The 101,842-nt window shown below is 41.3% G+C and overlaps 1 protein-coding gene and 31 non-coding genes across 32 annotated transcripts; 31 read left to right on the top strand and 1 right to left on the bottom strand.

The window, feature by feature from the left end:
- Window positions 1-2,294: 2,294 nt before the first annotated feature.
- Window positions 2,295-16,218, bottom strand: LOC108434315 (hepatic lectin-like). The gene is made up of 5 exons (XM_017709344.2): window positions 15,964-16,218; window positions 10,785-11,192; window positions 5,446-5,582; window positions 5,254-5,360; window positions 2,295-3,379 (listed from the first exon to the last, which is right to left on the bottom strand). The coding sequence occupies exons 1-5, from the start codon at window positions 16,154-16,156 to the stop codon at window positions 3,241-3,243; spliced, it is 984 nt and encodes a 327-aa protein (XP_017564833.1). The 5' UTR covers window positions 16,157-16,218; the 3' UTR covers window positions 2,295-3,240.
- A 38,214-nt stretch (window positions 16,219-54,432) lies between these two features.
- Window positions 54,433-54,506, top strand: trnaf-gaa. The gene has a single exon. It is a non-coding gene; the product is annotated as a tRNA-Phe (tRNA).
- A 4,351-nt stretch (window positions 54,507-58,857) lies between these two features.
- On the top strand, window positions 58,858-58,930 carry trnaf-gaa. Its single transcript has one exon. It is a non-coding gene; the product is annotated as a tRNA-Phe (tRNA).
- Window positions 58,931-59,572: 642 nt separating this feature from the next.
- On the top strand, window positions 59,573-59,644 carry trnaq-uug. Its single transcript has one exon. It is a non-coding gene; the product is annotated as a tRNA-Gln (tRNA).
- Window positions 59,645-62,776: 3,132 nt separating this feature from the next.
- trnaq-uug lies at window positions 62,777-62,848 on the top strand. The gene has a single exon. It is a non-coding gene; the product is annotated as a tRNA-Gln (tRNA).
- A 671-nt stretch (window positions 62,849-63,519) lies between these two features.
- On the top strand, window positions 63,520-63,591 carry trnaq-uug. Its single transcript has one exon. It is a non-coding gene; the product is annotated as a tRNA-Gln (tRNA).
- A 1,618-nt stretch (window positions 63,592-65,209) lies between these two features.
- On the top strand, window positions 65,210-65,281 carry trnaq-uug. The gene has a single exon. It is a non-coding gene; the product is annotated as a tRNA-Gln (tRNA).
- A 1,636-nt stretch (window positions 65,282-66,917) lies between these two features.
- trnaq-uug lies at window positions 66,918-66,989 on the top strand. The gene has a single exon. It is a non-coding gene; the product is annotated as a tRNA-Gln (tRNA).
- A 759-nt stretch (window positions 66,990-67,748) lies between these two features.
- Window positions 67,749-67,821, top strand: trnaf-gaa. Its single transcript has one exon. It is a non-coding gene; the product is annotated as a tRNA-Phe (tRNA).
- Window positions 67,822-81,263: 13,442 nt separating this feature from the next.
- trnaq-uug lies at window positions 81,264-81,335 on the top strand. Its single transcript has one exon. It is a non-coding gene; the product is annotated as a tRNA-Gln (tRNA).
- A 674-nt stretch (window positions 81,336-82,009) lies between these two features.
- Window positions 82,010-82,081, top strand: trnaq-uug. The gene has a single exon. It is a non-coding gene; the product is annotated as a tRNA-Gln (tRNA).
- Window positions 82,082-82,840: 759 nt separating this feature from the next.
- trnaf-gaa lies at window positions 82,841-82,913 on the top strand. Its single transcript has one exon. It is a non-coding gene; the product is annotated as a tRNA-Phe (tRNA).
- Window positions 82,914-83,726: 813 nt separating this feature from the next.
- Window positions 83,727-83,798, top strand: trnaq-uug. Its single transcript has one exon. It is a non-coding gene; the product is annotated as a tRNA-Gln (tRNA).
- Window positions 83,799-84,557: 759 nt separating this feature from the next.
- On the top strand, window positions 84,558-84,630 carry trnaf-gaa. Its single transcript has one exon. It is a non-coding gene; the product is annotated as a tRNA-Phe (tRNA).
- Window positions 84,631-85,443: 813 nt separating this feature from the next.
- Window positions 85,444-85,515, top strand: trnaq-uug. Its single transcript has one exon. It is a non-coding gene; the product is annotated as a tRNA-Gln (tRNA).
- Window positions 85,516-86,274: 759 nt separating this feature from the next.
- On the top strand, window positions 86,275-86,347 carry trnaf-gaa. Its single transcript has one exon. It is a non-coding gene; the product is annotated as a tRNA-Phe (tRNA).
- Window positions 86,348-87,160: 813 nt separating this feature from the next.
- trnaq-uug lies at window positions 87,161-87,232 on the top strand. Its single transcript has one exon. It is a non-coding gene; the product is annotated as a tRNA-Gln (tRNA).
- Window positions 87,233-87,991: 759 nt separating this feature from the next.
- On the top strand, window positions 87,992-88,064 carry trnaf-gaa. Its single transcript has one exon. It is a non-coding gene; the product is annotated as a tRNA-Phe (tRNA).
- An 813-nt stretch (window positions 88,065-88,877) lies between these two features.
- On the top strand, window positions 88,878-88,949 carry trnaq-uug. The gene has a single exon. It is a non-coding gene; the product is annotated as a tRNA-Gln (tRNA).
- A 760-nt stretch (window positions 88,950-89,709) lies between these two features.
- Window positions 89,710-89,782, top strand: trnaf-gaa. Its single transcript has one exon. It is a non-coding gene; the product is annotated as a tRNA-Phe (tRNA).
- A 1,101-nt stretch (window positions 89,783-90,883) lies between these two features.
- trnaq-uug lies at window positions 90,884-90,955 on the top strand. Its single transcript has one exon. It is a non-coding gene; the product is annotated as a tRNA-Gln (tRNA).
- Window positions 90,956-91,715: 760 nt separating this feature from the next.
- On the top strand, window positions 91,716-91,788 carry trnaf-gaa. The gene has a single exon. It is a non-coding gene; the product is annotated as a tRNA-Phe (tRNA).
- Window positions 91,789-92,601: 813 nt separating this feature from the next.
- trnaq-uug lies at window positions 92,602-92,673 on the top strand. Its single transcript has one exon. It is a non-coding gene; the product is annotated as a tRNA-Gln (tRNA).
- A 759-nt stretch (window positions 92,674-93,432) lies between these two features.
- On the top strand, window positions 93,433-93,505 carry trnaf-gaa. Its single transcript has one exon. It is a non-coding gene; the product is annotated as a tRNA-Phe (tRNA).
- An 813-nt stretch (window positions 93,506-94,318) lies between these two features.
- On the top strand, window positions 94,319-94,390 carry trnaq-uug. Its single transcript has one exon. It is a non-coding gene; the product is annotated as a tRNA-Gln (tRNA).
- A 760-nt stretch (window positions 94,391-95,150) lies between these two features.
- Window positions 95,151-95,223, top strand: trnaf-gaa. Its single transcript has one exon. It is a non-coding gene; the product is annotated as a tRNA-Phe (tRNA).
- Window positions 95,224-96,036: 813 nt separating this feature from the next.
- Window positions 96,037-96,108, top strand: trnaq-uug. The gene has a single exon. It is a non-coding gene; the product is annotated as a tRNA-Gln (tRNA).
- Window positions 96,109-96,611: 503 nt separating this feature from the next.
- Window positions 96,612-96,683, top strand: trnaq-uug. The gene has a single exon. It is a non-coding gene; the product is annotated as a tRNA-Gln (tRNA).
- A 760-nt stretch (window positions 96,684-97,443) lies between these two features.
- On the top strand, window positions 97,444-97,516 carry trnaf-gaa. Its single transcript has one exon. It is a non-coding gene; the product is annotated as a tRNA-Phe (tRNA).
- An 812-nt stretch (window positions 97,517-98,328) lies between these two features.
- trnaq-uug lies at window positions 98,329-98,400 on the top strand. Its single transcript has one exon. It is a non-coding gene; the product is annotated as a tRNA-Gln (tRNA).
- A 760-nt stretch (window positions 98,401-99,160) lies between these two features.
- On the top strand, window positions 99,161-99,233 carry trnaf-gaa. The gene has a single exon. It is a non-coding gene; the product is annotated as a tRNA-Phe (tRNA).
- An 808-nt stretch (window positions 99,234-100,041) lies between these two features.
- On the top strand, window positions 100,042-100,113 carry trnaq-cug. The gene has a single exon. It is a non-coding gene; the product is annotated as a tRNA-Gln (tRNA).
- The last annotated feature ends 1,729 nt before the right edge of the window (window positions 100,114-101,842 follow it).

The following is a 101,842-nucleotide window of genomic DNA, read 5'->3' as shown; positions in this document are numbered from 1 at the left end:
GGTTTTTGGCTTAAAAACATTTTAACAGTAAGGTGTTCTTCTGAATGGAGTGGGGAGGAATAGGTTTGATAGTCATAAAACCCCAGAACCTGAACAATAACACCCTCATCACTATTGAGGAAGTTCCGTTTTAGCCACAAGATAGAAGCAAACAACTTGTCAGAGATGTATCACTTTTTTTGGGGGGGGGTCTTTATTAAATTTTAAAAGTTTAGTTTTTGTGGACTAACAGATCTATTGCAGCTCTTTGATGACCAGGAATGGTACTTATGAGCCTATGCAGGAAAGGCAATACTAAAAAGAAAACACAACTCCAAGAAATCACATCTCTTATTAAATTATTACATGGCTAATGAATCAGCTGAGAAAAAAGAATCTACAAATGATTTCTCATCTGAGTGATGTAGCGTAAAGGTAGCCTTTATTTCCAGGCAACATTGTGGACTATTAGAAGGCATACAAATGGATTTTGCACCACAAATATAAAAAAATGCTAATATATAGTGTCCAAGCCAAAGGCGTTGGGTCAGATGTGTCAGCAGTTTTAAGACGATGTATTAATGTCACATGCCCTGACTCAAAAAGAAGATTCAGCTCAATCTTTAGGTCACAAATGTGAAGATATGATGATGAAAGTAGGTGATTTACTTACATTCTTGGAATACCCGTCCTTCACCAAGCTTTGACTATACTAACATACACCTGTAACATGGATTCTGGGAGATGGAGTCCAGGTTGGTCTCAGTGCTCGGTGGATGCGTGACAACATCAGATTCATATGCCTGGAGGTGTCTGAAGTACAACTGAGATTACAAAATTTTCTTCTGCAATCACAGATTTCACCACAGAGGTCTCCAAACTAAATGGACTTTTAGATACCAAAAGTGTGAAAGTATGTTGAAATATTCTAATGATCCAACATCTTAATGTAGTAACATACATATACAATGTAATGTCGTGTATACACATACAATATTTTGCTTTTTGAGTTTAGAACCGTAGCTGCCAGGCTAATAGTGCTAACAAACGCTAAAAGTCAGTAGTCAACCTAATCATTGCCACAAAAAATATATTTATTATTAAATTATGTTGCAAAGCAATATGTAAATGATTAAAAAAGATTTGGTGAAATGGCATGGATTGACCTTAAATATTCAAGCTACTACACTACAACTACATTATTCCATGTAAAATTAAGGCATCCTGTTCTGTAGTCCTGTTTCAGTGATTGTACATCATAAATATATATTATTTGAAATGTTACTTTTTCATAGAAATGACCACATTTAGAATTACACAAACATGTGGGGGTGCTGGTTGCACAGCTTATACCAAATGATACTAAGTTAAATGCACACAGAGGAAAAACACCAAACACTTCAAACTGTACATACAGCACAAAGACTAACAACCACAAGGGGCAAACACAGGGCTTAAATACAAGAGGGCTAACAAAGGATAACAGGACACAGGTTGAAACACAGGTGGGAACGATCAGGGGCGGGGTCTGAAAACAAGGGGGCCAAACTGGGAGGATAAACACAACAAGTGCACATTGAAGATCAAAACACAACACGAGCACATGGACAGGACTGGGAGGGGCCAATTGTATCAGAACAGGAGTATATTTTTGAAAAAAAAATTTTTATTCATGCACATAGAGTAGCTATGATAAAATACAATAAACAGATGAAAATAAGCCTTTTAGAGCTTTCTGTAAAAGTATTCTTTTGGGGTTGCGCCACACCGTCAGCAGTGGGGCAAAATTGTTTCCAAAAAAAAGTGCAAGTGTTAGTTTTGATGCTGCTTCAGTAACTGCAGGCTCAGACAGCAGATAGCAATCTCTGAAGAGCATCAGGCTGTTTTCATACCCAGGTCATTTTATAAAGACGCACCACAGTTTGATTTTGTGACGCTTTATTTTTTTCCTTTGGGTTGGATGGTGGACTGCAAGGGCTAAAGTGGGCTAAATTGCACACATAGGTGTTTGTTTATTGATCAGACGTTTTGCGGAGATGCAAGCGCTCTGTTACTCTCACATTCACCACCATGAAGACAGAAAAAACAGATGCTTTGTGAATAACAAATTAAGTTGAACAGATCAGGCTGCTAATGCTTGGCCAAAAAAATTGGTCCACAATCCATAATCAAATTCATATCACTATTTTATTGTGTGTCTCTCGTTATTTACAGCGCTTACATCCCTGCAAAACGAGACACAAGCAATAAAATAGTGATATGAATTTGATTATGGATTGTGGACCAATTTTTTTGGCCAAGCTTTAGCGGCCTGATCGGTTAAACTTCATTTAAAACAGGTTTGTTTCAAAACTTATAAAAAGAAATAAAAATTGACATCATGTGACACTTGTTTCTTGCTCAGACATTCTCATTACTACTTACTTTTACTTTTAACAAACACGTGTGAGCGCTTGCAAAGAGTGAAATATTAGTTTCAGGTTGTGCAGACAGTACAGAGAAAATGCGCAATGGAAAAAAACGTACTCTGGTGCTGAATTCCCTCGTGAATTAGTGCGTTTTGGTTGGCTGGTGCTGCCTGAATTCGGATGAAGTCCCATGTCAAAACCAAACTAAAGAAAAAGTTTGACAGGTTTACACCATCCAAGGCAGATCTGAAAGTGCCTCCCAGCTGACATGGAGATTCTGATTGGCTCTGTTTTCAGTTTTACTCTGTCTGTGTTGGTCAGCGCTTCAGGCAGTTTAGTGAAAGCAGGTGTATGTATCTGTGTGTCCTGAATTCAAAAAGTAGCAGGGTGTCACCACAGTACTATAAAAAGTGCTGGGGCAAATGCCTGCTCAGCACTGTGGTTCCGGTGGCCCTGGTATTCTTAGAAGCAACATGTAAAGCTATAAAATTATGAAATAGATAAAAAGAGCACTGCAAAGATTTGCAAGGGGGGCAGTCAAACAGTCACCTTGATCACATCTTAGATTTTAGTCAGTACAATACTACGTAATGTAACAGTGCTTAAAGAGGACAATAACCAGTTAATGGCACAAACAATTTTAAAGAAGGAACATTTTGAATTTTGGCATGTTTGTGAAACTATCCAAAACATTCTCACAAGCATGGAATTGGGCCCCAAACTGAGCAGATGAGAATATAGAGTCATTTGACCATAACTCTTGTATTGCTCTTATAAAAATTGACATCATGTGACACTTGTTTCTTGCTCAGACATTCTCATTACTACTTACTTTTACTAGCTTAATGTCTCACTATAAGGTACTTTTCTCACAGATCCACCCTTCTTTGTAAGAGCATGGCCGGTCATTCCAGGTTTTACTATCTGAAAGGCCAAGAATCTCTGCACAGTCCTCATCCTTAAAGTTATTTGGTTCTCCGCTCATCCAGAAGCTGAAACCCAGAGAATCAGAATAAGATTTTGTTCAGTATTTACTGACATCTGCATATTGACCTTAAGCCCAACAATTTCAACTTATTTGCAAATTTAATGACAGTTAAAACCATAATTTACCTCAGATTAATAGAACATAACAGGAAGAGTTATGTTAACATGCTTTTCTTGATCTAATAAAAGCTGTTAAATGCACAGGCAAGGTTGTAAAATTATCTGGTAACACTATAGGTGAAGGGTGTCTACATAACACATTCATAACATCTTGCATAAACACTACATTATTTATAAATGTAGATTGAAATATTCATTAACTTATGTTAATGCATGTTTACATGCATGTTTACATGATATTACTATGGACTACCATGTCATTTATTGAGACATTTTCCAAATGATTATTTCCAAACATTCTAAAAAAGGAAATGATTTTCAGTAAAGTGCCTAATTTCTGGCCAGCCAATGTAAAAATGACCTCACATGTCATTCCATCTATGTATAAGTACACAGTGGAGCGAAATCACATTCCTCCAGGAACAACACGGTGCAACATGGAACAAAATAATACAGTACAAAGTGCAAACGTGCAGATGTAAGTGTGCAAACATCAAACTAGAAAAATTACAATAAATATGATAAAACAGACATTAGTCACAGTAAACAGACAGTGCAGTGCCGCCACAGCACTTATTTCTGAACATGAGGTATTGAGGATAATATAATAAATTATAATAAGAAGGATAATAACTTTCATCTATGCTTTCAATTTCTTTTTAATTCTTTTTTTAAAGCATGTTTTGCTTTGCATGTCACTTCACTACATGAACAGTTACTTATAGAATAAGTAAGTTACTGATAGAAACAGTCAAATTTTAGAATGGTGGTGTGCCAATAAATGTCAAAGCACAATGACCGAAGGGCCAAAGCAGGGTCATTTTTATTTTGGCTGTCCATGAATACTGTTTTTCTTAAAATAAAAAAATTAGAATTTTTATTTCGAAAAATGTCTTAGTAAAGAGTATATTGTGTAAAACATATATGCTTTATGAATGTTGATTTAAACCTTCATTAACATGTTAATTAAGCATTCATGTAAGACGTTACGTGTTATGTAGACATGCTTCAAGTAAAGTGTTACCGATGTTTCTATTGTTGTGAAATTGTTATAAGAGTACTATGGCTTTGAGCATATTAGAAGTGTATGGCTGTGTCTGTGTGTGTGCGTATTATTTATATGTAGTATTTATATATATATATATATATATATATATATATATATAAATACTACATATAAATAATAAATAAATATATAAATAAAATAAATACTAGCTCAGCCAACTAAAAACAACTGCTAGTTTGAATTGAGTTTACTCAATAGAAACCAAAATGAGCGAGCTGAACAGAGTTTACAGAAAAGACAGCAGAGTTATGGTGAAATTTATGAAGCTGAAGTTAACTTTTTTCACCAGCTTATAGAGGTGAACTTGAGCTCTAACGCTTCACTTGTCATCCAAAAAGAAAAAAAACGTGCATAAGCTCAGTAACAGACATCTGACGACATTGCTGTTCGCTCAATTTATGGCAGGAAATGTATTTGTTTACGTGAAAAATAATTGACTGTATGGTGAGTCTGCAGTCAGACTCTCTCCACGTTTCTTCCACTTTGAGTCTCGTCTTTCCGAGTCACTAGTGTTCAAAGTCGAGTCCCAAGTCTTAGTCGAGTCCCAGGTCTTTCTTGAGTTGAGTTATCAAATTTGTGACTTGAGTGGGACTCGAGTGCATGTCACATGACTTGAATCCACACCTCTGGTTCAAAGTATTCATTTTGTGAGACAAAATAGGGATAAATAATTAGTTAATTGCAGTTTCTTACCTAATAGTCAGTCCTGAGCCGTCTACCCATTTCCAGACTCCCTCTGTGTCACGGTCAGTGAGCCCAATCCAAGCCTGATCTGGGCCCAGCTTATTAGCGATGAATTCCTGTTGTTATGATGGTATAATTTGAAAAGGAATAGTTGTTTGCTCGCTCTCTTATCCTCTACCCAACCCCCCCACCCCCACTCACCTGTTCCTCTTTGCTGTTTATGATCAGCAGGTCTGCTCCTCTCTCTATGCAGTCCTGTCTGCTTTCACTCCAGCTCTTCCCAGTAAAGACGTGGTACACGCTATTGCTGAAAAACCATTCCTGTTGCATTGTTCGGGCTACACATTAATAAACAGAGGACCGATCAGTCAGTTTTCTCAGTTTACTGGGGTTCAGAATTACAGCATTTGTAATATTTATTTGGTCTGAATGGAGTTTGAAAGCCTGTGTTTGATCCTGAGGCCCTGATGGAAATTAATGGGCAGTTAAATGTGGGGTCATTGATTTTTAATTTAGAACATTCTGTGAAATTTTATGTGCATTCTGGCTGCTGTCAATACAGAATATGCTCAGAGAGAAAAATTCTGGTCTGGTGGTAAACTAAATAAAAAGTGAACCAATCTGCATAGGTACCAACAACAGGGAACATTTGGTTACTGCTCCCAACCCCAAAACCAAAGAAGACAAAGTTTGAGAAAAGTTATAATAGTCAAATTGCATAGAATGGTCATAACCCCGATAGTGAAAATGCATGCAACTCTATTGGTAAACAGTAGGGATTTCAAATGTGCAGTGACACTATGGCGATCAGAAAATGTGCTAATTAAAAATACAGTGAAGTGGAAATTACAAATTAAAAATTGTTTTTTTAGTTATTTTCTACATAAACTGTGGCTGCTAAAAAAGATTTGATAGTGATTTGTAGACAGCAGAAAATAAAAAAAGAATCATCGACCGAATGTATAATTGATTCTAGTCTAGAATAACTGGCAACCTAACAGCACATAGGCACATACAGTATGAGAAAGAACAGAAGCGTGTTTGGCGGCACATCAGTGAGTGCGTTTACATGCATTTAATAATCCTATAACTACAAAATATCTCTCATTAATCCGATCAGCATGTTTACATGCACTGGAGTAATCGGATAATGAGGAAACTCTGGATTTACATGAGTCAGGCAGTAATCAGATTTATGCTTTGGAACTGACTAATGAACTCTCAGAAGAAGATTTTCTACTTGTTTATTTCTGGTACAGCCGTCTGTTTTCGCACATGCGTAGACTGAGAAATCTGACAGAAATCAGAGTAAGAGTTTACATGCACTGAGAAATCTGATTACTCAGCTAAAATCCAGCTCTCTTGATCAGACTTCTTAATTGGGATTTCAGGCCTTACTCTAAACTAAGAAAGCAGAGTGTGCTGTTTACATTACCATTTGAATAATCAGAAAACTGCAGAAATGTGATTATAATCGGATTACTGAGTGCATGTCAAAGCATTCACTGACAGCCAAGTTAAAGGTGCATTAGTCGAGATTCACGATACTTAACCTCTACCATTTAAGTAGACTACAACAACACTGGAACTTTATTTCACTCTTTCCATCTGGCTCCCATTCCTGCCCATCAACACACAGCACGCTTTTAGGTTTGCTGGCATTGTCTCAATTGTCTCAACATTCTAGCGCTGAGGTAGGCAGTTTATGAAGAGTATTCGCTTACTTTATGATTTAGATTAAATTCATAAAAATCTGCCAATATGCAAACCTTGCTTGAGAGGAGAAAAAAATACTTGATATCTACTTTTTTCATAGCTCCAGCAACAATTTCACAAGCTGCTAACAGTGAACACCTATAGGGTACTTCATCTCAGGTTGGTTGAGGTTCCTTTTAGGAACCTATAAGCATCAACAGAGCACCATAGTTCTGCTCTCCCCTAGCCAAGGTATTCCACTATGAAAGGTATCAAACTCTCTTGTCTCTTTTGTCTGAGAGCCATGACTGTGTTAGCACATGTGATGTTGCAACTAGCTAATCGTTTATTTGATTAATGAGCTCCCACAAGTTTTTAAGCAAACTGCCATGACCTGATCTCTGAGAGTGGTTTATTGTAAGCATTACTTTACCTGGTTCTTTGAGTGATAAAGGTTTATCTGCATGATTCATTGGGTGAAGTTCAGTCATTCAAGCAGTTCAAAGATTTATACATATTTCACACAGCTGTCCTGGAGGAATTTTGGTAATTCTGTGTGTTGAGTTCTTGTACGATAATCATTCATTCTCTTGCTCCACTAAAACAGCCTGTGTTTGAATCTGCCATTAACTGTCTTTGATGTCTAGCTTCAATAGGGTTCTATCCACTGGCTCTCTCAAACATATATTGTGGCAGTCAGAACAAAACCTCATCTCCATTTTTGTCAATTCTCAGTTTTTGATGTGATTTTAAAAGTGCCGGTTGCCCTTTACACAGTGTGTAAATTTCATGATAAATGGACTAAAAGACATGTCCCAAAAGAAAAAAGTCTGGTTCCACTGACTTACATTTAAATGAAAGTATGTATTTTCCTTCTCTTGTAAAGTTAACATTTTGGAGATCCAAAGTTTTGTTCCAACAGCTGGATTCATGCAGAAGATAGTGCCTTTCAGACACAGCGTTAGACACAGTGTTAAGTAATCAAATAGCGTCAGATGGCAGTGGTATAGAGTAGGAATGTAACTGCTAAAAATGCTGAATTGCAGTATAAGTTACAAGCAATACAGATTTTGTGGGAAGCCATGCTTATAGTGTAGTCTCAAAGCAACTACTCTGGTTCACCCATGGTTTCTGCACTTATGCACACACTCTTCCCATTTGTCACTGGATTAGTATACAAATTAAAAATTTTTTTGTTCCCCTCCTTAAAGAGTAACTATAGTCCACTATTCCACCACTGGCTGAACTTCAAAAAACAAACAAACAAAAAAAAACCTCAAAAATGGGAGGGGCACTGCAGTGTTATGCAGGTTTGGAGGTAGGACAGTGAGGGAAACCAGGTGGGCTGGGCTGCTGTGAAAATATGGAAAGTGACTATCAAATGGCACTTTTGTAACTGAGAACTCTTACAAGGCTGACGATTTTTCTCTACTACCATCCCCATCTTTGATGAGGGATGGTGTTTCTGACAAGGCAGTCAGTCTTGAGCCTTAACAGCACGAGCCACTGAAGAGTTAGCATAGTGCCAGAAAATGATTAGCAGTGAGTGGCGGAGGCATCGAAATGAAGAACAATCCCTAAAACCATGACAGACAGCTTCTTATTATCTGTTCATCAGGTCAATATTTCATATAACCAAGCCCTGATTTTTTAGATGCGCCAAATTCTGAATGAATAAAGTGGATTTCTTTGAACATTGTTAGTTTCCTTCAGTTTGACATCAAGGTTGCAGACTGCATCACCAGTCAGCCAGGGTTTGCTGCAGTGGCCCTAAATCCTTACATTCTGCAAGCTGTTCATGGCACTTACTGGTGTTGCATCCCATTCAGTTCCCCCTCAAATTCTTGTTCCCCTTCATAAATTGATCCTCGGGCGTGCACTCACTGAACAGAAATCAACGGTAAGCAACGCTGGAACTACGGAAAGCAGGGAAAAGGTTTGAGAAAGGCTGTGCAGACAAAATGTTGACAGTTGGTAACAATGGCCATTTAACGTTACTCTTTCCTGAATCATTTTGCTTTTCAGAGTTCCCTGTTGCTTGCTGTTGATTTCTGTTCAGTGAGTCGCATGCCCAAGATTTTCAGTTGTGTGCTTTATGGAATCCTTACTTAATCGGTCCAACATCTTTACTACAAACTAATCTTAGATTAATTGAGTTTTTTACAGGTGGAACAGACAGCTGGCATATCGCAGCCTTGTGAAGTGGGGGGTATTTAACTCAGCGTGTGAATGTGGTTATCTCCTTACCTAGGCTTTTATATTTTTTATATATTTTATTTTGTATTGCTCCAGTAGGGCATCATCAGGGGGTGGTAACTTTGTTTGACTGATTTGCATATAGGGATCATGTACATGCATGTCATCCTATAGCTGAGTTGGATGAGAGGGGCGCTGAGAGGTGGAACTGAACACGATAAAAATGATATTTTTACAGTCTGGAAAGGTGTGTTCACATTTTAAGCAAGACTGGTATATTTTATCATTACAGAGCAGTGCATTTCAGCTCTTAACGGGAAAAGAAAAAGGTCTGCGGGTGTAGTTACTCTAGGTTGGTGCCTGTGACCAGCACCATTCAACTGACCAGAAAATAAAGTGTATCTACTTGCTTGTTCTTCTCTTGTACTTCTCCTGATAGATTGACCTGAATTATGATAAGACCCACTGCAACAACTGATTAGTTCCTTAAGGAAATAATGTCAAAAAATACCACCAAAATAGCCAATACGGTAATTATCTGTGGTGGCTTACACAGCAAAACAAGTCACGAAAAAGTGAAACAGAAGAGCAGAAATTGGAAAAAAGGAGCTGAAAGGCATGGCTGTGATAACCTCTCTCCATAATTAATTAGCTGTGTCACTGTCTGCTTGTGGCATCATTTGTAATAATCAGTTACAACTGATTTAGTTCCAGCATTTGCTAGTATATTGCTGCTGTCAGAACATGATTTGAAAACGCCTGCTGCCCTTTATACTGTCAGGTGTAACACCGGTCCTTGCCACCAGAGGTCAGCCTCACCCGAATAATGACATTCTCCCTTGTTGCACCCTGACCCCTCACCTGCAGCTCATTTCACCTGACTATTTAAGGACCTTAGGCGCACTGACTCAGTATGAAGTATTGCCAGTCTACTTGCATACCAAGCCTTGGCTCCTCATTGTTTAAGTTTTTGGATTGCCTTGACTCTTTTCTGTACTCTTTGAGTCTGCTTCTGGATCTCCCTTTGGTGCTTTTGCTGGTTTTGGATTTTTCTAGTGTTTTGACCTTTGGACTGTTTTTGACTCTGACGCCGTTTTTTGTGTTTTGGGATTAAACGGAATTATGGATTCCAATCAGCCCGGAGAGTCTTCTTCACATATACTGTGTGTAAATTTCATGATAAATGGACTAAAGGAAATAGCCCAAAATTACTTGGAAAAAATTCTGGTTCCACTGACATTAAAAGTAAAGCATGTTTTATTGTGACAGCAGCGATATGCAGCCTGACTGTGTGCTTATGGGGCGAGGCTTTGAGTAAATGCAGAAGGGAATGGGTTGTATTTGTTTGGCTGCTAAGTTTCAAAACCTCTTTGCTTTGGCTAACTTTCCTCCTCAGAATTGATGACCCCTCCTTTAAGAATTCTGAAAAATGAATAACAGCCATTACTACACATTTACAACTACTGCACGTAGCAATTGCCCAGGATTACAATGTAGCAGTATGCTAAAATAGTTTTTCCTCTGTACTGTTCCAGACCATAACTTGCTCAACATTTTAAAATTTAAAATCTGTTTTAACGATATGGTTCATGTTGTCTGAATAACACCAAAAATAAGAACATTTTAAAACCAAAGAATTATCTACTTACTCCTTTTAGGGACGTTCTGGAGACGCTCTCTTTCGGTCTGAAGCTGATGTGTCACGGTGGTGTAATTGGTTTTTAACTGATCATTTTCACTTGTTAGTTCTACAAATCTGGTCTGTAACTGGTCTCTCTCTAAAGTCAGGTTGGTGTAACTGCTCTGTAACTGGTCTCGCTCTAAAGTCAGGTTGGTGTAACTGCTCTGTAACTGGTCTCGCTCTAAAGTCAGGTTGGTGTAACTGCTCTGTAACTGGTCTCGCTCTAAAGTCAGGTTGGTGTAACTGCTCTGTAACTGGTCTCGCTCTGATGTAAACTTCATCCACAGCAGTGTAATGGCAGCCAGAAGAAGAACACATAGCAGCCCCAGACACAATGCAACCACTCCGTAACATCTACTTGCTGCAGTGCATGTACCTGAAACAAAATGTATGGATCATTGTACTGAAATGGTTTAAAGTCAAAGTTGAAAACACATTTCAGACTTTTAATGGACTTGGAGTTTATACTAAAATCCTTTTGCTTTGAGGAACCATATACCATAATTATGTTTATTTTGCTAAAATAATTTATTGAACATTTGATTTTGTCACCACCAAAACAGTCATAACACTGCTGAAACTTTAACAAATGTTTTGGTAGTGACATTTTTGATAGAGACCGTTTTGGTAGAGATGATTTTACAAAATTTTTAATAAAACAAAGTTCTTCTAGCGAGGAACAGGGATGCAGTCTCATTTCTGGCTCTGAAATGCAGGGGTGTGGCTAAAATAAAGCTCCACATATGGACTAAATCTGCATTTCGGTAGTGACCTGAAAATGTGGGACAGCAAATTATGATTTTGTATATACACTACCGATCAAAAGTTTGGGGTCACTTAGAAATGTCCTTATTTTTCAAAGAAAAGCACATTTTCTTTCAGTGAAGCTAACATGAATCATAAATACACTCCATACATTGTTAATGTGGTAAATGACTATTCTAGCTGCAAACGTCTGGTTTTTAATGCAATATCTACATAGGTGTATATAGGCCCATTTCCAACAACCACCACTCCAGTGGTTTAATGGTACATTGTGTTTGCTAACTGTGTAAGAAGGCTAATGGATGTTTAGAAAACCCTTGAAAAACCTTGTTCAAGTATGTTAGCACAGCTGAAAACAGTTTGGCTGATTAGAGAAGCTATAAAACTGACCTTCCTTTGAGCTGGTTGAGAATTTGGAGCATCACATTTGTTTGTTCTATTAAACTCTCACAATGGCCAGAAAAAGAGAACTTTCATGTGAAACTCGACAGTCTATTCTTGTTCTTAGAAATAAAGGCCATTTGATGCGAAAAATTGCCAAGAAACTGAAGATTTCCTACAACGGTGTGTACTACTCCCTTCAGAGGAGAACACAAACAGGCTCTAACCAGAGTAGAAAGAGAAGTGGGAGGCACCGCTGCACAACTAAGCAACAAGACAAGTACATTAGAGTCTCTAGTTTGAGAAACCAACGCCTCACAGGTCCTCAACTGGCAGCTTCATTAAATAGTACCCGCCAAACGCCAGTGTCAACCTCTACAGTGAAGAGACGACTCCAGGATGCTGGCCTTCAGGGCAGAGTGGCAAAGAAAAAGCCATATCTGAGACTGGCTAATAAAAGGAAAAGATTAATATGGGCAAAAGAACACAGACATTGGACAGAGGAAGATTGGAAAAAGTGTTATGGACAGATGAATCTAAGTTTGAGGTGTTTGGATCACACAGAAGAACATTTGTGAGACACAGAACAACTGAAAAGATGCTGGAAGAGTGCCTGAAGATGTGATGGTCTGGGGTTGCTTTGGTGCTGGTAAAGTGGGAAATTTGTACAAGGACAAAGGGATTTTGAATAAGGAAGGCTATCACTTCATTTTGCAACGCCATGCCATACCCTGTGGACAGTGCTTGATTGGAGACAATTTCATCCTACAACAGGACAATGACCCAAAGCACACCTCCAAATTATGCATGAACTATTTAGGGAAGAAGCACTCAGCTGGTATTCTATCTGTAATGGAGTGGCCAGCCCAGTCACCAGATTTCAACCCCGTTGAGTTGTTGTGGGAGTAGCTTGACCGGGAGCGTTCTTTGATGAAAGCAAAGTTTGAAGGAGAAAATTATTATTTTAATTTAAAAAAATTTATTTCAAACCTTGTCAATGTCTGGACTATATTTTCTATTCATTTTGCAACTCATTTGAAAAATAAAACTATGAGTTTTCATGGAAAACACAAAATTTTCTCGATGACCCCAAACTTTTGATCGGTAGTGTACACTGCTCAAAAAATAAAGGGAACACTCAAATAACACATTCTAGATCTGAATGAATGAAATATTCTCATTGAATACTTTGTTCTGTACAAAGTTGAATGTGCTGACAACAAAATCACACAAAAATCAATGGAAATAAAATTTATCAACCAATGGAGGCCTGGATTTGGAGTCACACACAAAATTAAAGTGGAAAAACACACTACAGGCTGATCCAACTTTGATGAAATGTCCTTAAAACAAGTTAAAATGAGGCTCAGTATTGTGTGTGGCCTCCACGTGCCAGTATGACCTCCCTACAACACCTGGGCATGCTCCTGATGAGGTGGCAGATGGACTCCTGAGGGATCTCCTCCCAGACCTGGACTAAAGCATCCGCCAACTCCTGGACAGTCTGTGTCCAACGTGGCGTTGGTGGATGGAGCGAGACATGATGTCCCAGGTGTGCTCAATCGGATTCAGGTCAGGCTACCTCTGGCGAGCACATGGAGGGCTGTGCGGCCCTCCAAAGAAATGCCACCCCACACCATTACTGACCCACTGCCAAACCTGTCATGCTGAAGGATGTTGCAGGCAGCAGATCGCTCTCCACGGCGTCTCCAGACTCTGTCACGTCTGTCACATGTGCTCAGTGTGAACCTGCTTTCATCTGTGAAGATCACAGGGCGCCAGTGTCGAATTTGCCAATCCTGGTGTTCTCTGGTAAATGCCAAGCATCCTGCACGGTGTTGGGCTGTGAGCACAACCCCCATCTGTGGACGTCGGGCCCTCATAACATCCTCATGGAGTCGGTTTCTAACCGTTTGTGTAGACACATGCACATTTGTGGCCTGCTGGAGGTCATTTTGCAGGGCTCTGGCAGTGCAAGCAAGCAAGCAAGCAAAATTTATTTATATAGCGCTTTTTACAACAGGTGTTGTCACAAAGCAGCTTTACAAAACAATCAGTATTACAGAGAGAAAAGAAAAGAAGAAAGAAAATCCGGGTCCGAGCCCCCATGAGCAAGCCAGCGGCGACGGTGGCAAGGAAAAACTCCCTAAAAGAGGAAGAAACCTTGAGAGGAACCAAGATTCAGAAGGGGAACCCATCCTCCTCTGGTCGACACCGGATAGCAAACATTATTAGTATGAAGTATTATAGTAAAGTGCGAAAAGAAAAGATCTGAGGGTGAGGATTGCAATTGCAGTGCTCCTCCTGTTCCTCCTTGCACAAAGGCGGAGGTAGCGGTCCTGCTGCTGGGTTGTTGCCCTCCTACGGCCTCCTCCATGTCTCCTGGTGTTACTGGCCTGTCTCCTCGTAGCGCCTCCAGCCTCTGAACACTACGCTGACAGACACAGCAAACTTTCTTGCCACAGCTCGCATTGATGTGCCATCCTGGATGAGCTGCACTACCTGAGCCACTTGTGTGGGTTGTGAGTTCGTCTCATGCTACCACGAGTGTGAAAGCACCACCAACATTCAAAAGTGACCAAAACATCAGCCAGAAAGCAGAAAGGTACTGAGAAGTGGTCTGTGGTCCCCACCTACAGAACCTCTCCTTTATTGAGTGTGTCTTGCTAATTGCCAATAATTTCCACCTGTTGTCTGTTCCATTTGCACAACAGCTGTGAAATTGATTGTCAATCAGTGTTGCTTCCTAAGTGGACAGTTTGATTTCACAGAAGTTTGATTTACTTGGAGTTATATTGTGTTGTTTAAGTGTTTCCTTTATTTTTTTGAGCAGTGTAATTAGGAGCTAATAGAGAATAATCAGACCTGTTTTGATTTACAACAAGTGGGACCAGTTTCATCAGAAAAACTTAACCAGGGTCAATTGTTAGAAAACAGCAGCAGCTCTATGCCAGGGCTCTTCACTGATGTATTCACTATAGAACTTAAATGTGCAATCAAAAATATGTGTCTATTGCAATCTTAAAATGTGGCATGTGACACTATGTGTTTCTTTCCAGCAGCTGATGGAAGCAGTCCTCACTAATCTTATTAGTTGCTGTTTTATTAATTTTTTTACATCGTTCACATCAGTGTAATAGCATTTCACACATTTCTTCAGGTTTTTCATTGTCTCCATCATGCACTGCAAAAAAAATTGTATATTTTTGGGTGAAATTATCATAATTCTAGTCAATCTATTTAATTTCTAAATTTTGAGATGGTTTTGTAAGTAAAAAATAAGTAATTTTATCAAGAAAAATTGCCTCACTATATTGGCAGATCATTTTGCTGGTAAAAAAGCAAAATGATCTGCCAATATAGTGAGATAAATTTAGTTTACAAAATTATTTAAAACAAATAGAAAATGTTTGCAAATAGATACATCCTCTTGAAATAAGCTTACAACAATCAGAGCAGGAGAAGACTTATTAGATGGGGTGGCAGAATACAGGGGATGATTTTAAGTTTGCTACTAGAAAGAGAAGTGGAGCATGACTAAACCGGACTAAGACTGTAATGCTGAGCATGTTATTATTGTTATTATTATAATTTAATGTTATTATTATTATTTATTATTGCAAAAAATTTGTAATATTTAGGGAGCATTCTTCTTTTCTGGAATTTTGAAAGTGAAATATTGCTTTTAACAGATATTAACTTTAGGCTGTTGCTTCAGACATGAAAAGAACATCTTCAAACAGAGGTTTTACAGAGGCACACGGAGCATTATAAGAAAAAAAGAAAAACCAGCAAGGTAGCTGCACAAGCAACCAAGGAAACTCACAAATGTGAAATTATGATAATCATTATATTGTCTTAATGTCGTTTTAATGTATTATGATCTTTTTCTTAAAAAAAAAAGGAAACATAAATTCACTAATAGTATGCTAATGTTTCGGTAGCTGACCCATTTGTAAGTGGAAAACCCCAATGAAGACCAGAAGGTACCATCTACTTACCTTTGTACTGAGTGTCAGCTGTATGGGATTGAGAGGTTTGGTCCGTACTCCTGTAATGAAGAGGGCTAATCTGAGTGTTTATGTAGTCCTTACTAGCGCAAACATCTTCATATGAATCACATGAATCTGAATCTGAATCAAAACTTTCATGAAAATTCTCTGCATTTGCATATATATCATTGATCATCTCCATTCTGCTCGGATAGATGTTCGAAGAATAAGTCTGAGTGAGGCTCTCCAGTTATAAAAGCCTGTGTGTAGTGATATGACAAAGTGGGAATGGAGGAACTGTTTGTGCTGATGCAGGAAGCAGCACTTCATGCATCACTGCAGATACTAGCGTCAGATTATAAGTGTCAGTTTAGAGTCTATACTGGCAAAAACGGAGGACCAAACAAGCAAGTTGGAATAAACATGCAACAGAGCAAATGTGGAATGGTGAGATGCCATTATTAGCTACGGCAAAATCAAATATTGTAGAGATCAGCTGCAAAGCACAAACTAGAACTGAAGAAGAAATTATGACGTTCGCAGGAAAGAACGAAAATAGAACTGCTCCTTTAAAGGGAACTGAAGAAGTTGCTAGAGCATGTATGAGAGTCGGAATTTACACAAAGAAAACTTTTCTTTATTTTTAGAATTTTTTTTAGGTGTTTTTTTATTTTCAAAATGTTAGGATGGAACACTGTCAGAAGAGCTTTTAGAAATTGATTTTATAAGAAATAATGATAAGAACACAATGTAATGATTAAAAGAATAACTATAATGTCATTGTTATAATAATTGATTTGGTGTAACATGATGAAAACATTCATAATTGTTATTTTGTTGTTCATGTTTTCTTTTTTGCTGTGACATGAATTTAATAAGCTCTTTGAAAAAGTGTCTCTCTCTATCTCTCTCTCTCTCTTTTCTCTCTATTTCTCTCTCTCTCTCTCTCTCTACCTCTCTGTCCCATGTATATACTTATACATACATACATCCTGGCCAAAAAAAAGGTCACACACTCTAATATTCCATTGGACTGCCTTTAGCTTTGATTACGGCGTGCATTCGCTGTGGCATCGTTTCCACAAGCTTCTGCAATGTCACATTTATTTCGGCCCAGAGTTGCATTCATTTTTCTCCAAGATCTTGTATTGATGATGGGAGATTTAGACCACTGCGCAAAGTCTTCTCTAGCACATCCCAAAGATTCTCAATGGGGTTCAGGTCTGGACTCTGTGGTGGCCAATCCATGTGTGAAAATAATGTCTCGTGCTCCTTGAACCACTCTTTCACAGTTTGAGCCCGATGAATCCTGGCATTGTCATCTTGTAATATGCCTGTGCCATCAGGGAAGAAAAAAATCCATTGATGGAATAACCTGGTCGTTCTGTATATTCAGGTAGTCAGCTGACCTCATTCTTTGGGCACATAACGTTACTGAACCTACTGACCAACTGCTGCAACCCCAGATAGCACTGCCCCCACAGGCTAATATGGTAGGCACTAGGCATGATGGGTGCATCACTTCAGCAGCCTCTCTTCTTACCCTGATGTGCCCCTCACCCTGGAACAGGGTGGACTCATCAGACCACATGACCTTCTTCCATTGCTCCAGAGTCCAATCTTTATGCTCCCTAGCAAATCGATGCTGTTTTTGCCCGGTTAGCCTCACCGATAAGTGGTTTTCTTAAGGGTAGACAGCTGTTTGGTCCCAATGCCTTGAGTTCCCTTCGCATTGTGCATGTGGAAATGCTCTCACTTTCACTATTAAACATATCCCTGAGTTCTACTGTTGTGTTTCTATGATTTGATTTCAGTGATCACTGATCACGATCATTCAAGATTTTTTTCCGACCACATTCCTTCCTCGAAGATGATGTTTCTCCACTGTGCTTCCACTTTTTAATGATGTGTTGGACAGTTCTTAACCCGATTTTAGTAGTTTCAGCAATCTCTTTAGATGTTTTCTCTGCTTGATGCATGCCAATAATTTGACCCTTCTGAAACAAGTGATCTTTATATATATATATGTGTGTGTGTGTGTGTGTGTGTGTGTGTGTATAATATATATATTATACACACACACACACACACACACACACACACACACACACACACACACATATATATATATATATATATATATATATATATATATATATATATATAATGGAAATTAAATGATGGTAAAAAGTCTGGTTCCATTGACTTACATTAAATGTAAAGTAGGTTTTTCATTCTTCTGTAAAGTTGCCATTTTGGAGATATGGGGTTTTATAAAGGTGTGTATATATAGCTGATTATTTTTGCATATCATGATATCTTTTGCACAAATTGTACAAATAATGGGAAATTACGTAATATAATTTTGAGCTACATGTACTTGGTATGTAATAATAAATAGCCTGGCCAGTTCGACATTAAACGTCTCTAATGTTTTAATCATATAATACAAGTGCATTTTCCTCTGTTCTTACTTTACAGTTACTTTAGTTTCTCACACTTAACAATAAATTGTCTTTCTTCTGATTCTTTTGATGCAGTTCTGGTTTGAAAGATTTTATTGAGCTGGATTAATTTGTTTCTGAGATTAATGTACTGGTGAAATTAAAAAGCAAAAGGTTAAACTCCCACCAAGTGAAATTATTCCACTGCACTGACACAAGTTTGCTTGTTTCAAGCTAATTTCATTTGCTTTCATCACTTTCTTATAACGATCTCAAAATGAAAAATATTAAATAGATTTAAGAGTCACATGCCAAGATGCGATTTCTTGCATACATTGCTACTCTGCAGTATAGACAGAAATGCAGTAGTTAAGTCTATTCTGTGAGCTTAAGTGCATTAGATGTAGTGTGTCTGATGAACTGTGAACTGTTTAAATGGTTTTAGGTGCCAATAACAGCTGTAATCACATGCCCTTTGTACACTTTTCTTAATCCTTTAGAATTAAAAGGTTGTTTTTGTTATTGTACCTTAAAGACTTTTCAAAACACAGTCCAGGCTGAAACACTCCTTATGACTTCAGCCTGAAAGGGATGGTGCTAAACCTCTATAGACTGAATAGGCAAATATAGAGAGTTTTAATGCACAAAAACAGTGCATTCCAAACAGGCTGTGTCTGCAGCTTGGTGTCCACCTATGCAGTGTTTGCTCTGGGGAGTGAACAGCATGTTTTAAAACTTTAACAGAATTTATATACCACTTCACATGCTACTTTACTTTACCTATTTTAAAAAAGAGAATTTTGACTTTCTGTGATATGGCCCCTAAAACTGTTGTAAAAATTAGGACTTTTGAGGAGAATTATTCCAACCAAAAAAAAAAACGGTGTCCACGTTCTTACAAAGCTGTGTCTGGCCAAAAGCTGCACACTCAATGCCCACTCTCTCTTAGCTCATTCTCAGTAAATTCACACTCACTGCTGCTATACTTCAAGTGCTATATTTAAAATGTATTTTTAAAAAAGTGATTTTTGCTGCCTGCCTTGTGTCCACCAAACTGATGTAACTCATGTAACTCATGTAAAATGCTTTTCATAATTTTGTGGAAAATTTTGTGGAAAAAAACAGCTGTTGTAAAAGTTTTTTTTAAAGAAATACTGCATGTTAACATCTCTAATTTCATATATTTTGCAGCTTTTTACCTTTATCTTCCCTCATGTCCCTATAACCTACAGATAGGGAAATTGTTTCTTTTGTTTGTTTATTTTTATAATTATTTATTTTTCTATCTGAATCGTTATATTTAGAGAATAAGGTTTAAAGCACTTTTCCCTCTCTAATTAAGCCTCTGTCATTTGTCATTAAGCCTCTGTCATTAAGACCATGTCATTTGTGTTTGTTGTAAGAGGCAAAAATATTCATTCATAAATTATTCATCCATAAAGTATTACCGACAGTGCTCGTTCTTCTTACACACACAATACACAAGCTAGAAAACACATTACAAATAACTCACCCTCAAAAATCAACCCCAAAGCAGCTGTAGTGGTTCAGGTTTTTTCCACCTTTTGAGACATCATCAGAAAGGGGTTTTCCTGGTCTGGCTGGTGTATTCCTTTCACAACTGAGAGTAATGAAGAATACAGTAGAAGTAGACAGAAGAAGACTTACAACCCACTGAAACTGGTATTTGATGCTACATGACGACACAACAACGTATAGTTAATGCAAGGCCTGAGTAAGCTGATAAGCCAATGTATGAGCCAGTTATTAATGCCAATGTTAACAAGGTCTTTTGAGGGAGGATCAAATAATAAACTCCTCAGTAGTGGATGTTTTGTCGAGTAATAAGCTTAGTAACGGTGTTGTACTGGATCCTGGTTTGGGGGATTGTAGGAGCAGCAGTACACAAAAAGTTATGAATTTTCAGAATGCCATTTAAATTATATGCATTTTTTTTCTGAAATATATACAATAAGTCCATGAATAAACCTGCCAACCCTCAACAGCAACGAACAGTATTAATTAAGTAAAACAAAAGGTTTCCTGGTTTTATAAAGAATTTTTCTATATTGTAACAGAATACATTACTGAATTCCTTCAGGACCGTCTGTTCAGTTTTCAGCCATCACTAGTTTTTTGCCCAACCCTGTCATTTTGGACATAGTAGTCGTGGATGTCTCAAGATTGCTTTGAAGATCCATTACCCTCTGGGGGCTGAAAAGCAACTAACAAGCTACTAACAGGGAGACATGTTCATAGTCATCCTTACAGTCTCTCGTCACATTGCAGTATGATCAAAAATCCTTAAAAGGTTTGTCATTTGCTTGTTGCTCCTGGAATTTACAGGCTGTGCTAGCTAACTTTGTACCAATTTGTTTATTGAAATGCCTCCAAACTCCCTGCAGTGCATTACACAAGTAATGAATTATGAATTATGAGCTTTGCACTTTAAAAAAGGCAAAATATGCTAAAATTAAAGCTTAATTTTTTTTTTTAAACATAAAGCTGAAAATGTTCACCTTGCTCCCGCCCCCACCTCTTTAACTCTCTCTCTCACTTGTTCATCTTTGCTGTTTATGATCAGCAGGTCTGCTTCTTTGTGTGTGCAGTTCTTTCTGCTCTTGTTCCAGCTCTTCTTCTCAGTAGCAATGTAGTAAACACTAGTTTGGAACAAAATCCAGTCCTGCTGTATGGCCTTCACTGTGGATTCTAAACACATACATACACTCAGCTTGCAACAGACATAAAATAATGCTCCATTTTCTTACATTTGCATTTTTATCTTGTAAGTAGCTCTGCTATAGAGTTTTCTAATAACTGACTCAAACATAGACTACACTACTGTTCGGACTCCTGGTCATGATATATCTAGGCTGTCATGATGTATCCAGAGCAGGCTGGATCCAGTTTCCAGTCCTGGAGTCGTGGTGATTACTATCGGTTAAGTGTTATCAATTACTGATTTCTAAGAATGTAATCAGTGACTAAGTTAGAACTAATGCTTAGTGATCACTTAAATAATATAGAAATATGAAACATAGTTTAAAACTTATTAAGAACCTAATTAATCTTGAATGTGCAAACCTTAATGTAAAGTGTTACCCATTTGACCAAGTGGCTCAAGTAGAGACCTAAGTAGGGATTATTTGATCACCCCAATTAGATAAGTTCTGAAGCTGCCTCAAGCAGGAGCTGATGGATCACAGTTGTGTAATTGGTCTTCAGTTCGTTATTTTCCTTTGTCACTTACAGAAATGTTGTCTGTAACTGGTCTCTCTCAATGTTAAACTTGATGTACAGCAGTGTGATGGCAGGGGAACAGACAACAGCCCCAGAGACCACAGAGTCAATCTGTAGCATCTGAGTGTTTGTTTCTGAAACAAGATAAGATAAGATAAGATAAGGCTTTATTGTCATTCACATCACATGTGGTACATGAGGTGGAATGAAACATTGTACTCACGGTCCAGTCAACTCCCAAAGTAACATAAACAATAAATAGAAAGTGCAAATAATGGGGTGGACAAATAACAGCAGCATGGACCACAGCAGTATGAGTACGAGGTAGGAGGTGTACATCTTAATACTGATAATGTATAAAGTGACATGTATGGGTGATATAGTGGAGGCACTGATTCAGTACAGCAGCAATAAATAAGTGGACATGAAGTGCCATTGCAGTGATTGTCTAATTGGAATTTAAGAGTCTTACAGCTTCAAGGAAGAAGCTGTTCCTCAGTCTGGTTGTTTTGCTCTTAATGCTCAGCAACCTCCTACCTGAGGGGAAAGGAACAAAAAGTGTGTGTGCTGGATGAGTGGGGTCCTTCATCATGCCAGTGGCCCTTTTCTTGCATCTGGAGGTGTAAATGTCCATGGTGATGGGAAGGCTGACTCCAACAGTCCTCTGTGTAGCCTTCACCACCCTCTGCAGAGCTTTCCTTTCTGCCACAAAGCAGCTTCCGTGCCACACGGTTATGCTGGAGCACAGAACGCTCTCCACCACACATCTGTAGAATGAGGTGAGGACTGAGCTCCCGAGTCCAGCACGACTCAGCCTTCTGAGGAAGTAGAGGCGCTGATTTGCCTTCCTGATCAGGCTGGAAGTGTTATTACTCCAGGTAAGATTGTTACTTAGGTGTACGCTCAAGTACCTATAACTGGAGACCACTTCCACTGCAGATCCACCGACATGTAGGGGGAGGGGAGGGATGGTGTTGCCCCTTCTGAAATCCACAATCATCTCCCTTGTCGTCTTCACGTTGATGCAGAGATTGTTCTCACTGCACCAACTCTCCAGATGTTCCACCTCCTGCCTATAGCCAGACTCATCACTATTTGTGATGCATCCAACCACTGCCATATCGTCCGCAAACTTTACAATATGACAGCCTGGATGCATAGCTGAGCAGGCATATGTGAGCAGTGTAAACAGGAGGGGGCTCAGCACACAGCCCTGAGGGGAGCCGGTGCTGAGGATGATGGTGGAGGAGGAGATGTTGTGGATACTCACAGACTGCGGCCTGTTAGTCAGGAAGTCCAGGACGCAATTACAGAGAGAGGTGCTCAGTCCAAGTATGTGGAGTTTGTAAGCCAGGGTCTGGGGAATCATGGTGTTAAAGGCAGATGTGAATACACAAGAGCGTACGATATTTACACATTTAACAATGACCAGATTTCAGCTTCATAGGTGTCCCAACATTTTAGACATCAGAAATTATTATTTTTTTTTGTATCTAAGTGGGTTTACTCCGGGTGCTCTGGTTTCCTCCCACGGTCTAAAGACAGTCAGGCCAATTGGAGATACTAAATTTGCCCTAGGTGTGAGTGTGTGAACGTATATGTCTGTGTTTGCCCTGTGATGGACTGATGACCCATCCAGGGTGTTTCCTATCTTCTGTCCAATGAGCGTTTACGACCCAGAAGGATAAGCAGCTTAGATTAGATGAGATAGTTTCCCAGCTGGCAGTGTACTATGGGGTCGCATACGGCTTGGGTCGCAGGGCATCGGACTCTGGTGATGTCATCAGTGCCATGTATGGGCTGATACCTGTAGTAAGAAGTGTGCCTGAGTGCTGGACAACTAGTGCAGTATGATGTATGTGGCCCACACCTAGGAATCTAGAAATATGTGGCCCACATCTAGAAATAAAAATTCAAGATTACAGGCCAATGGTAACCTTATGGAAGCTGATGTAATTATTAAATAAACAGAAACAGCACTGTAACTCGTTAAATACCAAATACCATCACTCTCACACACCTGTTCTCAGTCTCCACTCAAAAGCATCTCCTACAAATACCCTCAGTCAAAGCACTGTGTTTACAACAGATTTTGTCAGTAATCCAATTGTGTTTACTTGCACTTCAGTAATCACATAATAGGAAAACTCCAGGTCTACATGAATCAGGCATTAATCAGATGTTTTGCAACCAGCCAATTAACCCAAGAAGACATGATGTAAACATAATGTAAAACCTTAAGCTGTGTTTTTTTAAAAAACACTTTACCTCTAAATATGAGCATACATATCTAGAAGAGGAAGAAAATTAAATCCTTCATTTTGTCAAGCATGTAGTTGGTTTTAGCATCACTCCAAAAGTGTTTTGCTACCATCTCTTAGTAATGCTGCTTGCTTATTTCTGGTACTGCTGTCTGTTTTGCACATGCGCAGACTGAGAAATCAGAGGAAGAGTTTAAATCTGATTACTGAGCTAAGATCCAGCTCTCTATCAGATTTCTTAATCGAATTTCTAGACCTTACTCAAGATTTAAGAAATCAGAATATGCTGTTTACTTGACCATTTGAATAATAAGAGATTATGACTGGATTATCAGTGTTACTGTGTCCCTGCGATTCTGAGCCTATTCCCCTGCAACTTTTGGACTTTTGTTTGTTTGTTTTTTTTGACATGGCTAGCTTTTTTTACTTAAATCTTTGGATTTTCTCTGGGATTTTTCGGTCTTGGCTCTTTTTGTATGTGTTTTTTTCCTCTGACCCTCTGCTCTGCCCTGACTCTGCTTTTGGACTGTGTTTTGTTCCATTGTTTCTGTCAAGATGAAACCTGCTAACCAGCCTAGGTTAGAATGCGAAGACAGTGTTGAAGGAAGAGAACGGCTGTTTCATTATTTGAAGATGACTGACCTGAAAAACGGCTTTTAAATGAGTGCATAATGAGGGAGAACCTGTATCACCTGTAGGTGGCAACAATGCAAAATATCCATCCATCCATCCACTAAGCCGCTTCTCCGTCAGGGTCACGGGGGGATGCTGGAGCCTATCCCAGCAGTCTTCGGGCAAAAAGCAGGATACACCCTGGACAGGTCGCCAGTCCATCGCAGGGCAGACAGACAGACAGACACTCACACCCAGGGGTAATTTAGCATGTCTTTGGACTGTGGGAGGAAACCGGAGAACCTGGAGGAAACCCACGCAGACACGGGGAGAACATGCAAACTCCACACAGAGAGGACCCTGGCCGCCCGGCCGGGGAATCGAACCCAGGCCTTCCTCGCTGTGAGGCGACAGCGCTAACCACCACGCCACCGTGCCGCCCAATGCAAAATATGGCTGCTGTAAAAATCACATAGGAAGAAGATTCAGTCTGTTCTGTTCCCACTTTTCTGCTGCTGTTCATCTTCACATAATTTATGAATGAAAATTGCAAAACCGTACTGAACTCAGTGCAGCACTGTCTGTTATGTTATCCAGCACCATATCACCATGCTTAATATAATAATCACTCAAGGCAGTTACCTTCTTACTAGAATTTCCACTCCACCTCAAAGTAGTGCAGTAGTTACGTACTAGCTCTTGAACAGTTGTCTGATACATACTTGGATGCAACAGCTTCTGGCCATTGGCTGCTATATGCAGTGAAAATGCAGATAAAACAAGCCTACTCACTTATTTTGTAAAATACCAACAAACACATTGGCTGATATAGTTTTGCTCACTGGGTTGTGTTTTCCTAATAAGGACCATCAAGTGCCACCAAGTGCAACTTTTGTGTCTTGCCTATTCTTGCAACGGACATGTTCCAGAGTCTTGATTAATTTCTCAGCCCTCTAGATAAACCATTCAGAACAGAAATTATGATATTTTGACATGTAGATTTTTAAAGATATTGAACCGTGTTGTTCCAGAAAGCATTAGTCCAACATTTCCAGAGTTCCCAGGCACCGTTTCAGTTGGTGGCGTCAAAGTTAAAGTTTATTTATACAACGCTTTTTACAACAGGCATAGTCACAAAGCAGATTTACAAAATTTACAGAAGAAATCCAGGTCGAGCCCCCGTGAGCAAGCCACTGGTGACAGTGGCAAGGAAAAATTCACTAAGAGCAAGAGGAGGAAACCTTGAGAAAAACCAAGACTCCAAAGGGGAACCCAACCTCCTCTGGTCAACATCGGATAGCAAACAATAACAGCAGAGAATGACCAATACTGAATATGGAAAAGGGAAAAGCAGGAAAGCAATGTCTATGATTAAAGAATGCATCATCAGAAAGGTCAGTTCATGCAGGTGAGGTTTGCACAGCGTTCTACAGCAGAAGCTCTGTGGTGGTGAAACTGATTTAGGAGTCCAGTTTGTAAACCGTAATCACTATTATCAATTTAATGACCTCTATTGTGGTATTGGATCATTATACTCTCCCGTGGCCCTCGGCTGTTTCACTCAGATTGCTGAATCATGTTTTTTGTCCACCTCTCAAGCTGGTCTCAGTGTTCTGTTCTATTCTTTTTGTGGTCTGATTTGATTCTTTCCAGTACACTTCACATTTTGCTTTATGGCTAAACAACCTCAAAGCTTATCATACATACACAGCCACAGTTTTGAAGGTAAACAAACAGTTCATGTTTTTACTGTGGTTAAAGGGTGATGTTAGGCACTCATAGGACATGGTTAAGCTTGAAAACACTTGAAATGCAGAATCGAGTGGTTTATTGACTTAAATTAGCTTATTAACTTTTTTAGCTTAAAAACAGCTCCAAAATATAATATCCAGAGCAGTATATACAATATTAAATAAAAAAAAAACTTGTGATCAAAATTTCATCAACCTCAATAACCATTAAATAGTTTAGCTTGGTGCTATTGGAGCATTTTACTATGGTGCAAACATTTCTCAGCCGTTAAGATCTGCTTTGTGATGAACCACACTACTGATAGCTGAGTGCCCCTAAGACAGTTCAGTAGGAATGTCACTGTCTGCCTCAGGTTTACAGATACTGTTTCATCCGGTAGCATTAGTCGGATGGTGCCCTCTTGTGGTTGTTGAGCTGCCTCCTTTCATGCAGGTTTCTTTTTCTTGATGCACTTCTGGTTGTGAGGATGTTCTTATAGAGATTTTCAGAATTGGAATTGCAGTGCTGTTCATCTTGAAATCACTTCAGAAGCAAGCAAAAACATTTGCTTTTCACTTTAACCTGCTGCTGGTAAATTAACAGCAATGCCAGGGACTGAAAATGGGCTGGAACACAATAAATTGGTGATGGAGCTGATAGTAATGTGATTGTAAATGTACATTCAGTTCCTTTAGTAATATATTCTTGCTTGCTACTTTTTTTAAAAAAATGCTCGTAGTTTACCTACAAGTTAAAATATATTATTATACAACAGTAAGTTTGGGCCACGCAAACTGATTGGTTGAGAAGCGTTATTTCGCCATAACATCACGGCTTTTCACATATACAGCTGTTGGAGAGCGCTCAAGCCCAATGTTTTTACTTCTTACTCTGCGTAAGAAACAACAAAAAATGGATGCTTTTAAGATTACATTTGATTGACAGCCAATTTGGTCCGACTCTGAAGATGAGACTACACTAAATTCCCAAACTGTCATCACCACTGAGCAGCTTTTCAGTCGGCAGCTGTGACAGAGCACCTAAACAACCTGGAATCAGCCAGAAATGAACCCAATACCATTTGCCAAACATGTAGTCTCATCTTCAGAGTCTGACCAAATCAGACTGAGCCATAAAACTGCTGCAATAAACAAAAAAGCTTCCTCAGTGGTACTAAACTTTTCGGAATTTAGCGTAAGGGGCTGGAGAACGAAGAGCCGATTGTGCAGTGAGTGAGATGAGCTCATTACATGTTATGGAATTGTTAACTTGTTGAAAGTCACATTTACGGTCCAATTTATTCATTTCTTGCTTTATTGATTTAACTGTTGCATAAAAGTAATAGAACACTTGATGTCATGTGTTATCAAGTGTAACATCATGGCTGTGATTGTTATTTCACACACTCTTATATGCTTATATGTCTGTTACAAGCTACAAATAAAATATGGAATGTACTTAAGTGTCAAATATTTGTGTTTAGCCTAGAATGGTGAAAGAATGTTAATGTGAATCACAGTTAGCTTGGTGGTAACATAATACCTGTCGAGCGTTTTTAGTTTTAGTAGTTTTGACATACGTACATTCCACCTGCACCAAAGAACTGAACCATGCTAATTCACAATTCAAAACCACTGCACATTTTTCCAGTGCACATTTGCTGTACTCTGTAAAGTGTGAAGTGTTAAAGCAGCAGATTATTCAAAGACTCATTATTCCTGCATTACAAGGTGCTGTAAATAACAAACGACAAGCAATACAATGGTATGTGTTTGATTATGGATTGTGGAGCACATTTTTATTTATAAATTTAAATTTAAATTTGTATACATATAGAAGATAAGCATCTGTACCTGCTGTTGTCATAGTGGTGAATCTGAGAGTAACAGAACGCTTGCATCCCTGCAAAACGTCAGATCAATAAACAATCACAAATGTGTGTAAATTATCCCACTTTAGCCCTTTGAGTCCACCATCTGGGGGGGGCAGGTGTACATAGATTGTTTATAATGCGAATATAATAAACGTGATAATAAATAATAATATAATAATAAATAATATAATAATAAATGTTATAAAAAATACAGGTGGAAAAAATAAACATAAAAATAAAGAACAAGAACCAGCAATTCCGCATTTCTTTCTTTATTATTTAAATATACATACACAACAGTTAAATTTTTTATTATTAAATACTCCCTGAATGTTATTTTTCAACAGCTGCGCCACAATACAGATGCCACAAAAATGAATATAAAGGGCATGAAAATTTTAACTAACCATAACGCTAAATCAGGCGGCACGGTGGCGTGGTGGGTAGCGCTGTCGCCTCACAGTGAGGAGGGCCTGGGTTCGATTCCCCGGTCTGTCTGTCTGCCCTGCGATGGACTGGCGACCCATCCAGGGTGTATCCTGCCTTCCGCCCGAAGACTGCTGGGATAGGCTCCAGCACCCCCCGCAACCCTGACGGAGAAGCGGCTTAGAAAATGGATGGATGGATGGATAACGCTAAATCAATGGGAGCCCTGAGCTTGTTTTGCTGCAAGGAGATGGTCCCATCTGGGGGTAATTAGAGACATTGACACCCGAAGTGTGTTGCTTATGTCCAGTCTACTCCATTGTCTTCTTTTGGTTGCTGTCACTGCAGAAAACCCCGCTTCACACAGATAGGTTGTTGGAAATGGCAACAGGTTTTTCATTGCTGTGGTGGCAATCTCCGGGTATTCTGCCATGACTTTAATCCAGAACATCGGCAGAGTTGTTGTCTCGAAAGTACTTTTAAAGCCGCAGTCGTTTGTGATCTCCAGCAGTTGATCTTCTTCTTGCACAGACGTGCTAGATTCACCTGGTTTGTTGATAAATGGGTCACGGATCCATCCCTTGCCAGTTCGTGCCTTTTTGGTTGGGAAGTAGCGCTCGAACTCTTTTAAAAGCAAAGAGAGGTGATCGTGCACCAGCTGTGAGAATGAAGGCTCAGGCTCAGTCTCACAAAAAATCCCGGGTGCTTGGTCTCCAAGTGGCGAAGCAATTTTGAAGGCTTCATTGCTTCATTAGAGAGTCGTTCGCCGCATATTATGCAGAGCAGGCTTGGTCTGAGGGAATCACCTGTCGCGACAAATCCATATTTCAAGTAGAACTCCTGGTATTTTCTTTTAGAAGCTTTCCTTTTCTTGGAAGTTTCTTCACTGGGCCTTTTCCCCTTCGAAAAGAAACTTTCCAAAGACGTCTATTTTTTACTCATTTTGCTAGCTTGTGGGTTAAATTTTTGGCGCTCAAGTGACGGAGATGTAACCGAGAGAATCCGGTCATTTTTCAAAATAGAAGATTGTTCAGACTCAGCTAATAAATACAACGGAAATAATTAATTATTTCTTGGGCGGCCCGGTACCAATTGATCCATGGACCGGTACTGGTCCGATGCCCAGGGTTTGGGGACCACTGATCTAGACCAAAGGAAAGAGAGACAGTATCACAAAAAAACAAACTGTGGTGTAGTCTTTAGAAAATGAGCTGGGTATTAAAATAACCCAATGTTCTCTAGAGGTGAGGGTGAACAAATATTGCTATCTGACGCTGCAGCTACTGAAGTAATATATCACGGCTTTTACATTCTTCTGATTTACATCTTGCTCTTATTTGACAACTGTTGGCTGCGGCCCTTTGCTTTAACTGTGTTAGTATGCTGTATGTGTCCCATCTACAGATGGCATTAAACATTTAATTTAGCCATGTTAGTGCAATTTAAATGTTTTAGCTTTTACATGGTTCTGTTTCAGATCACATTCCTGTTGATGAAGTGGCGACCTGTGCATCTAAAAAGATGCTATTCCAGTTTATTTTCACCCAAGTCTACTGTAAGAATATTCATGATTATGTAGTTTTATTTTATATCTTGCTTTATTCCACAGATGTCTATCATATGCCTAAGAATGTCTAAAAATCATATGTGCCATAGATTTTAGCCACGTTAGTGCAATGTAAATTTCTTGGCTTTTACGTGGTTCTGTTTTAGACCCTGCTTTTTTGTCCCGTCTAAAGAATGGTATTATAAGTTTACTTTATCCTTGCTTGTTCAATAAAAATGTCTTGGTTTTTGTGTGATTCTGTTTTTATATTCTGCATTTTTTAACATTTGATCGTGTCTCATCTAAAAAACTTTGCAGTCTATTTTCGCCATGTTAGTGCCGTGTAAATGTCTTAGCTGTTACGAGGTTCTGTTTTAGACCATCTGCCTGTTGATGGGGTGGTGACTTGTCCAGGGTGTTTCCTTTTGTCTGCAAAATAGGCTCCAGCACTCCCATGACCCAGGAGGATAAGCAGCTTGGATTGTGTGTGTGTGTGTGTGAGTCCCATGGTATTCCAAGAGTGTTTTAGTACAGTGCAAATGTCTTAGCTTTGGGTTTTATTTTGGATCCCGTGTTTTTTTCCCCACAGTCTTCAGTCACGTCCCTTTTCTTTTTAAAATGGTACTCACATCAATTTTAGCCACATTACGTAAATATTTGTTTCCACAGCCGTTGATCAAGTCACATCTATAAAATGGTAATGAAAGCTTATATTAGCTTAATTAATGTAAATGTATTGGCTTTTACGTAGTTCTGTTTTAGATCCCGCTTTTCTCCACAGCTGTCGATCATGTCAGATTTGAAAAAAAAAAGATTTTCAAAGTGTAGCCACATTGGTGCCATGTAAATGTCTTGGATTTTCCATGGTTCTATTTTATATCCTGCTTCTTTCTACAGGTCACGTCCATTAAAAAAAATGTTATTCAAAGTTTATTTCAGACATTATTATTTATTAAGTTGATTATTGTTTTGGCTGCTGTTACAATCTGCAAAACAATGCACAAATCACACTTCTTTACAAACAGCAACATCTAAAGAACATGAGTCATTTTTTAGGAGATCATAATCCTGCAATGAGCCTCCTGAGCTTCTTGGAGTCAGTGCCAGCCATTCGCAGGTTGCTACAATATGTAGCTCTAGATTTCACCTGTGATAGATCTGAAAACAAGAAATTGCAGCTCTGTACTGTTTTGCTCAGGGGTTAAGTGGAACTTTGAATCCCAACAGTTTACATTCTCACTTGGTGAGTCTGTATCTAAACACAGTGAATATGAATTTTAACTTAGTGTGTGTGTGTAGGTGTGGGTGTGTGTGTATGTCGATAGATATAAAAAACAAACTGAATATGAATCTAAACCTGTCAAATTGAGCTGAGCTCCACCTGCAGCTTTTCTCTCTTCAGCTTTATATCCAGCGCTCAATGTTTGCCAATTCAGCTTCTCATTAGGAGAGTCAGATAAAGACTATATGATAGTTTAAATCTGCAGAAGCTTTTATCTTTTGGTTGGGTCATGAGGATTGTTTAATTCTTTTTATTTTGGTTTTACTGGTATTCAAAATTAAATCAGCTTCCAGTTACCTCAGTTGGAGGCATCGCCAGTTGATATTGTGACCGAGGCTAGACTTGAGTACTACAACACTATAACAAGATTAGAAACTTTAACAGCACTCAGACGTCTTCAAGCTCTTATTTCACAAAGTGAGAAAATTCTGTAATTACTTATGTAATAGTCTCAGCCTTGTGTTTGTGTAGCTCAGGAGCTCTTACCATAAATGTGAGGGCTTGTCACAAAATGCTTACAGCCTTAAAATAATCAGCTGTGCTAAAGTGCTGTACTGGTTATGTTCTTGTTTCATACTCAGATAAAATGTCCTTGTGGGTGATTGGGTCTTTAAAGAATAAAAATATTGTAAAATATCAAGAATGGTTGGGGTAAAATTAGCATTGCACCTAAAAAGCTCCTACCATGGATGAGAAAACCAATACTAAACTACTTAGAACTTAAATGTACAAACTGGCATCTGACCAAACTTGACATGGGTAGGATTTGATGTTTTGGGCTTAAGATTTGTCATTGAACCATGATGGATTGGGAAATTGTTTTGTTTTACAGGAAAGGAAGCAGAAGCAGAGTCAAGAAGAAGTGTAAGAATGGTTGGTCAGTGTTAGCTTAGTGTACCAGATATCTCATTCATGGTAACACAGTAAATTAGCATATTACTACATCGCCATGTCAAGAAATCACTTAGAGAACCAGTCTTCGAATACCTGCTGTATACCTTGTGTAAAGGGGAAAAAATCGATTGTTTCTAATGGTCAAACAACCAAGAATAATTTAGTTGTTAGTCCAGATTGGTGATTTCTTACATCTCAAACATCAAACATCTCTACATCTGAGCCTACGGTGCCAAACAGATGTGTTGGCTTGGTTGATCAAATCTAGTTTGGTGCATCAGAATTCATGTTCTTGGTGACTCACAAAATTAGCTTATTGCCATGTCAGGAAATAACTAGACATTCTGGTCTTCTAAGGTCCGAGACAAGACATTTGCAAGCATTTTTTTTGTCTTGTAAAGCTGGGAATCAGAAAGACTAAAGAAGACCGAAGAAGCCTAGCTCAGCTCACCCTGTAGTTCACTGATGTGAGTTATATTTTCAAGGCTAAAAGGTTGTTGGTTCAAATCCTCATCAAGTTAGTGATATGGACTTATGTTGTCACTGAGAAGCTAGGATGCTGAAAGTCAAATGTTGCTTCCGATTCCACTTTACATCTCAAGAATTTCAAGAAATCCTGCAGCAGACTGAAAAAATCAGATCTGCCGCAGAGCCCGAAGATCCAGTTCTGCACAAAGATTATCGAGTCTGTCCTCACACCAACTCTAACCACCTGGTTTGTTTCCTCGACCTCACAAGAATGAGCCATGCTCCAGTGCATAATCAAGACAGTGGAGAGGATTGTAGAATGTTTTATGCCTACACTTCAGGACATCTACAGCAGCAGGGTGTTGAAGCTTGCTGGCAAAATAACAGCTGGCCCCTCTCATCCGGAACTACAGCTCTTCCAGGCCCCTCTGGTAGAAGGTTCAGGACTGTTAAAAGCAGCACAGCCAGACATGCAGACAGCTTTTTCCCTAGAGCTGTAGTGCTAAGCAACTACAGTAAACACCTCACACTTTATGGGAGGTTTGATGGTTCAAGTTTAATGTATTACAGTAACATTATCTTTACCACAATGATTATTTACACAGCTACACCTTAAGCTTATTGACATGCTTATTCACACTGCACTACAGATGTTCATATTCTGTATGTAATATTTTTGTATGTACTCAGATCTGCAAACATAGATATTCACGGTTCTCTTTAGCTTCTCTGCTTCACATCTCCTGATTACTCTTTATCCTTTGTTCTACTCATTGTATTTTATTGTCAGTGTCACTTAGTTTAATACTTGCTAACAGTATGTTTGCTTGTCTGGTTTGTTCAGTGTGTTGCATGTCATACATGTGTGACTCACCAAGACTGATTCCTTGCATGTGTAAGAAACTTGGCAAAATAAAGTGATTCTGATTCTGATCATGCAAGTGAGGTAAGATGAAGGCCATACAGAGTGATGAGATGTGATGGGTGGGGAAGACACAGTCCAATCTCGGCCTCCTGAGATAAAAGAAGAGGGGATATGTACCTGGAAGCAAGGATGCCATCTTGAGTTAAGTGGTAGCAGTAGAAGCACTGCTAACTAATTAGCATTCACAAGCAATGATGAACCCTCAGGGCCTTCTAAGCCTTCAGAAAAAGGCCTGGTCAGTTTTGGGAACTAAAAAATGCATGTCTAATTTTTGGCTCATCTTTATACACATACACACACATGGGGGCGCAGTTACTACTTCAAGAGTTTAATCTGCAACAGCCTTTGGGAATATTTTTAAGTGAGCCTGGCTCACTTAGATGCACAACATGGGAATCTTGAAATAAAGTGAGATTTGACCATTTAGCTATGCAAAAATACTTCACTTCATGTATAATATTCTGCATTACCACAGACCTTTCTTTCCCTTAGCTAAATTTAAACCAAATGCTAACAACCAAAACCGTATGCCAGTTTCCTCCGTGGTGAGGATCAGAGTAGGCCTCAGACACAGCAGCTACAGCAGCTACAGGGTGCAGCACAGCTACTAATATCACTAACCCACAATCCGAGAGAGAGGAGTTAGCTAAAATCGGTTACCCTGCCAAAATAAGTATAAATAGAGTATGCGTACCTCCAATGAAAGTGAAACTGCGCTGGCAGACGCGGAGAGAAAAACACAGGGCCAGCAATAAAACCACGAGCCGATGAAGCTTATAATCGTTGAGAAGTACACCACGAAGAGAGACAAAGCCAAATCCAGCCACGCCAAACACAGCCACGCTGAACGCCGCTGGCACAAAAATCAGAGGCCCAAGAAGGGGAGGGGGGGAAATGACAAGTAGTGCTCCTACAGGTGGCTGTCCCCTGCTCTAGATATAGCATATCAAGGGACAGCCCAGCAATTTAAAGCACCCACACCATTTCTCAGCACCAGGGCAATTTAGGTGGGGTTAATATGAAACCCCTCCTGCTACATATTTATAAATATATAATTGTTTTTCTACAACATTAACATTTGACAACAGGGTTCCAATAGTGCTCAATGTCCTTCATTAGATCAAGTCCATAAGGAACAACTTATTCAAAGATGGCTTGAGGTAAAGATTAAAACATATTTACTGCCTGTTCTATGAGCCACACTCCCTCTATCCATAAATTAACAAAAACTACACAGTATCCAAAACTGCAATAACAATTCCTCTATAAACAATTTATACAGACTGAAAGACACGCTATTATTTAGAGGTGTATGGCAGCATCCTATGAAATAGACAAGATGCATGTGATCAGAATGACCCAAAACTGTCTGACAAGCATTCACTGCTGCCAGCATTTCAGAAATCCGCGTGAGCTACTCCACCTAAGTTTTGTCATACCGTCGGTCTGGTAGATCTGAAATTACATGTAATTTTCATTACTGAAATTTTCTACGAACTTAAGAAAGAACAGAGGGTGCATATCACAGACAATATTCATAAAGTTATTTTTAATCACTATTGACATTTTCAATCCAGGAATGAATGCAATAGTCAAACTAAAGAGACTCTCGTCAGAGGCCAAGCGCACAGCTGCCTTTGTTGGGAGGATGAACTGGTTGTTTGATGTCCTGAGTTCAAGGTAATAACTTTGCACTGTAAGGGTCCAGCCTGCACCACCAACTGCCAGCAGTTCCCAGAAGCCCTAGGGCTGTTTAGGTCCAACCCTACACACCTTCAAACAGAACGCTTTGTCACAATTTTGTAGAGGGGTGACTGGTACGGTGCACAGCACAGGTGGGTATTTCAACAAAAAGAAAAGAAAAAAAAAGGAAAAAGGGCTAAAAAAGAAATTGCCCCAAAACTACAGAAAGAAGAAAAAGAGGGCTAAAAAGAATAAACTGCCCCAACACTACTGAAAATACAAGAAAGAGTTTAATCTACAAACTGCTCCAAGCAGTAGAAAATGTTTTTGCTCCACCAAGAGCAAACAAGTGAAACAGTCTACCTTCCCTTCATACTTAAAGTAGAAGTGTATTTTGTTTTTTTTCATTATCTTTTATTTCACCTTTCTAGTTCTGCCTTTGTTTGAGCGTGCTGCTTTCAAGGTTTTTTTATATGCTGTTTTCCCGGTCTTCTTCCCTTCCTTGGTGCAGCAGTAACTCCACAGACTAACAATCAACACATCAGTTGTTCGAGCCTGGCTCTGGGTCACCTCAACTGTGATGTCCCAAACTTACACTCCATTGCCCCACTTAGTACATTTAACACACTTTCTCACTGGTTTTCATTTCTGCTCTTGGGTCTGCCTCCCTGCCATCCCGTAACAGAAAGGTGTGACCACCATGTCACCATTCCACCCAGCAGAATTGGAACCTATCAAAACTGGCTTGCAAAGCCAGGATGCCTTTATTGGCTGGCATGAGCAGTTGTTACAAGACATGATACAGTAGCTGACCCTTCTGGTCAGAGTACAGACCGAGGGGGTTCATCCTGCCAGTGCTGCTGCTGCTCCTGCCCCTGCCTTAGCTCCCACTCCACCCCCGCCTCACTGATCATAGCCCCATCCGCGGCGAAGCTCTGGTAGCCAATCCAGAGAGGTATGCTGCAGACCCAGAGACCTGCAGAGGGTTTCTGTTCCAGTGCTCTCTGGTGTTTGAGCAGCAATCCTCCTGGTTCCCCACAGAGAGATCCAAAGTGGCTTAGGTGATATCCCCATCTGTCCCCCGTTGCCTCTCTCTAGCAAGGCCGCCACCTAGTGGGCACCTGCCTGAGCCCATGCAAATGGGTAGTGCTGGCCTGCCTGGTCGAGGTCCTCAACCTCAATCACTTTGAGGCCTGGTGCCCTGGCAACACCAGCCACCCCTTGGGAAATGCACAGGTCCGTTCCAGTCAGGGGGACCGGTGAGGGGTCAGTTGTCCTTTTCCCCCACTTCAGGGATCTTCTTGAAGGCAAGACTTTCATGTGGGCCATGTCAACACCCATTTTGCAGGCCTTTGTTGGCTTAGGAGTAGCAGTAAACATTCTTGATGCCACATTGGCTGCTGATCTGGGCCTACCCATTGAGCCCCTGGAGTGTCTCCTACCAGTTATTGCCATTGATGGCTGGTCTCTGGGTTCTGGGTCCATCACTCATCAGTCTGTATATGCATAGGACCCCTGGTGTAACGGTCATTGCCTGGTCGATCCTGGCCCCCTCAAAGGACACCACTATGCTGGACCTTTCAGGGGTCCCCAAAGACTACTGGGACCTCAAGGAGATCTTCAGTAAAGAAAAGGCCCAAGTTTTGCCGCCCCACAGAGAGTTCAACTGCGCCATTAACCTGCTTCCAGGCACCACACCGCTTCATGGATGGTTGTTCATGCTCTTGCCACCTGAGCGTGCTGTGATGGATGAATACATCTGTGAAACTTTGGTGCTGAGTTTCATATGCCTGTCCTCCTCTCCCACAGGAGCAGGCTATTTCTTTGTTGGAAAGAAGGATGGAGACCTCTGCTCCTGCATGGATTACCATGGTCTCAACACCATCAAGATAAAAGACTGCGACACTCTGCCCCTCATGTCAACAGCATTTAAGGCACTGTAGAGTATCTATCCTGGACAGAATACTCTCCGGCATTTGTCCCTGGGCATGTCACCCTTTGAATGCTAGTTTGGGTTTCCTCCACCCATGTTCACTGAAGAGGAGCATGAGATTGGGGTTCCTCTTGCAGAGCAATTTGTGCAGCATTGCTGGAGGGCATGGCGGAAGACCCTTGCTTCCCTTCTGACCACCACCGAGGCCAGAAAACAGGTGGCAGACCGCAAGAGGCGCCTGGCACCCACCTTTCTGGCCAGGCCAGTGGGTCTGGCTCTCAGCCAAGGATCTTCCACTACTTGTGGATTCTAAAAAGCTGGCACCTAGGTATGTGGTGCCCTTTAAGGTTGATTGGCACATTAACCTGGTAACCTACTGGCTACGCCCTCCATGTGGATCCACCCTACCTTTCACGTGTCGCGCCTCAGTCTGTTCCTTAGTGGGATTCTGCCCCCAGCATGGTCCGTTACCTCCTGGACTCCCGCCGTGTGTGGGATGGCATCCAGTACTTGGTAGACTGGGAGGGCTACAGGCCTGAGTAGCAGTCTTGGGTTCTGGCACACCATATCTTGGACCTGGAACTCATTAGGGCATATGCTAGGGACTTCTGGGGCCCTCCCTAGGAGGGGAGGTCCTGTAAGGGTCCAGCCTGCACTGCCAGCTAAGGAAGAGGGCAACAACAGCAAGGTGCCCGGCATGCACCGCCTGCTGCCAGCAGAGGGCGACAGTGGCAAAGGGCCATAACTTCAGGGAACTCCAATTCCCAGAAGCCCTGATTAGGTCCAACCCGACACACCAGCGGACTCCTCTACTTAAGGCTGTGGCAAACAATAGCACTTTGTCACACCTTTATAGAGGGGTGACCAGTATGGTATGCAGCCTAGGTGGGTATTTGAATGAAAAGAAAAGAAAAAAGGGCTGAAAAAAGAAATTGCCCCAAAACTACTGAAAATACAAAAAAGAGCTACAAACTGCTCCAAGCAGTAGAAAGATGTTTACTCCATCAAGAGCAAACAAGTGAAATATAGTCTACCTTCCCTTCATACTTAAAGTAGAAGTGTATTTTGTTTTCCCATTATTTTTATTTCACCTTTCTAGTTCTGCCTTGTTTGAGCACACTGCTTTCAGCGTTTCTTTTATTAGTTGTTTGCTGTTTTCCCACCTCTTATTTTCCCCTTCCTTGAGGTGTTTTACCCATTGTGACCTGTAACTCCATGGACCAGCAAACAGTAAATTGGCGGTTCAAGCCTGGCTTTGGGTCACGGCAATGTCCCAAACTCACACTCCATTGCCCCAATAAATATATTCAACACTCTTTCTCACTAGTTTTCATTTTTGCTCTTGGGTCCACCTCCCTGCTGTCCTGTAACACCCACTATCTTTGACAATGCACACATTAACTTATCAAAGACCAAAATACCAACTCAATCATTTTGAAGCACAAAGATGTGTGGCGGTGCCCTCTCAGCATCCATGGTGAGGAGAAGCTGGCATACTTCAAACTACAGACTGGGTGTCAAGATGGCAATTCAGGTCATTCTCTTCAAAAAGAAACACAGCACATCATACAAACCAAATGAACACTGAAAGTTCTACTGCACCGGCTTAAGTGCTCTGAACTGTGATGTACCAAATAAAAGAAATCAAATGAAATATTGACTATTTGTCTTAACAAGGTCTGGACTGAACTCACCTTGCCAAAACGGTATGTACCTCATGATCAAAAATGTTCTCAGCATTTTCAGCTCAGATACAGGGCTCAAGCATCTGTGTACCTTAAAATTGTACCTGAATTGAGTTAAGGGGCAAAAATAATACATCAAGTAAGGCACTAACAGACAGAAAATAACAGACAGAAAATCCAATACTTTAAGATATTGTACTCTCACAGAACCTGTTCTCTTTGATTTGTGGAAAAGGGGGGTTACAAGTGCAACCCAAGTCCACAGCCCTGAAAGGTCTGTGTTTAAATATTATTCACTCCCTGACATCCTCAGACTGTGAAGACATCCTCATTGCCTTCTCAACTGCTGCAAATGCAGATCTCTGCTCAGCACTCCTTGAACAAATTGAGGTGAGATGAACGATAACAGAATGTAGTAGACATGTTAGGAAATCCTGAAAATGATATATTTATTTAACACATTTGTATCTTTATCCTTTGATTTGCTATGATTCTTAGTTTGCAATGACTGATTGTATCACGGAGGAGGCCCTCACTAACATTGCAGGGCTTCTCTGGGTCCTTCAGGAAGATTAAGCAGCTCAAAACTGTGAAACATGTGAGCAGTTGTTATGCAACTCACAACCACAGGTACACTGCTGTGGAGAGTTGCTCACCGTGACTGCCAACTTATTTACCCCTTTGCATAATGCTGTGAAAGGCCAAATTAATTTACACTATTCAGCAGCTGTGGTCTTAACACCACATAACAGCAGCTGTGACAAATCCACTACAGAAGATCAGTGACAGCTTGAATTTTGAATTACAACCCCAATTCCAGTGAAGTTGGGACATACAAAACATAAATAAAAACAGAATACGATGATTTGCAAATCCTTTTCAACCTATATTCAATTGAATACACTACTAAGACAAGGTATTTAATGTTCAAATGGATAAACTTTATAGTTTTTTGCAAATATTCACACATTTTGAATTTGATGCCTGCAACACATTCCAAAGAAGTTGGGACAGGGGCAACAAAAGACTGGGAAAATTGAGTAATGCTCAAAAAACACCTGTTTGGAACATTCCACAAGCGAACAGGTTAATTGGAAACAAGTGAGTGTAATGATTGGGTATAAAGGGAGCATCCCTGAAAGGCTCAGTCGTTCACAAGTAAGGATGGGGCGAGGTTCACCACTTTGTGAAAAACATTGTTGAGAACAATGTTTCTCAACGTGCAATTGCAAGGAATTTAGGGATTTCATCATCTACAGCCCATAATATCATCAAAAGATTCAGATAATCTGGAGAAATCTCTGCCAGCAAGCAGCAAGGCAGAAAACCAACAATGAATGCCCATGACCTTCCATCCCTCAAGCGGCACTGCATTAAAAACCAACATCATTCTGTAATGGATATTACCACATGGGTTCAGGAACACTTCAGAAAACCATTGTCAGTGAACACAGTTCGTCGCTCCATCTACAATTGCAAGTTAAGACTCTGCCATGCAAAGCGAAAGCCATATATCAACAACACTCAGAAACGCCACTGGCTTCTTTGGGCCCGAGCTCATCTGAGATGGACTGATGCAAAGTGGAAAAGTGTCCAGTGGACACTTTTCAAATTGGTTCAAATTGGTTTTAGAAATCATGGATGTTGTGTCCTCTGGGCCAAAGAGGAAAAAAGGACTGTCCGGATTGTTATCAGTGCAAAGTTCAAAAGCCAGCATCTCTGATGGTATGGGGGTATGTTAGTGCCCATGGCATGGGTAACTTGCACATCTGTGAAGGCACCATTAATGCTGAAAGGTACATACAGGTTTTGGAGCAACATATGCTTCCATCCAAGTAACGCCTTTTTCAGTGACATCCCTGCTTATTTCAGCAAGACAATGCCAAGCCATATTCTGCACGTGTTACAACAGTGTGGCGTGGTAGTAAAATAGTGCCTGCCTGCAGTCCAGATCTGTCTCCCATTGAAAATGTGTGGCACATTATGACACGCAAAATATGACAATGGAGACCCCGGACTGTTGAGCAACTGAAGTTGTACATCAAGCAAGAATGGGAAAGAATTCCACCTACAACAATTAGTGTCCTCAGTTCCCAAATGCTTATTGAGTGTTGTTAAAAGGAAAGGTGATGTAACACAGTGGTAAACATGCCCCTGTGCCAACTTCTTTGGAACGTGTTGCAGGCATCAAATTCAAAATGAGTGAATATTTGCAAAAAGACAATAAAGTTTATCCATTTGAACATTAAATATTGTGTCATTGTAGCGTATTCAATTGGATATAGGTTGAAAAGGATTTGCAAATCATCGTATTCTCTTTTTATTTATGTTTTACACAATGTCCCAACTTCATTGGAATTGGGGTTGTAATTAAATTACAGTTTTATTAAGCTATAGAAACAATTTATCAACAAAGCCTACAATGGGTATTGTCAAATACTTGAGTACATTGCCTACAATTCTGAAGCAGAGCATGACACCCTTTCCTTCGGAAACTGTGCCGCATGGCAGTTTTCCAACACAATAATGACCCCAAACACACCTCCAAGATGACAACTGTCTTCCTGAGGAAGGTGAAGGCAAAGGTGATGGACTGGTCAAATATATCTATAGACTTAAAGCCAATTGAGCACCAGTGGGGCATCCTCAAGCAGAAGGTGGAAGAACGCAAGGTATCTAACATCCACCAGCTCCATGATGTCATCACATGTGCAGCTCTGGTTAATTCCATGCCCACGAGGGTTAAGGCAGTGCTAGATAATAAAGGTGGTCACACAAAATATTGACACTTGGGCTCAATTTGGACACTGTTCACTGTTAGGTGTACTCACTTGTGTTGCCAGCTAATTAGACATTAACGCTGTGTGTTGAGTCATTTTCAGAGGACAGTAAATCTATACTGCTATACAAACTTTTTTGCAGTAATATGAGGGGTACACTGCAACCATTACTTACATTGTGTGTGAAATGCTGTTATTAAAATATACCTGTAAAATTTCAAAAAGAACCACTGTAGTCTGCTCCCATTTTAATTTCTACACTTTTATTTATTTGTTTTAGCTTTGTACTACATGTATGAGACATGTTACGGGAAAGATGTTTGGCTATATGAACATACAGTATAAACCTAACAGTGAATTAGCTTATAAAACAGTAAATCTAATTGCGTAAAATTAAAATGGGTTCATGAAACTGCAAATTTGTAACAATTATCTGGTTCAACTCCTTCAAATTTCACTGAAGTATTTGGACTTCTAGTCTGTGTGGTTCCTCACTTTTCTTTAAGGATCGGTAACACAGAGCCCTTAAACGGATCTCCCTATCTACAAGACTGGACACTGACAAGGATATAATTTAACACAATAATTAATGTTAAACACTGGTTATTTACTTCTTAAACAGACACATATTTGAAGATCTCTAAATCTGAAGAATGCTTAAAGTACTTAACATTACTCATCCTGTCTGTGACATCAAGTAATTTAGCTACCTAGTTAGTTAACAACAACACTGGGAACCAGCTTATGATTTATGGACATAAATTTATATTTATATTTATATATAATTTATATTCCTTATCGAGTTTTGCACATTTGGTGCTCTTCCACAATTCTGACTGCATTGTCCTGACTAAAGCATGGGAGTTCAGCCAAAAATGATGAATAATGAAATGCCGCCATATTTGTATTGGAACAGTGTGGAAACCAGAAATAAGTTTACACATAACCTCCCCCTGATCTTGACCCCTACTCCATACATGAAAAATGTCTATTTGCAAATCAACCATCCTACTACTGGAAATGAGAGCTACGCTTCCATGAATCATTTTTAAATTGGGAACAGAATTGGACATTTGAAAAAAATGTAAGAAAATGATCAAAATTAAAACAATTCTATACATAGCTATGATAGGACTAGTTTATGTCACTAGTTTCAGATCTTGGGCGATGGAGGTTTTACCCCCAGGTCTTTCAGCCATTCTCCACACCCAGACAGCTCTTAGGCAAAAGATTCCAAAGAAACCAGAATGAAATCGAAAGTCTCTGTTTATATTAGAGGTGAGAATCCATGGCACTTCACGATTCAATTATGATTCAGAGGGCTGCGATGTGATTATAAAAACGATTATCGATGCATCTTGTTGCATCTTTCTTTCTATATATGTTTTCTTATTTTTTCACTGTGTGATGACTTGGAATTTTAAGGCACAGTATTTGTAATAATCCATAATGCATCTACTTCCAATATCTTTAATTAATAAATCAAATTTTTACAGTGAAATAAGATCCTGTGGCTCTGGGTGTCCACACAGCAGATTACAGCTTTTCCACACATTTTCTTCAGTGATTCTATAACTTCAGTTTTGGTGTTGTAGAGTGTGGGGGTCGCAGTGTCAGTAAAGTATCTTTGAGACGGGATGCTGTATCTTGGCTCCAAAGTGTGCAACAGAATGTGAAAGCCCTGGTTCTCAATGACTGAGAATGAGCACAAATCCTTGGCAATAAAAGTAGCTTGTACAAAAGTAGTTTGTAGTTCACTTCGCCCTTTTCAAGTTGGGTGGAAGCTCGGACATTGCATCCTTGATGGTCCTATGGTTTGCAACAACTACAATAGGCAGAAAATAGGTGGCAACATGTAATATGGTTTTCCCCCTCAACTCCATCAAAGCCAAAGTGCTTTCATACACTAGCTCAAGGGTTCGCAACCTCCGGCTACATATCAGAATTAACATTAGTATGTTCATTTTTACTATGTAAAAATAAAATAATCCTTCTTTTGCAGTAAAATAAAACTCTGCTAATTCATCAATTAATGTAGCCTATAACTGCTAGTTCACCTAGCTAGTAGCTAACAAAAAGGCAAAGAGAAAGATTTAAGATGAACATTGATCATTTGGAGATGAATAGACTTATTTGCATTTATAATCACTCTTGCCAATTTTCTGATATATTTAATCTGCAACGTGAAGCTGTCAAGCACAAAAATGTCTCTCAGTGTTCTACTTTTTACAAGGCCGAAGTCAGTTTCTTGTTCTCCAGCTTCTTGTTAAAATTTTCCCGTTCCACCCTAAATGGTGCTTGAGGTGCCAGAATGTACTGCTGCACCATTTAAGGTGGAATGAAAAAATTCAAACAAGAAGCTGGAGAATGAGAAACTGTTACTCTTTAAAAAGTAGAACACTGAGAGACATTTGACATTTTACAAGAAACTGTTCTACTTTTGTGGAAACGTTTCCAGCTGGTGATGCAAGAAAAGCAGCTACAGCTAAAGCTTAATGCAGAGTAAGTCTGTGTTTTTGTTTGTAATATATTTTTAGCCTGCACTAGGCTGTGCTGAGGCACATGTACAGCTAAGGTGGTAAAATGGACTGAAAATTTATGGCTCCCAAGGTTTGATTTTTTTGTTGAAAAGACAAAATGACTTTTATTAACCTTTGGGTTGCCTCTGCACTAGCTTTTAATGTAGTGTGCATGCCACAGACTGTCCAGGCGCTGCACTTCCGCACTTTGCAAAGTCCGCCTTTTGCATTCCGTCAACATAACGTTATCAATTACAAATCAGCTAATTATTTTTTCTTAGAATGCATCTAAAAAGCGATTTTTCTCCCACCCATAATTCATATGGGCAAATTTATTTTTACTATTAAGTATAACATTATCAAACAAATAAAAATAATGCCATTTTCTCTGCTATTTAATGTGCTATAAACTTTTTCCCTTTCTGTGGTCAAACAAATAACTTGCATTGGCTTAGTTATAGAGGGTGTGGTGCATTTTTTTACATTATAAACATCAAATGTGTGACTGCAAACACACGGGTATTCTTGAGATGCTTGAAACAAAAGTTGTTGAAGTACTAATAAGCTCCCTCATTTGAAGAAGTGTAAAGTGAAAGTAGTTTACTTCAGCCTGATAAACTGTAATAAGTTCCATGTATTTAGTTACAGAATATGTGATGAGCATCTTGAGTGGATTCCATTTTCTGGATGGGCTGAATCCTCTTAAGTTCCAGTGGGGTGACATATTAAACAGGGATCTTAAACTTCATGTAATGTCTCACACCTGATTACAATTCAGAGTAAAGCCTATATTTGTCAAAACAGTGCTGAATATACCCAACTAGTAAGTAAATTGTTAGCTTACTTAGATACATCTGAGTTAACATAATTGTATTACTTATACATTTTTATCCTGAAAATGCAAGCAAAGCAAAACACATACAATCAGCATCACCATTCCAAACTGTGTCTTACTGTATTGCCCTGATTCTGGGTGAGTCATATATAACTGAGTACATAAGTGCCTTGCATACAATGGATTGATGCTATGCACTGCCTTGGTGTTGAATTCTTTTTGCTTTGTGGTGCTGCCTCAAGAGCCAGCATGACATGCTAACATAGGCATAGTGCAAATTAATATAACATTACTGGTAACACCCTCCTTGAAATTTACACTAAGTAATGATTTAATATGTATAATAAAGATGTGATACATAAACCTGGGCATTGAGTAGGGCCATTTACAGGTGAGGAGACAAGATGTAACAACTTTTAACCTCTTTCTAACATGATAAAGTTGTCAGCTTAAAAAGATAAATTGTACAGAATGTACATATAAAAGCGAGGAGGCGGACGCATGTGCGGAGATAAGCGACTTTTATTAAGGGCAAATCCAGGGTCGTGGTCAAGACGGTCCAGAGTCAAAGAGCCAATACGGACAGATTCAGGGTTCAGACATGACAAACTATAAACAGATTCAAACAGGGCAAGGACATACAACACGTAGGGCTTAAATAACAAAGGGTAATGAGGGACAGGTGAACACAATCAGGGGCAGAGTAACCAAACAGGGGGCAGGACTTAAACCAAAACAAATGCACATAGACAAACCAAAACAAAAAGGCACATGGAGTGGGAGGAGCCAATCGTGACAGAAAACTACTCCAACCACACCTTATGATAATTGTTAGTCCAGCGAAATTAAAATTAGCACTTTAAAGTCAAAAGTCCCAGAATCAGAATGCGACACCCGCTACCGAGTACTGACCTGGTTAGCATTACTGCTACCAAATGCTGACCCGTTAGCATTACTGCTACCAAGCGCTGACCTGGTTAGCATTACTGCTACTGAGCACTGACCTGGGTAGCATTACTGCTACCGAGCGCTGACCCGTTAGCATTACTGCTACAAAGCGCTGACATGTTAGCATTACTGCTACCAAGCACAGCAGAACATAGATGGACACAACTGAACTAAATAAAGACAGCAGAACATAGATGGACAACTGAACAATCAATAGTCTGCTGCAGTTTTAATAACAACAGGTATGCAGGCATTCATTTCAATGACAACATAATATACAATTATCAAAAATCTTACACAAATATATACAAGAACGTAGGTAATGCAGGTAACAATCATATGGTTAAGCATACGCTCACCAAAATCCAACCTGAGACATTATTAGAGCACAACATTGTTTTCACCAAGATAAGTGATGTTAAAATGAAATCTCTCATTCAAAAATGCTTAAACATTTTGCTTTTTGAAAATAAAGATATGCATATTTAAAAGCAAAACAGTCTAGCCATGCTTAATGGATATATTTTCTACCCATTAATATCACCCCTGTTCCAGTCTACAACAATATCGCTGTTGTCGGAAGAAAACCTTACATCTCCAGAATGATAACTTTAAAGGAAAAGGAAAAACCTACTTCGCTTTTAATGCAAATAATTGGAACCAGACTTTTTTCCAGGTCATTTTGGACATATTATTTTGGTCTATTCTTCATGGAACTTACATACAATGTCAAAAGCAACAGGCATTTTTAAATTATGTCAAAAAATGAAAAATGTAGACACAAGGTTTTCTTCAGACTGCAGTGATATGTTTTATTTTAAATTAATACTTATTTTTAAATAGTTTATTTAAAGTTGTCTTTAAATAGTCTTTATTTTAAAATGCAATTTAAAAAAACATTTTAAAACGAAATAAATTTTATTAAAAGGCAAAGAGTAAAACAACTAAAATCTGAAACAGTCTTTTTAATTTAACTCAACCATTTTTCACATCCAAGTTATACTATGCATAGTCCTAAATGTTAATCACTTAAGTTTGCAAAAAAAGTAGTCAGATGTACACAAAATAAAGACTATAACATCTTAAAAATTTGAGTTTATGGAATCTCTCTTCTGGTTAAAGTTTTTATACAGCTTTCAAAATAGCCACCAGTAAGTGTGAACACATGGATAGCCATATCTTAGGATACACTTATCTGATTGCAGGAAGTAATAAATAACAAACACATTAATTATTTAAGATATCAAGAAGGATAGTGCATAAATTTTTTGTGTATTGTGGATAACAACAATTTTTGTTAGTGGTTTGGTCCACAACCTCAGCACCAAGATGCATTTTACAAACAACAATAATTTAAAAAACAGAAGTGTGGGGGTGCAAGATCAAAATGCAAATGGACCAATGTCCTGTCACCAACATTAGCTGCCAACAGTCCCTTTACTGTCTATCAGTACAATGTCTAAAAATTGTTTCACATTATAGTGAAACTTGTAAATTATGTGTACTTGTATTTTGTTCTTAAACCGTTTCATAAAATAAGGAAGATTAAACTTTCATCTCAGGATAAAGTGCCCAGCCTCGGAGCAGAGAAGTCATGGCTGCACTCCAAGCTGGCACTGAGGGTTTTGTACTTTCCAACACCTGGGGGTTCACCTTCTTTGCCTGTAACACGCAGAAAATGTTGCCTCTATATTTCTTTAAAAATTAATTAAAAAATTGACCGGGTGAATCCTATACATGCATCTCCTTTGGTATAGCGGCCAAGTTATTACGGATCGACTCCCGGTATGGGCCTGAGAGCAAGTAGTCATCCTATGCCACAGGCCACAGCACATCCTGGTATTTTACCACACATGCTGGGCTGCGGAGGGTGAGCCAATCTGATGAATGGAACAAACCTATTTTGGTAGAGACTATGGATCACATGGTTCTAGGTTCAACTCCTGGCTGGTTTGTCTTTGTGTTTTTTGATACGCTTCTGAACAAACCTGAAGAGCTGATGTTGATCAGTCAAGACATGTAACTGACAAGTACACCAGCAACACTTAACTCTGATACTTAAAATGTGTAAGTGAATTGTGATTTGCCTGCTTGTGAAAAGAGACAGAGCACTTTGTAGTTGCTTGATTGATTGCGTTAACGTTTTCCATGTATTACTCATCAAGGGCTGTCGCTTATCCTACATGTATCCCTTTCCCGGTATGGTTACTGGGACTCTGCTGCTGATGGGTAAAGCAGCAGGCAATCGGCAGCTGGAGACATGATGCACAACGAATGAAATGTCTGGCTTCAGATCAGAGAAATCCCAGCTGAACTCCTGGCTGGCGCTGCGGGTTTTAAGCTTTCCAACAATTGAGGAGTCAACCACTTTGCCTTTAGCATTCACAAAGTGTTTCCTCTACATTTCTGGGGACCGACAATGGTGAAGTGGATAAAGCAAATATTGACTGGTTTTCACCCAGGCGGCCCGGGTTCGACTCCTGGTATAGGAAGTTCTTTGAACGAAACAGGTTGCGTGCTTCGGCTCATTTTGAGTCGACCGTGCTGTAAGTGAGGGTAAACTTGGTATCGACAAACACCTCCAAGTATGGCAAATATGGCTGTTTTAGCTACAACTGTAGAACCTTGCATGGAAGTTGTGAGAGGGAGCTTTCTGCATGATCCAGAAAATGCAATTCTACAACACATGGACACTTGAGGCCTGAGAAAGAGAGCCAAATGCCTTCAGGGTGACAGCAATGTATTTCATCAAGATAAAAAGGGATAGGAATGACACGTGCATCGGATAGCCATGATCCTATAGCGGTTAGTACTCTGAGTTGTGGACGCAGCAACCTCGGTCCGAATCCGGGTCACGGCAGCCTTTTGCCAATAGGGCTTTATTTAATATTGACTTTGTAACATTGTCAACTCTCTCACATTCAAAAGATACAAGGCTTGCACTTTTCAAACTCCCCTCTGAGGATTAGTGCAGGTGGGCCGCTGGCACAATGGATGAAGTGTCTGGCTTCAGATCAGAGAAATCCCAGCTGAACTCTTGGCTGGTGCTGTGGGTTTTAAGCTTTCCAACAATTAAGGAGTCAACCACTTTGTCTTTAGCACTCACAAAGTGTATCCTGTACATTTCTGAAGACCAACAATGGTGAAGGGGATAAAACAAATATTGACTGGGTGCCATACACACATGCATCCCATATGGTCTACATGCATCCATTTTTTTTCTTGTTACACAACTTCCTCTTTTTCCCCACATCATGTGATTTCCCCAAACCAATCACAAGACAGAACAGATATTTATGACAATAAACGAAGAATAATTTTTAAAAGTGTTTACACTCTTACACTACTAGAATTTAAACGTTGAAACATGCCAATAGAAAACATCCAAAACTACCACTCAATCCATCAGCCCAAATTCAACTCTTACATTTCTTCCCCGTCTCACATGAGAAACGTCCTCGTTTCTCTACATATAAAATCGCAGTACAAGATAAACAGCAAAAGAGGGAAAGAAAAAAAACAAAAACAAAAAAAAAAGTCCTGTGGTCTGTGTGTGTGTGTGTGTGTGTGTGTGTGTGTGTGAGAGTAGGAACAGTCTCACGTCAGACCATATTCCATCAAGTAACTGGGCAACTTAACTTGACGTCGGCCTGGGCGCACTGAAAAATCAGAACTGTGGCCCATAGCAGCAGGGGGGAGGTAGGTGACTGATCAGTCAACAGATATTCCTGGGGGTCAACAGCTGAAGTTTGGGGCCGAGGCATTTGAACTTGAGGTGGGCAAGTGTGCGAAGACAAGGAAATTTGGCTGTCAGCAGGTACATTGAGTTTCCTGGTGCTCGGAGACTTTGAATGAGTGAAGGGCAGGACAGCTGACAGAGCAGTCAAGCATGGGAGTTGAGGTTGTTTATTCCAGTCAAATGCAGCCGTGTCACATCCCTCAGCAGGTACAGGGGAGAGGTAAGGCTTCAGTCGATTGTAATGGACAATTTGGGACTTATCAGGCTGGTTTAGCAGATAACGGATCCTGTAAGTCACCCCAGGATTGTCATCATCAGATCCAAGGCACTCCAGTATTTCAAAGGGACCTTTCCAGTGAGGAGCAAGCTTATGTTTAATTGTGGTGGGGTCATTTAACCATACAAGGTCTCCTGGATTATAAGGAATGTGTTTAACAAGCTTGTCGTAGTATTGTTTTTGCCTGGCTGTGTGCATAGTCTCTGTTTTGTGCAGCCGACTGGAAGGCTAATTGGAGTTTGCTGGTCAACTGGGCTGCATAATCTGCAGGGGATCCTGGTGTAGAAGCAGATGGTATATTGTTAGGTAACAGCAGGTTAGCAGGCATCCTCGCTTGTTATAGGCCAAAGCAACTTGGTTGAGACAATCATCCCACTCAGAAGTGACTTGGCCAGCTGATCAATAAGAGTTCTATTGAAACGCTCGACCATGCCATCACATTGAGGATGATATGGGCTTGTTCATGTTTTCTGAACACCAAGCAATTTACACAGATGACTGATGAGGTCAGACTCGAATTGACAGGTAGATTCAGGTAGGTAAATGCATCTTGACATTGAGAGGTCCATTGAAATGGCACATTCTTCTCCATAAGTGCATGGAGAGGAACTGCATGGTGTGCAAAATTTCTGATGAACTTGCGATAGTAGGAACAAAGTCCCAAGAATGCTCTGACTTCAGTTGGAGTGTGTGGAGTAGGCCAATCTGCAACACATTGTACATTTCGTGGATCTGGCTGAATGCCGCCTTTCGAAACAACATGACCTAGGAACTTGACATGGTCTTTGGCCAGACAACACTTTGCAGGGTTTAGCTTGAGGCCTGTAGCTCGAAATCTGGAGAAAACCTCTTCCAAACATTGAAGATGCTCACTGAAGGAGCGACTGAAAATCAGAACATCATCCAAGTACACTAGGCATGTCTTCCATGGGAGGCCACGAAGCACCATTTCCATTAAACGCTGGAATGTTGCTGGGGCATTAGTAAGACCCATTGGTAAAACTTTGGAATGGTAAAGCCCAGAGCCAGTAGTGAATGCAGTTTTTTCCCGATCCTGTTCCTCTACTTCAACTTGCCAGTAACCATGCTGAAGATCCATGGTTGAGAACCAAGCAGAGCCTGATAACGCATCAAGTGCATCATCAACTCTTGGTAATGGATGAGAGTCCTTGACAGTCACAGCATTAAGCTTTCTATAGTCTAGGCAGAATTGCCAGGTGCCATCTTTTTTGCGAACTAAAACGACTGGTGCAGCCCAAGGACTATAGCTTTCTTCAATGATATCTGCCTTCAACAGCTCATCTACCTGCTTCTGTATTTCTGTTCTCTGCTCTGGTGTTACTCTATAGGCTCTCTGCTTAACTGGAGTAGCACTGCCTCTGCGTATGCAGTGTTTGATTATGCCTGTACGACCTCTGTCTTCTGAGTGCATACTGAACACCGTGGAGTACTTCTTAAGTAGCATCTTTAGTGACTGTGCTTGAGAATGTGACAGATTTTCTTCATCTATCTGCACAGGTGGTACAGCATCACTATATACAGTGGAGGTTGTGCAACACGTCTCTTCAACTACTGTGGCGTCATTGGATGAAGTGGAATGGAACTCACCGAGATGGTGACCAGGCAGCAGTTCAATGTCATTTTCAGTAGTATTTAGCACACGAACAACAGTCAGGCCATTCTGAACTTCACTGAGAGAGTGGGCCACAACAACATCACAAGTTGGATGAGGTACAAGAATACCCACATAGTCAGTTGGCACAGGAGAAACAGCTGTGGCTCCTGAGACACAAGCTGTTATGATTGTTTCGCTCATAGCTGGAAGTTTAACAGACACATTACAGCAAGCAGCAACTTCATGCCCTTTTGGCAACAGAGGGAGATGCATGTTCCACAACAGCAGTGTTTTGTTACTGATATCAAGAAGAGCATGATGTTTTTCCAGGAAGTCCCACCCAAGTATAACTGGGTAATGAGCTCCTCTGACAACTTGGAAGTCATGCTGCAACAACTCTTTCCCTAGCCTAACGCCTAGAGTCAAAGTGCCTAAAGTGTCTAAGCACTGTCCATTCACTGAGCGAGTGAGTACAAAGGAGGCTTTCATGGGGCGTCTTTTCAGTGCAGGATGAGAAATTCAGAAATATTCACCCACAATAGAAATAGTAGAACCAGTATCAAGCAAAGCAGATATTTCAATGCCTTCCACTATAGCAAGAATGTTAGCTGAAACCAAGCCATTTGTTTGTAAATCATGTCCATCAATGGGAGAGTGTGCGGTGTGAAGGTGGGGCTCTGATGTGGTAGCTGATGTTTACCGCTTAACAGCAGCTAATGGGAGTTTCCCTCCTGGGTGGGGCAGAATTTTTTCTCAGGAGACTGGAAATGAACATTGCGTCTGTACTTAGGACTCCTATGTCTTTCACTTCTTGGAGTAGGGCTAAAACTGTGTCTGCATTCACAGTCATCCTCAAAATACGAACTGTATCTGACATACTGGTATGGATGGCGCTCTGGAGAACGGTGTTGGCTATGTCTCTCATCTCTATACCGTCCACATTGGTTGGAGTTCAGGATCACGAGCGTAATCTAGATCAGGTGAACAGACATGCCGTGAAGTGTATGAGTGGCGGTGAGAAGGAGGAGGGCTGCGAGCATGGGAACGTGCACCCTCCTGTGAGAAACGCTTAACAGACCAAGAATCCAAGCGCTGGGTAAGGTGAGCATTCTGTTCTCGTAATTGTTGCACATCAGTTTTTAAGCTGTTCACAGTGAGAGTGAGCTGCTCAATTACCTGGATAAACTTGTCATCAGAAGATTTAGAGCGAACCATAGCTACCTGATCTGGGGCCAGAGGAAGAGGCGAACAAGCGGAATCGAATTGTAGTGCAGTACGTGCTCTCTCACAGTGGCTGGCAATAATGACTGCTTCCTCCATGCTGGATGCACCCATCTCATGAATTTTTGACTGTAAGGTTGGGTCTAAACCAGCCACAAAGCGGTGAAATTTCTCCCCTTCCTGAGCATTAAGGTCATAATTAGGGAAGGCTTCCAGCACAAGGCGAGTGATATCTGCACTGTACACATCCAAACTCTCACCAGGCTTACGAGGGCATTCACATGAGCATTACGAGCATTCACATGAGTCTGAAAAAATGGTAGAGTGTATTTAGAGCCAAAAACATTCTTGAGTTTTTCTTTTACTAGGTTATAGCTCTGCTGTACTGAGGGAGATAAGCTATCCCAATACAAAAATGCTGCGTCGGCCAGGCGAGTTGGTAGAGCTGAACACTCGAGATAAGTCAGTAGCTGGAGGATGCATAGCCTGCACTGCCACCTCAAAGTGGCGAGACCAACTAGTGAAGGATTCAGTGCCATCCCGCTTAAAAGCAGGTGGAAGATCAATTTTTTATTTTCCAGATAAAAAGTGTGGGGCTGTCTCCTGCCCAACAGCGGCATCTACTGTTCTCTGTCAGTGCTCAGACTCAGCAGCTAATTGTCCAGATGCACTCAGCCTCAGACATGTTGAGTTAATAGTGGGTGGGGAAAACTCACAAAAAAAAATAGGCAAAAACATCAAGGACTGCAAAATGTAACTGAGGCAAACTGCAAAAATCCATAGTATCTCCAGCAAAAAGCAAAAACATTAGCTCACCAGCTTCCTGCAGAGTGAAAATTCGTGTGGAAGGCGAAATTTAGGTAGGGAGAGCATCCACAGTCTCTCCAGAAAATCACAAAAACACACAAAAACCACCAAAATATCCCAGCGCTGCCACCAAATGTAAGCGTGAGGGTCCGATATAAGGTGGTTGGATCGCTCTTAGTTTGAAAAGGAAGGAGGATGGAGACGGATTTCTCTCTAGCAGCGTCCGTTTTTATTACTCGAGCCTCACGGTCTCGTTGTTCACTCTTCTCTTTTTTCTTTTTACGCAACTTCCTCTTTTTCCCCACATCATGTGATTTCCCCAAACCAATCACAAGACAGAACAGATATTTGTGAGAATAAACAAAGAATAATTTTCTAAAGTGTTTACACTCTTACACTGCTAGAATTTAAACGTTCAAACATGCCAATAGAAAACATCCAAAACTACCACTCAATCCATCAGCCCAAATTCAAATCTTACAAAAGCTTGGTTGTCGGTACATTGAATTCCATAAGACATTTTCCCTTTTGTGTTGCTAAGGTCAGTAAAGCTATGAAACTTAAGAAAAACAACACTCTCAACTGAGCATCACCATTTTGTAGGTGGACCAACTTCTTCAAATCGATCAAGAGAACTTTTATGATGGACTAAACATAGTAGAGACAGACAAAACTCACATCCTGAAGATTATCAAGTCAGATTGTGTTCCAACGTCTTCCACAGGTATACCTGTGCCCGAAATAGCTCAGTTGGGAGAGCGTTAGACTGAAGATCTAAAGGTCCTTGGTTCGATCCCGGGTTTCAGCATGGAATCTTGTTTGTCTCTGCCACATATAGAAGAAATGTTCACAGAATTGCGGGGAGCAACGCTTTTCTCTACATTAGACCACCTTGGTGCTTACCACCAAGTTATGTTGCATGAGGACAGCCTCAATCTCACTGCCTTCATCACGCATGATGGTCTTTTTTGTTTCAAGCGTATCCCTTATGGACTAGCATCAGCGCCTAGCTGTTTCCAGCGTATGATGTCCATCATCTTGAAGGGTCAAGTAGGAGTCCAATGTTACCTGGATGACATAATTGTCTCAGGGGCAACAGCTGAGGATCATGACAAGAATCTGAAGTCTGTGCTGCAGCGCATAAACAAGGCAGGACTCAGACTGACTTTTGAGAAGTGTCGTTTCAGGCAACCTGAACTGTCCTTCCTGGGTCACACTGTGTCAGCAAAAGGACTGCAGCCTGATGCATCACATGTGGCTGCAGTGTCACAAGCTCCTCCACCTACAGACACAGCCAGCCTCCGGTCATTTTTGGGGCTTACATCCTGGTACGCAAAATTCATACCAAATTATGCAGCCATAGTGGAGCCATTACGTGCCTTGCTTCGTGGTGCTGTTTCATTTGTCTGGACAGAAGAAGCCCAGCAAAGTTTTGAGAGGGTCAAGGAACTCATAGTTAACAGCCCTGCTCTTGCATTGTTTAACCCAGAGTTACCCACCATAGTTACCACAGACGCATCAGACTATGGTATCGGAGCAGTGCTTACCCAGCTGCATCCTGAGAGTACTGAAAAAACAGTAGCCTTCGCATCACGCACACTCACCCAGGCAGAGAGAAAGTACTCCACCATTGAAAAAGAAGCACTAGCGTGTGTGTGGGCAATGGAAAAGTGGAGAACCTACCTGTGGGGAAGGCATTTTACATTACGAACGGACCACAGTCCACTTACCACACTGTTGTCCTCAAAAGGCCATGGAAGAGCTGGCATGCGCATAGCTAGGTGGTCAGCTAGGCTTATGACATATACTTATGACATTCAGTATAAACCAGGACGGGAAAATGTTACAGCTGATTGTTTGTCCCGTCTGCCACTGCGTTTTGAAGAACCTTGTCTGGATAATGATGAGGAGGTTGTTGCACTTACTTCTATATTGACTGCGGTTGCAGGTGAAGAGTTTAAAGCTGCATGCGCCTCATGCCCAGTGCAAACGAAACTGCGTGAGTTACTCACATCTAGATGGCCTAAGTCCGCGAAAGCTCTGGACCCAGCTCTACAGCCGTACTTCAAGCTACAGAATGAACTGTCCCTCCAAGACGATTGTGTGGTATGGGGTACAAATCGCCTTGTGTTACCAGGAAGCCTTCAATCTAGGCTTATTTCTCTGGCACATGATACACACCAAGGTATTGTCCGAATGAAAAAATGACTGAGAGAGCTGTACTGGTGGCCGGGGATGGATACTCAAGTGGAGGCATTCATCAAAGCATGTGTTACTTGCCAATTACATGATAAGTCAGCTGTCACACACCCAACACCAATGCAGCCTGTGCCATACCCTACCAGTGCCTGGGAAAAGCTGGCAATTGACATCATGGGGCCATTTGACAACATGCCCCTAAACTCTCGCTTTGTGATCACACTCATAGATTACTTCAGCAAATGGCCTGAAGTTGCTTTTGTGTCACATGCTACGACACATGTGATCATCCAGTTTCTGTCTTCAGTGTTCAGTAGAGAGGGCAATCCAAAAGAACTGGTATCCGACAATGGACCACAGTTCACTTCTCGTGAGTTTGCATCCTTTCTGCAGGGAAGAGGGATTGTGCACAGAACATCATCTGTTTACTATCCTCGTGCGAATGGTGAGGTTGAACACTTCAACCATAGTTTGAAGGACTGCTTGCAGACTGCGTCATTAGAACACAAGGACTGGAAAGAGTTCACCAAAGACTTTTTGCAAGCATACCGTGCAACTCCGCATGCTACCACTCAGTGCTCACCTGCTGAAATGTTACATGGGAGACTAATGCGCACGAAGCTCCATGCTTCAGGTCTCAAGGTGCCAGTTCCCTGCACTACATCATCCCCACTGGAGGTCTCAGAAAGGGTCAAACAAGCCAAACAACAAGGCAAAAGCAAAGCATATACAGACAAGAGGCGGGGTGCAAGACATGTCTCTTTTCAGAGCGGATCCTATGTCCGAGTGAAGAAACCTGGAATCCTTCCAAAGAGTCAGTCTAAGTTCGGAAAACCCCTCAAGGTGATGGCACGGAGGGGACCGTATTCGTATGAACTGTCAGATGGACGGTGCTGGAATGCATCTCACCTGGCACCTGCACTTCCGCAAATGGAAACACAAGATTCAAGTGATCTGTCACTGATGAACTTTGACATTACACACCCTACACAAAACACACAGGTCGAGGTCTAGAAAGGCACCCAAATGGGCTAAAGACTATAGGATGTAAATAAAAAAAAAAAAAAAGGAAAAAGGGGAAGAAATGTAGAATATGTGTATGTCTTAACTGATACACAATAGCTAATTGTGAGTAGTTGGTTGTTCCACTATTGTATGTTTATTACAGTGCAGTTAAGTGTTGAACGAGTGTTTTACATTTCAGTCATATTGTTAACTATGTGATCATTTCTTCTACTTATTTTTCTGAATATTGTATTATTATTCATTTAGTACGGTGGTGTTATATTTGGAAGTGCTTATTTCTACAGACTGCTAAATCTTTAAAGAGAAAGGGATATGTGGTGTCTGGGGATAACCGCTAGGGGGAGCCAGTGGTATGAGAGAGTTCAGAGTTGTGCTAGAAGTGGAGTGAAGTAGGGCTAGGCAAGTGTGCGTGAAAGGAAAAACTGTACTGCATTTTACGTTACATTAAAAAGTTAACTTGTTTTCGTACTGCGTGGTTCTTCTGAGTCATCAAAGAGGGATACAACACCTTTTGTGTTGCAAAGGTCAGTAAAGCTATGAAACAACACTCTAAACTGAGCATCACCATTTTGTAGGTGGACCAACTTCTTCAAATCGATCAAGAGAACTTGTATGATGGACTAAACATGGTAGAGACAGACAAAACTCACATCCTGAAGAATATCAAGTCAGATTGTGTTCCAAAGTCTTCCAAAGGAAATCTGATGTGCCTGTGGCCAAAATAGCTCAGTTGGGAGAGCGTTAGACGAAAGGTACCTGGTTCAGTCCCGGGTTTCAGCATGGAATCTTGTTTTCAACCACTGGAATGTGGCTACGGGTGTAAAAAGCTGAAGGGTGACATTTGGTACAAACAAGCCAACAGATTTCTTCCGACTCTCTGTGGAACCCAGTCAGCTCTCCCGGAAAAGCACAAACAAGCAGTTTCTGTATGCATGATGCTTTGACAGACTATACATTGCAGGCCTACCCTTGGACTGATGAGCAAACTAACGCTGTGGGCTTGCATTTTCCTCTAGGTAAACCCTGCAAGATTGCATTTTGTGACCAAAAGCTCTTTGAATATTCTTCCCCCACTGACAGAGTGGTGTCTGCTAAAGTTGCTTGCTGGTGTTGGTAACCACAACAAAGGCAAAAGCTAAAAGATAATGACATTTTCCTTCAAAATCACTGAAGTCTTCATTGACCTTGTAGTTCTGACATTTGCAGTCATCCATGTTCTTTAGAATGATGCTTTGCTAGTAATTTGTCAGCCAACCTTGCATTTGATTATACATAGAGGTTGCAAAAGTGAAATTTGTGACCAAATGCTCGTTGAATACTCTTACTTTTGACAAGGGTTTTGTCTGCTATAGAAGCGTACAGGTGTTGGTCACTGAAATAGAGGGAATAAAGGCAAAGCAAATGTGGAGCTGAACAGGCAGCTTTTAACCCAAATCCAAGAACATGACAAGCTAAGACAAAATATTGCTTTGTTTTCCGATCAATAAAGGCTTAATTCTCCTGACACTTCTGAAATTTGCATTCATGCATGTTCAACAAGAAGATGCAATGGAAACCCATCAGTCATAGATGATTAATAATTGATTGCATCCTTGGCAGGAAGAATGATGTCACGATAGTGCGTCTAACTTATGTCCACATTTCTCAGCAGGGTCATTGATGGACTGACGAAAAAAGCTTGGTTGTCGTTCCATTGAATTCTATAAGACATTTTCACTTTTGTGTTGCAAAAGACAGTAAAGCTATAAAACTTAAGAAAAACAATTTTCAAAACTCAGCATCACCATTTTGTAGGTGGACCAACTTCTTCAAATCAATCAAGAGAACTTTTATGATGGACTAAACATGGTAGAGACAGACAAAACTCACATCCTGAAGATTATCAAGTCAGATTGTGTTCCAACATCTTCCACAGGAAAGTTAGTATACCTGTGGCCGAAATAGCTCAGTTGGGAGACCGTTAGACTGAAGATCTAAAGGTCCCTGGTTCGATCCCGGGTTTTGGCATGGAATCTTGTTTTCAGCCACTGGAATGTGGATATGGGTGTAAAAAGCTGAAGGGCTACATTTGGTACAAACAAGCCAACGGATTTCTTCCGACTCTCTGTGGAACCCAGTTAGCTCTCACGGAAAAGAACAAACAAGCAGTTTCTGGATGTATGGTGCTTTGACAGACTATACATTGCAGGCATACCCTTGGACTGATGAGCAAACTAACCCTGTGGCCTTGCATTTTCCTCTAGGTAAATGCTGCAAGATTGCATTTTGTGACCAAAAGCTCTTTGAATACTCTTACTGTTGACAAGGGTTTTGTCTGCTATAGAAGCATACAGGGGTTGGTCATTGAAATAGAGGGAATAAAGGCAAAGCAAATGTGGAGCAGAACAGGCAGCTTTTAACCCAAATCCAAGAACATGACAAGCTAAGACAAAATATTGCTTTGATGGGCCAGACGATGTAAAAAGTAGTCATCCTAGTTTAGCGTCAAAGATTGTTCTGACTGCTTCTTCAAACAGATAAAAAGAGTTGAGCGTTGGACGATGTGAGAAGTTTGAGAAAATGTCAGTAATCACATTCTGTCCAAAATCAAGTACAAGCACGTTTAACAGTATGGCCTTGGAACATGGATCCCTTTGACCTGTTTCGTGTGGTTCCATGGTGTAATGGTCAGCACTCTGGACTTTGAATCCAGCGATCTGAGTTCAAATCTCGGTGGGACCTCGTTGTCTTTGTTAGCGAAGCATGGTCATGGGAAACTGAGTGGACAAATATCCCTGATTGAATCAGTAATTTGTCAGCCAACCTTGCATTTGATTCTACATAAAGGTTGCAAAAGTGAAATTTGTGACCAAATGCTCTTTGAATACTCTTACTGTTGACAAGGGTTTTGTCTGCTATAGAAGCATACAGGGGTTGGTCATTGAAATAGAGTGACTGAAATAGAGACTGATGAGCTAACTAACGCTGTGGGCTCGCATTTTCCTCTAGGTAAGCCCTGCAAGATTGCATTTTGTGACCAAAAGCTCTTTGAATATTCTTCCCCCACTGACAGATTAGTGTCTGCTAAAGTTGCTTGCTGGTGTTGGTAACCACAACAAAGGCAAAAGCTAAAAGATAATGACATTTTCATTCAAAATCACTGAAGTCTTCATTGACCTGGCAGTTCTGACATTTGCAGTCATCCATGTTCTTTAGAATGATGCCTTGCTAGGCCCTGTCCACATAGATGATTGACAATTTAATGCGTTTACACCCTTCGGAAGATATTCGTTTAATCGTCTTCCTTTCGGGATTTCCTCAGCCCCAGAGCACTTCCAGCGTCGGATGTCACAGATGCTGGAGGGTTGTGAAGGTGCCGTATGTCATGCAGATGACATTGTCGTGTATGGTGAGGACATGCAGCAACACAATGCAAGACTGCACAAGGTCCTACAGCGACTACGAGAAGAGGGACTCACTCTGAAAGAAAAATGCGAGTTTGCAAAAAACAGCATTATGTTTGTGGGCCACAGAGGCACAGCAGACGGGGTGACACCAGATCCGGACAAAATCAGAGCCATCATGGAGATGCCAGAACCACAAAACGTAGAAGGGGTGAGGAGAGTGATGGGTATGGCCAACTACCTGGGGAAGTTTTTACCTAACTTGGCATCCTACACACGCCCAATTAAAGAGCTACTCAGCGAGAAGAATGAGTGGAGCTGGGAAAAGCCACAGATAGAGGCATTCCAGAGGTTGAAAAATGAATTGAGTTCACCACGTGTGCTGGCGCAATACTCACCAACGGCAGAAACGTGTGTATCAGCAGATGCATCTTCCTTTGGCTTAGGTGGCGTCTTGAGTCAGCAGCAGGAAGATGGAACGTGGAGACCGACCGTGTTCATCTCTAGGGGTCTCACCGAGGCTGAGAAACACTACGCCCAAATTGAAAAGGAGGCTTTGGCAGTGACGTGGGCATGTGAACGTCTGTCACCTTACCTGCTGGGTCTACAGTTCAAGATAGAGACTGATCATAAGCCGCTAGTGCCGCTACTGAGCTCCAAGGCACTAGACGAGCTCCCACCCAGAGTGCTGAGATTTCGGCTGAGACTGCTAAAATTCACTTATGACATTGTCCATGTGCCGGGAAAGTGTTTGATAACAGCAGATGCACTGTCGAGAGCTCCTGTGAAGCACACTCTCACACGAGAGGAGAAAGACAGTGAGGCACATGTTAAAGTGTTTGTGGATGCAGTTGTCCAGAGCCTTCCTGCTACAGAAGCAAGACTGAAGGTGATCCAAGAGAAGCAGAAAACAGACCCCATCTGTGCAAAGCTAATCCAGTACTGTCAAACAGCGTGGCCAGAAAGACAGGCACTCCATCCAGATCTGGGTCCATACTGGCCAGAGAGAGAGAACCTGTCTATGGCGGGAGAGCTGCTACTGAGAGGTCAGAGAATTGTGATTCCTCAAAGCATGAGAAAAGACATTCTCCGGAACCTTCATAGCGGCCACCAGGGGATAGTCAAGTGCAGAGCGAGAGCCAGACAGTCGGTCTGGTGGCCAGGTTTGTCTGTCCATATAAGTCAGCTGGTGGACAATTGTAGTATCTGCTCACAACACCGGGCAGAACACAGAGAGCCGCTGATTCCTACACCGGTCCAAGATAGACCTTGGCAAAGAGTGGGTACAGATCTATTCTTCTGGGAGAAGAAGACATACCTCCTGCTAGTGGACTATTTTTCACGCTACATTGAAGTAGCCCACCTCAGTGTTGCCACAGCTGGGACAGTTATAGCAGCGTTGAAGGATGTGTTCAGCCGGCATGGTATACCCGAGACTGTAATATCAGACAACGGGCCACAATACAGTTGCGAACTTTTCAGGGACTTTGCTGAAGAGTATGGGTTCACACACTGCACCAGCAGCCCGAGATATCCGCAGGCGAACGGAGAGGCTGAGTGTGCAGTAGCAACTGTGAAAGGCTTGTGGAAAGGAGGAGAGGAGAAACAGAAAGCGTTGATGACTTATCGAGCAACACCTCTGGAGTGTGGTTACTCCCCTGCACAACTCCTCATGGGGAGACAGCTGCGCACCACCATACCACAGCTGCCTGCAAATCTTCGTCCACGCTGGCCAAACATCCGAGGACTCCGAAAGGCTGAGACTCGAGCTAAGGAGAAACAGCAGCGCAACTACAACCTGAGACACAGAGCACGAAATCTACCACCACTTCAGGCTGGCCAAAACGTGTGGCTGGCAAAGGAGAGGAAATCAGGGACTGTAGTGCAACAGGCAACAACACCTAGATCTTACATTATTGACACTGATGAAGGTCAGGTTAGAAGAAACTGCACACATGTTCGCATAGTTGATCCGCCACAACAGCCAACACCACCAGTTACACTTAGCACACCCATTAATCCAGGTAACACAGTCACAACACATACAGACAACCGAGAACATACATGTGGGACTGATGTGCCATACGTGACAAGAGTGGGACGCGTGTCACGTCCTCCCGACAGGCTGGACTTGTAACAGAAAATAAAAGAAAAGAAATTGTTATCTGTAAATAAGAGTAATTGAAAGGTTAGAATGCCTTTAAGCTGTTAAAGTTCAGCAGAGTTCTAAGTTGAGTTATTGTGAAAAATGAGAGGGGGGTCTTACTAAAAGGGGGGAGGTGTTCTGTAAAGCGGAATAGTGTAAGGCACAGCAGAGAGTTGTAGCACGGACTATGTTATGTGTAACAGACTCCTGTTCTGGAGGGAAATAAATCACCCGTGAGTTACTAAACTGCTAACCCGAGTACTGGTCTCCTTCATGCTCACTCGCAGTCGGCCATTAACATAACACCTTTGACCTGTTTCGTGTGGTTCCATGGTGTAATGGTCAGCACTCTGGACTTTGAATCCAGCAATCCGAGTTCAAATCTCGGTGGGACCTGGTTGTCTTTGTTAGCGAAGCATGGTCATGGGAAACTGAGTGGACAAATATCCCTGATTGAATCAGTAATTTGTCAGCCAACCTTGCATTGGATTCTACATAGAGGTTGCAAAAGTGAAATTTGTGACCAAATGATCCTTGAATATTCTTCCCCCACTGACAGAGTGGTGTCTGCTAAAGTTGCTTGCTGTTGTTGGTAACCACAACAAAGCTAAAAGATAATGACATTTTCATTCAAAATCACTGAAGTCTTCATTGACCTGGTAGATCTGACATTTGCAGTCATCCATGTTCTTTAGAATGATACCTTGCTAGGCCCTGTCCACTGTTGATGACTAACAATTGAATGCGTTTATGGAGGTGATAATGATGGCGCAATGGTGTGTTTACTTTAGGTCAACAAGGCTCAGCTGGGGCATCATGGGAGTTTTTTGCAAAGTCTCTCCCATTAAATATGTGTTTGATGGGCCAGACGATGTAAAAAGTAGTCATCCTAGCTTAGCGTCAAAGATTGTTCTGACTGTTTCTTGAAACAGATGAAAAAAGAATTGAGCGTTGGATGACTTGAGAAGTTTGAGAAAATGTCAGTAATCACATTCTGTCCAAAATCAAGTACAAGCACGTTTAACAGTATGGTGTTGGAACATGGATCCCTTTGACCTGTTTCGTGTGGTTCCATGGTGTAATGGTCAGCACTCTGGACTTTGAATCCAGCGATCTGAGTTCAAATCTCGGTAGGACCCGGCTGTTTGTGTTAGCGAAGCATGGTCATGGGAAACTGAGTGGACAAATATCCCTGATTGAATCAGTAATTTGTCAGCCAACCTTGCATTTGATTCTAATTAGAGGTTGCAAAAGTGAAATTTGTGACCAAATACTGTTGATAAGGGTTTTGTCTGCTATAGAAGCATACAGGGGTTGGTCATTGAAATAGAGGCAATAAAGGCAAAGCAAATGTGGAGCAGAACAGGCAGCTTTTAACCCAAATCCAGGAACATGACAAGCTAAGACACAATATTGCTTTGTTTTACGATCAATAAAGTCTTAATTCTCCTGACACTTCTGAAATTTGCATTCATGCATGTTCAACAAGAAGATGCAATGGAAACCCATCAGTCATAGATGATTAATAATTGAATGCATCCTTGGCAGGAAGAATGATGTCACGATAGTGCGTCTAACTTATGTCCACATTTCTCAGCAGGGTCATTGTTGGACTGACGAAAAAAGCTTGGTTGTCGTTCCATTGAATTCCATAAGACATTTTCCCTTTTGTGTTGCACAGGTCAGTAAAGCTATAAAACTTAAGATAAACAATTTTCAAAACTCAGCATCACCATTTTGTAGGTGGACCAACTTCTTCAAATCGATCAAGAGAACTTTTATGATGGACTAAACATGGTAGAGACAGACAAAACTCACATCCTGAAGATTATCAAGTCAGATTGTGTTCCAACATCTTCCACAGGAAAGTTGGTATACCTGTGGCCAAAATAGCTGAGTTGGGAGAGCGTTAGACTGAAGATCTAAAGGTCCCGGGTTTCAGCATGGAAGCTTGTTTTCAGCCACTGGAATGTTGCTATGGATGTAAAAAGCTGAAGGGCGACATTCGGTACAAACAAGCCAACGGATTTCTTCCGTCTCTCTGTGGAACCCAGTCAGCTCTCATGGAAAAGCACAAACAAGCAGTTTCTGCATGTATGGTGCTTTGACAGACTATACATTGCAGGCATACCCTTGGATTGATGAGCTAACTAACGCTGTGGGCTCGCATTTTCCTCTAGGTAAACCCTGCAAGATTGCATTTTGTGACCAAAAGCTCTTTGAATATTCTTCCCCCACTGACAGAGTGGTGTTTGCTAAAGTTGCTTGCTGGTGTTGGTAACCACAACAAAGGCAAAAGCTAAAAGATAATGACATTTTCATTCAAAATCACGGAAGTCTTCATTGACCTGGTAGTTCTGACATTTGCAGTCATCCATGTTCTTTAGAATGATGCCTTGCTAGGCCCTGTCCACCGTAGATGACTGACAATTTAATGCGTTTATGGAGGTGATAATGATGGCGCAATGGTGTGTTTACTATAGGTCAACAATGCTCAGCTGGGGCATCATGGGAGTTTTTTGCAAAGTCTCTCCCATTAAATATGTGTTTGATGGGCCAGACGTTGTAAAAAGTAGTCATCCTAGCTTAGCGTCAAAGATTGTTCTGACTGCTTCTTCAAACAGATAAAAAGAGTTGAGCATTGGACGATGTGAGAAGTCTGAGAAAATGTCAGTAATCACATTCTGTCCAAAATCAAGTACAAGCACGTTTAACAGTATGGCCTTGGAACATGGATCCCTTTGACCTGTTTCGTGTGGTTCCATGGTGTAATGGTCAGCACTCTGGACTTTGAATCCAGCAATCCGAGTTCAAATCTCGGTGGGACCTGGTTGTCTTTGTTAGCGAAGCATGGTCATGGGAAACTGAGTGGACAAATATTCCCGATTGAATCAGTAATTTGTCAGGCAACCTTGCATTGGATTCTACATAGAGGTTGCAAAAGTGAAATTTGTGACCAAATGCTCCTTGAATACTCTTACTGTTGACAAGGGTTTTGTCTGCTATAGAAGCGTACAGGGGTTGGTCACTGAAATAGAGGGAATAAAGGCAAAGCAAATGTGGACCTGAACAGGCAGCTTTTAACCCAAATCCAAGAACATGACAAGCTAAGACAAAATATTGCTTTGTTTTCCGTTCAATAAAGGCTTAATTCTCCTGACACTTCTGAAACTTGCATTCATGCATGTTCAACAAGAAGATGCAATGGAAACCCATCAGTCATAGATGATTAATAATTGAATGCATCCTTGGCAGGAAGAATGATGTCACGATAGTGCGTCTAACTTATGTCCACATTTCTCAGCAGGGTCATTGTTGGACTGACGAAAAAAGCTTGGTTGTCGTTCCATTGAATTCGATAAGACATTTTCCCTTTTGTGTTGCACAGGTCAGTAAAGCTATAAAACTTAAGAAAATTTTTTTTTTAAAACTCAGCATCACCATTTTGTAGGTGGACCAACTTCTTCAAATCGATCAAGAGAACTTTTATGATGGACTAAACATGGTAGAGACAGACAAAACTCACATCCTGAAGATTATCAAGTCAGATTGTGTTCCAACGTCTTCCACAGGAAAGTTGGTATACCTGTGGCCGAAATAGCTCAGTTGGGAGAGCGTTAGACTGAAGATCTAAAAGTCCCGGGTTTCAGCATGGAAGCTTGTTTTCAGCCACTGGAATGTTGCTATGGATGTAAAAAGCTGAAGGGCGACATTCGGTACAAACAAGCCAACGGATTTCTTCCGTCTCTCTGTGGAACCCAGTCAGCTCTCACGGAAAAGCACAAACAAGCAGTTTCTGCATGTATGGTGCTTTGACAGACTATACATTGCAGGCATACCCTTGGACTGATGAGCTAACTAACGCTGTGGGCTCGCATTTTCCTCTAGGTAAACCCTGCAAGATTGCATTTTGTGACCAAAAGCTCTTTGAATATTCTTCCCCCACTGACAGAGTGGTGTCTGCTAAAGTTGCTTGCTGGTGTTGGTAACCACAACAAAGGCAAAAGCTAAAAGATAATGACATTTTCATTCAAAATCACGGAAGTCTTCATTGACCTGGTAGTTCTGACATTTGCAGTCATCCATGTTCTTTAGAATGATGCCTTGCTAGGCCCTGTCCACCGTAGATGACTGACAATTTAATGCGTTTATGGAGGTGATAATGATGGCGCAATGGTGTGTTTACTTTAGGTCAACAATGCTCAGCTGGGGCATCATGGGAGTTTTTTGCAAAGTCTCTCCCATTAAATATGTGTTTGATGGGCCAGACGTTGTAAAAAGTAGTCATCCTAGCTTAGCGTCAAAGATTGTTCTGACTGCTTCTTCAAACATATAAAAAGAGTTGAGCGTTGGATGACGTGAGAAGTCTGAGAAAATGTCAGTAATCACATTCTTTCCAAAATCACGTACAAGCACGTTTAACAGTATGGCCTTGGAACATGGATCCCTTTGACCTGTTTCATGTGGTTCCATGGTGTAACGGTCAGCACTCTGGACTTTGAATCCAGCGATCCGAGTTCAAAGCTCGGTGGGACCTGGCTGTCTTTGTTAGCAAAGCATGGTCATGGGAAACTGAGTGGACAAATATCCCTGATTGAATCAGTAATTTGTCAGCCAACCTTGCATTTGATTCTACATAAAGGTTGCAAGTGAAATTTGTGATCAAATGCTCTTTGAATACTCTTACTGTTGACAAGGGTTTTGTCTGCTATAGAAGCGTACAGGGGTTGGTCACTGAAATAGAGGGAATAAAGGCAAAGCAAATGTGGAGCTGAACAGGCAGCTTTTAACCCAAATCCAAGAACATGACAAGCTAAGACAAAATATTGCTTTGTTTTCCAATCAATAAAGTCTTAATTCTCCTGACACTTCTGAAATTTGCATTCATGCATGTTCAACAAGAAGATGCAATGGAAACCCATCAGTCATAGATGATTAATAATTGAATGCATCCTTGGCAGGAAGAATGATGTCACGATAGTGCGTCTAACTTATGTCCACATTTCTCAGCAGGGTCATTGTTGGACTGACGAAAAAAGCTTGGATTTCGTTCCATTGAATTCCATAAGACATTTTCCCTTTTGTGTTGCACAGGTCAGTAAAGCTATGAAACTTAAGATAAACAATTTTCAAAACTCAGCATCACCATTTTGTAGGTGGACCAACTTCTTCAAATCGATCAAGAGAACTTTTATGATGGACTAAACATGGTAGAGACAGACAAAACTCACATCCTGAAGATTATGAAGTCAGATTGTGTTCCAACATCTTCCACAGGAAAGTTGGTATACCTGTGGCAGAAATAGCTCAGTTGGGAGAGCGTTAGACGGAAGATCTAAAGGTCCCTGGTTCGATCCCGGGTTTCGGCGTGGAATCTTGTTTTCAGCCACTGGAATGTTGCTATGGATGTAAAAAGCTGTAGGGCGACATTCGGTACAAACAAGCCAACGGATTTCTTCCGACTCTCTGTGGAACCCAGTCAGCTCTCACGGAAAAGCACAAACAAGCAGTTTCTGGATGTATGGTGCTTTGACAGACTATACATTGCAGGCATACCCTTGGACTGATGAGCTAACTAACGCTGTGGGCTCGCATTTTCCTCTAGGTAAACCCTGCAAGATTGCATTTTGTGACCAAAAGCTCTTTGAATATTCTTCCCCCACTGACAGAGTGGTGTCTGCTAAAGTTGCTTGCTGGTGTTGGTAACCACAACAAAGGCAAAAGCTAAAAGATAATGACATTTTCATTCAAAATCACGGAAGTCTTCATTGACCTGGTAGTTCTGACATTTGCAGTCATCCATGTTCTTTAGAATGATGCCTTGCTAGGCCCTGTCCACCGTAGATGACTGACAATTTAATGCGTTTATGGAGGTGATAATGATGGCGCAATGGTGTGTTTACTTTAGGTCAACAATGCTCAGATGGGGCATCATGGGAGTTTTTTGCAAAGTCTCTCCCATTAAATATGTGTTTGATGGGCCAGACGTTGTAAAAAGTAGTTATCCTAGCTTAGCGTCAAAGATTGTTCTGACTTCTTCTTCAAACAGATCAAATCAAATCAAATCAAATTTATTTGTATAGCGCTTTTTACAACGGATGTTGTCACAAAGCAGCTTTACAGGATTTCAGAAAAGACAAAGTTTCCACAGGACTGAAAGAATGTACAGAATGTTCAGAAACCCCCCAGTGGGCAAGCCAGGGGCAACAGTGGCAAGGAAAAACTCCCTCAGAACTGAGGAAGAAACCTTGGGAGGAACCAGGCTCACCAGGGGGGACCCATCCTCCTCTGGTCAAACTACCTACAAGTGATTATACTACTAATATTAACAGCAGTAATATTGATATTAGGAATATCTAGGAGTCTATGAGAACATCAGGGTAGGGTGGGCAGCTCATCCAAGGTGGATGGTGGTAGGCGTGGGCAGCTGGTCTGAAGTGGGTAGCAGGGGGGCTCGGCAGTCAGTCGTCCTTCAGTGTCCAGCCGGACATGTGGGCAGTTGTATACTCGGAAAAAAAGCAGGTAAATGGGATTAGTTTTGTTCTATCCGTTTGTATATAAACAGGGAATGTAAACATTTACAGAGTGTGGCTAATGACTCCGGCAGATCTGACTATGACAGCTTAACTAAAAGGAGAGAACCGGAAGGACACACAGACACGGCAGCACTCTGAAACAGTTCGGCATCCCTCCACTCCACCGTCCACAAACTTGAGTGACCGCGTGCGAGCAGCGGGACGACAGAACCAGCGTCTCAGTTTACTATAATTCCCTGTGTCCATGGACCCCTGGATCTGCTGCCTTTATCTAAGGGGGAACATTACCTACCAAAAGCTAAACTGAACAAGTGTGTTTTCAGCCTAGTCTTAAAGATTGAGACTGTGTCTGAGACCCGAACAGTTTCTGGAAGATCATTCCAGAGTTTGGGGGCTTTATAAGAAAAAGCTCTTCCCCCAGCTGAAACCTTCTGAATTCTAGGAACTATTAATAAGCCAGCGCTCTGGGATCTGAGTGGTCGTGATGGCTCATAATGAGAAATAAGGTCTTGCAGGTATTCAGGAGCAAGACCATGTAGGGCTTTATAAGTCAGTAAAAGGATTTTATAATCAATACGGAATTTAATAGGTAGCCAATGAAGTGATGATAGCGCTGGACTAATATGCTCAAATTTTCTAGTTTTAGTGAGGACCCTGGCTGCGGCGTTTTGGACTAGTTGGAGTTTGTTTAAATTCCTGCTCGTGCATCCTGACAGTAGTGCGTTACAGTAGTCTAGCCTAGAAGTAATAAAGGCGTGTACTAGTGTTTCTGCATCACGCAGGGACAGGGCATTTCTGATCTTGGCGATGTTGCGAAGATGTAGAAAAGCTGTCCTAGTGATGCTGCCTATGTGTTGATCGAATGATAAATCTGAATCTATTATAACGCCGAGATTTTTTGCTGCTGAGCCAGGTGTGGCTGGAAAGTCGGCGAGATTTAAGATTAAATCTGGTGATTTACTTCTTGCTAATTTTGGACCCAGAAGGAGAACCTCCGTTTTGTTACTGTTTAATAGGAGGAAGTTGCGTGACATCCAGCCTTTCACGTCTTTTACACAGTCCTCCATTTTCTTTAACCTGCGTTGGTCATCAGGCTTGGCTGATATGTACAGTTGAGTATCGTCTGCATAACAATGAAAGTTTACGCCATGATTACTTATAACTGTGCCTAACGGTAACATGTATAGTGTAAATAGTAATGGTCCTAATATAGACCCCTGCGGAATTCCAAATCTCACTTTTGAATAATTGGAAGATAAATTGTTTACCCTAACAAACTGATAACGTTCTTTTTTTTTTTTTTTTTTTTTTTTTTTTTTTTTTTTTTTTTTTTTTTTTTTTTTTTTTTTTTTTTTTTTTTTAAACCTGTCATATCTGGCCATTTTTGCAATCGGAATGGTAATCCGAATGTACTGATGTACCAAACATATTTGTTTTCACAAGAAAAAGCTCTATAGGTTACTAAAGCCTATTCTTGTTAAAGTTTTTATTTTATTTGTTTGGCCAGGCCTGACAGGCAATAAAAAAGAGGACAGGAAAGAAAGAGAAGAAGGGAGGAGAGAGAAAAAAAAAAAAAAAAAAAAATAATAATAATAATAATAATAAATCATAATAATGATAATTAAGTAAGTAAATAAATAAATAGAAAAAAAAAATAATAATAATAATAATAAAAAAGAGAGAAAAAACAAATAAAATAAGTAAATAAACAGACAACTAAATAAAAATAAATAGATAAATAAGTAAGTTAAAAAAAAAAAAAAAAAAAGGGGAGGGGAAAAAAACAATTATACAGATATACATACATATACATATTCACATATACATATACATATATACACCCAGACATAATTCTACTATTTGCTGCTACATACATACACATGTTTACATATCTATACATATGCCTCTATACATATACACCCACCCACCACACACAATTCTACTGTTTGCAGCAATGTGTATATGTGTGTATATGCGTTCACGTGTCATGTGTCATGGAATGTGCTCAGCAATGAGGGCAAGAAGCCGCAACCATGCCCCCGTGGTCCAGAGACAGATAGGGAAGGACCCGGGGGACCCGGACCATCCACAGCCCATTAGAAACTCAGGAGACCTGAGGCCACACGCTCCGACAGCCACCGCGTGCACGCCCCAGAGGACGAAGAATGGAGGCCCCAGACAGAGCGCCCACAGACAAAGGGCAAGTGACCGGAGAGCCAGAGGCAATGAGCAGCCCACCCCCCCCGGCAGGCCAACATCCCCAGCATGAGCCGAGCATGCGGCCCCCGAGGGCCCAGGCGCCCGAGACCGGCCGACCCCCGGCAGGACCCCCCCCCCCCATGCCAGAAAGGCCCAAACCACCCTCAGGACACAACCGCCAAGGGAGCAGGGCAGGGACCACGCCACGATGTCCAGTCATGCACCCAGGGACCCACAGGGCACCCATACCCCGGGTGTGGGGCGGAGTCGGCAAGCAGCGGGGAGCGGTGGGGAGGGGTAACTCCTGCCCACCACCATGTACCACAGATGTCCAGGCTCAGCAAGTCATAGACCCAGGCCCAGCTGTCCACACACACATGTTCACATGCACCCACACACACCCACACCCACACTCGCACACACCAGTCACCCACTCATGCATACACACGGAACATACATGGACTCACAGTATCGGCGGGCGGACACCAGCACGGGTCAGCGGTAACCCAGGGAGGCAGCCACCCCGGCCCCGAATGACCGGCCGGTCTCCCCACCAGGCAGGGTGCACCAAACCGGTGTGAGAGGACCTGCCCACCCCCCCCCCACACACTCAATATGTGTGTGAAATGAAAAGAATGTGTGTGAGCTACAGTGCAATTAAAATTGGAGGGACAGAGGCAATGTAGTACTGAATAACAGCACACTGCCACGCTGCCCCCCAAGGCCCTCAATGTCTAATGTGTAAATAAAATTGAGGGGCAGGTAGCAGTGAGCAGATAAGTGAGGTCACATCAGCAGCGCCACCCACCATCCACTGAGTGACACCTGCCCCCCAAAGCCCTGTGTGTACTGTACTGTGTCATGAAATGTGTCATTGTAAGGGGGGAAAAAAGGGGAGGAGTGGGACATCACGCATCACAGCGAGCAGAGCCAGGTAGGTGGCCCTACTCACTGTAGCATGGGCCCCCCTCCCCCAGAACCCCCATGTGTAGTGTGATGTTTGACTGAGTGGGAGGAGGGGAAGGGTCAGGATAAGAAAGACCGAGAGGCAGAGAACTACCCCTCGGAGGAAGAGAGCCAGCTGGCGCTAGCTCACTAGGCACCCCGGTTTCCTACACCCGGCCGCGGCGCAGGGAAGGCCGGCCCAGGGCCCGAAGCGGCCAAGCCCCCAGGACACCACCGCGCTCCAGGCCGGCGCCCGCCCACACAGCTGACACAGCACAAAACATACACACCCACACGCACACAAGAGACAACAATTATCACACATACACATACTCACGGTTACAATACACATACTCACGATTACAATACAAACACACACACATACATACCAACACAAACACACTCACCCGCACAAACTTCACACACACCCATATATACGCAAACACAGTGGTCCTGGGTCCAGAACCAACCAGCCCTATGTGGTTGTCCCCCTACTTGAGTGCCCCACCCCTCCTCCCGGGAGGCATCAAGAATCCTGGAATGCCAGACAGACACCCCGGCGCGCCCCAGACCCCCATCACCCGGCGGTGCGCCCAGGGGGGCACAGACCCCTCCAGCGCAGGGAGGAGCCCAAACGGGGGACGGGCGACCCCAGGCGCCAAGGCCCCAGATCCCACACCCCGGCCCACACAGAGGAGGCCAGCCCCCCGGACGGGGCCAGCACCCACCCCCACGGGTCCCCAGGTCCCCACCCCAAGACCGTGAGCGCACACATCCAGGCCCCCCACCATCAACAACAGGGCCCGCACACAGAAACCGCAGAGCGTCAGCCCCCATCTCCAGTCCAAGAGCCATCAGACATCCAAATCCACTTAAATCCACATAAATTCACTTATATCACCTAAAATGCACAGTTTTGGTGAGGCTTGGATATCACAATGGAACCATGTGGATAAGTCTTCACATATTGTCTGCCAAAATCTCTGAACAGGCATGCAAGACCATATAGCATGCATATAATTTTCAATATAATTACCTGTGCAGTTAGTGCATATATTTGTTTCTCTGAGGCCCATTTGGAACATTCTGTGCCCTGTATAATGTATTCTATGGAGAGTTTTGTATTGTATAAGTTGTAAATTTGGATTTTTAGTCATTTTAAAAGTATTTAGACATATCTGTGTCCAGAAATTTTCATCCGGGATGATGGAAAGATCTCTCTCCCATTTTGTAATTGGAAGGGATATTGAATCATTAATTTTTAATAATAATTTGTATATTTTTGATAACAGTTTAGGGGTATAGAGGTTTAGAAAGTCTGTTATCCACACAGGGATTTCTAGATTTAGATTACTTAGATTAAATCTTGCCTGTATGATGGACCTCAATTGGTGATATTCCAGAAATTTGCTACTGCTAATTTCATATTTTAAAATAAGATCTTCAAATGAAATAAAGGTCCCATCATGAATAACATGTTCTAAATTATTTATTCCTTTTTCTTGCCATTCTGAAAAGTTCAGTACTGTCTTTTTCCGACATATATCGGGATTGTTCCAAATGGGTGTTAATTTACAAGGGATTAGTGAAGACTTAGCCATCTTTAAGAATTCCCACCAGGCTATCAGGGTGGTGCTTATTGTAAGGCTTTTAAAGCAATTGTAATGTTTAATGCTGGAGCTAATGAGAGGTAAGTCAGATATTTTCAATTTCCCACAGAGTGTTTGTTCCAGATCCAGCCATGGGCTGTCTGAGCGGTTTGATTTCATCCACCTTGAAACATACTGTAGTCTATTGGCTAAAAAATAGTGATAAAAATTTGGTAGTTCTAGACCACCGCTGCATTTTAGCTTTTGTAAAGTCTTCAAGCTTATTCTAGATGTTTTACTTTTCCATAAAAATTTAGAAATATATGAGTCTAGCGACTTAAACCAAGCAATAGAAGGTTTATTAGGGATCATTAAGAACAGATAATTTACTTTAGGCAGAATCATCATTTTTATTGTGGCAACTCTCCCCATGAGAGATATAGGTAGAGAGTTCCAACGTGTGAGATCGTCCTCTATTGTTTTTAGTAAAGGAATATGGTTCTGTCGTACCAGATCTAACAGCCTGGGAGAAAAATTTATACCTAGATATCTAATGTTGCCCGACTGTAGTGATGTAGGTATGATGTTCTGAAATTTACAATTCAGAGGCAAAACTGTTGATTTACTCCAATTAATGGAGTAATCTGATACAGATGAGAACTTATCTATAAGTGTGATTGTCTTTAGAAGAGCGGTTTGTGAGTTCCCGAGGAAAAGTAATACATCATCAGCATAAAGGCTTATTTTATGGTCTGTATTTTCTGTTTGGATTCCTTTGATGTTTACATTCTGTCTGATTTTTGCTGCTAGTGGCTCAATGAAGATGATAAACATTGAGGGAGAGAGTGGGCAACCTTGTCTAGTTCCCCTCTGCAGACTGAAGCTTTGTGAAATAAGATCATTTGTCCTAACCCGTGCATTTGGAGAGCTGTATAATGTTTCGATCCAGTTTATAAAGGATGGGCCAAATCCAAATTTATGTAGAACTGCTAACAAAAATTTCCAATTTACCCTGTCGAATGCTTTCTCTGCATCTAAAGAGACTACTATTTTTTCTAATTTGTTAATAGAACAGTAATCTATTATATTTATTAGTCGGCGTGTGTTATCGGCTGAGTGCCGGCCCTTGATAAAACCTGTTTGGTCCGAATGTATAATATATGGAGTGATTTTTTCTAATCTTCTTGCGAGAACTTTGCAAATAATTTTAAGGTCTACATTAATAAGAGAGATTGGGCGATAGCTAGATGGAAGTGTTGGGTCTTTGCCTGGTTTAAGAAGCAGGCTAATGTTGGCAGAGTTCATGTTTGGGGAGATTGTGTGGTTATTCTTGATTTGAGTCACCATTCTGAAAAAAGTAGGTTCTAACACAGGCCAAAATTCTTTATAGAATTCTGCTGGGAACCCGTCTGGGCCTGGGGCTTTATTATTTGGAAGGTGCTGTATTGCCTTATAGAATTCAGATGATGAAAACGGTGAATCAAGAGTTGTAATCTGATCCTCATTTAATTTAGGTAGATTTATATCATTAAGAAATTCTTCAATTTCAGCATCAGATGGATTAATCTGTGATGAGTATAAGGCTTCATAAAAGTCTTTAAAGGAGTTATTTATTTGTTGTGGGTCATGAGTAATATTACCGACCGAGTCTTTAATAGAGTGAATAGCTGTTTTTTCTTTATTCAGTTTTAACTGATTGGCCAGGAATTTTCCAGATTTATTTCCATGTTCAAAGTTTTCCAGACGCAACCTCTGCAACATAAATTGTGTCTTCTTATCAAGTATTTCATTTAATTCCAATTTAAGTTTCCTCAGGCTGTTAATTATATTTTCTTGTGGTGATGCAGCATAGGCATTTTCTAAAGATTTAATTTTCTGTTCCAATTCTAATATAAATGTTTTTTCTTTATTTTTCTTATGTGCGCAGTAAGAAATTATTTTACCCCGCATTACTGCCTTTCCTGCTTCCCATAGAACACATGGCGATATTTCCGGCAGATTATTTTGTTCTAAGTATATAGCCCACTCTCGTTTAAAATAATTAATGAAATCTTGTTCTTTAAGTAATGATGTATTAAATCTCCAGTTCCTAGTTGGTGGTGTAACTCGTTTCTGTGTCAGAGACACAGATACAGGTGCGTGATCACTAATAGTGATCGGATGTATCTGAGTGTCTGTGATTTCCGTCATCATGGAGCTACTGACTAAAAAGTAATCCAAGCGGGAGTGGGAGTGATGTACTTGTGAGAAAAAACTATAATCTCTCAGAGTGGGGTGATGTGAGCGCCAAGCATCGCAAAGACCAAAATCCTTCATGTATTGTTTAAGAATGTCTGCAGACTGCCAGTTTCTTTGACTCACTGCTGTACTAAGCCTGTCAATCTCTGCATTAAGTACCAGGTTGAAGTCCCCTCCTATTACAATTGTGGTATCAGAGTGATCAGCAAGTGAGGTGAAGAAGGTATGAAAGAAGGAGGGATCATCAACATTTGGTCCATATATACTGGCAATACATAAATCTATATTCTGAATAGATAGATTAAGTATTATAAATCTGCCTTCGGGGTCTGACATCGTGTTTCTAATAGAGAAGTTTATCCTTTTGTTAATTAATATAGCTACACCTCTTTGTTTAGAGTTGTAACAGGCTGAGTACATATGAGGAAACTGTGAAGAGGAGAGTGTGTGTGCAGATGTTCTGGACACATGTGTCTCCTGTAGGAACACAATGTCAGCCTGCAAGTCGTTTAATCGGTTAATAATTTTCACCTTCTTCTCCCTTGAACCAACTCCACGCACATTCCATGAAACAAACCTCAGTGTGCTCATATTGAAATTAATCGAGAAAGTGTTGCGTGCTCACTGAAGATGTGTGTGTGTGTGTGGATGTGTGTGTGAGTGTACATTGCATGTTATGTGTCCTGTATAGCATTGTGTGTGTTGTGTAGCAAACATGTTGGATGCAGAAAGAAAAGAAAAGGAAAGGGTGCTCCAAAGTGACAAATATAGCAAAAGAATGAGGGGAAGAGAAAGAAAAAAAAAAAAAAAAGAGAAAAAAAAAAAAAATAAATAAATAAAAATAAAAATAATAATTACTTAACATAAAGTCCACTATGCTGTCTAAACCGGCATTAATTGTTATATATAGACATGTAAAAAAAGAAAAAAAAACAAAACAAAGAAGATGGAGAAAAAAGGCGTTTGTATACACAGGTCACCTGATCAGTATAGCCATGGCGTGGTTTCCTGGTCGCGATAGAGCTGTCCGTTTATATAGAGTTTGTCCACCGCGATGATAGCTCGTGAACCTTCTTGAATATGTTTTTTCCGGAGAGGGAACAGGATTTTGCGTCGCTCCAGGATCTCTTTAGGAAACTGATCGTTGACGCTGAAGTCCGTTCCTCTCAGCTCCCGTCCGCGGCTCTTCACCAGCTCTTTCTGCTTGAAACGTTCGAATTTGGCTACGATTGGTCTGGGTCTGTGTGCCCCGGGTCGCTTAGCTCCTATACGGTGAACACGATCGAAGTTGATGGTTTTAACAGTGTCTTCCGGGAGCTTCAGGTAGGATTGCAAGAACTCTTTCACTGTCGTTTCCGGGTTTTCCTCCGATTTCTCCGGTAGACCCGAAAACACGAGGTTGTCCCTCATGCTGCGGGCCTGGAGCTCGGTGACGGTTTCCCTGATTTTTTTATTCTCCTCCGAGAGCCGGGTCATTCCCTTGGTGAGGGAATTCACCGACTCTCTGAGAGCGGCGTTCTCCACAGCAAGTGCTTCCACCTGCTGTTGGCTGAACTCTACCGACTCCCGGAGAGCCTGAAACTCCTTGTGAAGAATTTCCAAAATGGAGAGGCGAGCGTCGAAACTGGACAGCTTCTTATCGATGGACTCCAAAATGTCCGCCACTTCGCTGGACTGAGAAGAAGCCCCTGGTGAATCTTCTGGGCGACTCCTCTTGGTGGATGGAGCTCCTTTGTTGCTGGACGGAGTGTTGGTTGGTTTTCCCATTACGACTCGGTCGAAACACTCGTCGATGTAAGCTTGCAGACTGTCCAGATCTTCTTCACCGTCCTCCAGTGTACTTCCGGTAGTGAGTAGTTTATTAATATAAATTTTATAGCTTTTAAAGTTGTTTTATAACTGTGTTGGCTAAGAAAACTAATCCATGTGGTTTATAGATTACTGACTTGCTGCCTTGCTCAATATTGCCGAGGTTCGCGTTGAAGTCTGCGTTACTACAGCATAGCGTCTTCCTGTCTCTTCCTCTTCCTCTGATAACGTTCTGATAGGTAAGATCTGAACCATGATAGGGCCGTCCCTGTGACTCCAACCATGTTTTCTAACCTTTCTAGGAGAATATTGTGGTCTATTGTATCGAAAGCCGCGCTGAGGTCAAGTAGCACTAAGAGAGATATGTAACCTTGATCAGAGGCAAGAAGAAGATCATTAGTTATCTTAACTAGAGCCGTCTCAGTGCTATGGTGTGGCCTGAATCCAGACTGGAATTTTTCATATATATGGTTCTTGTGTAGATATGAACTAAGTTGTTGGGCCACAGCTTTTTCTAAGATCTTAGATATAAACGGTAAGTTAGAAACAGGCCTGTAATTGGACAAAACGGCGACATCAAGATTTGGTTTCTTGATCAGGGGTTTGATAACTGCTAGTTTAAAAGCTTTGGGTACATGGCCCAGACTAAGGGATGAGTTTACAATAGTTGAGATAGGGTTTATAATAACTGGCAGTACTTCTTTGAGTAATTTTGATGGAATTGCATCGAGTGTGCAGGTTGTGCAATTTGCAGAAGAGATAATCTTCTCTAGCTCTAGCTGTGGGAGGGGGTGAAAGGTTTCCAGACTCTTTTCTACAGCTGTGTTTTGTTCTATATCAGCCAAGTCAGATGGCAGCAAAGCTGGATTTGAATTTGATACTGTGGGTTGAATTTGTTGTCTAATATTATCAATTTTATTATTAAAGAAGTCCATAAAAACTTCACTGGTGAGAGTTGCTGGGATTTCTGGTTCATTACCTGCCTGATTTTGTGTGATTTGGGAAATCACATTAAACAGAACTCTAGGATTATACTTATTATTCTCGATCAGCAAGGCCAGATATGCTGAGCGAGCTTCAGTGAGAGCATTTCTATACTCTATAAGGCTGTCCTTCCAGGCAGTGTGGAACACTTCTAGTTTGGTATGACGCCATTTCCGCTCTAATTTCCGAGCTGTTTGTTTTAAGGTCCGGGTTTTATCGTTGTACCACGGGGCGAACTTTTTCTGCCTTATTCTTTTTATTTTAATTTTAAGTGGGGCCACATTTTCTAAGGTGGATCGTAAGGTATTTTCTAAATAATCGGTTAGTAAATCTAGTTCAATTGGATCTGATGGAGTGGAGACTGGGGTTGATAACTCTGGGAGATTTTCTATAAATTGTAGGGCGGTAGATGGTTTTATTGTGCGCTTTGTTGAATAACGAGGGGACGTATATATATTATGGCTAAATCGTAGCTCATATGAAATTAAGTAATGGTCGGAGATCGCTGTGGTTTGCGGTAAGATATTAAGCTTGTCTATGTTAAGACCTCGTGTCAAAACTAAATCTAACGTATGACTACAGTAGTGTGTTGGCCCTGTTACATTTTGGGTAAAACCAACAGAGTCTAGGATTGAGGTAAATGCCCTTTTTAATGGGTCGTCTACCTTCTCAAAGTGAATATTAAAATCTCCTACAATTATTACTTTATCATTACACACAGCCAGGTTTGCAGCGAAGTCAATAAATTCTTTTATAAATTCAGAGTATGACCCTGGTGGTCTGTAAATGTTAAATAATGAAAACGCCTTCTTTTTTGTGACCGGATTTGTGACGTGAATAGAGAGGACCTCAAAGGAAGTAAAAGTGTCGCATTGTTTCTGACTAATATCGAGAGTATTTTGGTATATTACACAGACTCCACCTCCCTTGCCTGTTAGTCTTGGCCTATGTGCATAATTATAGCCTACAGGCGTGGCTTCATTTAACGCTAAATATTCATCTGGTCTAACCCACGTTTCAGTAAGACAGAAAAAGTCAAATTTATGATCGCTTATAATTTCATTTACGACGACTGCTTTAGAGTTTAATGATCTTATATTAAGTAGTCCAAGTTTTAGATTGAAGGTCTTAGTGCCATCATCATAACATGGATATATGTTGATAAGGTTATTTAAGCGGACTAATTGAGTTTTTCTGTGATTAAATTTAGTTTTAATTCGGGGCAAAGACACAGTCTCAATAAGGTTAATCTTGGGTGACGCCTCAAAGCGGATCGCAGACGGTCGGTTTAGCCTGTCTGTCTGCGGCCTGGTCCCGGCTCTGGATTGTCAGCAGCGGTTTACACTACTCTGCCGACTAACTAAAAGACTATGTGCTATGCTGCACGAAAGTAAGGCAGCACCCTCCCGCGTGGGGTGGACACCATCCCTACCTATAAGACCAGGCTTGCCCTCAAATCGTAACCAATTATCTATAAAGCCCACTTGATTTTCGGAACACCACTTGGACATCCAGCGGTTTAACGCCGTAAGCCTGCTGTAGGCCTCAGCGCCGCGCCGCATTGGGATGGGGCCAGAGCAGATTACGGCATCGGACATCGTCTGGGCCTGTTTAACCACCTCTCTAATATTAGCCTTAGTTACCTCAGACTGCCGCAGACGGATATCATTGGCCCCTACATGAATAACTATCCTCGAATATCTCCTATCAGCTAATCTAAGGTTGCCACTAATGTCCGGCGCTCTGGCTCCCGATAAGCATCTAACTGTGACCGCTGGCGCCCCTAACGGAGTAGCTAACTTCACGTGTCGAACAATCGAGTCTCCTATGACCAGAGTGCTTTTAACAGGCTTCACAGTGGGTGCTTCACTGAGCGGGGCAAACCTGTTTGACACACGAATGGGAGGAGCGTGGTGTTCCGGTGGGCTAGCTTTGGCCTCAGCATTAGCCTTAGCTTTCCGGCTAGACCGCCGAGTCGTCACCCATTCGCCCCGCTGTGAGGGCTCTGACGCCAGAGTCGAAGGGGTGCTAACTCTCCCTAGGGTACCGGGGGCTGCTAGCGCTGCCTCTGGCTGCCTATCCCTTAATAATCCCCGGATACGCACTTCTAACTGGTCGACCTTCTCCACCAAACAGCTAACTAGCTGGCACTTAGTACAAACGCTATCGCTATCACTAGAGGCGGAAAAGGGCGTTAAGCTAAACATGCCACACTCTGAGCAGACAAAACAACCAGCAGAAGCCATGATATTTAGCCACTTACTGCTTCTTGTTGATTTAAATGCTGATAGCACAACAAACTTTACCGCAGTGATGCGCTCTCTGTCGCTCTCAGTCGCTCGCAGTGACGCGCTCTCTGTCGCTCTAAGTCGCTCCTGATAAAAAGAGTTGAGCATTGGACGATGTGAGAAGTCTGAGAAAATGTCAGTAATCACATTCTGTCCAAAATCACGTACAAGCGCGTTTAACAGTATGGCGTTGGAACATGGATCCCTTTGAGCTGTTTCATGTGGTTCCATGGTGTAATGGTCAGCACTCTGGACTTTGAATCCAGCGGTCCGAGTTCAAATCTCGGTGGGACCTGGCTGTCTTTGTTAGCAAAGCATGGTCATGGGAAATTGAGTGGACAAATATCCCTGATTGAATCAGTAATTTGTCAGCCAACCTTGCATTTGATTCTACATAAAGGTTGCAAGTGAAATTTGTGACCAAATGCTCTTTGAATATTCTTCCCCCACTGACAGAGTGGTGTCTGCTAAAGTTGCTTGCTGGTGTTGGTAACCACAACAAAGGCAAAAGCTAAAAGATAATGACATTTTCATTTAAAATCACGGAAGTCTTCATTGACCTGGTAGTTCTGACATTTGCAGTCATCCATGTTCTTTAGAATGATGCCTTGCTAGGCCCTGTCCACCGTAGATGACTGACAATTTAATGCGTTTATGGAGGTGATAATGATGGCGCAATGGTGTATTTACTTTAGGTCAACAATGCTCAGCTGGGGCATCATGGGAGTTTTTGGCAAAGTCTCTCCCATTAAATATGTGTTTGATGGGCCAGACGTTGTAAAAAGTAGTCATCCTAGCTTAGCGTCAAAGATTGTTCTGACTGCTTCTTCAAACAGATAAAAAGAGTTGAGCATTGGACGATGTGAGATGTCTGAGAAAATGTCAGTAATCACATTCTTTCCAAAATCACGTACAAGCACGTTTAACAGTATGGCATTGGAACATGGATCCCTTTGACCTGTTTCATGTGGTTCCATGGTGTAATGGTCAGCACTCTGGACTTTGAATCCAGCGATCCGAGTTCAAATCTCGGTGGGACCTGGCTGTCTTTGTTAGCAAAGCATGGTCATGGGAAACTGAGTGGACAAATATCCCTGATTGAATCAGTAATTTGTCAGCCAACCTTGCATTTGATTCTACATAAAGGTTGCAAGTGAAATTTGTGATCAAATGCTCTTTGAATACTCTTACTGTTGACAAGGGTTTTGTCTGCTATAGAAGCGTACAGGGGTTGGTCACTGAAATAGAGGGAATAAAGGCAAAGCAAATGTGGAGCTGAACAGGCAGCTTTTAACCCAAATCCAAGAACATGATAAGCTAAGACAAAATATTGCTTTGTTTTACGATCAATAAAGTCTTAATTCTCCTGACACTTCTGAAATTTGCTTTCATGCATGTTCAACAAGAAGATGCAATGGAAACCCATCACTCATAGATGATTAATAATTGAATGCATCCTTGGCAGGAAGAATGATGTCACGATAGTGCGTCTAACTTATGTCCACATTTCTCAGCAGGGTCATTGTTGGACTGACGAAAAAAGCTTGGTTGTCGTTCCATTGAATTCCATAAGACATTTTCCCTTTTGTGTTGCACAGGTCAGTAAAGCTATAAAACTTAAGATTAACAATTTTCAAAACTCAGCATCACCATTTTGTAGGTGGACCAACTTCTTCAAATCGATCAAGAGAACTTTTATGATGGACTAAACATGGTAGAGACAGACAAAACTCACATCCTGAAGATTATCAAGTCAGATTGGGTTCCAACGTCTTCCACAGGAAAGTTGGTATACCTGTGGCCAAAATAGCTCAGTTGGGAGAGCGTTAGACTGAAGATCTAAAGGTCCCTGGTTCGATCCCGGGTTTCGGCATGGAATCTTGTTTTCAGCCACTGGAATGTTGCTATGGATGTAAAAAGCTGAAGGGCGACATTCGGTACAAACAAGCCAACGGATTTCTTCCGACTCTCTGTGGAACCCAGTCAGCTCTCACGGAAAAGCACAAACAAGCAGCTTCTGCATGTATGGTGCTTTGACAGACTATACATTGCAGGCATACCCTTGGACTGATGAGCTAACTAACGCTGTGGGCTCGCATTTTCCTCTAGGTAAACCCTGCAAGATTGCATTTTGTGACCAAAAGCTCTTTGAATATTCTTCCCCCACTGACAGAGTGGTGTCTGCTAAAGTTGCTTGCTGGTGTTGGTAACCACAACAAAGGCAAAAGCTAAAAGATAATGACATTTTCATTCAAAATCACGGAAGTCTTCATTGACCTGGTAGTTCTGACATTTGCAGTCATCCATGTTCTTTAGAATGATGCCTTGCTAGGCCCTGTCCACCGTAGATGACTGACAATTTAATGCGTTTATGGAGGTGATAATGATGGCGCAATGGTGTATTTACTTTAGGTCAACAATGCTCAGCTGGGGCATCATGGGAGTTTTTTGCAAAGTCTCTCCCATTAAATATGTGTTTGATGGGCCAGACGTTGTAAAAAGTAGTCATCCTAGCTTAGCGTCAAAGATTGTTCTGACTGCTTCTTCAAACAGATAAAAAGAGTTGAGCGTTGGACGATGTGAGAAGTCTGAGAAAATGTGAGTAATCACATTCTTTCCAAAATCACGTACAAGCACGTTTAACAGTATGGCATTGGAACATGGATCCCTTTGACCTGTTTCATGTGGTTCCATGGTGTAATGGTCAGCACTCTGGACTTTGAATCCAGCGATCCGAGTTCAAATCTCGGTGGGACCTGGCTATCTTTGTTAGCAAAGCATGGTCATGGGAAACTGAGTGGACAAATATCCCTGATTGAATCAGTAATTTGTCAGCCAACCTTGCATTTGATTCTACATAAAGGTTGCAAGTGAAATTTGTGATCAAATGCTCTTTGAATACTCTTACTGTTGACAAGGGTTTTGACTGCTATAGAAGCGTACAGGGGTTGGTCACTGAAATAGAGGGAATAAAGGCAAAGCAAATGTGGAGCTGAACAGGCAGCTTTTAACCCAAATCCAAGAACATGATAAGCTAAGACAAAATATTGCTTTGTTTTCCGATCAATAAAGTCTTAATTCTCCTGACACTTCTGAAATTTGCTTTCATGCATGTTCAACAAGAAGATGCAATGGAAACCCATCAGTCATAGATGATTAATAATTGAATGCATCCTTGGCAGGAAGAATAATGTCACGATAGTGCGTCTAACTTATGTCCACATTTCTCAGCAGGGTCATTGTTGGACTGACGAAAAAAGCTTGGTTGTCGTTCCATTGAATTCCATAAGACATTTTCCCTTTTGTGTTGCACAGGTCAGTAAAGCTATAAAACTTAAGATAAACAATTTTCAAAACTCAGCATCACCATTTTGTAGGTGGACCAACTTCTTCAAATCGATCAAGAGAACTTTTATGATGGACTAAACATGGTAGAGACAGACAAAACTCACATCCTGAAGATTATGAAGTCAGATTGTGTTCCAACATCTTCCACAGGAAAGTTGGTATACTTGTGGCAGAAATAGCTCAGTTGGGAGAGCGTTAGACGGAAGATCTAAAGGTCCCTGGTTCGATCACGGGTTTCGGCATGGAATCTTGTTTTCAGCCACTGGAATGTTGCTATGGATGTAAAAAGCTGAAGGGCGACATTCGGTACAAACAAGCCAACGGATTTCTTCCGACTCTCTGTGGAACCCAGTCAGCTCTCACGGAAAAGCACAAACAAGCAGTTTCTGCATGTATGGTGCTTTGACAGACTATACATTGCAGGCATACCCTTGGAATGATGGGCTAACTAACGCTGTGGGCTCGCATTTTCCTCTAGGTAAACCCTGCAAGATTGCATTTTGTGACCAAAAGCTCTTTGAATATTCTTCCCCCACTGACAGATTGGTGTCTGCTAAAGTTGCTTGCTGGTGTTGGTAACCACAACAAAGGCAAAAGCTAAAAGATAATGACATTTTCATTCAAAATCACAGAAGTCTTCATTGACCTGGTAGTTCTGACATTTGCAGTCATCCATGTTCTTTAGAATGATGCCTTGCTAGGCCCTGTCCACCGTAGATGACTGACAATTTAATGCGTTTATGGAGGTGATAATGATGGCGCAATGGTGTGTTTACTTTAGGTCAACAATGCTCAGCTGGGGCATCATGGGAGTTTTTTGCAAAGTCTCTCCCATTAAATATGTGTTTGATGGGCCAGACGTTGTAAAAAGTAGTCATCCTAGCTTAGCGTCAAAGATTGTTCTGACTGCTTCTTCAAACAGATAAAAAGAGTTGAGCGTTGGACGATGTGAGAAGTCTGAGAAAATGTGAGTAATCACATTCTTTCCAAAATCACGTACAAGCACGTTTAACAGTATGGCATTGGAACATGGATCCCTTTGACCTGTTTCATGTGGTTCCATGGTGTAATGGTCAGCACTCTGGACTTTGAATCCAGCGATCCGAGTTCAAATCTCGGTGGGACCTGGCTATCTTTGTTAGCAAAGCATGGTCATGGGAAACTGAGTGGACAAATATCCCTGATTGAATCAGTAATTTGTCAGCCAACCTTGCATTTGATTCTACATAAAGGTTGCAAGTGAAATTTGTGATCAAATGCTCTTTGAATACTCTTACTGTTGACAAGGGTTTTGACTGCTATAGAAGCGTACAGGGGTTGGTCACTGAAATAGAGGGAATAAAGGCAAAGCAAATGTGGAGCTGAACAGGCAGCTTTTAACCCAAATCCAAGAACATGATAAGCTAAGACAAAATATTGCTTTGTTTTCCGATCAATAAAGTCTTAATTCTCCTGACACTTCTGAAATTTGCTTTCATGCATGTTCAACAAGAAGATGCAATGGAAACCCATCAGTCATAGATGATTAATAATTGAATGCATCCTTGGCAGGAAGAATAATGTCACGATAGTGCGTCTAACTTATGTCCACATTTCTCAGCAGGGTCATTGTTGGACTGACGAAAAAAGCTTGGTTGTCGATCCATTGAATTCCATAAGACATTTTCCCTTTTGTGTTGCACAGGTCAGTAAAGCTATAAAACTTAAGATAAACAATTTTCAAAACTCAGCATCACCATTTTGTAGGTGGACCAACTTCTTCAAATCGATCAAGAGAACTTTTATGATGGACTAAACATGGTAGAGACAGACAAAACTCACATCCTGAAGATTATGAAGTCAGATTGTGTTCCAACATCTTCCACAGGAAAGTTGGTATACTTGTGGCAGAAATAGCTCAGTTGGGAGAGCGTTAGACGGAAGATCTAAAGGTCCCTGGTTCGATCACGGGTTTCGGCATGGAATCTTGTTTTCAGCCACTGGAATGTTGCTATGGATGTAAAAAGCTGAAGGGCGACATTCGGTACAAACAAGCCAACGGATTTCTTCCGACTCTCTGTGGAACCCAGTCAGCTCTCACGGAAAAGCACAAACAAGCAGCTTCTGCATGTATGGTGCTTTGACAGACTATACATTGCAGGCATACCCTTGGACTGATGAGCTAACTAACGCTGTGGGCTCGCATTTTCCTCTAGGTAAACCCTGCAAGATTGCATTTTGTGACCAAAAGCTCTTTGAATATTCTTCCCCCACTGACAGAGTGGTGTCTGCTAAAGTTGCTTGCTGGTGTTGGTAACCACAACAAAGGCAAAAGCTAAAAGATAATGACATTTTCATTCAAAATCACGGAAGTCTTCATTGACCTGGTAGTTCTGACATTTGCAGTCATCCATGTTCTTTAGAATGATGCCTTGCTAGGCCCTGTCCACCGTAGATGACTGACAATTTAATGCGTTTATGGAGGTGATAATGATGGCGCAATGGTGTATTTACTTTAGGTCAACAATGCTCAGCTGGGGCATCATGGGAGTTTTTTGCAAAGTCTCTCCCATTAAATATGTGTTTGATGGGCCAGACGTTGTAAAAAGTAGTCATCCTAGCTTAGCGTCAAAGATTGTTCTGACTGCTTCTTCAAACAGATAAAAAGAGTTGAGCGTTGGACGATGTGAGAAGTCTGAGAAAATGTCAGTAATCACATTCTTTCCAAAATCACGTACAAGCACGTTTAACAGTATGGCATTGGAACATGGATCCCTTTGACCTGTTTCATGTGGTTCCATGGTGTAATGGTCAGCACTCTGGACTTTGAATCCAGCGATCCGAGTTCAAATCTCGGTGGGACCTGGCTGTCTTTGTTAGCAAAGCATGGTCATGGGAAACTGAGTGGACAAATATCCCTGATTGAATCAGTAATTTGTCAGCCAACCTTGCATTTGATTCTACATAAAGGTTGCAAGTGAAATTTGTGATCAAATGCTCTTTGAATACTCTTACTGTTGACAAGGGTTTTGTCTGCTATAGAAGCGTACAGGGGTTGGTCACTGAAATAGAGGGAATAAAGGCAAAGCAAATGTGGAGCTGAACAGGCAGCTTTTAACCCAAATCCAAGAACATGACAAGCTAAGACAAAATATTGCTTTGTTTTCCGATCAATAAAGTCTTAATTCTCCTGACACTTCTGAAATTTGCTTTCATGCATGTTCAACAAGAAGATGCAATGGAAACCCATCAGTCATAGATGATTAATAATTGAATGCATCCTTGGCAGGAAGAATGATGTCACGATAGTGCGTCTAACTTATGTCCACATTTCTCAGCAGGGTCATTGTTGGACTGACGAAAAAAGCTTGGTTGTCGTTCCATTGAATTCCATAAGACATTTTCCCTTTTGTGTTGCACAGGTCAGTAAAGCTATAAAACTTAAGATAAACAATTTTCAAAACTCAGCATCACCATTTTGTAGGTGGACCAACTTCTTCAAATCGATCAAGAGAACTTTTATGATGGACTAAACATGGTAGAGACAGACAAAACTCACATCCTGAAGATTATGAAGTCAGATTGTGTTCCAACATCTTCCACAGGAAAGTTGGTATACCTGTGGCCAAAATAGCTCAGTTGGGAGAGCGTTAGACTGAAGATCTAAAGGTCCCTGGTTCGATCCCGGGTTTCGGCATGGAATCTTGTTTTCAGCCACTGGAATGTTGCTATGGATGTAAAAAGCTGAAGGGCGACATTCGGTACAAACAAGCCAACGGATTTCTTCCGACTCTCTGTGGAACCCAGTCAGCTCTCACGGAAAAGCACAAACAAGCAGTTTCTGCATGTATGGTGCTTTGACAGACTATACATTGCAGGCATACCCTTGGACTGATGAGCTAACTAACGCTGTGGGCTCGCATTTTCCTCTAGGTAAACCCTGCAAGATTGCATTTTGTGACCAAAAGCTCTTTGAATATTCTTCCCCCACTGACAGAGTGGTGTCTGCTAAAGTTGCTTGCTGGTGTTGGTAACCGCAACAAAGGCAAAAGCTAAAAGATAATGACATTTTCATTCAAAATCACGGAAGTCTTCATTGACCTGGTAGTTCTGACATTTGCAGTCATCCATGTTCTTTAGAATGATGCCTTGCTAGGCCCTGTCCACCGTAGATGACTGACAATTTAATGCGTTTATGGAGGTGATAATGATGGCGCAATGGTGTGTTTACTTTAGGTCAACAATGCTCAGCTGGGGCATCATGGGAGTTTTTTGCAAAGTCTCTCCCATTAAATATGTGTTTGATGGGCCAGACGTTGTAAAAAGTAGTCATCCTAGCTTAGCGTCAAAGATTGTTCTGACTGCTTCTTCAAACAGATAAAAAGAGTTGAGCGTTGGACGATGTGAGAAGTCTGAGAAAATGTCAGTAATCACATTCTTTCCAAAATCACGTACAAGCGCGTTTAACAGTATGGCGTTGGAACATGGATCCCTTTGACCTGTTTCATGTGGTTCCATGGTGTAATGGTCAGCACTCTGGACTTTGAATCCAGCGATCCGAGTTCAAATCTCGGTGGGACCTGGCTGTCTTTGTTAGCAAAGCATGGTCATGGGAAACTGAGTGGACAAATATCCCTGATTGAATCAGTAATTTGTCAGCCAACCTTGCATTTGATTCTACATAAAGGTTGCAAGTGAAATTTGTGATCAAATGCTCTTTGAATACTCTTACTGTTGACAAGGGTTTTGTCTGCTATAGAAGCGTACAGGGGTTGGTCACTGAAATAGAGGGAATAAAGGCAAAGCAAATGTGGAGCTGAACAGGCAGCTTTTAACCCAAATCCAAGAACATGACAAGCTAAGACAAAATATTGCTTTGTTTTCCGATCAATAAAGTCTTAATTCTCCTGACACTTCTGAAATTTGCTTTCATGCATGTTCAACAAGAAGATGCAATGGAAACCCATCAATCATAGATGATTAATAATTGAATGCATCCTTGGCAGGAAGAATGATGTCACGATAGTGCGTCTAACTTATGTCCACATTTCTCAGCAGGGTCATTGTTGGACTGACGAAAAAAGCTTGGTTGTCGATCCATTGAATTCCATAAGACATTTTCCCTTTTGTGTTGCACAGGTCAGTAAAGCTATAAAACTTAAGATAAACAATTTTCAAAACTCAGCATCACCATTTTGTAGGTGGACCAACTTCTTCAAATCGATCAAGAGAACTTTTATGATGGACTAAACATGGTAGAGACAGACAAAACTCACATCCTGAAGATTATGCAAGTCAGATTGTGTTCCAACGTCTTCCACAGGAAAGTTGGTATACCTGTGGCCGAAATAGCTCAGTTGGGAGAGCGTTAGACTGAAGATCTAAAGGTCCCTGGTTCGATCCCGGGTTTCGGCATGGAATCTTGTTTTCAGCCACTGGAATGTTGCTATGGATGTAAAAAGCTGAAGGGCGACATTCGGTACAAACAAGCCAACGGATTTCTTCCGACTCTCTGTGGAACCCAGTCAGCTCTCACGGAAAAGCACAAACAAGCAGTTTCTGCATGTATGGTGCTTTGACAGACTATACATTGCAGGCATACCCTTGGACTGATGAGCTAACTAACGCTGTGGGCTCGCATTTTCCTCTAGGTAAACCCTGCAAGATTGCATTTTGTGACCAAAAGCTCTTTGAATATTCTTCCCCCACTGACAGAGTGGTGTCTGCTAAAGTTGCTTGCTGGTGTTGGTAACCACAACAAAGGCAAAAGCTAAAAGATAATGACATTTTCATTCAAAATCACGGAAGTCTTCATTGACCTGGTAGTTCTGACATTTGCAGTCATCCATGTTCTTTAGAATGATGCCTTGCTAGGCCCTGTCCACCGTAGATGACTGACAATTTAATGCGTTTATGGAGGTGATAATGATGGCGCAATGGTGTGTTTACTTTAGGTCAACAATGCTCAGCTGGGGCATCATGGGAGTTTTTTGCAAAGTCTCTCCCATTAAATATGTGTTTGATGGGCCAGACGTTGTAAAAAGTAGTCATCCTAGCTTAGCGTCAAAGATTGTTCTGACTGCTTCTTCAAACAGATAAAAAGAGTTGAGCGTTGGACGATGTGAGAAGTCTGAGAAAATGTCAGTAATCACATTCTTTCCAAAATCACGTACAAGCGCGTTTAACAGTATGGCAGTTGGAAGATGTATCCTTTTGAGCTGTTTCTTGTGGTTCCATGGTGTAATGGTCAGCACTCTGGACTTCTGAATCCAGCGATCCGGTTCAAATCTCGGTGGGACCTAGTTGACTTTCTTGGAGAAGCACAGTCATGGGAAACATACTGGCCAAATATCCCTGATCGAGTCAGTAATCTGTGTGCCAGCCTTGCATTTGATTCTAGATAAAGGCTGCGAGAAGTCTGAGAAAATGTGAGTAATCACATTCTTTCCAAAATCACGTACAAGCGCGTTTAACAGTATGGCATTGGAACATGGATCCCTTTGACCTGTTTCATGTGGTTCCATGGTGTAATGGTCAGCACTCTGGACTTTGAATCCAGCGATCCGAGTTCAAATCTCGGTGGGACCTGGCTGTCTTTGTTAGCAAAGCATGGTCATGGGAAACTGAGTGGACAAATATCCCTGATTGAATCAGTAATTTGTCAGCCAACCTTGCATTTGATTCTACATAAAGGTTGCAAGTGAAATTTGTGATCAAATGCTCTTTGAATACTCTTACTGTTGACAAGGGTTTTGTACTGCTATAGAAGCGTACAGGGGTTGGTCACTGAAATAGAGGGAATAAAGGCAAAGCAAATGTGGAGCTGAACAGGCAGCTTTTAACCCAAATCCAAGAACATGATAAGCTAAGACAAAATATTGCTTTGTTTTCCGATCAATAAAGTCTTAATTCTCCTGACACTTCTGAAATTTGCTTTCATGCATGTTCAACAAGAAGATGCAATGGAAACCCATCAGTCATAGATGATTAATAATTGAATGCATCCTTGGCAGGAAGAATGATGTCACGATAGTGCGTCTAACTTATGTCCACATTTCTCAGCAGGGTCATTGTTGGACTGACGAAAAAAGCTTGGTTGTCGATCCATTGAATTCCATAAGACATTTTCCCTTTTGTGTTGCACAGGTCAGTAAAGCTATAAAACTTAAGATAAACAATTTTCAAAACTCAGCATCACCATTTTGTAGGTGGACCAACTTCTTCAAATCGATCAAGAGAACTTTTATGATGGACTAAACATGGTAGAGACAGACAAAACTCACATCCTGAAGATTATCAAGTCAGATTGTGTTCCAACATCTTCCACAGGAAAGTTGGTATACCTGTGGCCGAAATAGCTCAGTTGGGAGAGCGTTAGACTGAAGATCTAAAGGTCCCTGGTTCGATCCCGGGTTTCGGCATGGAATCTTGTTTTCAGCCACTGGAATGTTGCTATGGATGTAAAAAGCTGAAGGGCGACATTCGGTACAAACAAGCCAACGGATTTCTTCCGACTCTCTGTGGAACCCAGTCAGCTCTCACGGAAAAGCACAAACAAGCAGTTTCTGGATGTATGGTGCTTTGACAGACTATACATTGCAGGCATACCCTTGGACTGATGAGCTAACTAACGCTGTGGGCTCGCATTTTCCTCTAGGTAAACCCTGCAAGATTGCATTTTGTGACCAAAAGCTCTTTGAATATTCTTCCCCCACTGACAGAGTGGTGTCTGCTAAAGTTGCTTGCTGGTGTTGGTAACCACAACAAAGGCAAAAGCTAAAAGATAATGACATTTTCATTCAAAATCACGGAAGTCTTCATTGACCTGGTAGTTCTGACATTTGCAGTCATCCATGTTCTTTAGAATGATGCCTTGCTAGGCCCTGTCCACCGTAGATGACTGACAATTTAATGCGTTTATGGAGGTGATAATGATGGCGCAATGGTGTGTTTACTTTAGGTCAACAATGCTCAGCTGGGGCATCATGGGAGTTTTTTGCAAAGTCTCTCCCATTAAATATGTGTTTGATGGGCCAGACGTTGTAAAAAGTAGTCATCCTAGCTTAGCGTCAAAGATTGTTCTGACTGCTTCTTCAAACAGATAAAAAGAGTTGAGCGTTGGACGATGTGAGAAGTCTGAGAAAATGTCAGTAATCACATTCTTTCCAAAATCACGTACAAGCACGTTTAACAGTATGGCGTTGGAACATGGATCCCTTTGACCTGTTTCATGTGGTTCCATGGTGTAATGGTCAGCACTCTGGACTTTGAATCCAGCGATCCGAGTTCAAATCTCGGTGGGACCTGGCTGTCTTTGTTAGCAAAGCATGGTCATGGGAAACTGAGTGGACAAATATCCCTGATTGAATCAGTAATTTGTCAGCCAACCTTGCATTTGATTCTACATAAAGGTTGCAAGTGAAATTTGTGATCAAATGCTCTTTGAATACTCTTACTGTTGACAAGGGTTTTGTCTGCTATAGAAGCGTACAGGGGTTGGTCACTGAAATAGAGGGAATAAAGGCAAAGCAAATGTGGAGCTGAACAGGCAGCTTTTAACCCAAATCCAAGAACATGACAAGCTAAGACAAAATATTGCTTTGTTTTCCGATCAATAAAGTCTTAATTCTCCTGACACTTCTGAAATTTGCATTCATGCATGTTCAACAAGAAGATGCAATGGAAACCCATCAGTCATAGATGATTAATAATTGAATGCATCCTTGGCAGGAAGAATGATGTCACGATAGTGCGTCTAACTTATGTCCACATTTCTCAGCAGGGTCATTGTTGGACTGACGAAAAAAGCTTGGTTGTCGTTCCATTGAATTCCATAAGACATTTTCCCTTTTGTGTTGCACAGGTCAGTAAAGCTATAAAACTTAAGATAAACAATTTTCAAAACTCAGCATCACCATTTTGTAGGTGGACCAACTTCTTCAAATCGATCAAGAGAACTTTTATGATGGACTAAACATGGTAGAGACAGACAAAACTCACATCCTGAAGATTATCAAGTCAGATTGTGTTCCAACGTCTTCCACAGGAAAGTTGGTATACCTGTGGCCAAAATAGCTCAGTTGGGAGAGCGTTAGACTGAAGATCTAAAGGTCCCTGGTTCGATCCCGGGTTTCGGCATGGAATCTTGTTTTCAGCCACTGGAATGTTGCTATGGATGTAAAAAGCTGAAGGGCGACATTCGGTACAAACAAGCCAACGGATTTCTTCCGACTCTCTGTGGAACCCAGTCAGCTCTCACGGAAAAGCACAAACAAGCAGTTTCTGGATGTATGGTGCTTTGACAGACTATACATTGCAGGCATACCCTTGGATTGATGAGCTAACTAACGCTGTGGGCTCGCATTTTCCTCTAGGTAAACCCTGCAAGATTGCATTTTGTGACCAAAAGCTCTTTGAATATTCTTCCCCCACTGACAGAGTGGTGTCTGCTAAAGTTGCTTGCTGGTGTTGGTAACCACAACAAAGGCAAAAGCTAAAAGATAATGACATTTTCATTCAAAATCACGGAAGTCTTCATTGACCTGGTAGTTCTGACATTTGCAGTCATCCATGTTCTTTAGAATGATGCCTTGCTAGGCCCTGTCCACCGTAGATGACTGACAATTTAATGCGTTTATGGAGGTGATAATGATGGCGCAATGGTGTGTTTACTTTAGGTCAACAATGCTCAGCTGGGGCATCATGGGAGTTTTTTGCAAAGTCTCTCCCATTAAATATGTGTTTGATGGGCCAGACGTTGTAAAAAGTAGTCATCCTAGCTTAGCGTCAAAGATTGTTCTGACTGCTTCTTCAAACAGATAAAAAGAGTTGAGCGTTGGACGATGTGAGAAGTCTGAGAAAATGTCAGTAATCACATTCTTTCCAAAATCACGTACAAGCGCGTTTAACAGTATGGCATTGGAACATGGATCCCTTTGACCTGTTTCATGTGGTTCCATGGTGTAATGGTCAGCACTCTGGACTTTGAATCCAGCGATCCGAGTTCAAATCTCGGTGGGACCTGGCTGTCTTTGTTAGCAAAGCATGGTCATGGGAAACTGAGTGGACAAATATCCCTGATTGAATCAGTAATTTGTCAGCCAACCTTGCATTTGATTCTACATAAAGGTTGCAAGTGAAATTTGTGATCAAATGCTCTTTGAATACTCTTACTGTTGACAAGGGTTTTGTACTGCTATAGAAGCGTACAGGGGTTGGTCACTGAAATAGAGGGAATAAAGGCAAAGCAAATGTGGAGCTGAACAGGCAGCTTTTAACCCAAATCCAAGAACATGACAAGCTAAGACAAAATATTGCTTTGTTTTCCGATCAATAAAGTCTTAATTCTCCTGACACTTCTGAAATTTGCTTTCATGCATGTTCAACAAGAAGATGCAATGGAAACCCATCAGTCATAGATGATTAATAATTGAATGCATCCTTGGCAGGAAGAATGATGTCACGATAGTGCGTCTAACTTATGTCCACATTTCTCAGCAGGGTCATTGTTGGACTGACGAAAAAAGCTTGGTTGTCGTTCCATTGAATTCCATAAGACATTTTCCCTTTTGTGTTGCACAGGTCAGTAAAGCTATAAAACTTAAGATAAACAATTTTCAAAACTCAGCATCACCATTTTGTAGGTGGACCAACTTCTTCAAATCGATCAAGAGAACTTTTATGATGGACTAAACATGGTAGAGACAGACAAAACTCACATCCTGAAGATTATCAAGTCAGATTGTGTTCCAACATCTTCCACAGGAAAGTTGGTATACCTGTGGCCGAAATAGCTCAGTTGGGAGAGCGTTAGACTGAAGATTTAAAGGTCCCTGGTTCGATCCCGGGTTTCGGCATAGGAATCTTGTTTTCAGCCACTGGAATGTTGCTATGGATGTAAAAAGCTGAAGGGCGACATTCGGTACAAACAAGCCAACGGATTTCTTCCGACTCTCTGTGGAACCCAGTCAGCTCTCACGGAAAAGCACAAACAAGCAGTTTCTGGATGTATGGTGCTTTGACAGACTATACATTGCAGGCATACCCTTGGACTGATGAGCTAACTAACGCTGTGGGCTCGCATTTTCCTCTAGGTAAACCCTGCAAGATTGCATTTTGTGACCAAAAGCTCTTTGAATATTCTTCCCCCACTGACAGAGTGGTGTCTGCTAAGTTGCTTGCTGGTGTTGGTAACCACAACAAAGGCAAAAGCTAAAAGATAATGACATTTTCATTCAAAATCACGGAAGTCTTCATTGACCTGGTAGTTCTGACATTTGCAGTCATCCATGTTCTTTAGAATGATGCCTTGCTAGGCCCTGTCCACCGTAGATGACTGACAATTTAATGCGTTTATGGAGGTGATAATGATGGCGCAATGGTGTGTTTACTTTAGGTCAACAATGCTCAGCTGGGGCATCATGGGAGTTTTTTGCAAAGTCTCTCCCATTAAATATGTGTTTGATGGGCCAGACGTTGTAAAAAGTAGTCATCCTAGCTTAGCGTCAAAGATTGTTCTGACTGCTTCTTCAAACAGATAAAAAGAGTTGAGCGTTGGACGATGTGAGAAGTCTGAGAAAATGTCAGTAATCACATTCTGTCCAAAATCACGTACAAGCGCGTTTAACAGTATGGCGTTGGAACATGGATCCCTTTGAGCTGTTTCATGTGGTTCCATGGTGTAATGGTCAGCACTCTGGACTTTGAATCCAGCGATCCGAGTTCAAATCTCGGTGGGACCTGGCTGTCTTTGTTAGCAAAGCATGGTCATGGGAAACTGAGTGGACAAATATCCCTGATTGAATCAGTAATTTGTCAGCCAACCTTGCATTTGATTCTACATAAAGGTTGCAAGTGAAATTTGTGATCAAATGCTCTTTGAATACTCTTACTGTTGACAAGGGTTTTGTCTGCTATAGAAGCGTACAGGGGTTGGTCACTGAAATAGAGGGAATAAAGGCCAAGCAAATGTGGAGCTGAAAGGGCAGCTTTTAACCCAAATCCAAGAACATGACAAGCTAAGACAAAATATTGCTTTGATGGGCCAGACGATGTAAAAAGTAGTCATCCTAGTTTAGCGTCAAAGATTGTTCTGACTGCTTCTTCAAACAGATAAAAAGAGTTGAGCGTTGGACGATGTGAGAAGTCTGAGAAAATGTGAGTAATCACATTCTTTCCAAAATCACGTACAAGCACGTTTAACAGTATGGCATTGGAACATGGATCCCTTTGACCTGTTTCATGTGGTTCCATGGTGTAATGGTCAGCACTCTGGACTTTGAATCCAGCGATCCGAGTTCAAATCTCGGTGGGACCTGGTTGACTTTCTTTGAGAAGCACAGGTCATGGGAAACTGACTGGCCAAATATCCCTGATCGAAGTCAGTAATCTGTGTAGCCAGCCTTGCATTTGATTCTAGATAAAGGCTGCAAAAGTGCATTTTTGACCAAATGCTCTTTGAATACTCTTGCTGTTGACAAGGGTTTTGTCGGCTATAGTAGCGTACAGGGGTTGGTCACTGAAATAGAGGGAATAAAGCCAAAGCAAATGTGGAGCTGAACAGGCAGCTTTTAACCCAAATCCAAGAACATGACAAACTAAGACAAAATTGTTTGTGTTCCGATCACTAAAGGCTTAATTCTCCTGACACTTCTGAAATTCGCATTCATGCATGTTCAACCAAAAGATGCAATGGAAACCCATCAGTGATAGATGATTAATAATTGTATACGTCCTTGGCAGGAAGAATGATGTCACAATAGGGTGTTTACCTTATGTCCACATTTCTCAGCAGGGTCATTGTTGGACTGATGAAAAAAGCTTGGTTGTCGTTCCATTGAATTCCATAAGACATTTTCCCTTTTGTGTTGCACAGGTCAGTAAAGCTATAAAACTTAAGATAAACAATTTTCAAAACTCAGCATCACCATTTTGTAGGTGGACCAACTTCTTCAAATCGATCAAGAGAACTTTTATGATGGACTAAACATGGTAGAGACAGACAAAACTCACATCCTGAAGATTATCAAGTCAGATTGTGTTCCAACGTCTTCCACAGGAAAGTTGGTATACCTGTGGCCAAAATAGCTCAGTTGGGAGAGCGTTAGACTGAAGATCTAAAGGTCCCTGGTTCGATCCCGGGTTTCGGCATGGACTCTTGTTTTCAGCCACTGGAATGTTGCTTTGGATGTAAAAAGCTGAAGGGCGACATTCAGTACGAACAAGCCAACGGATTTCTTCCGACTCTCTGTGGAACCCAGTCAGCTCTCACGGAAAAGCACAAACAAGCAGTTTCTGGATGTATGGTGCTTTGACAGACTATACATTGCAGGCATACCCTTGGACTGATGAGCAAACTAACCCTGTGGCCTTGCATTTTCCTCTAGGTAAACGCTGCAAGATTGCCTTTTGTGACCAAAATCTCTTTGAATATTCTTCCCCTCTGACAGAGTGTTGTCTGATAATGTTGCTTACTGGTGTTGGTCACCACAACAGAAGCAAAAGCTAAAAGACAATGATATTTTCATTCAAAATCACTGAAGTCTTCATTGACCTTGTAGTTCTGACATTAGCAGTCATGCATGTTCTTTACAATGATGCCTTGCTAGGCCCTGTCCACCATACACGACTGACAATTTAATGCATTTATGGAGGTGGTAATGATGGCGCAATAGTGTGTTTACCTCAGGTCGACAATGCTCAGCAGGGTCATCATGGGAGATTTTTGCAAAGTCTCTCCCATTAAATATGTGTTTGATGGGCGAGACATTGTAAAAAGCAGTCATCCTACTTTAGCTTCAAAGATTGTTCTGACTGCTTCTTCAAACAGATAAAAAGAGTTGAGCGTTGGATGATGTGAGAAGTCTGAGAAAATGTCAGTAATCACATTCTGTCCAAAATCACGTACAAGCACGTTTTACAGTATGGCGTTGGAACATGGATCCCTTTGACCTGTTTCATGTGGTTCCATGGTGTAATGGTCAGCACTCTGGACTTTGAGTCCAGCGATCCGAGTTCAATTCTCGGTGGCACCTGGCTGTCTTTGTTAGCAAAGCATGGTCATGGGAAACTGAGTGGACAAATATCCATGATTGAATCAGTAATTTGTCAGCCAACCTTGCATTTGATTCTACATAAAGGTTGCAAAAGTGAAATTTGTGACCAAATGCTCTTTGAATACTCTTGCTGTTGACAAGGGTTTTGTCTGCTATAGAAGCGTACAGGGGTTGGTCACTGAAATAGAGGGAATAAAGCCAAAGCAAATGTGGAGCTGAACAGGCAGCTTTTAACCCAAATCCAAGAACAGGACAAACTAAGACAAAATTGCTTTGTGTTCCGATCACTAAAGGCTTAATTCTCCTGACACTTCTGAAATTCGCATTCATGCATGTTCAACCAAAAGATGCAATGGAAACCCATCAGTGATAGATGATTAATAAATGTATACATCCTTGGCAGGAAGAATGATGTCACAATAGGGTGTTTACCTTATGTCCACATTTCTCAGCAGGGTCATTGTTGGACTGACGAAAAAAGCTTGCTTGTCGGTACATTGAATTCCATAAAACATTTCCTCTTTTGTGTTGCTAAGGTCAGTAAAGTTAGGAAACTTAAGAAAAACAGCAGTCTAAAATGAGCATCACCGTTTTGTAGGTGGACCAACTTCTTCAAATCGATCAAGAGAACTTGTATGATGGAGTATTACATGGTAGAGACAGACAAATCTCACATCCTGAAGATTATCAAGTCAGATCGTATTACAAAGGCTTCCACTGGAAACCAAAGCTTGCTGTGGCCAGAATAGCTCAGTCGGGTGGGCGTTAGACTGAAGTTTTAAAGGTCCCTGGTTTGATCCTGGGTTCTGGCATAGGATCTTGTTTTCAGCCACTGGAATGTGGGCACGGGTGTAAAAAGCTGAAGGGCGCGTTTGGTACAAACAAGCCAACGGATTTCTTCCAACTCTCTGTGGAACCCAGTCAGCTCTCACGGAAAAGCACAAACAAGCATTTTCTGGATGCATGGTGCTTTGACAGACTATACATTGCAGGCATACCCTTGGACTGATGAGCAAACTAACCCTGTGGCCTTGCATTTTCCTCTAGGTAAACGCTGCAAGATTGCCTTTTGTGACCAAAATCTCTTTGAATATTCTTCCCCTCTGACAGAGTGTTGTCTGATAATGTTGCTTACTGGTGTTGGTCACCACAACAGAAGCAAAAGCTAAAAGACAATGATATTTTCATTCAAAATCACTGAAGTCTTCATTGACCTTGTAGTTCTGACATTAGCAGTCATGCATGTTCTTTACAATGATGCCTTGCTAGGCCCTGTCCACCATACACGACTGACAATTTAATGCATTTATGGAGGTGGTAATGATGGCGCAATAGTGTGTTTACCTCAGGTCGACAATGCTCAGCAGGGTCATCATGGGAGATTTTTGCAAAGTCTCTCCCATTAAATATGTGTTTGATGGGCGAGACATTGTAAAAAGCAGTCATCCTACTTTAGCTTCAAAGATTGTTCTGACTACTTCAAACAGATAAAAAGAGTTGAGCGTTGGATGATGTGAGAAGTCTGAGAAAATGTCAGAAATCACATTCTGTCCAAAATCAAGTACAAGCACGTTTAACAGTCTGGCATTGGAAGATGTATCCTTTTGAGCTGTTTCTTGTGGTTCCATGGTGTAATGGTCAGCACTCTGGACTCTGAATCCAGCGATCCGAGTTCAAATCTCGGTGGGACCTGGTTGACTTTCTTGGAGAAGCACAGTCATGGGAAACTGACTGGCCAAATATCCCTGATCAAGTCAGTAATCTGTGTGCCAGCCTTGCATTTGATTCTAGATAAAGGCTGCAAAAGTGCATTTTTTGACCAAATGCTCTTTGAATACTCTTGCTGTTGACAAGGGTTTTGTCGGCTATAGTAGCGTACAGGGGTTGGTCACTGAAATAGAGGGAATAAAGCCAAAGCAAATGTGGAGCTGAACAGGCAGCTTTTAACCCAAATCCAAGAACATGACAAGCTAAGACAAAATTGCTTTGTGTTCCGATCACTAAAGGCTTAATTCTCCTGACACTTCTGAAATTCGCATTCATGCATGTTCAACCAAAAGATGCAATGGAAACCCATCAGTGATAGATGATTAATAATTGTATACGTCCTTGGCAGGAAGAATGATGTCACAATAGGGTGTTTACCTTATGTCCACATTTCTCAGCAGGGTCATTGTTGGACTGACGAAAAAAGCTTGCTTGTCGGTACATTGAATTCCATAAAACATTTCCTCTTTTGTGTTGCTAAGGTCAGTAAAGTTAGGAAACTTAAGAGAAACAGCACTCTAAAATGAGCATCACCGTTTTGTAGGTGGACCAACTTCTTCAAATCGATCAAGAGAACTTGTATGATGGAGTATTCATGGTAGAGACAGACAAATCTCACATCCTGAAGATTATCAAGTCAGATCGTATTACAAAGGCTTCCACTGGAAACCAAAGCTTGCTGTGGCCAGAATAGCTCAGTCGCGTGGGCGTTAGACTGAAGTTTTAAAGGTCCCTGGTTTGATCCTGGGGTTCTGGCATAGGATCTTGTTTTCAGCCACTGGAATGTGGGCACGGGTGTAAAAAGCTGAAGGGCGCGTTTGGTACAAACAAGCCAACGGATTTCTTCCAACTCTCTGTGGAACCCAGTCAGCTCTCACGGAGAAGCACAAACAAGCATTTTCTGGATGCATGGTGCTTTGACAGACTATACATTGCAGGCATACCCTTGGAATGATGAGCAAACTAACCCTGTGGCCTTGCATTTTCCTCTAGGTAAACGCTGCAAGATTGCCTTTTGTGACCAAAATCTCTTTGAATATTCTTCCCCTCTGACAGAGTGTTGTCTGATAATGTTGCTTACTGGTGTTGGTCACCACAACAGAAGCAAAAGCTAAAAGACAATGATATTTTCATTCAAAATCACTGAAGTCTTCATTGACCTTGTAGTTCTGACATTAGCAGTCATGCATGTTCTTTACAATGATGCCTTGCTAGGCCCTGTCCACCATACACGACTGACAATTTAATGCATTTATGGAGGTGGTAATGATGGCGCAATAGTGTGTTTACCTCAGGTCGACAATGCTCAGCAGGGTCATCATGGGAGATTTTTGCAAAGTCTCTCCCATTAAATATGTGTTTGATGGGCGAGACATTGTAAAAAGCAGTCATCCTACTTTAGCTTCAAAGATTGTTCTGACTACTTCAAACAGATAAAAAGAGTTGAGCGTTGGATGATGTGAGAAGTCTGAGAAAATGTCAGTAATCACATTCTTTCCAAAATCACGTACAAGCACGTTTAACAGTATGGCGTTGGAACATGGATCCCTTTGACCTGTTTCATGTGGTTCCATGGTGTAATGGTCAGCACTCTGGACTTTGAATCCAGCGATCCGAGTTCAAATCTCGGTGGGACCTGGCTGTCTTTGTTAGC

The sequence above is a fragment of the Pygocentrus nattereri genome, chromosome 22 (genome assembly GCF_015220715.1).
Source record: "Pygocentrus nattereri isolate fPygNat1 chromosome 22, fPygNat1.pri, whole genome shotgun sequence".
Taxonomy (NCBI): Eukaryota; Metazoa; Chordata; class Actinopteri; order Characiformes; family Serrasalmidae; genus Pygocentrus; species Pygocentrus nattereri.
Note: the sequence above shows the minus strand (reverse complement) of the source record. Positions and strands in the feature narration are given on the sequence as shown.

Excerpts from the sequence above, each read along its gene's own strand:
- LOC108434315 (XM_017709344.2), bottom strand. The coding sequence starts at position 16,156 with ATGGAGATGATCAATGATATATATGCAAATGCAGAGAATTTTCATGAA. Across the intron at positions 5,583-10,784 it reads CCAGAACGTCCCTAAAAGGA|CCCGAACAATGCAACAGGAA; the intron begins GTAAGTAGATAA and ends ATTAATGTGTAG. Across the intron at positions 3,380-5,253 it reads GGCTCAGGACTGACTATTAG|CTTCTGGATGAGCGGAGAAC; the intron begins GTAAGAAACTGC and ends TCTGGGTTTCAG.